Raw genomic sequence first — 142,315 nt, forward strand, 5'->3', positions numbered from 1 at the left:
CACACCCCTTGACCTTTTCCACACTTTGTTGTTGCAGTCTGAATTTAAAATGGATAACATTTAGATGTAGTTTTACTAGCCTACACAATACCTCATAATGTCAAATGTTTTGAGATACAGGCGTCCTTCCTAACTCAGTTGCCCGAGAGGAAGGAAACCGCTCAGAAATTTCACCATGAGGCCAATGGTGACTTTAAAACAGTTACAGAGTTTAATGGCTGTGATAGGAGAAAACTGAGGATCATCAACAACATTGTAGTTACTCCACAATACTAATCTAATTGACACAGTGAAAAGAAGGAAGCCTGTACCGAATTAAAAATATGACATAACATGCATCCTGTTTGCAACAAGGCACTAGAGTAATACTGCAAAATATGTGGCAAAACGAAATTGAATGTTCCTGAGTGGCCTAGTTACAGTTTTGAATTAGATCTTCTTGAAAATCCATGCAAGACTTGAAAATGCCTGTCTAGCAATGATCAACAAACAACTTGACAGAGCTTGAAGAAAGGTTTAAAAAATAATGTGCAAATATTATACAATCCAGGTGTGCAAAGCTCTTCTTAGACAAACAGACTCGCAGCTGTCATCGCTGCAAAAAGGTGATTCTAACATGTATTGACTCAGGGGTGTGAATACATATGCAAATGAGATATTTTTGTATTTTATTTTCAATACATTTTTACACATTTCTAAAAATTTATATTTTTACTTTGTCATTATGGGCTATTGTGTGTAGATTGGTGAAAAACACATCAATTTAATAAAAATTTAATTCAGGCTGTAACACAACAAAATGTGGAATAAGTCAAGGGGTACAGTATGAATACTTTCTGAAGGCACTGTATGCACATTTTAAAGTAAAAAATGTGTGTGTGTGTATAATTGTGAATTGTGATGAGTAAACTAGACATTGATAACAATGACACGTCACTGATTTAAAGAAATATTTGTAACATGACTTTTCACAACTGACTAAAACTGCTACTGTTACAGTAGAGTTGGTTTCCTGCACATTCTGTAGTACAGGAAATTAAAACTTAGCAGAGCCACAAAGGAGCTGTTGAGAGGAAGTAGCCTACTATTAAATATCACATAAACGATTACCATGGTTACCATGCAGTTTTATGTACAGTTTTGGCAGACTATTGTTAATTTATTAACATATGTTGGCCTATTGTAGATGCAAGAAGGTTTGAAGGAATGACAAAAGGAAGACACGGATAGAATGGTAAGGAAAGGATGTTAATTTTGAGGTTATGAGTTCTAGTCCTTTACAGGCTCAAATTCCCTCTAATAAAATGTTCATAACAATATCACAATATAAAACAAAATAAAGGACCTGTACTTTGTAAGTCAACCTTTTAATAGATTGCTCATATTGCTCATCACCATTTTCTGACATCCTTACATATGAGGTCAAAGTTCAGTGGGATTGATGTTGAGTAGAGACCGATGGACTGGGAGAAGAGGTCGCGGTCCATGCGTCCACTGTAGAAGTCCTCATCCTTGTCGAGGATACCGTTCTCCTCCAGTGTTCGACTAATGTCCCGAGTTGACGCAGTTGTGCTTCCAGGTGGAGCTGGCGGCGTGGGAACTGTTGCGAAGTTACCGCTGGGGAATTTCATTCAAGGTCTCCTCAGAACACACTTGGGAAAAGAGAGGAGAGAGAGAGAGTTAGAGAGAGAGAGAGGAGGGATTTGCTGTTTTAGACCTTATTTTACTTTCCCAACCCATGTACAGTGGTTATTGACTGTAGCTGAAATCAGTTGCAGCAGTTTTAGATTAAGAAACTACAGTCAGTATACCAAACATTAGGAACACCTTCTGAAAATTGAGTTGCACCCCCCTTTTCCCTCAGAAGAGACTAAATTTGTTGGGGCATGGACTCTACAAGGTGTTGAAAGAGTTCCACAAGGTGACTCCAATGCTACCCACATTTGTGTCAAGTTGGCTGGATGTCCTTTGGACGGTGGAACTTTCTTGATACACACGGGAAACTGTTGAGCATGAAAAACCCAGCAGTGGTGCAGTTCTTGACACAAACCGGTGCGCCTGGCACCTACTACCATACCCCGTTCAAAGGCACTTAAATATTTTGTCTTGCCCATTCACCCTCTGAATGGAATACATACACAATCCATGTCTCAATTGTCTCAAGGCGTAAAAATCCTTCTTTAGCCTATCTCCTCCCCTTCATCTACACAGATTGAAGTGGATTTAACAAGTGACATCAATAAAGGATCCAGCATTCAGCTGGATTTACCTGGTCAGTCTATTTAATGGAAAGAGCAGGTGTTCTGTTTTAATGTTTTGTATACTCAGTGTATAGCTTATATTTATGACAGTATATAAATAGTCATTGTAATTTTTTATTTTACCTTAATTTAACTAGGCAAGTCAGTTAAGAAAACATTCTTATTTACAATGACGGCCAAGGAACAGTGGGTTAACTGCCTTGTTCAGGGGCAGAACTACATATTTTTACCATGTTAGTTCGGGGATTCGATCTAGCAACCTTTCCCCAACTGGCCCAACGCTCTAACCACTAGGCTACCTGCCGCCCCGGCTACCAGCAATTGTCCTCTAATGATAAGAGGATTTTGGGATTTTTCATTCAAAAAATTGTATTTTCCAGTGGTTTATCTATGAAAATCATTCTGTGGACTATGGGCAAATTTTGCAACAGGCAGTTAAACCACTCTAGCTTGGCTTCCAGGATTTAAAAAAAAGAAGAAAGGAATTTGTTTATGCAGGGTCCAATGGGCACATTTGCCAAGAACCACTAGAGAGAAAGTGAGAGAGGAATGAGGGGGGAGGGAGGAGGCAGGGCAAGAGAGAAAGAAGGAGGATAGACTGTTTGAGGAAGAGAAAGAGAGTGTGAGAATGTGTGTGCAGGGACAGAGTGTGGGAGAGAAAGAGAGAATTTGTGTGTTTTGTGTGTGTATGTGTGTGTGTGTGAGAGAGAGAGAGAGAGAGAGAGAGAGAGAGAGAGAGAAAAGAGAGAGAGAGCATGTGTCTGACTGTGTGAGTGGAGAGTGGAGCACCCACACTAAGCCTCTGGCTCAGTAGAAGACTAGTAGTGCCAGCTGGGGCGGGTTGGCGGGAAAGCCTGCTCTCCCACCGTGCTCTCCCACCATGCCGGAGAGGAGAGGTGTGCTCGGGGTGTGAGTGTGCTGTGTGTGCTGTGTGTGTGTGTGCTGCAGGGGGAATGAGTGAACCCAGCCAGGACTCACTCATATGCCCCCAGGGTTTGACGGTGACACAGTGCACTACTAACTCCACCTCATCGTGTCTGTTTGCAAGCGAGTCATGTACAGGCCAGGGCTACCTAAAGGGCAGTGTGGTAACCCATATATTATGCAGCCAGTGGCACACAGAGGAAGGGAGAAACAGCACCTGTGCTCCACTCAGTGATATTATGCTGTGTGGGTGAAACCATGCCAGATGAATGGACACACTCCCAAAATACTGCTACCGTGATATTGCTGAGGGGTAGAGGTGAAAGAGGGGGTAGGAGGATAAAGCTTGAACAACTACAATAGAATGCATGATGGTTATGTATAAATGACGCACGTATACATGTAGGTGATATGTATGTGTGCAGAATGATGTCTGGATGTTGTCTGCATATCTAATGCACATATATGATGCATGTATAATACTGATGATATATATGTAAGACCCTAGGCCTCGCTTGCCAGGGGATGGTGTCAGGCTAAGTGAGATTAGTATGATAACACATGTAGCCTATACATGTGGCATGTACACATGTAGCTTCTTGTGATCTATGCATGACATTCTCCCTAATCTGAATAAGGATATTTTACTTCCAGCCTATGCTCCTGTGAGGGTGTTGATGATGCGGATCCACCTGGTCTTGGCAAAATAGCCCCACCTCATATTGGGTATCGCTCCACCAGGGTTGCCCAAAGTCATTGGTCCAGTTAGCACTAAGGCAGGGAGACGACACGTGCAGAGAGCACCCCCTAGGGGTGTAGTACATCACATAGTCAGATAGTGGGTTCAGGTGAGTCCGAATGTAAGAATACAAATTGGGAATTACTCATGATGAAAAATAAACTTTAAGAAGACAAACATGCTCAATTCTTGATAAATATTATTTTCAGATTATTTTCTCACTCACAAATGTTGTCTTTAATTCAAACCAGTGACTGATGTCATTTCCTGCACAGCCAATAATAGGTCTCAGAAGTACATCAACTGAAAAATAATTGTGTAATTTAATAAACGTTAGTAACCTAATAATAGCCTATTATAAATGCATGCATCTGACAACTCACCTTTAAAGTAATTCACCAATAGTGTCAGGTCGTACACCTTGCACAGGTATGACGCCCACCGGTCGCCAAGGCATGGTGTTATGAAATGACACCTTGTTCGGAGTGAAATACTTTGGTCTCGGCATTTATATTACTTCTGAAAGTTTACCCAATATATGGAGAATGTATGGAGACCTATAAATGGTCACGTGAAATATGTCATAGATATAAAATGTTGTTAATTTGCAAGCTCAGTCGCTACATTGCATTAACAAACAAGCTCCGTTACTATGGTAACCACGGAAGCACCTAATATAGAGGCAGCACCAGACTCAAATCAGCTTTGCTGCATCTCGTGAGCGGCTGGACAGTCCATAAATCACAAGGTAAGACATTTGACAAATGCAATGCCCAATTTGAAAATGAAATAGGCGAAAAGTGTCAGCAAAGTTTGAACTCGAATTTGTCATACCTACCTTGCATACTACAATACCCATAATGCAATGTATTCCCTGATGCATTTCCGGTTGTACGTCAGAGAAATAATTCCGCTAGAAAAATAGAATCAAGAAAGGGTGGGATGGCAACAATGATTGAAGAAAATGGTCCATCAACTCATGTAGGGGTGATATATGTTTAATATTATCGCACTTTACACACTTTTAACGCATAATATTCACTTTGCCAAACTGAAAGGAGAACGTGCGTAACTGATCCATACATTTGTTGGATCCACTAGCTAGCTATGCTAACGTAGGTAGAGTAGTAGCTAGCTAACATTATTTTTGTCCACAACCTACAGTACCATTAGCCAGCAGATCCGAACTGATTTCTTACAGTTGCACTAGGGTCGGACATACTCCCTGTGTAGATTAAAGGGTTTATGTGTTCTCTAAAATTGTTCCATTATCCAAACTATTACAGCGAGAAGATTGAACAAGATCTGCTAGTTTTGCCGAAAATCTGTCAATTTCGCCCTCATGCTAGAAGCCACAGCAGCAATTTTGGAATGGCAATGTCAGCCAATCAGCTCCTTTGTTCAACAGCACGTTCCATTCCATAATGGCTGCCAGTGCTGTGGCTACCGCTATCTAGCATGTGGACGAAAATCAGCAAATCGTTCAATCTTCTCGGTGTAACAGTTGGGATAGTGGGACAATTTGAAGTACAACACATTTCTCATCCCTGGATTGAGGTATGTTTTCTCCGAGCCATATCTTGTGCCGGCTGTGCAGTGTCTTAATCTACACAAGCGGGGTTCACTTCTTAAAGGGTGCATTTCAATAGTCTAAAGTAGCTTCTTCTCCTTCGCTCTAATCTAACCCAAAGGCTGGCAGATGGCAATATTGAGTCGTTTCGTCTTAAAAGCTCATTTAAGCTTGATCTGGAAATGTGGATCAGAGGCTCCGTACAGAGCGTGTGACGCAATTGCAGCCAAATCAAGCGCAGTACTGCGTCGCGGTGCACCTCCCAAATTTTGTAACAATGCTCGGTATAGCTCCGCTTTGAAATGATTGGTTGACGGTAGTTGGGGGCGGCATGTCCTGTATAAACACACTCACTTCCCTGACAACTTCCTTCACAACAGCTCTGCGATGCACAAGAAGTAAGAATGCCCTGACTTCTGCAGAGGCCACATCTCAGTAAATGCTTTATGGCAGGGATCATCCACTGGATTTAGACACGGGACGATTTTTTTCTTGAGTGGAAGGTCAGGGGCCGGAACATAATTACAGATAACTTTTAGACTGCAAATAAACTGTAAGAAGCCCCAACGGATAATTATTTAACTTAAACATAATTTCAAACCTTGCCTACGTTTGTGTACAATCACATGTCTCTCTTATGTGTGTGAATACTTTCCAAAATTCAAATTACTTTCAGCTGATTTCCGGTGTTTTGGCAGTTTTTTTATGTCCAAAATATCAAATCAAAATCAAATCAAATATATTTATATAGCCCTTCGTACATCAGCTGATATCTCAAAGTGCTGTACAGAAACCCAGCCTAAAACCCCAAACAGCAAGCAATGCAGGTGTAGTAGCACGGTGGCTAGGAAAAACTCCCTAGAAAGGCCAAAACCTAGGAAGAAACCTAGAGAGGAACCAGGCTATGTGGGGTGGCCAGTCCTCTTCTGGCTGTGCCGGGTGGAGATTATAACAGAACATGGCCAAGATGTTCAAATGTTCATAAATGACCAGCATGGTCCAATAATAATAAGGCAGAACAGTTGAAACTGGAGCAGCAGCACGGCCAGGTGGACTGGGGACAGCAAGGAGTCATCATGTCAGGTAGTCCTGAGGCATGGTCCTAGGGCTCAGGTTCTCCGAGAGATAGAAAGAAAGAGAGAATTAGAGAGAGCACACTTAAATTCACACAGGACACCGAATAGGACAGGAGAAGTACTCCAGATATAACAAACTGACCCTAGCCCCCCGACACATAAACTACTGCAGCATAAATACTGGAGGCTGAGACAGGAGGGGTCAGGAGACACTGTGGCCCCATCCGAGGACACCCCCGGACAGGGCCAAACAGGAAGGATATAACCCCACCCACCCTGCCAAAGCACAGCCCCCACACCACTAGAGGGATATCTTCAACCACCAACTTACCATCCTGAGACAAGGCTGAGTATAGCCCGCAAAGATCTCCGCCACGGCACAACCCAAGGGGGGCCGCCAATTGGGAACCCTGTTGTACGGCCAATGCAGACGCCAGAATGACCATAAATTAGCTTTACTTTCCAAAGGGAACGTATGCAGCGGTCTATAAACTCATCTCCCCATGGATCAGTTCGTACGTTAAACATTCTACATTCTGGCACCAAAGGCGTCAAATTCCCCTTTATATCGATTTAATGGCTACAAGGCTGAAAAAAACGGGGAAGATATGCGTACTTTCTTTATGAAGCACAGTTTTCACAAACATGCTAGAGTGGCTAACGCTATTCCCGGATGTTGTGTATTGCATACAGTATATTTTTTTCACCCATGGTCTGATTGGCTGAACACAGTACGCAATATCCGATACTATAAGACAAATTACTTTTGAGCATTTTGTTTACCGTCAAACTAGCTCTGGTCCAATGTGCATGTATGCATGTATGTGCAACCAACACATGTGCATGGACCAGGCTAGGTAAATTGGGCTGCCGGGTGGCACAGCGGTCTAAGGCACTGCATCTCAGTGCTAAAGGCGTCACTGCAGACACCCTGGTTCGAATCAAGGCTGTATTACAACCGGCCGTGATTGGGAGTCCCATAGGGCGGCACACAATTGGCCTAGCGTCGTCCGGGTTTGGCCGGGGTAGGCCATTCAAACGTGGTGTCTCCTTGTCAACCTTGCAAAGGGGACGTTTGACAAGCATTCAAGGAGAGGAAGCCAGATGGTTGAGATGCACCCAGTATCACCATTATGCTTCTTTTACTTGTGGTTAAATACATTTGAATTCGATCACTTTTTGACAGCACCCCTTTTGATTTGAATGAAACATTTCATACATACTTGCCCATTGTAGAAGTGCTCAGAAAGTTACTGAGCCCCTTAGGGGTCATGGCCACCAGGCTAATCCATTCCCTCAGTTTTATTATCCATTCCCTCAGTTTTATTATCCATTCCCTCAGTTTTATTATCCATTCCCTCAGTTTTATTATCCATTCCCTCAGTTTTATTATCCATTCCCTCTTGATTATTTATGTCCCTCTGTTTTTTTTTTTTTTAGTTCCCTCAGATTTTGTATTCGTTCCCTACTTTAAAAAAATCAATTTCCACAGATGTTTTATTTGTTACCTTGTTTTGTTATCCATTCCTTCTGATTTTTTTCATTTGTTCCCTATTCTCCACGAGGGTCCCACTTGGCCAATAACATATTGCAGCCTAATTGTTATTCAATTTAGTTAATTACATTTTTCAAATGGTGATGATCACTGACCATTCATTTGCTATTTTCCAGTTTCAGTGTTTTCATATGTCTCCGAATCATAAGGGCAAATAATAGGTAACGTGTGTGCAAAACCACTCAAGGTGCAAATACGGTGCTCTCATCCCCTAGGCAATAAATCCATCTGGCTCTGCTTCATGACCTTAGCTGTTCTGTCTATTTTCCGAAGGATTTCTTTAGCTACATCAGCTGATTTCCAGGTGAACGTATTGTCATCGCAACCAAGCAAATAGCTATCAGTTTTAGTTATAAACATACCACATAGAGCCAGAGCTGCTTTAAACCATCTTTCTGTGTGCCTGGTTGGCTATGGCAGATGTTCACCTGCCTAGTGCAGGGATGAGAACGCATCATTGCACCAGAATTATGCACAGTAAATTCGCATGCCGTTTCTTTCTGCCACCGGTGAGTCACATGCACAATTGCGTATGTCTGGACCATGTTTTACTGAACATATGTCCCTGACTTTATGCACAAGGGGTAAAACACTGGGTTGCGGGGAGGAGAGGTGCTCAAAATGGATCCAAGTGGCGTGAATGTGAGTGTAGCCTATCTGGTTTGCATCCTAAACATGCATCGTTAACTTATGACTGCGAGTGATGCTCCTGGCTTTTCAGGCATATGAACACACCATTTGAAGCATGTAATAACTAAATAGAAGTACATTTAGGCTGCAATATGTTATCGGCCAAGTGGGACCGTCATGGTAGCCTACATAAGGAGAAGCGGGAACGAATAAACAAATAAAACAGAGGGAAAGTATAAATAATCAGATGGAATGGAGAGAAAAAAACTTCTGGAATGGATTAGCCTGTTGTTTTTAACACACCATGACCCCTAAGGGGCTCCATGACTTTCTGAGCACTTCTACAATGGGCAAATATGTATGGAAGGTTTCGTTCAAATCAAAAGGGGTGCTGTCAAAAAGTGATTGAATTCAAATGTATTTACCCACAAGTAAAATAAGCATAATGGTGATATTGGGTGCATCTCAACCGTCTTGCTTCTTCTCTTTGTATGCTTGTCAAGTTTCCCCTTGGCAATGTTGACAAGACTTAATTTACCTAGCTCTGATCCGTTCACATGCGCCGGATAGGTAAACAAAATGCTCAAAAGTAGTTTGTCTTATAGTCCTGGACAGTCATGGTAGCCTACATAAGGAGAATGACGTTTTTAGGCCTTGAGACAGGCTACTTAAATCCACAAGGACTTCAGGAGTAGCTTATAAAAAAAATCGTAGGTCAACGGATAAAAAAATCGTAGGTCAACGAATAAGAAACATTGTAGGGAACGGATATTTTTTTTGTAGGGCACGGATTTAAAAAAACTGAGGGAGCAGATTAGCCTGGACTTTTTTTTTCACCACCATGGCCCCTAAGAGGCACTGTAGAAAGTGCCTTTTTGGATCTGAATGCCAAAACATTCAAGAGATAAAGGTGCTCAAAGTTGACCCATTTTGCATACCCTACCATACCATGAGACCTCCATATCTTCATCACTGAAAAATATAAACAGTTGAGATTTGCTCACATTTAAAAGCTTACAAACAGGGTTGTCAAACTATTATATAATCCCCCCCCCCCCCCCCACACACATTTTTTTTTACGTCAATTATCAAAAAATGCATGAACTCAGATTATTTTCATATCTCCACCCGGCACAGCCAGAAGAGGACTGGCCACCCCACATAGCCTGGTTCCTCTCTAGGTTTCTTCCTAGGTTTTGGCCTTTCTAGGGAGTTTTTCCTAGCCACCGTGCTTCTACACCTGCATTGCTTGCTGTTTGGGGTTTTAGGCTGGGTTTCTGTACAGCACTTTGAGATATCAGCTGATGTACGAAGGGCTATATAAATAAATTAGATTTGATTTTGATTTGATTTGCATATGTTGTAGCCTAGATCCTATTTTACATCATCTAAGGTTTTTGTGTTTTGTCCACTAACGGTTGAGATACATGCTCTTGAATACAGGATGAGTTTCATGTTTTGGGTGATAAATGTACTAAAATGGGAATAAAAAATAGACTTTTCTACTTTCAAATGGTACCACAGAGATGGTTGGATCTCCACACATCAGAGAATGTTGACTTGAATGAGAATATCTGTCATTTTAAATGAGACTCTTTCCTCAATAGGAAACCTGTTGAAATCATTGAAATATAGATAATAGAATAGGCATGACGTTTTACGTTGACATTCGACCGTGGGTGGACAAGCAGTCATCTTTGTGATAGTAATTAGAACTTACAATTTAAATTTAAATGTCTATGATGTACCAGCTAAATTGCAGTGGACTGAACTGGGATAGGTCCATTCTTTTAAATATATTTCTATGATTGAAATGACACCAACCCTGTATTCAAGAGCATGTTGTCTCAACTGATGGCTTTCGCAACACAAAAACCTCAGATAATGTGAAATGAGGTTTAAGCTACAACCTATGCGACTATGATTTTTTTTTTTGGGGGGGGTTATCTGTATTTTTTTTATAATTTACGTTAAGGTTTAAAAATGACTATTTGTGTTTTAAAACGTTTTTTTTTTTCAATAAATAAAATAGTTTGACAACGTAAGCTTTTAAATGATATCAAACTCAAGTGTTTATATTTTTCAGTGATGAAGATGGATGTCATGGTATGGTGTGTGAAATGTGTCAACTTTGAGCACCTTTATCTTCTGAATGTTTTGGCATTCACGTTCAAAAGGTTCATTTCTGACCGGAAGGGATGCTGGCAAAAAGTGATTGAATTCAAAGGGATTTACCCTTGAATGATTATAGGCCTATCGTCTAATTTCTCCCCAATCCCTATTTCTAGGGGCAGAGTGAACTGTCATCCTCTTCTTCCAGAGTGCGTCAGAAGCTGGAGAGCCTGCTGAACAAGAACATGAGAATCAGAATGACAGACGGACGGACGCTGGTGGGACTGTTCTTGTGCACAGATAGAGACTGCAACGTCATCCTGGGGTCTGCTCAGGAGTTCCTCAAATCCTCAGGTAACTAAAGTACATATTAGGCCTACATACTCTAGCAAGTTCACTGCTTTTCAAACCCGTTCCTGCAGAGCAGTCGGTGCAGGGTTTTGTCCCAACCCAGCACTAAACACACCTGATTCAGCTGATCAGTCAATCATTAGTTGATTTGTTGTAAAAACCTGTAATCAGAAATGCAAACCATATTCCCACATTTTGTTGTGTTACGGCCTGAATTAAAAATGAATTAAATGTATCTGTCACTAGCCTACACCCAATACCACATAATGTAAAAATGGAATTATGTTTTTAGATTTTTTTCAAAATCAATTCAAAATGAAAAGCTGAAATGTCTTGAGTAAATAAGTATTCAACCCCTTTGTTTTGACAAGCTTAAATAAGTTCAGAAGTAAAAATGTGTTTAACCAGTCACATAATGAGGTGCATGGACTCTGTGTGCAATAACAGTGTTGAACATGATTTTTTTTTTATGACTACCTCATCTCTGTACCCCACACATACAATTATCTGTAAGGCCCCTCAGTTGAGCAGTGAATTTCAAACGCAGATATTCAACCAATTTTTCCAATGCCTCGCAAAGAAGGGAACCTATTGGTAGATGGCAAAAAAAGAAAAGCAGACATTGAATATCCCCTTGAGCATGGTGAAGTTATTTATTACACTTTAGATGCTGTATCAGTACACCCAGTCACTACAAACATGCAGGCGTCCTTCCTAACTCAGTTGCCGGAGAGGAGCTAAATTTAATTTCTCATGGATTTCACCATGAGGCCAATGGTGACTTTAAAACAGTTACGGAGTTTAATGGCTGTGATAGGAGAAAACTAAGGATGGATCAACAACATTGTAGTTGCTCCACAATACTAACCTATTTGACAGACTGAACAAAAGGAAGCCTGTACAATATTACCTTAGTCTAACAAAGCATGAATAAAAAGTTATCTGTTGTGGGCAAATCCATTACTGAGTCATGTTATAGGTATGCTTGTTATTGTTAAACACTGGGAGTTTTTCAGGATAAAGAAACTGATTGGAGCTAAGCATCTGTGCTTATAGAGGAAAACCTGGTTCAGTTTGCTTTCCACCAGACACTGGGAGAAGAAGACTGAATGTTCCTGAGTGGCCGAGTTACAGTTTTGACGTAAATCTACTTGAAAATCTATGGCAATACCTGAAAATATTTGTCTAGCAATGAACAACAACCAATTTCACTGAGCTTGAAGAACTTTGAAAATAATAGTGGGCAAATGTTGCACAATCCAGGTGTTTAAAGTTCTTAAGAGACTCACAGCTGTAATCGCTGCCCAATTTCCTTATTCAAAGTATTGACTAAGGGGTGTGAATACTTATATAAATAATATATTTCATTTTCAATAAATTTGCTAAAATGTCACGTTTTCCCTTTGTCATTATGGAGTGTTGTGTGTGTAGAAAAAAACATTGAATCCATTTTGAATTCAGGCGGTAACACAACAAACTGTGGGATAAGTCAAAAGGTATGAATACTGAAGGCGCTGCAGCTCTCTGGGACCCCACATGATATGTTGTTTCTATTTTGTAACCTGACCATCATTACACTGTGTACAGATCCATATTTAAAATGTATATTGTGTGCTTGTCTTGCTTGTTTTTGCATCAGACTCCTTCTCCCAGGGTGAGCCCAGAGTGCTGGGGTTAGCCATGATTCCCGGCCACCACGTGGTCTCCATCGAGGTGGAGTCAGACACCCTGGCCGACACACAGGGGTTCAGGGGCAGCCACTGAAGAACAAGCTGAGCTCACCCAAAGTCGGAGGACACGGTCCTAGAAAAGGCTACAGTACAGACTTGAAATGGGAGAATTCAATCAAGGGAATTCCAGATGTGGCTGATCTCTGGTGCCAGTGTCGTGGGTTTACCAGTCAGAGCCAAGATAGGTGCGAAATGTAACCAAGCATCCCCAGTGACATTAGTGTGTGTGAAGTTAATACGGAGTATGAAAGGTATTTGCGCAATAAGGGGCATGGGACTGAGCCAGACGGTACAGTATATGTCAGTGTGATAAATGTTTTTCAATACATTTCAGTATTTAAACCTGTGTCTGATCTGTCAATGAGGAATGATGCAGACGTTCCTTATATACTGGTAGGGCAGCAGTTACATGTAGTTCAGAGCATATGAATAGCTAAAGTGAATTACCTACTTGACTTAAAACCCTTGGCTCCTATTAGGGGCATAAGTTATTGACAAATGTCCTCCATCTCACTCATCAGAGCAAGTCTTTCCAGGTCACACCATTTGAGGCCATCAGTTATCTGTTCAAGTCAAATTTGATTGGTCACATATACATATTTAGCAGATGTTATTGCGGGTGTAGCGACAATATCTAATAATTCACAACAATACTCACATCTAAAAGTAAAAGAATGGAATTAATATATAAATATTAGGATGAGCAATGTCACCTGTATGGACTAAAATACAGTATATACATATGAAATGAGTAAAGCAGTATGTAAACATTAAAGTGACAAGAGATTCCTTGTCTATGTATATAGGGCAGGGTTGAGTAACCAGGCGGTAGCCAGCTAGTGATGGCTATTTAAATGTCTGATGGCCTTGAGATAGACGTTCTTTGAGATCGGGTGCTGTAGATGTCCTGAAGGGCAGGCAGTGTGCTCCCGGTGATGCGTTGGGCTGACCACCCTCTGGTGAGCCTTGCGGTTGCGGGTGGCAGTTGCCGTACCAAGCGGTGATACAGCCTGACCGGATGCTCTCAATTGTGCATCTGTAAAAGTTTGAGGGTGTCAGGGGCCAAGCCATATTTCTTCAGCTTCCTGAGGTTGAAGAGGTGCCGTTGCTATTTCCTGAAGTCCACGAGCAGCTCCATAGTTTTGTTGACGTTATTTTCCTGGCACCACTCCGCCAAAGCCCTCACCTCCCTGTAGGCTGTTTTGTCATTATTGGTAATCAGGCCTACTACTGTTGTATCGTCTGCAGACTTGATTATATTGGAGGCGTGTGTGGCCATACAGTCATGAGTGAACAGGGAGTACAAGAGGGGGCTGAGCACTCACCCTTTTGGGGCCTCTGTTGAGGAGCAGCAAAGTGGCGTTGTTTCCTACCTTCACCAAGGCGGGGTTCAGACTCAGGGCCCCGAGCTTACATGATCACACAGGATTGCAAAAGTTGGCTATTATTTTTTGGTAATGTGTTTGGTATACTCAGTGTATAAGTGTGTCAAATAGTTCAAGCACACATTAACATTTTCTTGGAACTAGACAGACCTGCTTGCTACTGTAAGATGATTTGCACAGCAAAGACAACTCAAACATGAGCTAAAGATGGTATGCTATCAGTATAGTACTGAAATGATACCTGAACCATGAATTTATAACAGTGAAAGATAACCAGAGAACAGTGTTTGTTTCCATATTTTAATAGTTTGAGCATTTTAGTTAATTCTGGTTGGCAACGAGAAAACCCCCTAGAAACATTAAAATGATCACGTAGTTGAGCAGTCGGTGACATAAAAAGCTTTCAGTTACAGCTATACTGCATCCTTAGAACTCAAATTATGTTAACATTGGACTTGACAAGATATTGACAATCCATAATTTGGTTGTAGTCCATTTGTTTGATACACTAAAATGACGCAAGTCATTTGTTTGTCATTGCAGGGAGTCCCTTCAGTTGCTTTGGACTGGGGAACACAGGAGGATTAGTTATTTTAAAAAGACCGGCAAATAAAAAATATGTTTTCATAGGACAGCGAGAACAGGCTCTTTCAGGAAGTAGACAGACATGCTTCATCCACTCACCCTTTTGACCGGGTACACAACCAGGAAGGAGTAGGTCACCAACTATTTCATAACACCTGTTGTCTCAATTAAGTTAGGTCAAGAGTATATTCTGTGGAGAACATTCAAAGCTTTGCAGATAAAAATAACAAAACCAGACATTGTTTAGTGAAGAAGAAAACGACATCAATCTCTTCTAAAACATTCTGAAAGCTCTGAAAATAAGTCAGCTTGGGTGCCAGTCTGAATCTGCTTTTATCCAACTTGAGCTTATCTAAGTATTATGAAAAAGGTCCAAGTCAGCATTTTTATCTCAATATCAAATCATTTTTGGGTAATAATGAAGTACCTTACTGTAGATTGGTTTCATTTCAAATTGTTTTCTCAAGCAATACTTTTGCTAGGACTGTCTGGGAGTGGTCTAGCTTTTATTGGCAGAGGGGTTTGTAACTCTTTCTTATTGGTCAATTAAACTAATTCACCAGGCAGGCCAAAACTCCATCCCACCAAAACAGGCTGAAATGTCAAAGAGCTCTAATACTAAGAAGGGCATTATACCATTTTCAAAATATTAATCCATCCTGAGAGAATATATATATATATACATATAAAGCAGAGGAAAATTACATTTGACTGCACTGGGCCTTTAAATAAATGGAGAAACAGCCCAGCATCCAGGCTAGTCGAGCAAAAACCAAAAGAGCTACGTTGAATAGACGAAAAATGGAAGAAATACCAAGCAAAAGTAAAAGCAGCAGCAGACATCACAAAGAAAAATAACATGGAGGGATGCAATGACAGGATCAACAGCCTGGGCCAAGTTGGGAGGACTGAACAGCGCACCAATGTAGGACTTTATTTGCGCGTCTTCGACCACTCGAGTCAACAGCCGACAACATTGTCACTTAGTTTCATCCATGTAGAATTTGTGGTAGGAAAGTTTAACTCTGTAAAACTCAACCCCTCGCGGTATAGTAGTAGTCCAATGCCTTTGACAGTGTCATTCACATCCCCATTGTCTCACTACATTACCCACAACACCCCACGTCCAACCTGAATCCCCCAACCCCTGGGTACGTCCACCAGTTACTCCACGGGTTGTCATAAGCCCTAAAATCCTCCAATTGTAAATCCTTCCTGGTTCCGTCAGTCAGCCCCCACCCCCCCATGTTTCTTGTCTCATCCTCACTAGTGGTGGAACTTGAAGTGGTAGTTGCCGCCAGACTCGAAGGGGTTGAAGTGGAAGGGCCATCCCTGGCCACCCTGACCGCCTCCCTGTTGACTCTCTGGGTCCAGGGGGTCCTCACCAGAGTCAAACTTCTGGCGCATTTCTAACGGTTTGGGGTAGGGAGACATGAATAATGCACAACATGTATCCAGCTACGTTTTCAACACATGTAGATTACAGGAAAGTGGTCCGACAGGACGTTATCATACTGCAAATAGTTTACAGCTTCCTAAATACAGTCATAGATTTTCCAGTATGGGAGGGTTTAGTTAGTAGTGATCTTATCTACCAGCTTGAACAACATTATCAGGTACATATACAGGTCATTACCTGGGTCGGTGAGCACCTCTTTAGCAGAGGCGATGTCGATAAACCTCTTCTCTGCCTCCTTCTTTTCCGACTCCTCTCTGAAGTTGTCAGGATGCCACTGTTGGGCCAGTTTCCTGTACGCCTTGATTATTTCCTGTTTGTTGGCACTCCTGGGGGAAAAAAAAACATGTTGGTAATGTAAAATATTGTTTGAATACAAGGAGCAAATGCATCCCCATTACCATGAGGTGATCACAGATGGTGAAAATAGAATGTCATCAAATAGAATCAACTTGTCACTTGTCCAATTGCTTATAGATCATAAATACACTGTAGATTATTCCAAGGAAGGAAGGCATTATGCTTCGAAGAAGTATTTGAACAGAGCTCCCTTCTCTAGGTCAGTCATACCTATTGACACCAAGGATCTTGTAATAGTCCCTCTTCCGGGAGAGCTTGAGCAGTTTCTGGGCTCGCTCCAGACCTTCCCTGATCTCATTGTTCTCCATGTCAAACTCCCTCGCTTCCTGGTAGTCCTCCACCGCTAGAGAGAAGGGAGGGCAAGGTAAGGGGGGAAAAAAGGCAGAGAGAGAAAGATCAAAATGGATACTTGACAAAGCCGGTACAATGATCCCGCTGGGATTTGGATGTGCCGTAATCAGGGCGGCGTTAGACTGGTCCTGGCTACAAAACACTGGGTTTGTTTACATGGCAAGTTTGACAGCCGGTGTTTGAGTACTTGACGGAGGGGACACAAATGCGGCACAAAGTCTTATCACCACGTGTCATCATTCTCTTTGCTACAGTAATAGGATGGTGAAAGTACCTTTCTCGTAGTCCTGGTTGAGGATGAAGGCCTCAGCTCTGTCTCGGAGGATGTTGATGTTGCGTGGGTCTCTCTGGTGGGCCTCTGAGCAAATGTCTATTGCCATAGCAGGCATCTTGTTCTGGTGGAGACAAATGGAGCAACACTTATAAGCATCATTGTTTCCCCATTCTATTTGTAATTACTTAATTAGTAATATCATTTTTAAAGTAATGCGAAATCCGCGGTTGTAAAAGTAATTCTGAGAATTTCCGATACACTAACAATTGACTTCAGTAGAGGGACAGGTCATGCTAATCTAGATATGGCCCACTCCATGGGTTAAACGCGTCTATGTGATGGGACCCACCTTGACCAGGCAGAAGCAGATTCTCTCCTTGGCCTTATTGGTGTAGTAGAGGACATTAGGCTCGGTCCTCATCACAGACTCATACTTGTCTATGGCATCCTGATACCTGAAGACAAACATTTAATATTCATTTTTAGGACAAGAGTTAAATAGAACCGCCATACAATAGTCATATCTAAATATCAACCAAAGTGGATACAAATAGGTTTGGTGATAAAACTGTCAAAGAAACCTCAAATATAAACCTGTCGAGGGAACACAGGAACTGAAATATAAAACTCCCATAGGGACTGAAACATTGCCCACAGGGAGGGACTACCACATAGAGATGTGCTCCCATTTAAGACCACATACTTATTTTCCACCATAATTTGCAAATAAATTCATTAAAAATCCTACAATGTGATTTTCTGGATTTTTTTTCTCATTTTGTCTGTCATAGTTGAAGTGTACCTATGATGAAAAGTACAGGCCTCATCTTTTTAAGTGGGAGAACTTGCACAATTGGTGGCTGACTAAATACTTTTTTGCCCCACTGTAGGTAGGCAGAGGATTGACCTTGAGGGTTGCCCTATTGCTTGTGGTATATGAATTGAGTCGTCGCTCAAGTTGAACCTGCTCTGAGGTTGCCCCATTAGGCAGGTGATAAAAAAAAAGCGAAAACAACCAAACTGCATAGAATTCCAGTAGTCTAAAACATACTGTATCTTTCTGGTTCCTCCCCATTGTTTAAGTGAATGATAAACAATTCAGGGCATTTATGGCAGACGGGCAAGTTGAGTCTTCTCCAATGTGATTTTTTTTTTTTTACTGATAACAAAAATAAAAAGAATTCCAGTACTGATATTTGAGTACTCCCCATTGTGTTGGTGAAAGGCAGGCAACATATGGCACTTCTGCATGTAAATAGCTCATTTACATTTTTGGGCCAGTGTTCATCATTTCTGGGCAACCCCCCCAAAATGCAAAAAATGTAAAATACTTCCAATTTGTCTGATGGGCAACTGCATTTGTCTTTAGTGTCAATGAAAACATAAGAGAAACCACCACAGGGACTAGACTGCCATACTAGCTAGATGCAGTGGTACTGACCTTTCCTCCTGGATGTGCTCCTCGGCAGAGTCCAGCTGCTTGCTGAGCTTCTTTACCTGTTTGTAACGGGATAAACACTCCTTGTCATCCTGATCCAGCTTCAGACACTCCCTTACATGACTGCAGAGGGAGAGGAAAGAGAGAGATTTACACATTGCAAAGCGGTTTGAGATTTTTGCCTGTCAAAAAAAAAAAAAAAAAAGTGTTAGTATGTTTGAAAGAGAGTGAGCATTCTTTACTAACTCTCAAACTTCAAGTGTCACAAAAATCAACCACAGATACAAAAACACAAACCAATGTTGCTCTGAAGCTCACAACCTCTTAATTTACATGTATTTGCTTGGTAAATGTGGTTGTTTGTTTAAATCACTCCGCCCTATTACTAATACAATATTCTAGTGAGCATACCCTAGTGACTCCTGGTGCTCCCCCAGTTCATAGTGCAGGGTGCTGAGCTTGAGGAAGGCACCTCGGTTGTCGTTCCTCAGACGGGTGGTGGGGGTCAGGTCTTGGATGGCCTTCCGAGGGTCTCCCAGACGAATGTAGCATTCAGCCCGGAGCTCCCGAGACTCAGGGTCCCAGGGGGAGAGCTGGAAAGAGAGAAGGGTGGGAGGGAGGTAGGTAGGGAGTTCAGTGGTGTGAATTTATGATTTGATACCAAGTCTGTTGAAGTATAGTGCACCACAGACTGATGAAGGTATTGAGGATCAAGTTAAAAGGCTAGGTGAAATAGAGTTCTCAATGTCTAGGCCCTGTGGCAGAGCTACTCCCTACCTCTACGACGCGGTCTAGCACAGTGATGGTGGTGCTGTAGTCTCCTCTGTGGTGGGCCGCGTGGGCCTCCTCCTGCAGCTCCTCAAGCTCGTTGGCCCTCATCAGCTGGTTCCGCGCCTCGTCCTGGTCAGGGGATCGCTGCAGCTGAGGAAATTAAAAAAGGTAAGGTTTCTGAAGAAACTGTAATTATAAATATATAATAGATGACTCATATCAGGTCTATAAATACATAATAGAACACAACACATATCAAGTGTATCTAACCCTTCAGATTCCCTTAACCTCGCCCACATCACATAATTGCAATGACAAAAGGATAGTAAAAAATTGCAATATGAGACAGAGTATATGATGAGGGTATGGGGGGAAAAAAAGCAGTGAGATTTTGGTTGACAGATGGATAAGGTGTAACTAGACAGAAGTATAATTAATAGTATGGTAGTAGTAGAATAGTAGCTATATTTTTATGCATCTAGACTTACCACAGCCTCAAAGTCCTCCCGGGCCTCCTGGGTGTTACCCTGCTTCAAGAAGATATTCCCTCTCTGCAGTCTGGCCTGGAAACATGGAGGCCGAGAGAGGGAAGAGGGGATATGGAGGAGAGGGACGGAGATAGAGAAAGATACAGATTGTTTTTTATTCTAAGTTAATAACAATTTCACACAATTGTTGTTCATAACCGTGATTTATCATGATGACAGAGATGTTGTCAACAACTGTCTGTATCCACTCACAGCGAGAAAGTCAGGTTTGAGCTGGATGGCTCTGGTCAGATCCGGCAGGGCAGACTTGGACTTTCCCATAGCCAGGAACACAGCTGCCCGCTTGTAGTAGGTCAGGTAGTTCTTAGAGTCACCCTCTGAGGTGAAGGGAAAGGGTCAAATACAGTAGATAAGTAGGAGAACACAATAGATTTCTACTTTCATGTGACTTATTTATTAGGTGTACATGGACACATTTTACTGAGAATGTGTAGTTCACTCAATGTGTTGACCTGAAAGAATAAGGGAATAAGGGAGAGAGAGATCAGAAATAACCCATCACTTGAAGGGACTTTGTTATGTGGAAGCAGCTCACTTATTACAAACAGAGTACAGACAGAGAGAGGGAGACAGACAAACAGGCTACATGGGCAGTGATGTTGGAGCTATAATGATGTGTGTGTCTGGTTGGTAACCTTACCCACTGCAGAGTGGTAGTGGGACAGGGCCTCCGCCAGTTGACCGGCAGCCAACAGTTTACGTCCCATCTCCAAGTGCTGCTCAATCTCCACATGAGTTGCCCCCAAGACACCTGAAACAAAACACTTAGTGTGAGCCTCTTGGAAGCCCCCATAGGCAATTGCTCACATAACCACATAGGAACTGACCTAAATGAAGGAGACAGAGTAGCTATGTTCATGAATGTTGTGTCATTTTAACAGTAGACATCCCTCTAGATGTAAATCATAGGACTTGTTTGTAAAGGGAGTATGTAAAAAAGTAAACCAACAGCCAAAGGGTTTCGATGGCCTAGCTAGTCTACAGTGGTTAACAAGTAAGGGCACACAGAAAACTACCTGATTATCCTGTACAATCGGTCGTAGCATACCTAGCTAAGGAAATAACCGAATACTTAGTTACCGTTATTTTTTAATCAACAGCTCTATGCAGACTGAACTATTCGGGCAAAAACACATTGCTATCTATCTGTCTGGTCTTACCGTCCAACTGGAGGTCCAGAATGACACAGAGCAGTGACAGGGAGGACAGGACCCCGCTGAGACCTTTCCGTCGCCCCGACTCCATACTTATATACTTCACACTTCTCCTGGAGTTGTATATTTCACGTCTCTGATATAATTGAATTGCAAACTACGTACGATATCATTTAAACGGTAATTTTCTTCATAACGTCTTCATCGTTTTGAGGCTATATGTTTTAGTGGTCCGGTTCAGAAATAGTTCCGAGTGACACCTTGGAGAGCTAATGGAAGGTTCCTATAATTTACTCGCGTAGGACAACGTTGTTTAGACAGCCAAATTGCAATATCGCATGGATCTAATAAATTATTTTAGTTTTCTCTACGTGGCATGACATTGAATAACTTCCCCAGCTGTCAACTTAGGTGCTTTCTAAAGTGAAACTTCACCCGGTCCGGTTTTTACCCCCTCCTTCACGGATTCAAATGCCCTACATTTCTGTGCGGTGAGTGGCCGGTTCTAGCAGCACACATCGTTGTTGCCTACCAACGTGGGGCGGTCTCATTGGATGAACTATTTTAGCTCGTAGACTATACTCCCATGTCCATATATGGCACATTACACCGTCACTGTACAGTCACTGGTCATACCATAATATTCACAAAGGAATATCATTGATATGCCTATCCCTCAGTCTTATCTGTGGGCCAAACACTATGTCTATTGTCTGTAATAATAATAAACATATAGTTGATCATGTTCATTCCTCACTAGAAACCTGCTACTTTAGGTTACTAGACACAAACAAAATAGGAATTTGAGTATTTAAATAATGTCTATTGTCTGTAATAATAATAAACATATAGTTGATCATGTTCATTCCTCACTAGAAACCTGCTACTTTAGGTTACTAGACACAAACAAAATAGGAATTTGAGTATTTAAATAATGTCTATTGTCTGTAATAATAATAAACATATGGTTGATCATGTTCATTCCTCACTAGAAGCCTGCTACGTTAGGTTACTAGACACAAACAAAATAGGAATTTGAGTATTTAAAGAATATTTTTATTGGGTGGAATTGTAAACGAAACTAAAGAACTAAAACAAACATTCAGAATGGCATAGGACAGCCACACCCATCTCAGACATTATAAAACTGTACAAACAATACAAAAACATAACATCCGTACTTGAGAATCAACCGTCTTAATCTGCTGGTTTGGACATTCCCCTAGATCTAGACGTTTCATCAAATCATCCCTCTTCATGCCAACATGAGCCTATATCATAATGAAAAAAAAAAAAAGTTATATAATGCAGGCAACAGTCATTAGACACCTCAGCTATTGCGCGTTATCTTACAGACGACATGTTTGCACAGTGCACCACAACCAAACTAACAGCCATGATGTCTTCAACATGAGGTGATTGATCCAAATATGAAATACATAATCCTACATAGCATAGCACTTAACCTCCCTCAGCACTATAGATGTCGTTTACACGTCTTCAACAACTGTGCGGTCAACAGTGAGTCTGGTTTGCAGGCATTGGACATGGTGGATAAAGGTGATCCCCATGGTTCATTGGTGTGCTCTCTATCTCTGTTCAAACGTAGGCGTTCCGGCCATAGGAAGTGGCAGCCTGACTCTGCGATGGTGCATTGCCAGAGTACACTGTGCCCCTGGGCTGGTAGGGGTAAGATCTGAGGAAGAGGATGAGAGGAAGAGTGGGTGAGGAGGGCAAACAGATCAAATAAAACCACCAATCACCAACCCACGTGCATTAAGGATTGTAACACACACAGACAAACACACACAGACACTCACAGACACACACAGTATCCACTGGAACTCACTGTTTCTCAGACGTGCCCAGTTTGCAGGCACATGTCAAACAAGATCCCCCAACGATAGCAAGAACAGCAGAGCACCAGCCAATGTAGAGGCCCTCTCCAATCTCATACCTGCAAAACACAGTAGGTCCTACATTTTGTCATGTTCATAAACAATAGGCTATTACATGTTGGTTTGGTGACTGCTCTTCTGTCTAACAGACAGCAGAGGACAGCAGTGTGCCAGTAGGCTAATTGCAGTAATTGGATTGGGTGGTAATTTCCTTCTCACTTACTTTATCCCGGGATATAATGGATTAAAAAAGTCCTGGGTGATGTTGAAAGCATACCAAGATACTGAGATCATTGTACACAGGCCTGAGAGAGAGATATAGTATGTGTGTATGTGTTTTGTGTGTGTGTGTGTGTGTGTGTGTGTGTGTGCGTGCGTGCGTGCGTGCGTGCGTGCGTGCGTGTGTGCGTGTGTGCGTGTGTGTGTGTGTGTGTGTGTGTGTGTGAGAGAGAGAGAGAGAGAGAGAGAGAGATTATTTAAATTAATTGTGCACAAGATCCTTAAGAGGTGGCAGTTATGACTATAAACAGTTAAAGACAAGAATATCCCTTTACCCTGAAGCAAGAATAGGACACCTCCAACACCAGCTATTCTACCCTTTAGAACCATGTTCTCTCCAGCTGCTTTAGAACACTGCATCCCGATCAGGGTTGCAAGGAGCCCGATAGATCCGAAAATAATCGCAGCAATCATTAGTGCTCGAGACGCTTGGATATATCCTGCGGGACAGAGCATATGAATAAACACAAATTGTCACTTTCACAAACAAAATGAATTGGCCTATAACATGTTTTTATTTATACTGTAATAACAAATAGGAGGATTATTACATTTGTTTCAAATGTGATTTGTAAAGAAACATATTGAGTTCTACACATTTTATAGCCAAATAATAGCCAATAATTATGATGATATTTAAGAATACGATCTATTGAAATGGAACTATCCTTCTGTTTTGTGTTGATTAGAGAAGAAAAAAACTCAAAAAACTCTAAATGTGGCAAAAAAAAGGTCTGATTTGACTGATTTCATATCAACCAATGATTCAACCTAAATGAATTGTTTATTGATGTCGTTCTGGGATGATAATATTTGAACCTTTTGACCTCTCAGTCACAAACAAAACATTCCTAAGAAAAAGTGTAACATATGTGCCTTGACATATTTGTGTAACGACAACCAAAGAATATCACCACAGGCAGTAAATCCATTTATTCCTTAACACAATTTTTTCATATCGAAAATATTATCTTTCTCTAGGATGTCCGTACCATTCAGGGCGAGCAGAGAGGGGAACTCGTGGCAGTTGTGGACACCTGTAGAGTCCGTGGCACAGGACATCCATAGGTTCTCATAGATGGTGGAGGTAGTGATGACGCTCCCATCAACGGTGGAAACCTTCCAGTAGCGGTTGGGTATAGCTATCCCCACCATCACCCATCCCATAAACCCAAGCAGCAAGGCGGCGACCTCCACTATTGGATCCATTCTGTTTTTTTCAAGTATTTGGTGATAAATAAAGAGAGAAGGCGATAGACAAATAGAGAGAAAGAAACCGGGTATATCCCTTCGTTAGATTGTATCCTCTTCGATTTTATTAGATTCACTTATTTTTGTTTAGGATATTCGGGCTTTAAAAAAAAAAACGAACATATAGTTCACCGGTGCAAATGCTTTTGAGTGTCTGTTCCCCTTCTGGGACACAGTTGTGTTAGGTTGCCAATGAGAAAGTTTGTTGAGAGCAACAGATATGCTCAATGATTTATCATTGTCAACCTGTGTTCTCTCCCACCCCCTCTCACACAGGTTCACACACAGGCACACACCCACACACACACACACTCACTCTATCTCTCTATTTCTCTCTCTCTCTCTCTCTCTCTCTCTCTCTCTCTCTCTCGCTCTCTCTCTCTCTCTCTCTCTCTCTCTCCAGGCCTATCTGCCTTTTGCATTTTACAGCCTGAAACTGAACAGGTGTCTATCAGGCAATGGAGACTCACGAAAGTCCAATGGTTGCTCTATGCCCTTGTGTTTACAGTATGTCGGAATACATGAAAGTTGACTTAGCCTACATGGATTTTTAGGAAATAAATAATTGAACAACCTGTGGTTCAATTCTTGGGCCGACTCTTTTCTCTGTATATATCAACGATGTTGCTCTTGCTGAGGGTGATTCCCTGATCCACCTCTACGCAGACGACGCCCTTCTTTGGACATTGTGTTAACAAACCTCCAAACAAGCTTCAAAGCCATACAACACTCCTTCCGTGGCCTCCAACTGCTCTTAAACACTAGTAAAACGAAATGCATGCTTTTCAACCATTCGCTGCCCACACCCGCCCGCCTGCTCGACTAGCATCACTACTCTGGACGGTTCTGACTTAGAATATGTGGACAACTACAAATACCTAGGTATCTGGCTAGACTGTAAACTCTCCTTCCAGACTAAACATCTCCAATCCAAAATTAAATCTAGAATAGGCTTTCTATTTCGCAACAAAGCCTCCTTCACTCACGCTGCCAAACATACCATACATACAAGCAATAGGGCAACCCTCAAGGTCAATCCCTGCCTACCTACAGTGGGACAAAAAAGTATTTAGTCAGCCACCAATTGTGCAAGTTCTCCCACTTAAAAAGATGAGAGGCCTGTAATTTTCATCTTTTTTCCCCCCCTCACTTTGTCTGTCATAGTTGAAGTGTACTTCAACTATGACAGACAAAATGAGGGAAACAAATCCAGAAAATCACATTGTAGGATTTTTAATGAATTTATTTGCAAATTATGGTGGAAAATAAGTATGTGGTCTTATATGGTAGCACATCTCTATGTGGTAGTCCCTCCCTTTGGGCAATGTTTCAGTCCCTATGGGAGTTTTATATTTCAGTTCCTGTGTTCCTTCGACAGGTTTATATTTGAGTTTTCTTTGACAGTTTTATCACCAAACCTATTTGTATCCACTTTGGTTGATATTTAGATATGACTATTGTATGGCGGTTCTATTTAACTCTTGTCCTAAAAATTAATATTATTAAATGTTTGTCTTCAGGTATCAGGATGCCATAGACAAGTATGAGTCAGTGATGAGGACAAAGCCTAATGTCCTCTACTACACCAATAAGGCCAAGGAGAGAATCTAGTAAAACTGACTATCCTACCAATCCTCGACTTCGGCGATGTCATTTACAAAATAGTCTCCAACACTCTACTCAGCTAATTGGATGGAGTCAATCACAGTTCCATCCGTTTTGTCACCAAAGCCCCATATACCACCCACCACTGCGACCTGTATGCTCTAGTCGGCTGGCCCTCGCTACATATTCGTCGCCAGACCCATTGGCTCCAGGTCATCTATAAGTCTTTGCTAGGTAAAGCTCCGCCTTATCTCAGCTCACTGGTCACGATAACAACACCCACCCGTAGCACGTGCTCCAACAGGTATATCTCACTGGTCATCCCCAAAGCCAACACCTCAATTGGCCGCCTTTCCTTCCAGTTCTCTGCTGTCAATGACTGGAACTAATTGCAAAAATCGCTGAAGCTGGAGACTTATATTTCCCTCACTAACTTTAAACATCACCTATCTGAGCAGCTAACCGATCGATGCAGCTGTACATAGCCCATCTGTAAATAGCCCATCCAATCTACCTACCTCATCCTCATATTGTTTTTATTTACCTTTCTGCTCATCTGCACACCAATATTTCTACTTGCACATCATCATCTGCACATCTATCACTCCAGTGTTAATTTGCTAAATTGTAATTACTCCGCTAATATGGCCTATTTATTGCCTTACCTCCTCACGCCATTTGCACACCCTTGTATATAGACTTTATTTTTTTTTAAATTCTATTGTATTATTGACTGTACGATTGTTTATTCCATGTGTAACTCTGTGTTGTTGTTTGTGTCGCACTGCTTTGCTTTATCTTGGCCTGGTCGCAGTTGTAAATGAGAACTTGTTCACAACTAGCCTACCTGGTTAAATAAAGGTGAAATGAAAAAATAAAATACAATATATTATAATTGATGTACTAATATAACTGAAACATTGAGATGTTACATTGTCCAACATTACTTCCCAAATTTTTAATTTGATACATAGCCTATTTATATTCTTCAATATGAAATTCAGTTTCTGCATCATTGCAGGTTGACCTATGCCAGTTCCACTAAAGAATACAGGCAACATGATATTGATGCTGACAACCTCCTAACTGGCATAGAGTCAGGTGTTGTAAATTGGTGTTTTAAAGTGATGACTGAGGAGATCTGGACAAAATGTGTTCCTCCAGTTACATTTGTTTTAGGTGTGAATTTCATTGCTTCAAGGCCAACTGACACAAGGTCAACTGTCACATTTACCATCCCACTAAAACTGCCCAGTTCCAAGTAACACACCCAAATCACATAGGCTACCATCTGTTGCATGGTTGTTGTAGAGTAAGTGTAACATAGTCACACACTCCCTGGAACCCAGACCCCCACTAATATGCCCATTCAGAACAATGTTAATCCTTAACCTGATTCAGTGACAGGGGGTTGAAGTATTTAGGTTCGGAGAATTTAAAACAAGCAAACACATTTGTGCAAACTCCATGTAATGACAATAGGAGGGCTATTAAAATCAATCCAGAAGAAAACACTGTTGGCCAATAAATATGAGTGAGAGAAGGCAAGAGTGCCAAAGGCCGCACCCTCTCTGGAAATATGGGTACATTTTTCATGAAGTATCAGGAACTGTTATTACGAAGAGATAAAAGTCTGGTTAACAAATAGATGTGGTTTTAGTGTTGGAACAGTGAAACTACTAATGCATTTGTGTCATCCAATTGGTGAAACACAACACAACACAATCCAGTGAATATCATATGAAGGGTGCATGCTTTACATCTTTGAACTGGGCCGTTGTCTTACTATTTAAGGCTGCATCTCAATAGTCTGTGGCTTCCTTTCTTCGTCTTATCATCTCCTCTTCTTCATCTGAACTGATCTGAAAACAACGGACAGGTGAAAGTGATACTGTTGTTGTACATAGTTTTTTGCCCTGTCCAGTTATTTCATGTCAGTAAATGAGAGATAAAGCCTCTTTAGGCTATTGAGATGCTGCCTAGTAAATGTAGTCTAGCCTCTATCCTGCTACTTCTCTTGTCCGCCGACACCGGAGTTCACTTGCTCTGAAAACAAGAGATGTTTACCAAAGCCTAATTGTATGGCTTCCTCTGCTCCAGCATGGCTTCTGAACTGTTGTCCAAACCATTAGTTCTTCATGTTGTTATGACTTTTACTGTCAACTTTCTTTTTATGTGATTTTTTTTATGGAAGGGTGTGTAACTTTCCCTAACTCTTTACAGGTGTTAGTCATCATTAAAATGTGATTACTCTGCAAGTGCACTGGCTAAAGCTGTGAGCTAGGGGTTGGTTGGGCGTAGATGTAAGTTTCAAGTTAGTCTAGACAAGGTTCTTTTTATGACTATTTCTGCTTGAGACCCAATTGAGAAATTGTCCGTCCTCCTGTGACGCAAATCATCCTCAATGACTCAAATTAAGAAGAAATAGTGTGTGATTATAGATCTATTCTCATAACCACTTTGGGTTCCAACCCATTGTTTGAGAAACCCTGGTGTAGACCAGTGTTTCTCAGTGTTGGGAACCACATGTCTATGTTGATTTCACTCCAGCTAAGTATCAATTAGGCACTAAGTACTGTATCTGCCAATTAACTGAGTGGTTTTAAATGATTAGTTATATGGCTGTGATATTTCATAACATTTGGACTATTTGATGAATCCTTGTGATGTCCTTGGTGTAATAGGTTTAAGATTTTAAAAAACGATCTATTACCATTCCCATAACAGCACTGTTTAGGAAATTGTGTGTGTACAGGATGTGGGGACGCCAGTAATCGGATAAATTACTCTGGTATAATGGACAATGCAGAAACTATGTTGGGTTTCCTGTCACACTGATATAGAAAGTTAAATGCCCTTCTTTGTAATGCTCTGTAATGCTTATATTAGCAATTGATGGCAGTGGCTATTTTAACAAAACCAAATTGTGGATTATAGTCTCTCCTTGCCTATCAAAGTAATGAAACTAAGGCTGGTATTTTTCCACTAATTGGTATTTTGACCGATAAGACCAATAATTGGTCAAAATATCAAAATTGGGCTGCCTGTGTAAACACAGCCAAATATACACATTAATTTGTAATTTGGCTGAACTATCCCTTTTATGTGATGTGCTTTTCCTTGTGACCCTGGCCTCAGCACACCAACCCAAATGAGAATTATTTTGCCCGATGCTTTGTCATGGTGAGTTTCGGTCGTGTCGAAGAGTTAATGAGTAGCTAGCTAACATCGCTGTCGGCTGATAATGCCTACATAAGTAATAACCTATCATCCATAATCTTTAAACCTTCCTGTTGTAAAATGATGTCCACAGTGAGTGAATCCATTCTGGAGCGTGTGACACCAAACTGAACTAGGCTAGTGAACAGCCAAACCAAATGTTATTTGTCACATGCGTCGAATACTACAGGTGTAGACCTTACTATGAAATGATAATTTACAACCCCTTAACCGACTTTAAAAAAAAAATATATATATAACCTTTATTTAACTAGGCAAGTCAGATAAGAACACATTCTTATTTACAATGACGTCCTACACCTGCCGAACTCGGACAACGCAGGGCCAATTGTGCACGATAAAATAACAATAACAAGGCTATATACAGGTACCAAGTCAATGTGCAGTGTATAGGTTTGTTGAGGTAATTCAGGTAATATGTACATGCAGGAAGGGGTCATGTGTCTATGCATAGATAATAAACAGTAGCAGCAGTGTAAGTGGATAGTGTGAAGGAATGTGAATGTAAACTCAACAAAAAAAGAAAGGTCCTCACTGTCAACTGCGTTTATTTTCAGCAAATTTAACGTGTACATATTTGTATGAAAATAACAAGATTCAACAACTGGGACATAAACTGAACAACTTCCACAGACATGTAACTAACAGAAATGGAATAATGTGTCCCTGAACAAAGGGGGGGGTCAAAATCAAAAGTAACAGTCAGTATCTGGTGTGGCCACCAGCTGCATTAAGTACTGCAGTGCATCTCCTCCTCATGGACTACACCAGATTTACCAGTTCTTGCTGTGAGATGTTACCCCACTCTTCCACCAAGGCACCTGCAAGTTCCCGGACATTTCTCGGGGGAATGGCCCTAGCCCTCACCCTCCGCTCCAACAGGTCCCAGACGTGCTCAATGGGATTGAGATCCAGGCTCTTTGCTGACCATGGCAGAGCACTGACATTCCTGTCTTGCAGGAAATCACGCACAGAACGAGCAGTATGGATGGTGGCATTGTCATGCTTGGAGGGTCACGTCAAGATGAGCCTGCAGGAAGGGTACCACATGAGGGAGAAGGAAGTCTTCCCTGTAACGCACAGCATTGAGATTGCCTGCAATGACAACAAGCTCAGTCCGATGATGCTGTGACACACCTCCCCACTACATTGCCGGACCCTCCACCTCCAAATCGACCCCCCTCCAGAGTACAGGACTCGGTGTAACACTCATTCCTTCGACCATAAACGTGAATCAGACCACCACCCCTGGTGAGACAAAACCGCAACTCGTCAGTGAAGAGCACTTTTTGCCAGTTCTGTCTGGTCCAAGGACGGTGGGTTTGTGCCCATAGGCGACATTGTTGCCGGTGATGTCTGGTGAGCACCTGCCTTACAACGGGCCCACAAGCCCTCAGTCCAGCCTGTCTCAGCCTATTGCGGTCAGTCTGAGCACTGATGGAGGGATTGTGCTTTCCTGGTGTAATTCGGGCAGTTGTTGTTGCCATCCTGTACCTGTCCCGCAGGTGTGATGTTCGGATGTACCGATCCTGTGCAGGTGTTGTTACAGGTGGTCTGCCACTGTGAGGATGATCAGCTACGTCTCACAGTACGGACATTGCAATTTATTGCCCTGGCCACATCTGCAGTCCTCATGCCTCCTTGCAGCATGCCAAAGGCACGTTCACGCAGATGAGCAGGGACCCTGGGCATCTTTCTTTTGGTGTTTTTCAGAGTCAGTAGAAAGGCCTCTTTCAGTTTTCATAACTGTGACCTTAATTGCCTACCGTCTATAAACTGTTAGTGTCTTAAAGTCCGTTCCACAGGTGCATGTTCATTCATTGTTTATGGTTCATTTAACAAGCACGGGAAACAGTGTTTAAACCCTTTACAATGAAGATCTGTGAAGTTATTTGAATTTTACGAATTATCTTTGAAAGACAGGGTCCTGAAAAAGGAAAGTTTATTTGTGTGTTTGTGGCGTCAATATGCATGTGTGCGAGTGTTTGTCCGTGTGTGTGTGTGTTGGAGTGTTAGTTTAGTACATATGTGTGTGGTTAGAGTACAGTGAGCGTACAACGAGCCTGTGCAAAAGAGTCAGTGCAGGGAAAAAAATATGAAATAAGAATACAATAAGGGGGTCTGCAACCAAGGCAATGCACTCGATGGTGCAGCTGTATAACTTTTTAAGGATCCCATGCCAAATCTTTTCAGCCTCCTGTGGGGGAATAGGCTTTGGGGAGTGCTCTACATGACTGTCTTGGTGTGTTTGGACCATGATAGGTCCTTAGTGATGTTTACAATCAAGGAATTTGAAACTCTCAACCCGCTACAAAACAGAAGAAAATGGACTGAAACAGGGAGGATCTACATGAACTAGGGCTACCTGGAGTAGGCTACCTGAACTAATAAGAAATGCTTGTTTTTGTTTTCCGTTGCAAAACCTTTTGCTACGGTTTGCCATAATGAACACAACCCTGGCACATGCACGTCAACAGTAAAGAGAATGCCAGTTAGACGTGTGAAAACAACGAGCAGGTCAGGGAGGATTGAGGAGTGCAAACTGTACTTTGGTCGATCAATAGACGATCCCTTTAGAGAATGACTTTGATAGATTGAACAGACTGGGAGATGGGTCTGCCAACATTGTGCGTGTATACTAGCTCTGCCCTTTATTCATTTCCTTCCAACCTGTTGATCATTTATAACAATTCAAAACACAACAAAGCATGCAGTGACCCAAACGTGTGGTTGGTTAACACTGAACATCTGCAAGGATTATGATGACAATGATGTATCCTATCTCCAACAGTGCATTCCAAATGTGTACATTAAGAAACCATACCAACTTTAAATGAATTCCTTGACAATCAAAAGTTGATAAGTCTTGGAATTTTGATGTATTATATTACACCAGATACAAAACAATCATAATCATGTTAGTATCCTGTTATTACGATCACTTGAGTAAATGGTGCTATATTGTGGATAAATACTGTTATTATTACATGTACACTGCAAATGAAAGACAAACGAGTTGGGTATTCATCTTGACCCTATCCCTAAGGCAGGTTAGTGATTTTTTGTCATTAATCTTATTCTGGAGGCAGCTCTGCAGAGTGGTCACCAGCTGGCACAGCCAAGTAATAAAATCAGATTTTAAACATAACCACACTGCTAACCCTAACCTTAAATTAAGACCAAAAACCTATTCTTTGTTATCGTTAATTTTCACAATGTAGACAATTTTGACTTTGCAGCTGGCCGATCTAGCGGAAATTGCTCAGTTCTGCCTCCAGGACAAGACTCATTGCAGTAAACATCAACTTGCATCCCTAAGACAGGATGCCCCCTGTGGGCATTAGATGAGTGACCCACATCACAGCTGCCTAATTCTGACCAACAATAGAGACACTGCTACCGGCGTGGACACTTCATCACAACACAAGTACACTTACCTCTAAAACTAAGACACTTCCCTAAACTACAATGCTTTCTTTCTAAATGAATGATGCAGAGAACAATAATAATTGAAGTATCATTGCACTTATAAAGTCAATTACAAAATCCACCATAATTATATGCTCAGGAGGCATGCTAACTAACATACTGAGGGCAGTCAAGAAATGCCATTCCATTCCATTCAGCTACATATTTCATCACCCTTATTTACACTGTATAATATGGTAGACAAAATGTGGCACAATATACTTCTGTACATACATATGTCAAATTCACTGGAATCAAAACACCTGTTAAAATACAAAGACAATTTAAGTGAAATTAAGGTTATTTTCAGAAACCAATCCCCAAACATTATTCCATGGACAATGTGAGTAGGATGTTTTTGGAAGATCATCGGGTGATCTTCTGATCTTTGGAAACACCATCCATCTCCAACCTTAGTTGAATTTGTTATGGGGGAGAAGTTAAGAGAATGCATGTCGTCAGTCTTTCTTTGACGTGTGTTAGTAAAGTGAAGGCCCTCCACACTTCATATTAGGACCTCGGACCATGACCCTTAGACACAGCCAATCCGATGAGGCCTGCTAATCCGGCCACGCCCAGGCCGATTCCCCCGACGATCGCCATGCCAACCAAGCCATCTGTGGAAAAAAAGTGAATGTCAAAACATGAACATTGCCCTTATTACTTACACCTATCCATCTTCTACCCATCATGTCCTGCCACATCAGTGATCATGAAGGAGACAAGGAAAGGATTCAAATTAGAACTATTGCGTTCCAGCCTTCATATATGCTCCCTGTTCTTTGCCATTCACCTTTTTTTAGAGCCTTGTCTATGAGCTTTTCCAGCTCCAAGGCTTGCTTGTTCCCAGGTTCATTTTTCAGGAGAGTGCGGATGTACTTCAGAGCTTTCTCATAATCCTGTGATGATAAAGAGATATATGGAGCGATAGAGAGAGAGATACAATTGAGTAAAAGGTGCAATGATATCTTCCGCAATCAACTCAACAGAGATGGGAGACAGAGTAATTTATTTCATTACAATAAATTCTCTCTTAAAACCTGGGGGGTAATATAGTAGTACAGTGAATGTCACCTGAAGTCTGTAGTTGGCCACAGCTAGGTAGAACAGGAAGTCTCTGGCATCGTCCTTTGATCCCTTGTTAACCAGCTCTATAAAACAAATTGAGCAACAGTCCCAGTAACATTATTATAGGCGTGTTAAGTAGGCCAATGCACTTTACGTTGCACTATGTCAGCATTTCATTCCAAAAAGATCCATTCAGTGCCTTCGGAAAGTATTCAGACCTCTGGACTTTTGCTCATTTATATATATATATATATTTTTTTAAACGGAAATATTACATTTACACAAGTATTCAGACCCTTTACTCAGTACTTTATTCAAGCACCTTTGGCGGCGATTACAGCCTTGGATGGGGAGCGTCGATGCACAGCTATTTTCAGGTCGCTCCAGAGGTGTTCAATCGGGTTCAAGTCCGGGCTCTGGCTGGGCTACTCCAAGGACATTCAGAGACTTGTCCCGATGCCACTCCTGCGTTGTTTGGCTGTGTGCTTAGGGTTGTTGTCCTGTTGGAAGCTGAACCTTCGCCCCAGTCTGAGGTCCTGAGCGCTCTGGAGTAGGTTTTCATCATGTACTTTGCTCCATTCATCTTTGCCTCAATCCTGACTAGTCTTCCAGTCCCTGCCACTGAAAAACATCCACACAGCATGATGCTGTCACCACCATGCTTCACAGTAGGGATGGTGCCAGGTTTCCTCCAGAATTTACACTTGGCATTCAGGCCAAAGATTTCATCAGACCAGGGAATCTTGTTTCTCATGGTCTGAGAGTCTTTACGTGCCTTTTTGCAAACTCCATGCGGTCTGCCTTTTACTGAGGAGTGCTTCCGTCTGGCCACTCTACCATAAAGACCTGATTGGTGGAGTGCTGCAGAGATTGGGTTCTTGGTCACCTCCATGACCAAGGCGCCTGTCCCCCGATTGCTCAGTTTGGCCAGCTCAAGGAAGAGTCTTGGTGGTTACAAACTTCTTCCATTTAGGAATGATGGAGGCCACTGTGTTCTCAGGGACCTTCAATGCTGCAGAAATGTTTTGGTACCTTTCAACAGATCTGGGTAGACCATCATTGTAAATAAGAATTTGTTCTTAACTGACTTGCCTAGTTAAATAAAGGCTCAATAAAATAAATACATAAATCTGTGCCTCGACACAATCCTGTCACGGAGCTCTACGGACAATTCCTTCGACCTCATGGCTTTGTTTTTGCTCTATCATGCACTGTCAACTGTGGGAAATTATATAAACATCTCAAGAATAATGGAAACAGGATGCACCTCAACTCAATTTCGGGTCTCATCGCAGAGGGTCCAAATACTTATGTAAATAAGGTTTTTCTGTTTTTTATACATGTCTAAAAAATTGTTTTTGCTTCATCATTATGGGGTATTGTGTGTAGATTGCTGTGGATTTTTATTTATTGAATCCATTTTAGAATAAGGCTGTAATGTAACAAAATGTGGAAAAGGTCAAGGGGTCTGAAGACTTTCAGAAGGCACTGTACATCATTATTTCATGAAAGGCATTTGTAAGGATATCTTATTGTCTTCCGAGTACAGAACTACTGTAGGCTACCCACCTTCCAGCAATACGATTCCTTTCTTGATGTCGCCTGAATACTTGCTCCGGGTCAGACACCATGCATATTCAAACTTGGTCTCCTTCGATACGCCCCCCTTTGCCAATTCAGAGCTGTACTTCTTCTCAAATTTCTGATGGTCAAAAAACAGAACAAATATGGGTACCTTTAGTGGGTTCAGGGTGTTGATAGTCTTCACTGGTGAATTTACTGAAGGCAGTGAGAATAAACAATCTCAGTTGTTGTAGCATATTTCAAGACTGTATTCCTGTCATAATAGTACAATAAAAAGATTAATCTGGGACCTTTAGGAAGTTTGATGTTGACAGTACAGTAGCTACATTAATGCTGTATCATGGTCACGCATGATACCACTGCGACCTGTACACTCTCGTTGGCTGGCCCTCGCTTCATACTCATCGCCAAACCCACTGGCTCCAGGTAACCAACAAGTCTCTGCTAGGTAAAGCCCCGCCTTATCTCAGCTCACTGATCACCATAGCAGCACCCACCCGTAGCACGCGCTCCAGCAGGTATATCTCACTGGTCACCCCCAAAGCCAATTCTTACTTTGGCCGCCTTTCTTTCCAGTTCTCTGCTGCCAATGACTGGAATGAACTGCAAAAATCACTGAAGCTGGAGACTCATATCTCCCTCACTAGCTTTAAGCACCAGCTGTCAGAGCAGCTCACAGATCACTGCACATAGCCCATCTGTAAATATCCCATCCAACTACCTCATCCCCATACTGTATTTATTTATCTTGCTCCTTTGCACCCCAATATCTCTACATGCACATTCATCTTCTGCACATCTACCATTCCAGTGTTTAATTTATATATTATAATTACTTCGGTACCATGGCCTATTTATTGCCTTACCTCCCTTATCCTACCTCATTTGCACATACTGTATGTATAGACTTTTTCTATTGTATTATTGACTGTATGTTTTTGTATTCCATGTGTAACTCTGTGTTGTTGTATGTGTCAAACTGCTTTGCTTTATCTTGGCCAAGTCGCAGTTGTAAATGAGAACTTGTTCTCAACTAGCCTACCTGGTTAAATAAAGGTTGTGCAAGCTAACTAACGTTGGTCGAACATTCAAGATACAATATGAAAAACACAACAATGCGCTCAACACTTGGCTTTTAAACGTTTCGTTGGATTGAAATATCCATCAAAAGGCTTCATACATATCTGTATACTGTGTATTTAGGCAAAACGACTCAACAGAACGCAGCTAGTGTTAGTGATTCTGTGTAAGGAATGACAGCTAACGTTACTGTAGCTAGCTGAGTGTATCTGGAAAGCTGGGTATCTCCGACACGGTTTTGTCTAAACATGATACAGCTTTGTTATAAATCAAGAGAATTATAAAACGTAAATTTACCAAAAGGTCTTCGGGAGCTACCAATTCACTGACAACAGCCTCCATGTTTCCGGAAGTAACTAACTGGAAATGCTCACTTTTACCATGTGACAACAGCTTCACAGTTTCTATGTTGAAGCTACTGTATATTTTCGACCAATTTTCGACCCATGTTTCCGGAAGTGACTGGAAACTCCCACTTTTACCAAGTGGTTAGCTATTTTTATTTTATTTTACTAGACAAGTCAGTGAAGAACAAATTCTTATTTACAATGATGACCTACCCCTGCCAAACCCTAACCCGGATGACACTGGGGCAACTGTGCACCGCCCTATGGGATTCCCAATCATGGTCAGTTGTGATACAGCCTGGAATCAAACCGGGGTCTGTAGTGACACCTCTAGCACTGAGATGTAGTGTCTTAGACCACTGCGCCACTCGGGAGCCCCTAGCTAGCCATACAATTATGGCAAACATTATTTTATTTACATGTTTTGCTAAATCATATGCAAATTCAATAATAATACATGAATACACACAAACGTTAAAATCATATGGTTTTATTTCATGCACAGTCATTTTAATGGTAGTTGAACATAGTTGTATTTCCTCTTCTGAAAAAAAAATGGTATATAATATTTCTAAATATAAATTCTGCCTGGCTGTACCACTACGTCTAAATGGAATGTGGCGAGAAGAAGTATTTTGAATGTGTAATATCATATCTATACTGTGTGAATGACTGTGACTATGTAGGCTAACTATGGCTATGTCCTTGGCTGTGTCAGTTAATGTCCTAGGTGGGCTGGGGAGAAAGCTAGAGGGAGCAGTTCTTTAAGGCTGGTTTCTTTGTATGAGCCATCTGGCTTAGTCAAGTACACAACCCAATCTGTTCCAAACTGGGGAGAGAGAGAAAGAGCGAGAGAGATAGTGATTTATAACACAGTTGACAACTACACACACACACACACACACACACACACACACATATATAAAATGTAACTATAAGTAGTAACATTTTTATAAAGATTTAGAGGCACATTGTGTACAAACATACAAACATAATCCCTGCCTGCTGCCTGTGGATATATTATTATATTTAGTTCTGTGAAATATCAGTGGTGACCTTACCTCAATGAGCACCTGCCGACAAGCTCCACAAGGTCCAACAAAACTATCTTTGATGTCACTACAGAACACACACACAGAGAGAGAGAACTTGCTTTGGCAATGTAAACATATGTTTCACATTCCAATAAAGCCCCTTAAATTGAAAATGGAATTAAATGGAATTTGAAGAGAGAGAGAGAGAGAGAGAGAGAAAACAGCCAGCCAGAGGCATGGTTAGCCTGGTTATTAGAGATCATGGTTATAGACAATTCAATATGTTCAGTCTCACCAGTCGTAGAAGTAATGTAGAAGGTATAAATATGAAGGGCTACTGGGCCAGTATCTCACCATGTAACAGCGATAGCACTGAATTTCCTGTGTCCCTCTGCTACGGCTCTCTGTATTGCTGTTCGCTCAGCACACACTGTGAGCCCAAAAGAGGCATTTTCCACATTGCAACCTATTACACAAACAAACACACACAAAGGACAACATATTACATGTCGAAATCGATTTGACTGTAATTAGCATAAAATGTCAAATGTGCTGCTGAGAGAGGAAAAGTGACATCAGTCAGTAATATCTAAGCTCCTTGACTAAGATATTACCCGTAATTATAGCGCCATCTGCTGTCAATATGGCGGCACCGACCGGGAACCGGCTGTAAGGGCAATATGCCATTTCCCGTGCATGCATGCACTTTAAAACGAGCTCCTTGACTTTTGCGTTGTCCGTGCCTGGGATAGGAGTAGGACACAGAAGATAGAAAATTAACACACACTTACAAACGTAATGCTTTTAACTCTGCACATTTAGGATTGTCCTACTGTGTTTAAAATACTGTTGGCAATAAAAGATAGCTGTCTCTCTATTGTTAGTGCACTTGCCTGCCATATCAGTTGGAATCGAAAAGGGTCTTCCACTAGTAGGCTATGCAACATTGAATCCTTTTGAAACGGAGAAATTGGAGATCAGAGTAGGACAACTTCATTCAAATTACGGCACCGAGGCAGCAGCGCACAAGTTGGTTTTGTCTTGCAAATGTATCATACATCAGAAGGGACTAACTCACGCTTATATAATGTTGACCTTTACGCCATTGGTTGGTTGAACGTGTGCGTCATTTTGGGGAGATTTGCAATGTGCCACCAGCCACAGCGGAACCAGGCATTTCGTTGTTCTGTTGAGACTACAGTAAACACACATTCAAAGAATACATACAATTACATATTTTGCAAGGTGACCAGTTTTCTTGCTAACTTTATTTGTAATTAAAGTGACAGAAAGGCTTGCATACACATACAGTGGTGTAGGGGCTATAAGTATATGCCCAAATACCCACTTTTTGGTTTGGAGAGTTTTTTTTCTACACCGCATTTCGATCATCCAGACCTCAAGTAAGCGATATTGCACCTTCTCACACCATGTGTGAATTAATTGTCACGTGTGAACACTAATACATGATCAAATTAGTCCAAAGTAAATTCCCAACCATGTGGATTGTGTCACGACTCCGACCGAAGGACGCTTCCCTTCCCGGTCGGGTGGCGCTCCGCGGTCGTCGTCCTACTAGCTGCCACTGATTATTTCCTCCCCCTTCTTATGTGTTTATTGAGTGCACCTGTTTTGAGTTAGGTAATATAGTAGTGAGGCTTTATTAGTCAGCCGGCCCGCCTGGTTCCTTGTGCGGGATTAATTATTGTGACCGTCTGTTTGGTGTACTTGTGTGCACGTCTATGGGTTTCGTGGTTTCCCATTTTTGTGGTTTTTCCTGGACAGTTTAAGTCCCCCTGTTTGGGGCGTTTGTTTGTTCATTACGCCCTGTGTTTTCGTGGGGTTGGTTTATGTTCACCGTTTCTTTGTGCATTAAAAAAGCACTCCCCTGAACTCTCTGCTTCCTGCGCCTGACTTCTCACCCACTACACTCAGATCGTTACAGAATCCCGCACCCGGAGGATTGGAGTCAGCAGGAGCAACAGCCACTCCCCTCCCATCGGTCTCCTCTCTCCACCTTCGCCCCCCCCTTCAGGACTCCCCATCTCCCGACTCCAGCACCCTCCGTCTTACGCTCCCGAGGGTCTATGATGGAGCGGCGGCAGGGTGCCAGGGGTTCTTACTCCAGGTAGAACTGTACCTGGCCACTGTCAGACCCACTCCCTCGGGAGCGGAGAGGGTGAGCGTCCTCATCTCCTGCCTCACGGGTCGTGCTCTGGAGTGGGCAAACGCAGTCTGGAATGGCCCAGACTCAGCGAAGGAGCACTACCCCGAGTTTTCTCGCCGCTTCCGCGCCGTATTTGACCACCCTCCAGATGGCCGAGCGGTGGGAGAACGACTATTCCATCTCCGGCAGGAGAAGAGGAGCGCCCAGGATTACGCGTTGGAGTTCCGTACCTTGGCGGCAGGATCCGGGTGGAACGACAGGGCCCTTATCGACCACTACCGGTGTAGTCTCCGGGAGGACGTCCGCAGGGAGCTAGCGTGTCGGGACACCGCTCTTTCCCTGGATGAGCTAATTGACATGTCCATCCGACTGGACAATCTGCTGGCTGCCCGCGGGCGTTCGGAGAGGGTCCTGTGTGTTCCACCACCCAGCACCTCCACTCCCGTTCCGATGGAGTTGGGAGGGGCTTTGCCGAGGGGTACCGGAGGAGGAGGCTCCCTCTGCACCAGCTGTGATCGGAGAGGACACACGGCCGATCGGTGCTGGGGGGGTCCGTCTGGGAGTCGAGATGGCAGGCGGAACATTTCTCGATCACCCCAGGTGAGTCAGCACCAAACTCACCCAGAACCCCCTGTTGGTCACATGTTTGTCTTGATTTTTTTTTCTTAACTTTTTCCCCTCTTCCCAGCATAGGTCGCTAGTCGATTCAGGCGCAGCTGGGGACTTTATGGATCGCGGACTCGCTATTAAATTAGGTGTTCCGCTTGTACCGATAGATTCTCCCTTTCCCGTGCACTCCCTAGATAGCCGGCCATTAGGGTCAGGGGTGGTCAGGGAGACCACGGGTCCACTGGACATGGTAACGCAGGGGAATCATAGGGAGCGTATCAGTCTCTATATTATTGATTCGCCTGCGTTTCCAGTGGTGCTAGGGATTCCCTGGCTGGCCCGGCACAATCCTACAATTTTGTGGAGACAGGGGGTGGTCAGGGGAGTGTTCTGGAAGGTGTCTGGGAGTTTCCGTCGGTGCCACCTCGGTGGAAATTCCTGACCAGGGTCCCACAGTGTGCATTCCCCCCGAGTATGCCGATTTAGCAATCGCTTTTAGTAAAAAGAAGGCGACTAAATTACCACCACATCGACCGGGAAGGGATTGTGCGATAGATCTCCAGGGTAACGCTGCGCTTCCCAAGAGTCACGTGTACCCATTGTCCCAAGAGGAGACGTTGGCTATGGAGACATATATCACGGCGTCTCTGGGACAGGGGTACATTCGGTCCTCCATTTCACCCGTCTCCTCGAGTTTCTTTTTTGTGAAGAAAAAGGAGGGAGGTTTGCGTCCGTGTATTGATTATAGAGGTCTAAATGCCATCACAGTGGGGTTCAGCTACCCACTACCTCTCATTGCTACGGCAGTGGAATCCTTTCAGGGAGCGCAGTTCTTCACAAAATTGGATCTCAGGAGCGCGTATAGCCTGGTGCGTATTCGGAAGGGAGACGAGTGGAAAACCGCATTCAGTACCACATCGGGCCACTATGAGTACTGCGTCATGCCGTATGGGTTAAAAAATGCTCCAGCCGTTTTCCAATCCTTTGTAGACGAGATTCTCAGGGACCTGCACGGTCAGGGAGTGGTTGTTTATATCGATGACATTCTGATCTACTCGGCCACTCACGCCGCGCATGTGTCTCTGGTACGCAAAGGTGCTTGGTAGACTGCTGGAGCATGACCTATACGTCAATGCTGAGAAGTGTGTTCTCCAAACGAGCCGTCTCCTTTCTGGGTTATCGCATGGGTTTTGCCAACTACTACCGGAGGTTTATCCGGGGTTTTGGCCAGGTAGCAGCTCCCATTACCTCAATGCTGAAGGGTGGCCCGTTGCGGTGGTCAGCCGAGGCGGACAGAGCTTTCAACAAGTTGAAGGCGCTGTTCACGGAGGCACCCGTGTTGGCGCATCCGGACCCCTCTCTAGCATTTATAGTGGAGGTGGACGCGACCGAGGCTGGGGTGGGTGCCGTGCTATCACAGCGCTCGGGTACGCCACCAAAACTCCAACTCCGCCCCTGCGCTTTCTTCTCGAGGAAGCTCAGCCCAGTGGAGCGTAACTATGATGTGGAGGACCGGGAGTTGTTAGCGGTGGTCAGGGCTCTGAAGGTGTGGAGACACTGGCTTGAGGGGGCTAAGCACCCCTTTTTCATCTGGACCGACCACCAAAATCTGGAGTATATTCGGGCAGCTAGGAGACTGAACCCGCGTCAGGCAAGGTGGGCCATATTTTTCACCCGATTCCGGTTCACTTTATCGTATAGACCGGGCTCCCAGAACGTGAAGGCGGACGCACTGTCCCGCCTTTACGACACGGAGGATAGGTCCACCGAACCTACTCCCATCCTTCCGGCCTCAAAGCTGATAGCACCAGTGGTATGGGAGGTGGACTCGGACATCGAGCGGGCGTTACGGGCTGAACCCGCGCCTCAGTGTCCGGCGGGGCAGAAGTACGTGCCGCTTGGTGTTCGGGACCAACTGATTCGGTGGGCTCACGTCCTACCCTCCTCGGGTCACCCTGGGGTGAGGAGGACAGTGGGGAGCCTTCGGGGGAGGTATTGGTGGCCTACCTTGGCTAGGGACGTTAAGGTTTATATCTCCTCCTGTTCGGTATGCGCTCAGAGTAAGGCTCCTAGGCACCTTCCTAGAGGGAAGTTTTACAACCCCTCCCCGTTCCACAATGGCCATGGTCACATCTATCCGTAGATTTCCTGACCGACCTTCCCCCGTCTCAGGGCAACACCACGGTTCTGGTGATTGTGGATCGGATCTCTAAGTCCTGCCGTCTCCTCCCGTTGCCCGGTATCCCTACAGCCCTACAGACTGCGGAGGCATTATTCACCCACGTCTTCCGGCACTACGGGGTGCCGGAGGACATAGTTTCTGATCGGGGCCCCCAGTTCACGTCCCGAGTATGGAGGGCGTTCATGGAGCATCTGGGGGTCTCGGTCAGCCTGACCTCCGGTTATCACCCCGAAAGTAATGGGCAGGTGGAGAGAGTAAACCAGGAGGTGGGTAGGTTTCTGCGGTCGTACTGCCAGGACCGGCCAGGGGAGTGGGCGAGATACATCCCCTGGGCCGAAATGGCCCAGACCTCACTACGCCACTCCTCTACTAATGTGTCCCCCTTTCAGTGTGTGTTGGGGTACCAGCCGGTCCTGGCACCGTTGCATCCGAGCCAGACCGAGGCTCCTGCGGTGGAGGAATGGGTGCAGCACTCCAAAGAGACCTGGAGGGCCGTCCAGGAATCCCTTCAACAGGCTAGTGGACGGCAGAAAAGGAGTGCTGACCGCCACCGCAGTGAGGCCCCCGTGTTTGTACCGGGGGACAGGGTCTGGCTCTCGACCCGAAACCTGCCCCTCCGCGTGCCCTGCCGGAAGCTTGGGCCGCAGTGTGTAGGGCCTTTCAAAGTCCTGAGGAGAATAAACGAGGTGTGTTATCGATTACAACTCCCTTCCTATTATCGTATTAACCCCTCGTTTCATGTGTCTCTCCTCAGGCCGGTGGTAGCTGGTCCCCTACAGGACGGTGAGGTGCCGGAGGTCCCTCCTCCCCCTCTGGACATCGAGGGGTCCCCGGCGTATACGATACGGGCCATTCTGGACTCGAGACGCCGGGTGAGGGGCCTGCAGTACCTCGTGGACTGGGAGGGGTACGGTCCGGAGGAGAGGTGCTGGGTACCGGTGGGGGACATTTTGGATCCGTCAATGTTGAGGGATTCCCATCGCCTCCATCCGGATCACCCTGCGCCTCGTCCTCCGGGTGGACCTCGAGGCCGGTGTCGGTGCGCTCTGGGAGCCGGGCGTCAAGGGGGGGTACTGTCACGACTCCAACCGAAGGACGCTTCCCTTCCCGTCCTACTAGCTGCCACTGATTATTTCCTCCCCCTCCTAATGTGTTTATTGAGTGCACCTGTTTTGAGTTAGGTAATATAGTAGTGAGGCTTTATTAGTCAGCTGGCCCGCCTGGTTCCTTGTGCGGGATTAATTATTGTGACCGTCTGTTTGGTGTACTTGTGTGCACGTCTATGGGTTTCGTGTTTTCCCATTTTTGTAGTTTTTCCTGGACAGTTTAAGTCCCCCTGTTTGGGGCGTTTGTTTGTTCATTACGCCCTGTGTTTTCGTGGGGTTGGCTTATGTTCACCGTTTCTTTGTGCATTAAAATAGCACTCCCCTGAACTCTCTGCTTCCTGCGCCTGACTTCTCACCCACTACACTCAGTTACAGATTGACTCAAATTAAATGTTTGCCTGCAATTATTCTCATTACATTTACATTTAACATTACATTTACATTTAAGTCATTTAGCAGACGCTCTTATCCAGAGCGACTTACAAATTGGTGCTTTCACCTTATGACATCCAGTGGAACAGCCACTTTACAATAGTAGGTTTCTCATCAGCAACCTACACTTTAGCCCAATGAACATATCTTAAGGAAATTAGCTATCAACATAAATCATATTTAATTGTCTGTTATCAAGATTATATGAGAATAATGTAATGTAATCTATTTCCGAAAAAAGTAGCCATTTTTATTCACTTAAAAATACATGTAAAAACGTAAATGCTCAGGATATGGCTTCTGCAAGCACCAACATCCCTCTCAGAAAAGTTGACAATCCCAAAATGCACACATTTAACACACATGTAAAGAACGGAGGCGCAGTCTGTTAAAAAAAACTGAAAGCCTCTCCATATTAACGTGCGAATCCACTGACACAAGACCAATATGTTCTTAATGTTTTTTTTAGGAGAGCATGGTGAAGATAAAGTTATTCTAGCTGATAAGGTGTAGGCCTATTTACAGGCAGTAAACTATTCAACAGTGTCAGAATAGCTATCATTCAGAGTACCTGCGCTTTTACGCGTGCTTAGTGGAGGCGGAGAAGCATATCTCACCAAATACTGTGGTCTTAACAGAGTTGGGGAAGTTGTTGGGTTATTTCTATAGCGAATGAAAATAGGCTAGCCATTTATGTTCTGAGAATAGTTAACCTTTCCTCTCTACATTTTCAGACATAAAAATGGCTATCATACATACCCATTAGGGTTGAATATTTCCCGATATTTAAAAAATGTTCCATTCCAGAGGGTACGCGGTATGTCAAAACCGGAAGTGTCAATAAAAAGCATTATGAAGCATATGAATATGTCTGGATTTGATTAGAGCTTTTGTCACGCCCTGACCATAATTTGCTTTGTATGTTTATATGTTTTATTTGGTCAGGGTGTGATCTGAGTGGGCATTCTATGTTGGATGTCTAGTTTGTCTGTTTCTGTGTTTGGCCTGATATGGTTCTCAATCAGAGGCAGGTGTTAGTCGTTGTCTCTGATTGGGAACCATATTTAGGTAGCCTGTTTTGTCATTGTGGGTTGTGGGTTGTGGCTGATTGTCTATGTGTAGTGTTTGTGTTCTTATTATAGCTTCACGGTCGTTATTCGTTTATTGTTTTGTGTTCAGTGCTTTCTTTAATTAAAGTATCATCATGAACACATACCACGCTGCATATTGGTCCTCCAATACTTCTCGCTTCTCTTTGTCAGATGAGGAGGACCAAGACAGCCGTGACAGAATCACCCACCAAAAAAGGACCAAGCGGCATGGTAATGGGCAGCAGCAGCAGCGATGTCAGGATTTCTGGACATGGGAGCGAGATCTGGACTGTGTCACTACTTGGGAGGAGATAGACAGGTGGGTGGTCGACCCAGGGAGAGTGCCGGAGCCCGCCTGGGATTCTCTGGAGCAGTGTGAGGAGGGATACTGGCAAATGGAGTCAGCACGGCGGCGCTGTAGGAAGCCCGAGAGGCAGCCCCAAAACTTTCTTGGGGGGAGGCACAGGGAGTGTGGCAAAGCCAGGTAGGAGACCTGCGCCAATTTCCAGCTCCTCGTATCGGCCGGGCTAGAGCGGGCATCGAGCCAGGTGCCATGAAGCCGGCTCTACGCATTTGGTCTCCAGTGCTTCTCCTTGGGCCGGCGTACATGGCACCAGCCTTACGCATGGTGTCCCCGATTCGCCAGCACAGCCCAGTGCGGCCTATTCCACCTTGCCGCACTGGTTGGGCTACGGGGAGCATTCCACCAGGTAAGGTTGGGCAGGCTCGGTGCTCAAGAGCTCCAGTGCACCTGCACGGTCCGGTTTATCCAGTGCCACCTCCACGCACCAGCCCTCCGGTGGCAGCCCCCCGCACCAGGCTGTCTCTCCGTCTTCTGCCTACAGGGTCTCCCGCCTGTCCAGCGCTGTCAGAGCCTTCCTCCTCTCCAGAGCTGCTAGAGTCTCCCGTATGTCCTGAGCTGCTAGAGTCTCCCGTCTGTCCTGAGCTGCTAGAGTCTCCCGTCTGTCCTGAGCCGCTAGAGTCTCCCATCTGTCCTGAGCCGCTAGAGTCTCCCGTCTGTCCTGAGCCGCTAGAGTCTCCCGTCTGTCCTGAGCCGCTCAGAGCCGGCAGTCTGTCCTGAGCCGTCAGAGCCGGCAGTCTGTCCTGAGCCGTCAGAGCCCCCAGTCTGTCCTGAGCCGCCAGTCTGTCCTGAGCCATCAGTCAGCCAGGAGCTGCCAGAGCCGCCAGTCAGCCAGGAGCTGCCAGAGCCGTCAGTCAGCCAGGACCTGCCAGGGCCGCCAGCCAGCCAGGACCTGCCAGGGCCGCCAGCCAGCCAGGGGCTGCCAGAGCCGCCAGCCAGCCAGGGGCTGCCAGAGCCGTCAGCCAGTCCTGAGCTACCCTTCAGTCCTGAGCTACCCTTCAGTCCTGAGCTGACCCTCAGTCCGGAGCTGCCCCTCAGTCCGGAGCTGCCCCTCAGTCCAGTGGGGCCCTTTAGTAGGGTTGCCAGTCCAAGGTCGGTGGCGAGGGTCTCCATTCCTAGGAGGCCACAGAAGCGGACTAAGACTATGGTGGAGTGGGGTCCACGTCCAGCGCCAGAGCCGCCACCGCGGACAGATGCCCACCCAGACCCTACCCTATAGGTTCAGGTTTTGCGGCCGGAGTCCGCACCTTGGGGGATGTTCCGTTTTTCCATTCAAATGACGAACACTTACCACGCTGCGTTTTGGTCCGCTTCTTACGACGATCGTGACAGCTTTGATGATCAGCATGAAAACTCTAACCTGATGCTACCTGAGCCTGGTGAGCCAAGTATTAAAAACATTTTTTGAGCCCTACAATAAAGAAATGCAATGAGCTCAAGCCCCAAAAATGCCCAAATGATTTTGCCTTTATCCAATATGTATAGGCTATATCAGTGGTTTCCAAACTTTTTATAGTCCCGTACCCCTTCAAACATTCAACCTCCAGCTGCGTACCCCCTCTAGCACCAGGGTCGGAGCACTCTGAAATGTAGTTTTTTTGCCATCATTGTAAGCCTGCCACACACACTATATGATACATTTATTAAACATAAGAATGAGTGTGAGTTTTTGTCACAACCCGGCTCGTGGGAAGTGACGTAGAGCTCTTATAGGACCAGGGCACAAATAATAATATATTAATAATCAATCATTTTGCTCTTTATATAGCAATCTTACATATAAAACCTTAAAACCTTATTTGTCTAAAATTGTGAATTACTCACCACAGGTTAATGAGAAGGGTGTTCTTGAAAGGATGCACATAACTCTGCAATGTTGGGTTGTATTGGAGAGAGTCCCAGTCTTAAATCATTTCCCAGACTCTGTGCCTGTATTTAGTTTTCATGTTAGTGAGGGCCGAGAATCCAATCTCACATAGGTACGTGGTTGCAAAGGGCATCAGTGTCTTAACAGCGCGATTTGTATAACCTCTGATGTTCAGGGATTGAGTCTGTTGTAGAGGATCAGCTTGAGCAAAGTGAGGTGTAGAATCACTGATCTACAAATAGTATTCCCTGCCAAATAATAGGCTTTGTGCAATTAAGATTTGTAGTCACTGGAGGAAAAAGGAATCAAGTATCAACTCTGATTCCCGGCAGTGCTTTGAGTATGGAAGGGAACACAGAGGATGGAATTCACAAGCATCGATGAAGCCCTGAGCAGGCTGTAGTGATGCCCAAGACCAGTTTACGGTGCATTTGGAAAGTATTCAGACCCCTTGACTTTTTCCACATTTTGTTACGTAACAGCCTTAATCTAAAATTGATTAAATTAATTTATTTTCCTCATCAATCAACACAATAGCCCATAACAAAGTGAAAACAGATTTTTAGAATTTTTACAAATGTATTAAAATAAACAACTGAAATACCTTATTTACATAAGTATTCAGACCCTTAGCTATGAGCCTCGAAATTGAGTTGATTCAATTGATTGGGCATGATTAGGAAAGGCACACAAATCAAATCACATTTATTGGTCACATACACATATTTAGTAGATGTTATTGCGGGTGTAGCAAAATCCTAGTGTTCCTAGCTCCAACAGTGCAGTAATATCTAACAATTCACAACAATACACACAAATCTAATAGTAACATAATGAAATTAAGAAATATATAAATATTAGGACAAGCAATGGAGGAGTGACTATAATACAGTAGAATATAATATAGTATATACATATGAAATTAGTAAAGCAGTATGTAAACATTATTGAAGTGAATAGTGTTCCATTATTAACGTGACCAGTGATTCCATGTCTATGTATATAGGGAAGCAGCCTCTACGGTTCAGGGTTGAGTAACCGGGTGGTAGCCGGTTAGTGATGGCAGTCTACACCTGTCTATATAAGGTTCCATAGTTGACTGTGCATGCCAGAGAAAAAACTAAGCTATGAGGTTGAAGGAATTGTCCGTAGAGCTCCGAGAATGTGTGTAAGAATGGGAGGGTGGGGACAAGCGTGGCGTGGGTGGGCAAGGGTGAGTAAAGATGGGAGTTTGGGATACGCTTGGCTTGGGTGGGGTAAAGGGGGGAGAATTGTATTAATTGTATTGTTTTTTTGTGACTTGCAAACCCGCTGTAAAATGAATAAGAGTCCTGAAAAGACTAGGAAAGGATGTCAAATCATTATTATTCCTTGTTTGTCATTATAGCGAAGATTCAATGGTGGTTATTGGTGAAAATCGAGAGGGGCTTAATCCAGGGGACTCTGATGGGGTGACTGGGAGGGCATCAGACACGTCTCTGAGGTGTGCATGGGGCCTCCATTCATCCCATTTCAGTCACTTGGTGGACCCACTCTCCCCAAGTAGACCCCCACCAGCCACTATACTTTAATTGAATTTCTAAGGTAATACAACCTGGCCACAGTACTTAAGTAACAGTCTTTCTCCATTTTATGTACAATGACATAAACAAAACTTTTTTATTGGTACATTAGGAGAGAAGTTGAAGTTTAAAAGCCCTAAAAAGGCAAAGCGCCTCATAGTACAAAGTAGACCAACAAAATCCAATTTATCACATGGAATATGCACAGGCTTCATGATAGCATATGGTTCTTGAACACTTAAAGAGATTGTCAGCAGATGTGGCTTCCTGCAAGAGTTACATTTAAAAAAAAGGTCAAGGCCATCAGACTGTCAAACAGCCATCACTAGCACATTAGAGGCTGCTGCCTATGGGCATAGACTAAGAATCACTGGCCACTTTAAGGAATGGAACACTAGTCACTTTAATAACGTTTACATATCCGGCATTACTCATCTCATATGTATATACTGTATTCTATACTATTCTATGGTATCTTAGTCACTTAATAATATTTACATTTCTTGCATTACTCATCTAATATGTATATACTGTATTCTCTACTATTCTATGGTATCTTAGTCATTTAATGTTTACATATCTGCCATTACTCATCTCATGTGTATATACTGTTTTCTATACTATTTTACGGTATCTCATTCACTTAAAAATGTTCACATATCTTGCATTACTCATCTCACATGTATATACTGTATTCTATACTATTCTACTGTATCTTAGTCCGTTCCGCTCTGGCATCGCTCGTCCATATGTATAAAGTCTTAATTCATTCCTACTTAGATTTGGGTATATGTTGTATAATTAGTTAGATATTACTTGTTAGATATTACCGAACTGTCGGAGCTAGAAGCACAAGCATTTCGCTACACCCGCAGTAACATCTGCTAATCACGTGTATGTGACCAATACATTTGATTTGATTTTTGATTTGAGAGAAAGGCAGGTTGAGGTTGTCAGGATTAGAGTAGTACAGAAGGTGTAATATGCTCAGGCAGTGAAGAGAGTAGTAGAGGAAGATGGGTCCAGGCTGCCGGCCTGGTGTAGGATCAGATAGGGCCAAGTAGTGGAATATTGGTGAGATTTTAATGGCTGTAGGGTTCGTTGGTAGGGAATTATTTTCCCCTTTTCCCAGTTATTTTTCTCTTCCCTTTTTGTGTCACAAAGTGTAATGAATTCACACTCCAGAACAGTAGGCGGAAACACAGGACTAGATAAGATACATTTATGAATAGGGAGGCTGTGACTGGCCTCACACTCCAGTACAGTAAGTAGGTGGCGTATGCACCTCTTGGTTGCGATCAGCCAATACAAAGTTGAAGAAGAAGAGCACACAACTCTCAAGCGTTTGTTGCATGGAGCAGCTCACAGAAGAATGACATCGGGAGCCTGTAGGGTAGGTAGGAAAGACGTTTCAACTTATGATATCTACCAGTGTATGCTAACTAAGGGAACAATGGGTATGCAAACCAGGTATTGAAAACGTTTAGTCCGAAGTCTTGTTTGAATCTTTGCAAAGCGCAATTCAGTCATCAGGCACTGTTTGAGTAAACAAGGCTTTACCAAAAAATCTTCACAATTAAATGACTCCAAAGTAGACAGAATGATATCATTATGATTTTTATAAATCGGGAGGGCATTCTTTTTTTTAGCGAACTCTGCCATCACATTTACACTGTAGGTCTACAGTTGAAGTCAGAAGTTTACATACACCCTAGCCAAATACATTTGAACTCAGTTTTTCACAATTCCTGACATTTAATCCAAGTAAAAAATCCTGTTTTAGGTCAGTTAGGATCACCACTTTATTGTAAGAATGTGAAATGTCAGAATACTAGTAGAGAGAATGATTTATTTCAGCTTTTATTTCTTTCATCACATTCACAGTGGGTCAGAAGTTAACATATACTCAATTAGTATTTGGTAGCATTGCCTTTAAATTGTTTAACTTGGGTCAAACGTTCCGGGTAACCGTCCACAAGCTTCCCACAATAAGTTGGATGAATTTTGGCCCATTCCTCCTGACAGAGCTGGTGTAACTGAGTCAGGTTTGTAGGCCTCCTTGCTTGCACACACCTTTTCAGTTCAGCCCACAGATTTTCTATAGGATTGAGGTCAGAACTTTGTGATGGCCACTCCAATACCTTGATTTTGTTGTCCTCAAGTCATTTTGCCACAACTTTGGAAGTTTGCTTGGGGTCATTGTCCATTTGGAAGACCCATTTGCGACCAAGCTTTAACTTCCTGACTGATATCTTGAGATGTTGCTTCAATATATCCACATAATTTTCCATCATCATGATGCCATCTATTTTGTGAAGTGCACCAGTCCCCCCTGCAGCAAAGCACCCCCACAACATGATGTTGCCACCCCCGTGCTTCACGGTTGGGATGGTGTTCTTCGTCTTGCAAGCATCCCCCTTTTTCCTCCAAACGGTTCTATTTTTGTTTCATCAGACCAGAGGACATTTCTCCAAAAAGTACGGTCTTTGTCCCTATGTGCAGTTGCAAACCGTAGTATGGCTTTTTTATGGCGATTTTGGAGCAGTGGCATCTTCCTTGCTGAGTGGCCTTTCAGGTTATGTCGATATAGGACTAGTTTTACTGTGGATATAGATACAGACGAAGCGGTCTTCTGGTGAGGCTCCGGAGACGGGCATATCGCGCACCGCTCCCGAGCATACTACTCGCCAATGTCCAGTCTCTTGACAACAAGGTAGATTAAATCCGAGCAAGGGTAGCAATCCAGAGAGACATAAGAGACTGTAACGTTCTTTGCTTCACGGAAACATGGCTCACTCGAGACACGCTATCGGAGTCGGTACAGCCAGCTGGTTTCTTCACGCATCACGCCGACAAAAACAAGCATCTTTTTGGGAAGAAGAAGGGCGGGGGGGGGGGGGTATGCCTTATGATTAACGAGACGTGGTGTGATCATAACAACATACAGGAACTCAAGTCCTTCTGTTCACCTGACTTAGAATTCCTCACAATCAAATGTTGACCGCATTATCTACCAAGAGAATTCTCTTCGTTTATAATCACAACCGCATATATTCCCCCCCAAGCAGACACATCGATGGCCCTGAACGAAATTCATTTGACTCTATGTAAACTGGAAACCACATATCCTGAGGCTGCATTCATTGTAGCTGGGGATTTTAACAAGGCTAATCTGAAAACAAGACTCCCTAAATTCTATCAGCATATCGATTGTGCAACCAGGGCTGGTAAAACCCTGGATCATTGTTATTATAACTTCTGCGAAGTATAAAAGGAAGCTTCTAAAGCCATGACATAATTATATGGAATTTTCCAAGCTGTTTAAAAGCACAGTCAACTTAGTGTATGTTAACGTCTGACCCACTAGAATTGTGATACAGTGAATTATAAGTGAAATAATCTGTCTGTAAACAATTGTTGGAAAAATGACTTGTGTCATGCACAAAGTAGATGTCTGAACCGACTTGCCAAAACTATAGTTTGTGAACAAGAAATTTGTGGAGTGGTTGAAAAATGAGGTTTTAATGACTCCAACCTAAGTGTATGTAAACTTCTGATTTCAACTGTACGTTGTACACTAGGCTACAGAAACCCCGCTAGCCAAAAGGTATCTTGCTTGGTGTGAAACTGAATTAAATGGCAACTACACTTCCCCAAATATAGAATTTTAGATTTTTTTCCAGACCCCAAAAATTGTCTCATGATATGGTAAAAAAAGAAGAATTGCAATTGAGAGTGAATACCTGGAAAAACTATGGGAAAACAATTTTTCACACAGTGCGACTTTCCTTCACTGGGCAGAACATTTGGGAACATTATTGTATACCCACTTCTCCAGGCACCACAGACACACAGACACACAGACAGACAGACAGAAAGAAAGAACAGCAAAACCATGTCAGTGAGGTTTCTGTGCCACGGAGTTCTCAAGCGTCCACACCATACGATCTCTTATGTGAATGGAGTAGATGGTGTCCCCTAAATGCCATTTTCACACAGGTAAGGAAGATGAAGAACACTCCACAGAAGAACACCACAGCCATACAGATGCTGCCCAGGCTGTTGAACCAGAAAGCAAACAGGTATATCTTCCTCTGACAGTACTTCTCTCCACCGTTCGTGTCATAGTTCGGGGGATATATGGAGTACACCCACTCACTCCCTTAAGATACAGAGAAAAACGAGGAATAATGTCAGACAATAATAGGTACGGTGCATTCAGAAAGTATTCAGACCCCTTGACTCTTTCCACATTTTGTTACGTTACAGCCTTATTCTAAAATTGTTTAAATAAAGCAATTTCCTCATCAATCTACACACAATACTGTAGCACTATTGATCAAATCAAATAACATTTTATTAGTCACATGCACCGAATACAACAGGTGTAGTAGATCTTACAGTGAAATGCTTACTTATGAGCCCCTAACCGACAGTGCAGTTTCAGAAAATATGGATAAGAATAAGAGATAAAAGTAACAAGTTAAAGAGGAGAAGAAAGAAAGAAATAACAATATATACATAGAGGTGCCGGTACAGAGTCAATGTGCGGGGGCACCAGTTAGTTGAGGTAGTATGTGTATGTAGGTAGAGTTAATTAAAGTGACTATGCATAGATGACAACAGAGAGTGGCAGTGGTATTGAAGTTGCACAGGAAACAGGAAACGGAAGCCAATTGTTACTTACCGTCTTCATGTACTTGATGTGCTGGTAAACAACATGCATGGTAAAGTCTGATTAACTTGATTAACTATATATCTTTGTCTGTCGTGACTACATCACAAAGCATTTTGAAACAAATATTGCATAGTGACAAAGCAAAAACAGGTTTTTAGACATTTCTGGAAATGTATTAAATATAAAAACAGAAATACCTTATTTACATACAGTTGAAGTCAGATGTCTACATACACTTAGGTTGGAGTCATTAAAACTTGTTTTTCAACCACTCTGGTTGAAAGGGAGGTGACCAAGAACCAAATGGTCACTCTGACAGAGCTCCAGAGTTCCTCTGTGGAGCACTCCACCGATCAGGCCTTTATTGTAGAGTGGCCAGACGGAAGCCACTCCTTAGTGAAAGGCACATGACAGCCCACTTGGAGTTGGCCTGAATGCCAAGTGTCACGTCTGGAGGAAACCTGGCACCATCCCTACGGTGAAGCATGGTGGTGGCAGCATCATGCTGTGGGGAAGTTTTTCAGCGGCAGAGACTGGGAGACTAGTTAGGATAGACGGAAAGATGAATGTAGCAAAGTACAGAGAGATCCTTGATGAAAACCCACTCCAGAGCGCTCAGGACCTCAGAGTGGGGTGAAGGTTCACCATCCAACAGGACAACGACCCTAAGCACACAGCCAAGACAACGCAGGAGTGGCTTCGGGACAAATCTCTGAATGTCCTTGAGTGGCCCAGCCAGAACTAACTTGACCCCGATCGAACATCTCTGGAGAGACCTGAAAATAGTTGTGCAATGACGCTCCCCATCCACCCTGACAGGGCTTGAGAGGATCTGCACAGAAGAATGGGAGAAACTCTACAAATACAGGTGTGCCAAGCTTGAAGCATCATATCCAAGCAGACTCAAGGCTGTAACTGCTGTCAAAAGTGCTTCAACCAAGTACTGAGTAAATGGTCTGAATACATGTAAATGTGATATTTACATTTTAAATGTTTCATACATTTGCAAAGATTTCTAAAAACCTGTTTTTGCTTTGTCATTATGGGGTGCTGTGTGTAGATTGATGAGGGAAAATAACGATTTAGTCCATTTTAGAATAAGGCTGTAACGTAACATAATGTGGAAATAGTAAAGTAGTCCCCAATGCACTGTATATACAGATTTTGGGAAATAACGCTACTGTTTACTTTGTGACATACTGTGGAGTCTATGTATTGGTAATGACAATGTGAAGTTGGTGGTGCTAGGCTATTCTGCAACTTCCTGTGCACAAGTGTTCTGGTTGACCGGTTTGTGCACCAAAACTGTATTGTTTCCCCTAGCATCTCTACATGGCGAATCCTTTCAGTTAGTCTCCCATTGACATTAATGCATGAAGTGAAAATTTGACTTAAGTGGAAGATAGGATTTGCCCCTATGTGCCTATTGCCACCTCCTTCTCCCTTCCCTCAATCTCCTTTCCTCATCCCTCTTGTTTACCTGTGATGAACCAGCCGAGGTTGAAGAGTTGGAGGAGGAAGATGCAGGAGGAACACAGTAGGCTCAGGAAGCCAGTCTCCAGTGTGTTATTGAGGTAGGCTAGGAGCAGGGAGGCGATGGACGTCAGCCCGATCACCAGCAGGTAGATGGGGATATAAGGCTGTAAGGGGCAGTCATGTAGGTGCATAGCCCCTAAAGGAAGAAAGTGGAGATTGATTATATACACAGTATGTCAGTTTCTCTCAAAGGGTGGTTTTAGGCATCTTGCAGTATCTTATCCACCATCAGTGTCATTCTCGCAGTAAGGAGTATGGAGAGGAAAGGAAATATAATGTACACACCTAATCCCACTGCTGACATTAGAAACATCCACAGGATGATATTCAGCACAACTGTAGACAGAGAGATCAAGAGATCACAAACTCGACAACATGCTGAAAACACTGAACACTTGTTTGTTATATGAGAGGTAACTACTGTACCTATTGTTGAGATCAGACAGGATGACAGAACGGGAGACCTCTGTGAAGTCTCCATCTTTTGTGAGTCCTTTAAATCTAAAAGGACTAGACACAGGATTGGTCTCTGAACAGTCATTTCAACTTAAGATATTTGATAGATGGTTCCAGGTTCAAAGTTTTATTTACCAAATTGCAGACAGCAAAGACTCCGACATTTAAATATACTAGTTTCAGTTTTTATTCACTACTATACAATGTGCCACCAATAAATGATGGATAAGATAAAAACCAGCGTAGATATCGGTTCTTACTTGATTAACTTTATGTCAAATGCTGAAATCATAAATTAATGGTTGCCAGATGACGTGGAAATAAACACTGAACCCTCAAATTAGTTGTTGATAAAAGTATACTGTATTCAATACATAAAATATGTTTTATTTTGTATCTCTTACCTGTCTCTTTTGTGAAGGAGTGAATCTGTCAAGATTTTTGCTTTTCCGTTACCGTGTAGCCTCACAGCTTGTGCCATAATTAGTCAACTTTGAAACTTCTACCATTGAGGTAGGATGTTTTGAAATGCACCCTTGGGGCTAAGCAGAACCATTGCAACACCCCCTAACCACACTCTACAACACAACTCATACCCTGTCACGCCCTGACCTTTTTATGTCTCTATTTTAGTTTGGTCAGGGCGTGAGTTGGGGTGGGCATTCTATGTTTTGGTTCTGTGTGTTATATTTCTAGGTGTTTGGCCTGGTATGGTTCCCAATCAGAGGCAGCTGTCAATCGTTGTCTCTGATTGAGAACCATACTTAGGCAGCCTGTTTTCCCACTATGGGTTGTGGGTAGTTGTTTTCCGTTTCAGTGTTTGCACCATATGGGACTGTTTCGGTTTTCATTTATTCTCTTGTTCTTTTGTATTTAGTGTTCAGTTAATTAAAGGAAATATGAACACGTACCACGCTGAGCTTTGGTCTACTCCTTCTTCCTCAGACGAACATCGTTACATACCCTGTATAGAGAATTATTCTTAGCAGCCATTTCCTTTGCATTTTCTCTTTTCAAAGACTAACATTGCAAAAGCCAGAGTTACCAGAGTTACATTAATGAACAGAACGCTAGTTTGTAATATCTTTAAGACAGGATGTTTGAAAATAGTCCTCAAGGCACCACTTGATCGTTGCAACACTTCAAATTAGTGTATCCCAATGATAATGCATATAGTATGTACTGTATATTTCTCATTGAACTCAATGGGGAAGATGTTGTTTGATTTTATTAGCATACCAATGTGTTGATTTACAGTATATGACAAATAGACTGGATGGTTCAGCAATAAGGCAAGTCAAAAATCCTTTAGTCAAGATCACTCCTGTCCAGGCAGCCCGTAAACATTGTCAGCTTGTATGACATTTATGTTGCCATACATTCCTCACAGCCTGCCAAGGTACTAACGTCCCCTCACCGCCACAGCATTCCCATAGTTTGGAGTGTTTACAGCACACACCTCCCATAACATCTTCAGCAGCACTCGCAGCAGCAGCACTCACAGAAAGCAACACTGAAACTATCAACCACAGAGATCAAATTGCTGAAAGAACTTGATAATCCATGCGGAGAGTGTCACTGCACTTACAATGTCCAACATGATAGAGGTAGAGAATGTAAACAGTTTTGTCGCAGTATGTTTTGCTCCCGTAGGTCTGATCATAGTTGGGTGGATATACACTCTAGGTCATCCCATTACCTGTAGACAAAGAGGAAAAAAATGATAATACTGAATTATTAATGATGGCTTAAGGAGGACCATGCAAGAATGGAGAAGAATTCTTGCATGGTCCTCCTTAAGTCATTAGAGTATCCTGCCTTGGCACATCGCGCTGTTAAGACACTGATGCCCTTTGCAACCACATACATCTGTGAGAGTGGATTCTTGCCCCTCACTAGCATGAAAACTAAATACAGGCACAGACTGTGTGTGGAAAATGATTGAAGACAGACTCTTTCCAATACAACCCAGCATTTCAGAGTTATGTGCATCCTTTCAAGCACACCCTTCTCATTAACCTGTGGTGAGTTATTCACAATTTTCAATGACCAAATAAGTTTTTTTTAATCTACGATGGTTAAATAAAGAGCTAAATTATTGATTATTATTATATTATTATTTGTGCCCTGGTCCTATAAGAGCTCTATGTCACTTCCCACGAGCCGGGTTGTTACAAAAACTCACACTCATTGTTATGTTTAATAAATGTATCGTATAGTGTGTGTGGCAGGCTTATAATGATGGCAAAAAACACTTGTGAGTGCGCTGACCCTGGTGCTAGAGGGGGTACGCAGCTGGAGGTTGAATGTTTGAAGGGGTACGGGACTATAAAAAGTTTGGGAACCTCTTGTCTATATAACCTGGTTCAAACATTCATGACATTACCCTGAGGAAGGCACAGTGATGCCCGAAACATTGGTGTTTTACCCAATAAATTATTGGGAGTTCATGTGTATAGAGTGTGCAACTCTTTATTTGTTTTTATATCTTAGAGTTGATTCGCCGTTAGTCAGCACCTCGACACTAAATCATGTTCTCTGGGGGTACTCCAGCTCATGCTTTTTATTTGAGTATTGTGATTTGATAACATGTTTTGATGTCAAAGGCCCTGTACAGTGAAAATAAGAACTTTCCTAGAATTACAAATTATGGGATAAAAATGCTTTTTAATTCATTGGAACAGGGCCATGACATTATCGTCACAGACAGTGACAGACAGTGACGATAACGTCATGGCCCTGTTCCAATGAATTAAAAAGCATTTTTGTCCCATAATTTGTCATTCTAAAGTGGCTTCTGATTAAGTAAAATGTTCACAGGATGATACACTCTAGGTCATCCCATTACCTCTAGTCAAAGAGAAAAAAATGATAATACTGAATTATTAATGATGACTTAAGGAGGACCATGCAAGAATGGCTGGCTCCTATGTCTGTAGGAGCCAGCCATTCTTGCATATGAACTCTGTATGTAAAAGCATTACATGATCGCTGCCCATATCATTGCATAGTGCAGAAAATACACGAGAGTTCAAGGGCCTTGCTTTAACAAAGTTAGCAATTTTCCCTGTATTGTCCAAAACGTCTTTCAAGCTGTCAGGCATTCCCTTGGCAGCAAGAGCCTCACAGTGGATGCTGCAGTGCACCCAAGTGGTGTCGGGAGCAACTGCTTGCACACACGTTACCACTCCACTATGTTTCTCATCATGGCTTTTGCACCATCAGTACAGATAACAACATGATCAGCAGCAACGATTGGCTTCATAGAGACTGTTAGTGGAATTCCCGCGAGAGAGTAAAGGTTAATGTGATTGGATGTTACTTACTGCATTTGTCTAGGATACCTGTATTTGACATTGTGTTGTTATTTCGCTGAACACTAGCTTCTTATGGCTGGGGGCAGTATTGAGTAGCTTGGATGAATAAGGTGCCCAGAGTAAACTGCCTGCTACTCAGTCCCAGTTGCTAATATATGCATATTGTTCTTATATTTGGATAGACAACACTCTGAAGTTTCTAAAACTGTTTGAATGATGTCTGTGAGTATAATATAATTTATATGGCAGGCAAAAACCTGAGAAAAATCTGAGGTTGGTCGTTTTTCAACTCATTCCCAATTGAAGATACAGTGGGATATTGGTCATGTTGCACTTCCTAAGGCTTCCACTAGATGTCAACAGTCTTTAGAACCTTGTTTGATGCTTCTACTGTGAAGTGGGGTTGAACAAGTCATAGGTCTGCCAGAGAGCCACGAGCTGGCCACGGTCGTTCCCGTGAGAGCAAGCTCTGTTCCATTGCATTTCTACAGACAAAGGAATTCTCCGGTTGGAACATTATTGAAGATTTATGTTAAAAACATCCGAAAGATTTATTCTATACTTCGTTTGACATGTTACTACGGACTAACAGAACTTTTTAACTTTTTGTCTGCTCCTAGTGAACGCACTTTGTGAGTTTGGATTTGTTTACCAAACGCGCTAACAAAAGGAGCTATTTGGACATAAATGATGGACATTATCAAACAAATCAAGCATTTATTGTGGAACTGGGATTCCTGGGAGTGCATTCTGATGAAGATCATCAAAGGTAAGTGAATATTTATAATGTTATTTCTGACTGCACAATATGGCGGATATATTTTTGGCTTGTTTGGGCTCTGAGCACCGTACTCAGATTATTGCATGGTTTGCTTTTACCGTAAAGCTTTTTTGAAATCTGACACAGCGGTTGCATTAATAAAGACCATACACGAGAACACTACACAATACAAAACAACAAATGTGAAAACCGAAACAGTCCTATCTGGTGCAATGACACAAAGACAGAAGACAACCACCCACAATGTACCCACAGAATATGGCTGCCTAAATATGGTTCCCAATCAGAGACAACGATAGACAGCTGCCTCTAATTGAGAACCAATCTAGGCAACCATAGACCTACAAACTACCTAGAAAGGATACAGTCCCATCAACATACAAAAAACCCTAGACCAAACTAAACACATAAATCCCCCATGTCACACCCTGACCTAACCAAAATAATAAAGAAAACTAAGATAAGATAACTAACTAAGATAACTAAGGCCAGGGCGTGACAATATGGTAGACCATTCTTGAGGGGAAGGGGATGCACACTCTCCGCACGTAGCAGGGCATTGTGGTCTGTGAGCTCCTTTATGATCCATGTTGTTAGCTTCTAATTTTCAGAGTAAATAACTCACGGACAAGTTGAATTCTTCCCAAAGGGTCGATACAGCTGTATTCAGTCAAAGACATGGCTTCCCCTGTGGTGGTATTCATACCCCACTTTGGGTGGAGTCTCCTCCTTATCACTCCTCCTTATGCATTGTTCTTGCTAAGCAGGGAACTAAGTGGTTTGAGCCTTCAACGGTTTCTCCCCTTATCAGTACTGTCACATGCAATTGTTTTCCCTGCGCTCAGCCCCTCCCAAGCTTCATTATGGCACCCCTCATGTCTCTTTTGTAACTAATCAAATCAGATCAAATGTTATTGCTCACATACACATGATTAGCAGATGTTAATGCGAGTGTAGCGAAATGCTTGTGCTTCTAGTTCCTACCATGCAGTTATATCTAACAAGTAATCTAACAATTTCACAACAACAAAGGAATGAATAACAATATGTACATATAAATATATGGATGAGCGATGGCCAAATGGCATAGTCAAGATGCAGTAGATGGTATATATATATGTGTGTGTATATGTGTGTGTATATATACAGTGTATATATATGAGTATATATATATATATATGAGATGAGTAATGTAGGGTATGTAAACATTATATTAAACATTATATTAAGTGGCATTGTTTAAAGTGACTAGTGATATATTTATTACATCCAATATTTTATGATTAAAGTGGCTAGAGATTTGAGTCAGTATGTTGGCAGCAGCCACTCAATGTTAATGATCGCTTTTTAACAGTCTGATGGCCTTGAGATAGAAGCTGTTTTTCAGTCTCTGTACTGACCTCGCCCTCTGGATGATAGCGGGGTGAACAGGCAGTGACTCAGGTGGTTGTTGTCCTTGATGATCTTTTAAGCCTTCCGGTGACATCGGGTGGTGTAGGTGTCCTGGAGGGAAGGTAGTTTGCGTTGATGCGTTGTGCAGACCTCACTACCTCACTACCCTCTGGAGACCTCACTACCCTCTGGAGAGCCTTATGGTTGTGGGTGTAGCAGTTGCCGTACCAGGCGGTGATAAAAGTTTGTGAGTGTTTTTGGTGACAAGCCACATTTCTTCAGCCTCCCGAGGTTGAAGTGGCACTGTCTGTGTGGGTAGACCATTTCAATTTGTCCGTGATGTGTACGCCGAGGAATTTAAAACTTTCCACCTTCCCACTACTGTCCGGTCGATGTGGATAAGGGGGTGCTCACTCTGCTGTTTCCTGAAGTCCACGTCATCTCCTTTGTTTTGTTAACGTTGAGTTTGAAGTTATTTTCCTGACACCACACTCCGAGGGCCCTCACCTCCTCCCTGTAGGCTGTCCCATTGTGGGGCCCCAGTGTTGAGGATCCACGGGGTTTCCTACCCTCACCACCTGGGGGCGTCCCGTCAAAAAGTCCAGGACCCAGTTGCACAGGGTGGGGTCGAGACCCAGGGTCTCGAGCTTAATGATGAATTTGGAGGGTACTATGGTGTAAAATGCTGAGCTGTAGCCAATGAACAGCATTCTTACATAGGTATTCCTCTTGTCCAGATGGGTTAGGGCAGTGTGCAGTGTGATTGCGATTGCGTCGCCTGTGGACCTATTGGGGTGGTAAGCAAATTGGAGTGGGTCTAGTGTGCCAGGTAGGGTGGAGGTGATATGATCCTCAACTAGTCTCTCAAAGCACTTCATGATGACGGAAGTGAGTGCTAAGGGGCGATAGTCATTTAGCTCAGTTACCTTAGCTTTCTTGGGAACAGGAACAATGTTGGAAGCATGTGGGAATAGTAGACTGGGATCATTTTTGATTGAATATGTCCGTCAATATGTCCGTCAACACACCAGCCAGCTGGTCTGCGCATGCTCTGAGGCCGGCAGCCCTGCGAGGGTTAACACGTTTAAATGTTTTACTCACGTTGGCTGCGGTGAAGGAGAGTCCGCAGGTTTTGGTAGCGGGCCGTGTCGGTGGCACTGTATTGTCCTCAAAGCGAGCAAAGAAGTTGTTTAGTTTGTCTCGGAGCAAGACATCGGGGTCCCCGATGGGGCTGGTTTTCTTTTTTTAGTCTGTGATTGACTGTAGGCCCTGCCACATACCTCTCGTGTCTGAGCCGTTGAATTGCGACTCTTCTTTGTGTCTGTACTGACGCTTACCTTGTTTGATTGCCTTGCGGAGGGAATATGTTCCTATACTTCTGTACTTCTATACTTCTGAGTTTAATACAACAATGTTCCAAGTTTAACCCCCGAATCCAACAATGTCCAGGTAGTTTAATTTTCTCTCATCAGTCTGCATGGTGAATTTGAGATCCAGTCACAATACAACACTGGTACTCTGTAACAACAACTGCTTCAACATTGTATTATGTTATTATTACTATTATTACTAAACATAATCAGTCATATTGCTGAAAATGTGATTATAATGATTGTATATTTAAACCCAGTGATTTTGAAAGGCTTTGCACTTTTGGGATTATTCAATTGATTCCCTTGTACAAGGCAACTCAATCAGTGCAGCTGAAGTATTTGAAAGGAGTTTACGTATTTTAAGCCAGGTTGGGGACACCAAAATATTATGTGTCAAATAAGACAGCTCATATAGGCCTTGTGCAGCTCATACTAATTAAAGCACTGTTTTTGTCAAATCATACAGATAAGTAGTATCCTGTGATGTTATCGGTGAATAGGGCATTTTGAAATCATTGAATGAAAGAAAATAGCTGTACAAACAGTTCAAATGGAGTAACATTTAAACTGAACAAGGTTCGTCTGGGATTCTCAAGTAACTGAATCTTTCAGTTTCATTTTGATCTCAGGGGTTGTAAGGCTCCCAGTCCAACACATAACAGTAAGCCTGATATGTTTGTTAGTCAATGATTACGTAGAGCTATCCGTAGAGATATATAATGTATGAACAATATACCTTAGGCATGGAAATGCAACTGTTACCCAGAAGGTAAGAACCGGTAATAATGTGGCTCTGATAGACCTGTATCACTGACTAATTGTGATACAAAAAACAGTTTTGTCCTGCAGATTAAACTGAATCACTGATACAATCATATACCTACACCAGACTAGGATCATAACATGAAACACAGGCACATTATTCACAATTTGAATATTTACTTTAATACATTTAATAACGTATAAATAGTTTAAAATTGAGCTAATGAGAATGAATGCAACAACGTTTCTCATACAGAAACACAGTGATATATAATAACAGTTAAAACCAATAATTCGTTATTCAATTGATAACTGGATTCTATTGGTTTTCTCTAGTTTGTTTAGTCAACATTATACACCCTCTCCTCCCCTCTCCAATGCCATCTTCCTCCGCTCCGCTCCTCTCTTCTCCCCTCTCCTCTACTGCCCTCTACTCTCCCTTCCTCCTCCTCCTGTCTTGTACTGTTGTCTCCTCTCCTCCCCTCCTCTCATCCTCTCCCTCATGATCTGTTGTCATCAGGGTCCCTCTTGCCCAGTATAGAGGCACAGACAAGCATACAGCATCCCCCCAGCAGCAGAAGGCCCAGCACAACGTAGGCTAGAGTGGTGGTCCAGAAGGCAAACAAGTACAGGGTCTTGTTGCAGTAGGGGTCCTCATTCAGTGTCTGGTTGAAATTGGGCTGATAGATGGAGTAGATCCACACGTTACCTAGAGAGAGAGAGAGAGAGAGAGTGAGAGGGAGAGAGTGAGAGGGAGGGAGGGAGGGAGGGAGGGAGGGGGAGGGAGGGAGGGAGGGAGGGAGGGGGAGAGAGCAAGAGAGGGAGAGAGAGCGAGAAAGAGAAAGAGAGTGGCCTTTGGTATGAAGTTGAAAAGACGGTCATTTTGTCAAGTAATTGTTTCCTAACAGAGTGTAAAACTCACAAGTCTGTTATTTTCGCAAGTCTTTCACTGTCACAGCTTGAGATACTGTAACGTTGTATTTTTGGTGGGAATCAGTTAGTTCTTGGAAGAGGTTAAAAGTGTGCTGGAACGCTTCCTCCTCTCTCTCTCTCTCTCTCTCTTCCTATTCTCTCTCTCACACACACACACACACACACACACACACACACACACACACACACAGTGTTCTTTCTCTATCCTACCACACCGTCTTTCTCTCTCCCACGGTCTCTCAGACTCACCGCTGATGAACCAGCAGAAGAGGAAGAGGGAGGCCAGGGTGCTCCAGGTGGTGCAGAGGTGGTTCAGGAGGTTGGGGGCCTTGTCATCTGAGTCCTGGGCACATGGTAGGCAGGAGAGCAGGGCTAGGGCCAGGCCGGTGGCCCCCATTACCACCAGGTAAATGGGGATGTAGTGCTGCCGGGGGCAGTCATACAGGTACACTGCACCTATAAAGTAATACATAGGGGTAGGAGAGTTTGGGATAGTCAGTTGCAGCAAGAGGGGGTTGCAAAGTGTACAACAATGGTAAGGAAGGTGTATTATAAAAGTATTACTTCAGCTACTCACCTATGGTGATCTGAGCGATAGGAATGACACACGCAAGTAGTTTTGAGATACCTGGGGGAGAGAGAAGATAGAGGTTCAGATTTTTGCCCTAAACCCACTCTACATATTTTAGCTACATTTTCCCTTTGACTTAAAGTGGTAATCTGCAGCTACTACATACATTTTTGGACCTATATATTAATGATATGTACCCATTGATTATTAAATAATTTAACTTAGAAATGTCTCATGAGCTTAGTTCAACTGTCATCCTCAGAACCCAAAATATAAGCTTGTTTGAATTTTACTCCAATGTTTGTATATAAAGTAAATGTAAATCGATAGCATGGATGGTCAGTCCTTGCATCCATAGCCATGTCTATGAATTATGCGATAGTGGTTACATTTCTGCAGCCCCATCCTTCAGCTGTTTACCAAGAGCTATGTTATTGTTTCAACTGTGGAAGGTCACTTTAAGTGGAAGTTAGGATTCGACTCTAAAGGCACCATTCAATTGATCTGAGCAACTCTTAAGTGATGCAATCGGACGTATTTCATTCCACCTGATATGATTGGTTTGGAAGGGTGACGCATGTGTTGCAGCAGATTTCCCCTCTCCATCTTGTGCGACACAGTCAGGCCTACAGAGGGCGATAGAGAGCCATGACACAAACATGACATAGGACGCTGTATTAATTCAGTGGTGTGCAACGCTTGGAACATTGGATATATAAATGTAATGTATAGCTCTCACAATTCTCAATTAGCCACAACAGAGATAATAGATAAGAGATGATAGGTAATGATTTCAGTTGTAAACATACACTGCCGTCCAAAAGTTTGGGGTCACAAGAAAAGCACAATTTTGTCCATTAAAATAACATCAACTTGAGCAGAAATACAGTGTAGACATTGTTAACTTGTAAATTACTATTGTAGCTGGAAACAAGCGATTTTTTATGGAATATCTACATGGGCACACAGAGGCCTATTATCATCAACCATCCTTCCTGTGCTCCAATGGCACGTTGTGTTAGCTAATCCAAGTTTATCATTTTAAAAGGCTAATTGATCATTATAAAACCTTTTTGAAATTATGTTAGCACAGCTGACAACTTTTGTGCTGATTTAAGAAGCAATGCAACTGGCCTTTAGACTAGTTGAGTATCTGGAGCGTCAGCATTTGTGGGTTCGATTACCATCTCAAAATGTTCAGAAACAAAGAACTTTCTTCCGAAAGTCGTCGGTCTATTCTTGTTCTGAGAAATGAAAGCTATTCCATGTGAGAAATTGCCAAGAAACTGAAGATCTCGTACAACGCTGTGTACTACTCCCTTCACAGAACAGCGCAAACGGACTCTAACCAGAATAGAAAGAGGAGTGGGAGGCCCCGGTACACAACTGAGCAAGAGGACAAGTACATTAGAGTGTCTAGTTTGAGAAACAGACGCCTCACAAGTCCTCAACTGGCAGCTTCAATAATATAGTGCCCGCAAAACACCAGCGTCAACAGTGAAGAGGCGACTCAGGAATGCTGACCTTCTAGGCAGAGTTGCAAATAAAAAGCCATATCTCAGACCGGCAAATAAAAATAAAAGATTAAGATGGGCAAAAGAAAACAGACACTGGACAGAGGACCACTTGCACCCAAAGTATACATGCAGTACAAGTCAAAAGTTTGGACACACCTACTCATTCAAGGGTTTTCTCTATTTTTACTATTTTCTACATTGTAGAATAATAGTGAAGACATCAAAACTATGAAATGACACATATGGAATCATGTAGTAACCAAAAAAGTGTTAAACAAATCAAAAAAATATTTTTTGTTTGAGATTCCTCAAGTAGCCACCCTTGATGACAGATTTGCACACTCTTGGCATTTTCTTAACCAGCTTCATGAGGTAATCACCTGGAATGCATTTCAATGAACAGGTGTGACTTAATGGAATAGTGGAATTGATTTCCTTCTTAACCTCTTCAACCTATGGGGACGCTATGTCATTATTGGATAAAAAGACGTGCCCGTTTTAAGCGCAATATTTTGTCACAAAAAGATGCTCGACTATGCATGGAATTGACAGCCTTGGAAAGACAAAACTCTGACGTTTCCAAAACTGCAAAGATATTATCTGTGAGTGCCCCAGAACTAATGCTACAGGCGAAACCAAGATGAAACTTCAAACAGGAAATGAGCAGGATTTTTGAGGCTCTGTTTTTCATTGTCTCCTTATATACATTTACATTACATTTAAGTCATTTAGCAGACGCTCTAATCCAGAGCGACTTACAAATTGGTGCATTCACCTTATGACATCCAGTGGAACAGTAGTGCATCTAAATCTTTTAAGGGGGGTGAGAGGGATTACTTTATCCTATCCTAGATATTCCTTAAAGAGGTGGGGTTTCAGGTGTCTCCGGAAGGTGGTGATTGACTCCGCTGTCCTGGCGTCGTGAGGGAGTTTGTTCCACCATTGGGGGGCCAGAGCAGCGAACAGTTTTGACTGGACTGAGCGGGAACTGTACTTCCTCAGTGGTAGGGAGGCGAGCAGGCCAGAGGTGGATGAACGCAGTGCCCTTGTTTGGGTGTAGGGCCTGATCAGAGCCTGGAGGTACTGAGGTGCCGTTCCCCTCACAGCTCCGTAGGCAAGCACCATGGTCTTGTAGCGGATGCGAGCTTCAACTGGAAGCCAGTGGAGAGAGCGGAGGAGCGGGGTGACGTGAGAGAACTTGGGAAGGTTGAACACCAGACGGGCTGCGGCGTTCTGGATGAGTTGTAGGGTTTAATGGCACAGGCAGGAGCCCAGCCAACAGCGAGTTGCAGTAATCCAGACGGGAGATGACGAGTGCCTGGATTAGGACCTGCGCCGCTTCCTGTGTGAGGCAGGGTCGTACTCTGCGGATGTTGTAGAGCATGAACCTACAGGAACGGGCCACCGCCTTGATGTTAGTTGAGAACGACAGGGTGTTGTCCAGGATCACGCCAAGGTTCTTAGCACTCTGGGAGGAGGACACAATGGAGTTGTCAACCGTGATGGCGAGATCATGGAACGGGCAGTCCTTCCCCGGGAGGAAGAGCAGCTCCGTCTTGCCGAGGTTCAGCTTGAGGTGGTGATCCGTCATCCACACTGATATGTCTGCCAGACATGCAGAGATGCGATTCGCCACCTGATCATCAGAAGGGGGAAAGGAGAAGATTAATTGTGTGTCGTCTGCATAGCAATGATAGGAGAGACCATGTGAGGTTATGACAGAGCCAAGTGACTTGGTGTATAGCGAGAATAGGAGAGGGCCTAGAACAGAGCCCTGGGGGACACCAGTGGTGAGAGCACGTATATGGCTGTGAAAGCGCCAGGAATGAGCCTGCCCTTTCTATCGTTTCTCCAAGTTGTCTGCAGCATTGTGACGTATTTGTAGGCATATCATTGGAAGATTGGCCATAAGAGACTACATTTACCAGGGGTCCGCCCGGTGTCCTTTGTTGAAATTGTTGCGTAATCTCCAAGCTGCTCGCATTCATCCATGTGATTGAGACAGAGAGGAGACTTCCAGGAATGATATATCATGAAGAGATATGTGAAAAACACCTTGAGGATTGATTCTAAACAACGTTTACCATGTTTCAGTCGATATTATGGAGTTAATGTGGAAGAAAGTTTGGCGTTTGGATGAATGAATTTTCGTTTTTTTTTGGTAGCCAAACATGACGCAGAAAACGGACCGATTTCTCCTGCACAAATAATCTTTCAGGAAAACTGAACATTTGCTATCTAACTGAGAGTCTCCTCATTGAAAACATCCGAAGTTCTTCAAAGGTAAATGATTTATTGAATGTTTTTGCTGGATTTTGTGAAAATGTTGCCTGCTAATGCTAACGCTAAATGCTAATGCTAAATGCTAACGCTAAATGCTAAATGCTAGTTTGCTATGGTTGAGAAGCATATTTTTGAAAATCTGAGATGACAGTGTTGTTAACAAAAGGCTAAGCATGAGAGCAAGCATATTGATTTCATTTCATTTGCGATTTTCATGAATAGTTAACGTTGCGTTATGGTAATGGGCTTGAGGCTGTAGTCATGATCCCGGATCCAGGTTGGCTCGACGCAAGAAGTTAATGCGTTTGAGCCAATCAGTTGTGTTGTGACAAGGTAGGGGTGGTATACAGAAGATAGCCCTATTTGGTAAAAGACAGCTCAAATAAGCAAAGAGAAACGACAGTCCATCATTACTTTAAGACATGAAGGTCAGTCAATCCGTAAAATTTCAAGAACTTTGAAAGTTTCTTCTAGTGCAGTCACAAAAACCAATTAGCGCTATGATGAAACTGGCTCTTATGATGACCGCCACAGGAAAGGAAGAGCCAGAGTTACCTCTGCTACAGAGGATAAGTTCATTGGAGTTACCAGTTATTAGAGAAACCACTACTAAAGGACACCAATAAGAAGAAGAGACTTGCTTGGGCCAAGAAACACGAACAATGGACATTAGACCGGTGGAAATCTGTCCTTTGGTCTGATGAGTCTAAATTGACATTTTTGGTTCCAACTGCCGTGTCTTTGGAAGACGCAGAGTAGGTGAACAAATTATCTTTGCATGTGTGGTTCCCACCGTGAAGTATGGAGGAGGAGGTGTGATGGTGTTGGGGTGGTTTGCTGGTGACACTGTCTGTGATTTATTTAGAATTCAAGGCACATTTAACCAGCATGGCTACCACAGCATTCTGCAGCGATATGCCATCCCATCTGGTTTGCGCATAGTGGGACTATCATTTGTTTTTCAACAGGACAATGACCCAATACACCTCCAGGCTATGTAAGGGCTATTTGACCAAGAAGGAGAGTGATGGAGTGCTGCATCAGATGACCTGGCCTCCACAATCACCCGACCTCAATCCAATTGAGATGGTTTGGGATGAGTTGGACCGCAGAGGGAAGGAAAAGCAGCCAACAAATGCTCAGAAAATATGGGAACTCATTCAAGACTGTTGGAAAAGCATTCTAGGTAATGCTGGCTGAGAGAATGCCAAGAGTGTGCAAAGCTGTCATAAAGGCAAAGGGTGGCTACTTTGAAGAATTTCAAATATAAAATATGTTATGATTTGTTTAACACTTTTTTGGTTACTACATGATACCATATGTGTTATTTCAAAGTTTTGATGTCTTCACAAGTATTCTACAATGTTGAAAATATTAAAAATAAAGAAAATCCTTGAATGAGTAGGTGTGTCCAAACTTTTGACTTGTACTGTATGTATACACATACATGACGTCACCTATACAACTCATGTTTGTGATGTTGAGATATGATGTTATCTACCATTCATACACAAACTTAAAGTGCATTCGGAAAGTATTCAGACCCCTTCCCTTTTTCCACAATCTGTTTCATTACAGCCTTATTCTAAAATGGATTAAATAAAACCTTTTTCTCATCAATCTCCACACATAATGACAAATCAAAAAGAGGTTTTTAGAAATGTTTGCAAATGTATTAAAAACTAAAAACAGAAATAACATATTCACATACGTATTCAGACCCTTTGCAATGAGACTCGAAATTGAGCTCATGTGCATCCTGTTTCCATTAAATATCCTTGAGATGTTTCTATAACTTAATTGGAGTCCACCTGTGGTAAATACAATTGATTGGACATGATTTGGAAAGGCACACGCCTGTCTATATAAGGTCCCACAGTTGACTGTGTATGTCAGAGCAAAAACCAAGCCATGAGGTCAAAGGAATTGTCCGTAGAGCTCCGAGATAAGATTGGCAAGCATCACGTTGGGAGGAAACCTGGCACCTTCCCTACGGTGAAGCATGGTGGTGGCAGCATTGTGCTGTGGGGATGATTTTCAGCGTCAGGGACTGGGAGACTAGTCAGGATCGAGGGAAAGATGAACTGAGAGAGATCAGAGAGATCCTTGATGAAAACCTCCTCATGAGCGCTCAGGACCTCAGACTGGGGCGAATGTTCACCTTCCATCTGGACAACGACCTTAAGCACACAGCCAAAACAACGCAGGAGTGGCTTTGGGACAGGTCTCTGAATGTCCTTGAGTGGCCCAGCCAGAGCCTGAACTTGAACCCAATCGAACATCTTGAGACCTGAAAATAGGTATGCAGCGACGCTCCCCATCTAACCTGACAGAGCTTGAGAAGATCTGCAGAGAAGAATTGGAAAAACTCCCCAAATACAGGTGTGCCAAGCTTTTAGCGTCATACCCAATAAGACTCGAGGCTGTAATCGCTGCCAAAGGTGCTACGACAAAGTACTGAGTAAAAGATCTGAATACTTATGTAAATGTAATATTTCAGTTTTTGTTTTGTCATTATGTGGTATTGTCTGTGGATTAGAGGGGGGATCATTATTTAATAAATTTTAGAACAAGGCTGTAACTTAACAAAATGTAGAAAAAGTCAAGGGGTCTTAATACTTTCTGAATGCACTGTATATCTACCATGAAAAGTTGACACAAACATCAATCACACAATCACCAATCCCATAACTATACACACACACCTGTCTGTCTTTGCTGGCCCTTACCTATATTTTATTTTCTTAGCTTTGCAATGTCACCTCTCGTTGTGTTTTCATACAAAGTTTTATGTTTGGTTGAAGTTACATTAAATAGTGAAGTAACCTGATCTGTCACACTTGTTCACGTTAGCATTTTGTTAGTCCATCACATACTATATATTTTTTCAATAAAACACAGTAGGACAGTTCTACATTACAATTAATAATATTTAGCTAATACTATGTCATTTAATCATATTAAGTTAATACCAATAACCAATAACCAACAACCTATGCAGACAATTGATAACCAGTAATGATCAGCTTCTTATTCTTTCGGCTACTCTATGTACAATGAACGCATCCATGGATTGTCGGCAATAGAATGTAGGCTATGATAAAAAATATCAATTAAAAACCTTTACAGAATTTGGCAAAACATGTCACATGTATTTGATTGCGATATGGTCAATTTACCTTGGTTGTGCGTGTGTCAGTGAAGTAAACACTACTACTGAGAGATCTGCGCTTGGGGAAAGTCAGAAAAGAATTCCATTTCACCATTTCTCATTAACTGACGGAGCCACCGCTCTCGACAGCGCATGCTCTTGCGGTCCCTCGTCTGGTGCTGCGGGCGACTGAAAGCAGCCAATATCACAAGCTACTGTTGGCTACCTTATCGAAACTGTACGGGCGACTGACAATTTACAATGTTACAGTAAGGCAGCACAACTTCATTTGAATAGATTGGCAATAATTTGAATTATGCCAACTCAAATAGAGTAGGTCAAATGAAACACACCAGTCTCGAAGCCCTGGCCTTTTTATTGTGGAAGAACACAACACACATTTGATCAATTCAATGGACGAGCAATGTCAGAGCGGCATTGACTAAGATACAGTAGAACAGACCATTTTAACACACCAGTCCATTTTCTTTGGGTGTGCGTTTTCATTGATGGGCCGTTCCACTAAACTATTCCAGGGCGGGTGTTTGTGAAGTGGAACAGCAGCTTATTAGCCAAATTATTATCATTCTGCTCAAAAATGGTAACGATAATATTTGTCTACCAAGGTACATTTTAAATCTTGAAAGTCAAAGTGGGAATTAATATTTTTATTTTAATCTTCAGATTTTTGGCAACATAATGGCACAAATTGACCCATTGATTGCTTATTTTTTATGATGACATCTACATTTTTACATTATCTCACCCCCCAAAATAGACACATTCATGTAAATTACTATTGGTATTGTGAATTGTGAATTGCATTAATAATGAGCAGTGTTGGACTCACTCTGCCCAGTTACCACATACTCCTTATACTCCACACTCTCCACATACTCCACACTCTCTTCATGTCTCACACTCTCGTCATGCCCCACACTCAACCTGAGTCTCCACACACACCTCAATCCCCATACACACTTCAGTACCCACACACACTTCAGTCCCCACACACAGGTCAGTCCCCACACACAGGTCAGTCCCCACACACTCCTTAGGTTCAACACAGTCCTCAGTCTCCACAACCCTCAAAGGCTCAACAACCTGCACAGGTTTGACATCGTCAGACTTGCATAAAGAGACACAGCAGACGAGACAACGTATGAAGCATTTACATACATCAAACAACACAAGCAGCCACATACATATAAGAATGTCCAATATGATGGTGGTAGAGGCCACAAAGAGGTATAGAGATTTGTTGCAGTATACTGTGTTGCCGATGATCTCTTTCCGTGCGTAGTTGGGTTGGAATACAGAGAAGGTCCAAAAATGGCCTGTAGACAAAGCAGTAGGAAATGTAATCAATGTACACAGTTTGAGAGATCTTGTGTAGTTTTGTGCAGTTAAGGCTAAGTTAGATAAAAGTTTGGTCCAAATCAGACTATATTTATAGAATATTATATGAATATTATAAATTAAAATGGGCAATTCGGCAATCAATTAGCCTCTCAGAGATCAAATTATTTTTCAACAAAATAATGTTGCAGAAATCCTAATCTTATCTGTTTCTAACTACAGAAATGATTTCAGAACAATCTGAGATGGTGCTTGCTGAAATAACAGTTTTAGTAACATTACAGTCCTTCCTTCCTTCCTTCCTTCCTTCCTTCCTTCCTTCCTTCCTTCCTTCCTTCCTTCCTTCCTTCCTTCCTTCCGTGAAGTAATCACTGAGCTGATAATGTTGGATTGTTGGAAGCAATACAGAAACAGATCAGTGATTACCTCAAAGAAAGGAGGGAGGAAAGGAGGGAGGAAAGGTGTGAGGAAGGAAGCATTTAAAAAATATTCAAACCAGGCAACATGTATCTGTTAGAGGAATTCTAAATTCCTATATGTTTTGTAGCCAAAACCAAATTCACACTCTTATCTATTTCATAATAAGTTGTAAGTTTATCATTTTGCAGGAAATAGCAAGAGACCAGTCTTAAAAACAAGTTCAGCATTTATTCTTGATGAGTACTGCCCCAAAATACAAAGAACATTACATTATAAAGAGAGAACATAAAATGACGTCATCAGTTTCACACACTCTCTCCGATCCCCACAATAGCGCAGTGTCTTCAGGTCTGGAGACCTTCTTCTACTCCCCTCATAAAACAAACATTCCAATCTGTCTAAAAGATATACTTTTCTCCCTCCCTTAAACCCGCAAGGTACAGACAATTAATTCGTTTTACTTACATTTTCAGTAACAGCTTAACCAAGAACCCATACATTTCATACCATAACATAATAGTATTAGAATAAATGTTTCTAATTGAAATGTATACATAATTAATCATTTCAACTATAATTTCCTCCAACAATCCTCCCTTTGATTAAATATTATACATTCAAATCTACATCTAATTTCATCAAACATAAAAAAACAAAAATATGAACAAACTTATAACTAACCTTATTATAAAGGTTTACCAGATTATCATATGAATAGACACATAACCAACATTATTATAAATGTTTATCCGACTCTTCACCCATCATTAATCAAATCTAACCTTAACCTTAATCTAACCTTTAAACCTACATCAGAATTATAACTCTGCTTATCAGGATTTTCGTTACAATCTTTATTAAAAAAACAGTCTAATATTGAGATGGGATACAACCTAGCCTCCCTAAACATCAAAAATGGTCTCATGAAATATAAATTCCCCACAAATAAAAGATCCAGATTCGTCCACTTGTTCTGTAGTCATACATTCAGTCCTCCACGGGTCAGAACCTGGAATCGGCCCATATCTCATCATCTGCTGAGTCATCATTTTCTCCAGAGTTCTGGAAACAAGGCCTCATACACAGGGAATTAGACAACAGCCCCATAAAACTAAAACAGTCACACAGGTGAATGTAGCCCATAACACAGTGATCATAACATTTTTCCATTTTCCAAACGTACTATCAAAACCCAATCAGTCAGAGAAGTATCCACCTTAGAGTTTCTGCCAACCCTTTGAGCCAGGGTGGTCAAACCAGCTGAGGCTTCGGGCACTGATTCGTCCGGAGCTGTGTTATTTGGGATGTATGCACAAACATGGTCCTGATAATCACGCATACTTCTCCCTTTTCAGCCATTAACATATCTAATGCAATTCTATTCTGCCAAGCCATCCAGCTGGTTGCTTCAGTCTATTCTACAAAACCTTTAAAATACCTTGTCACTGGGAACAGGGAAATCCCCTTAACCCAAACTTTTACTACTACAACGACACCCAATAATTCAGATAATCCCTTCACATCGTTTGTTTTAAATCTCTTGATGTTTCATGTAACTCATTCAGTCTATCTTCAAATTGTCGTCCCAAAATATTTTATACACTGCCATACACTCAAACCACTGTGATTGACGTGCACTGTCCCTTTAAGACAAGACATACTTTCTCCCCGTAAAGAAAAGTAGAGAAAAATAGATAGTGTTTTTTTAGGATACGTTAACTTCTAGTTCGAATTCCCAGGCGTTACCTAACCAAAAATCAATACTCGGAAAAACAATCACAACTTTTTACGATTAAACTATTCTTACCTATTTTATAGTCCAAAGCGGTGCACTATATAGCCCATTGAGTGCCTAGCACTGCCGTTGCAAGCTGTAGCATCTTTTCAGACTATCTTTACGATACTTCTCCTTTTTAAAAGAAATGTATTTGGAACTTCTGGCCGCTTTTGAAAAGTAACTCTAAGGTATAATGCACGCATTTTCCCTCTAAATGCCACAACCCCTTTTCCCTGTTTAAATTTGAGGAACGATGTTGTTCAACGTGAAACGTCATCACACATCTGCCTGCCTCTGTAAAATATATATTCCCTATTCAGATTGCGTTCAGTTTTAAATTCTAATCATCAAAGTAAAACCAACCCAACTTCTCAACTTACCATACCCTAACATTTAAACGTACCATGTTTTGTGCTAAATTTATCATATGTCAGTCGATTCATAAATAGCTATAACGTCCGGATAGCATGAAATTGTATCGTATCTCTCCGTTATTCCCTACATTTAACTTTAGGTGACTTTCTCTTCTATGATACATTTATTTAAATACGACTCCCATCTCAATACATTATTCCCCCAGATCATTTTGGGCAAAATAGCGTATTACCTCAATTGTCTCGCCATTATTTTTAATGCCTTCTTTTTTATTTATTTTTATTCAATCTAAAACACATAATAAACGTTCAGTTATATTTAGACAAACACTGGCGACCGTATTTTTCCGGCAAAACATGCAAATAGGTGAATTTCACTCTAATATCAGTTTTAGTTAACCGCCTCGGATGGGAACCGAACCGTGGATTGCCGTTGGTAAAAACTGCTGCGCTCACCACTATACCACCAGCGCTATGAAACTGACTGAGACTCTCTGCAAATATACCCATTTTTACAGTTATCTGTATTTGTTACTCCGACATCTTGACAACAGAAAATAGCCCCAATTTAGACGCCCAACGCTTTCCCTCAGTTTAGGATTCTCATTAATCTCGCTCCCTTTGTATCTGTTTTATAAGGGATTCTAACTTTTCGACATCTAGGTGTCCGTCAAAACCATACCTTTTTTCCCATTTAGGACAGAAATCTACATTCCTTCGATCTTTTTGTTTCATATAACGGTAATCTTCCGTCTCTTCAGAAAGCAGTTTAGAGGGATTACTACCCATTATAATAAATTCCTGCCCCTCCTAATAATTCCAATCTTCAACACTTTATGTTAATTTCTCTTTATTGGAATCCTTATCTACTCACTCCTAGTAATTCCAATATTTAACACCTTATGGTTAATATCTCTTTATTGGAATCCTCATCTACTAAAGTCTGACATTAAGTCTCACCCGTATACAATACATTACTGTTCCTATAGGACTTCTGCTAAAATTGTCGCTCCAAATCAGCCTACTTGTAGGGTTGACCGAGGACAAATAGACAGAGTCTCAAGAGTCTCCGTCCACTCGTCGTTCAATCTGACACTAGTTTTCACCCGTATACAGCGATCACTGTAGGAATATACAGTAATCACTGTTCCTATAGGACTTTGAACTAAAATGTCGCCCCAAATATAGCTTAATCTGTAGAGTTGATTGAAAATGACCAACGGAAAAGCAACTCAATTGTTCCCCATAATCTAAATAAAGACCACCAACCTGCAGTGTCTATTATCAAGAACTATATATCTATGGGGTCACTTGTTCTGTCTTTCCGCTGGATACATTGTTCAATCTGACATTTAACTCCCCCGTATACAGTAATCACTGTTCCTATAGGTCTTTTGACTTAAACTTTGTCGCTCCAAACATAGCCTACTTGTAAAGTTGACCGAAAACAAATGGACCGAGGCCAGTCCCAAAACCAATCCTGCAGTGTCTATTCTTGAAAGCTGATGGTATAAAATCACCTGTTCCATTTCTTCCCCGGAACCTCAACCACACAATCACTTTTCACTATCAAGAACACAGACTACTAAAAACCGGGAAAGACCCCCCCAGTCCATTCATCACTCGATCTGACACTAGTTTTCACCCGTATACAGTGATCACTGTAGGAATATACAGTAAGTCGCTGTTCCTATAGGACTTTGAACTAAAATGTCGCTCCAAGCATAGCCTATTTGTAGAGTTGACTTTCAATCTGAGAACAACTTAAATCCACCCTATGATAATTTAAGTCATTCCCCCTTAATCAAGAATAAAGATTACTGACCTTATCGCCGACTGGGAAAGCAATGTTCGTTGTATCTAGTCACCCTCCCTGATTTCTGTTATAATATGCTGGCCTGAATTTTAACCTCAATTCGGAGGCCAGGACTTTTTTAAACGGGTGTCTCCCGTCCGTGCACGATTTTCAGCGTACTACCTCCAGATAACAGGGAGGGGTATTTAGATCCAGGTCTAGGACCAATTGTTAGAGGAATTCTAAATTCCTATATGTTTTGTAGCCAAAACCAAATTCACACTCTTATCTATTTCATAATAAGTTGTAAGTTTATCATTTTGCAGGAAATAGCAAGAGACCAGTCTTAAAAACAAGTTCAGCATTTATTCTTGATGAGTACTGCCCCAAAATACAAAGAACATTACATTATAAAGAGAGAACATAAAATGACGTCATCAGTTTCACACACTCTCTCCGATCCCCACAATAGCGCAGTGTCTTCAGGTCTGGAGACCTTCTTCTACTCCCCTCATAAAACAAACATTCCAATCTGTCTAAAAGATATACTTTTCTCCCTCCCTTAAACCCGCAAGGTACAGACAATTAATTCGTTTTACTTACATTTTCAGTAACAGCTTAACCAAGAACCCATACATTTCATACCATAACATAATAGTATTAGAATAGATGTTTCTAATTTAAATGTATACATAATTAATCATTTCAACTATAATTTCCTCCAACAGTATCGTAATTTGATGTCTCGTACCAATAATGAGCCAGATGATGATCATGAACCAAAATAGTTTAGACAAATGTTGGCACACAACACGGTCCTTGCAGCAGGAGAAGAATACATAGAGGAGACCGAAAGATCCAGAAATGATCATGTGGATAGGGATGACACGTTTCACTGGGCAGTCATCAGTGTACACAGCACCTATGTGGAGAAGTAGAGGAGTTTTGTCGATGAAAGATGATGCGGTATTATAACGATATGTTTTTCTTACTAGCTACTTACCCAAGACAATGAAGGTCACACAAACTGCAACCCATAAGACCAGCTTGCAAACTGCAGAATTAGACAACACAAAATGTTTTTTTGTTGTTGTTTCATGCCCTATCTATGGTTGCATAGCATGATGATATAACATCTTTACATTTTAGAAGCCTTTATAAATGTATACATTTACAATCCTGTACATTTATAAACAGACATGTGTCATTGTTTCCCTACCCTTCAGTTATCATCAACAGCGCAGCCATACCATGACTAACTGTTCTCTAGAGGGGTGCAATATGTATATTAAGAGTTATGATGTCATGTTACAAGGGTCACATTCCAGATGGACTACATTTCATCAACCAATGGTTGCGTGCCACGTCATCGACTGCACAGTTGGGCATCAGATTTGCCGGTATGTTAAACACCTATTTTTGAGGCTTCTGTAATGCCGTCAGATTGTAACGTGGCTAATACTTTACAATAAAAAAAGTAGCTCAGGTACGCACCTTCGATACATCTGCCCATGGTGCGTGACACAGATTGGTGGGATTGACCTGAATGGCGGATGAGACGAAATGTAAAATGTACTTTTTCATGAAGACGAGAAGTGATAACACTGTAGTCGTTGTGTGTCCCTTCTGCACTTTGGCAGTATCTCATCTTTACTCCCACTTCAGTCAGTTTCTAGGCTCCCCACCGTCACACTCCCCACAGTCACATAGGCTAACTAAATATATCTATTGTTGACACAATGCTACAATTGAACCATCATTACTTAACTGTTCACTGCTGGTTGGCTAACGCATATAGATCAGAGTTATCCTCGTCTAGGAGAGAGAGAATAGAAGTGCAGAAATCCTGTGAGTTAATACATTTCCTACCTGTTGTAGCTGTAGAACTTGCGTTCTCTTAAGTGGTCAGACACTTACGCTGCTGAACACCAAATCAACCATGAATGCAGAAGTGAAAAGGGAATTGGAACGTCGCTAAAAATGGAACTACGGTGACCTTACTGTAACAGTATGAATCTAAAGGTAGTACTTTCAGTTTGATGAATGATAAGAAACTCCACATTCTCCGGACTTTATCACTACTGCATCTTGTGGGTGGCGGCAGATCTGACATCTTAATCCTGCATCTTAATTCAAACACAAACACTATATTGATTTAAAGTTGCAGTTGTATTCAGCAGTGACATTGCCTGTCACATATAAATATATATATATATATTTTTAATTATTCAGTTAATAAAGCTGCATGGTCTCTTTTTTGCTTTCTTGAGTAAGGGATCTCAGCTTAGCTCAGTGCTTTCTGTGGTGGTGGGGAAGCCAGGTTGGTAATGTTCTCTAGTTGCAACGTGATTGGCTCAGTGTTCTGTCACTCATGGGGACAGTACTGTACGTCACGGAAAGCTGGAAAATTCAAGCGCCTTGGATGCTGCCATAGAGTTACATTAGAAATGCCCATCCAAGAAGGCTCAAGGTCATTAGCCACAGATAAAATTGTCAAATCACGTCATATCTACCGTAGCTTTGATTGGACTCATCATGTCAACCTCATACTTTCAAAATCTTAGCTAGCAAGCTAGTCATGCAGTCATCTTCATGAACCACGTTGACAATCGACTGGCAAATCCTTTCAATTCTTGTCATATGAAGCGAAATTATGGATAAAATGTATTGGTGCTCATCGGCCATTGGACATAAACATTACACTACAAGTTGGAAAACGCACATTCAACAAAGAGTTGTTTGGAAGGAATTAGTGGGTTGCAAAGCAATCACTAGCCTGCTACTCAGTGGAGTGGGAGGGTGGTCCAAGTCTGGGTTTAAAGGTCTCTTTTCCAAGCTTAAAAGGATACACATTCAACACCATAGGCCAGAAAAGGTGGAATATATTGGCCATGCTGTCAATCCAGCATGACTTCTGCCACATTCAAAACAACTGGAAACTCGGAACTGGGAAATTTCAGACTTCAGTGAGTTCAAGACAACTGAGAACGGTCATTCAATTCAGAATTCCAAGTCGGGAGCTCTAGCCTCTTTCTAGAGCTTCGACCTGAAGATCACTGACATCATGATTCAACATTGTTTTTTTCTGAGTTCCCAGTTGTCGTGAAAGCACCATAAATCCAGAGATGGCCAGGCTTTGGTGACAAAGTCTGATGACTGCCGCGCCACCCTCCTGTTCAAGTGAACACAGCACAACAATGTGAGTCCAAAAATGTATTGTATGCTGCTGACAAACATTATGTAATATGCCAGGGAGATATGTATACTGTAGCTAAGAAAGTAATACTAAGTCTTTGTTGTGTAGTAAGCTGTTAGTAGCCCATGTGCCTCACCCTAATAATTTGGTCCCTTTCCCTTTATTCATAGCTTAGCCTACTGTTCTGACTTGGTGGTGCACATGTAGCCTATAGCCTGTTTTAGAGAAATGTAATCTTCGAATATTGTAAGAGCTTTCATTGTCTGTTTACAGTGGCTTGAGAAAGTATTCACCCCCCTTGGCATTTTTCCTATTTTGTTGCCTTACAACCTGGAATTAAAATTGATTTTGGGGGGGTTTGTATCATTTGATTTACACAACATGTCTACCACTTTGAAGATGCAACATGTGTTTTATTGTGAAACAAACAAGAAATTAGACAAAAAAAAAAACAGAAAACATGAGCGTGCGTAACTATTCACCCCCTCAAAGTCAATACCTTTTGCAGCAATTACAGCTGCAAGTCTCTTGGGGTGTCTCTATAAAAGCTTGGCACATTTAGCCACTGGGATTTTTGCCCATTCTTCAAGGCAAAACTGCTTCAGTTTCTTCAAGTTGGATGGGTTCCGCTGGTGTACAGCAATCTTTAAGTCATACCACAGATTCTCAATTGGATTGAGGTCTGGGCTTTGACTAGGCCATTCCAAGACATTTAAATGTTTACCCTTAAACCACTTAAGTGTTTCTTTAGCAGTATGCTTAGAGTCGTTGTCCTGCTGGAAGGGAAACCTCTGTCCCAGACATCAAATCTCTGGAAGACTGAAACAGGTTTCCCTCAAGAATTTCCCTGTATTTAGCACCATCCATCATTCCTTCAATTGGGGCAGCAGGTACTATAGTGGTTAGTGTTGGACTAATAACCGAAAGGTTTCAAGATCGAATCCCTGAGCTGACAAGGTAAAAATCTGTCGTTCTGCCCCTGAACAAGGCAGTTAACCCATTGTTCCTAGGCTGTCAATGAAAATAAGAACATGTTCTTAACTGACTTGCCTAGTAAAATACAAAAATCCTGACCAGTTTCCCAGTCCCTGCTGATGAAAAACATCCCCACAGCATGATGCTGCCACCACCAAGCTTCATTTTGGGGATGGTTTCTTGGCGTGATGAGAGGTGCTGGGTTTGCACCAGACATAGTGTTTTCCTTGATGGCCAGAAAGCTCAATTTTAGTCTCATCTGACCAGAGTACCTTCTTCCATATGTTTGGGGAGTCTCCCACATGCCTTTTGGCAAACACCAAACGTATTTGCTTATTTTTTTCTTTAAGCAAATGCTTTTTTTCTGGCCACTCTTCTCTAAAGCCCAGCTCTGTGGAGTGTATGGCTTAAAGTGGTCCTATGAACAGATAATCCAATCTCCAATGTGGAGCATTGCAGCTCCTTCAGGCTGATCTTTGGTCTCTTTATTGCCTCTCTGATTAATTCCCTCCTTGCCTGGTCTGTGAGTTTTGGTGGGCGGCCCTCTCTTGGCAGGTTTGTTGTGGTGCCATATTATTTCAATTTTTGAATAATGGATTTAATGGTGCTTTCACATGATCTCAGTATATATACACCTGTTCTGAAAGGCCCCAGAGCCTGCAACACCACTAAGCAAGGGGCACCACCAAACAAGCGGCACCAAGAAGACCAAGGAGCTCTCCAAACAGGTCAGGGACAAAGTTGTGGAGAAGTACAGATCAGGGTTGGGTTATAAAAAAATATCAGAAACGTTTCTGATATTTTTTTATAACTCAACCCTGATCTGTACTTTTCCACAACTTTGTCCCTGACCTGTTTGGAGAGCTCCTTGGTCTTCTTGGTGCCGCTTGTTTGGTGGTGCCCCTTGCTTAGTGGTGTTGCAGGCTCTGGGGCCTTTCAGAACAGGTGTATATATACTGAGATCATGTGAAAGATTATGTGACACTTAAATGAAGTCCACCTGTGTGCAATCTAACTAATTGTGGGACTTCTGAAGATTATTGGTTGCACCAGATCTTATTTCGGGCTTCATAGCGAAGGGGTTGAATACATATGCACAGACCACTTTTCCGTTTTAACAACAAGTTATTTTTGTCATTTCACTTCATATTTTGTGTATGTCCATTACATGCAATCCAAATAAAAATCCATTTAAATTACAGGTTATAATGCAACAAAATAGGAAAAACACCAAGGGGGATGAATACTTTTGCAAGGCACTGTATACGCCCCCTTTATATATCCTACGGTTCTGACTTGGTGAACAGGGAGAATACTGTAAGAACGGCCCATGTTCTGAATTCTGTAACTATACATGTCAAAAGTGCTGAACACATAATTATATTGACTAAATCCATCCTAGCTCGCTCATTAATGTCTAATCGAAATTACAGATTGCCTCTTATCTGCTCGTCATCTCCTTATGCCATAGTTTGTACATCTCATTTGTCAGTAGAAACCACATTTGTTTAAGCAAGTCAGCCATATCAGATAACTATTTTTTAAAGACAGTAAATAAGACTGAATTAACTGTTTTGCTGCTAGACAAGACTCCGCTGATAGCCAGGTGTAGTGATGGTAAGGATTCACTCCATGGTGCTGAAAAGAAAGCTCTGCTGTTGGGACAGCTTCATGTAGGCCCTAACAGTTTGTGGGCATCGTTTGTCACCGTTATAGTGCAATGAATGCATTGTTTAGTGTAGTGTTGTGTAGTGGCTTTGTTGGCATGCATCAACAACAAAACATTTGGGGAGTTTGCTTCACCAAGATTGACATGCTAAAATCACCACTGGTATTCAGGAGAAAGAGAGCCATGACACAAACATTCCATAGGATGCTGTATTATGGGCCTTGTCATCAACAGATCTGCGTTCAAATACTATTTGAAATCATTCACTGTATCTGTAATTGATTTAGGTTGCCTGTTGAAATGGAACCAATAGAAAAGTCTCAAAAGTGCAAATCCCTCATACCTTGCACTCCAGGCTCAATGTATTGGAAAGATTTCAACCCAGGTTTGGTCATCAACGGCCTATAGAAATGTAATGTATAAAGCTGCCCCAATTCTCTACTCACAACAGAAAAAATATTTTTTAAGTTTTATACAATGTTTCTCTCTTTTGTACTCCTTCTAATCAACACTTGGCCTCAAAGTGCTTTGCATTTGGAGTAATTAAGTTGATCATACCGCAGATAGAACAATGAGACAGATATTTCACCAGATGTATAAATGTGAAGCATCCGATTGGCGTTTCCACTCTACCAAATACCAAATATGGTGATGAGAGGAAGCCCAGTTTGCTCCCATTTGAAAAGACAGTCTCCAGTCTATCTTGGTTAGTTATAAAAGTCTTTGATAATACTGTGTACAATATTCTTTTTTTAGCATTCAATTCAATATTTTTTTTACAATTAATATTTTTGTCCACACCCACTTTAGCAATGTCCCTTCCCAGTTTTGACCGTTCTGCCTGCCCTGACCCCGAGCCTTTCTGCCGTTCTATACCTTGCCCCACCTCACGGAATTATTGACCCCTGCCTGCCCTGACCCTGAGTCCTCCTGCCGTTCTGGACCTTTTGTACCCTCTGGATTATTGACCCCTGCCTGCCCTGACCCTGCCTGCCGTTCTATACCTTGCCCCACCTCACTGAATTATTGACCCCTGCCTGCCCTGACCCTGAGTCCTCCTGCCGTTCTGGGCCTTTTGTACCCTCGCTGGATTACTGACCTCTGCCTGCCATTGACCTGTCGTTTGCCTGCCCCTGGACTAGAAATAAACTTTTGTTTCATCGACACTGTCTGCATCTGGGTCATACCTGAAACCTGAAGAAGAGACAGGTTAGGGTATACTCTTGTTCACATTAATTCAAAAAACAAAATCCCACGTTGAAATATGTATCTTTTTCAAATAAATATTTGAAAATATAGCATACCATATTAAGGTGAAATAAAACATCTATATAATGATCAGTTTGTAGAGAAAAATGACATTTTAATTGATCAAAATGTTTTTCCTAAAATTATGCACCTTTAAAAAAGAGTAGACCTATATATATTATGTATATTCCTTAGATAACCTTGGCAGCTGGTAATCAATGTATTTTTACAGTTTAAATGTTGTTGTTTTTTGGATAATGTTGTACTCTTACATGGTCTGGCCAGCAGAGATGTAACGTTAGGGGATATTTTTATGATTTTATGATCTCCTCTGCCCTAGTAGTGAACAACAAACAGATCACTGTGCTTTTCTGTTCCTTAACGCAGTAGTTCCGAGTTCTCATAACATTTCATTCAAAGAGGTATTTGTCTTTGTAATTCATGGAAGCCGAAGACAAATGTCTATTTTCCTTCAAAGCTATTGAATTGGATCCATCCTCATTCAAATCCGCTGCTTCATCCAGAAAAGCAGTGATTGCCATGGTTGTATAGAGGGTGGGACAAGCCACAGCTGTCTGTCACAAGTCTGTCAGGCATTTGCTGGATGAGGTTTCCACATAGATGCATCCCTGGTATCCTGAATGTGATTGGCCGCCCTGCAGGTCAATCCCCTGGCTCCGCTCTCTCTCGCTGTCTCCGGTCTGGAGTCGAGCCCCTCCTAATAGAGTGTCCCAAAGTAGACCACGGCTCCACAACTAAACACACACACACACACACACACACACATTTGTCCTTAGTGGTATTCACCCTCAATACGGTTTTCTCTCAAAACTATTTGCCCTCAGTACTACTAGCCCTCGGTACTGTATCATCCTTGTGAGCTGTGTGTGTGTGTGTGTGTTTCTAACCTTAATGCTGATGTGTGCATCTGGGTATCTCCTGTAGAAAATGGCCCTCATATTGAACTCTGGATTTCCATCCTCCTTGAACACTTGTGTTCTTATGGTGTCGTCTTCACAGCAGATCACAGCATACACATCTGGTGCTACACAACACAGATACAGACACCATACATAGACAATTACTCTTGTGTTGTCAGACTTCGTCTCATATTCTTTGGAAAGATGGATATAGAGGTTTGTATACAATGAGATATGATGTGGTCAGTTACTGGTATGAGCCACAATTCCGTGGGATGGTAATGTATGTCATACTAATGTTCGTAGCGACAATGTATGCCACAATTTTGTTGTTGTTGAGATAATGTATAGCATAATACATAAATAAAGTTATAATAATTTGTCAACAATGTTTACTGTGATAATGTATGTTATGATAATACATGTCATAATAATCTGTTTCGATAATATATGTCACAATAATTTATGGTATGATAATGTATGTTTATATTAATATGTCACAATAGTGTATTTTATGATCATTTATGTTTAATGTTCTGTATGTTATGATAATGTATAGCATGATAATGTATGTTATGATAATACATTTCATAATAATCTGTTTCGATAATATATGTCACAATAATCTATGTTATGATAATGTATGTTTATAATAATATATGTCACAATAATGTATTTTATGATAATGTATGTTGTGATAACGTTAATAATGCCCCAGTGAGGTAACACTACCTGTCTGTTTGGGCTGGCTGAGTCCGCAAGCTCGGCGCAGGTGGACAGTGGTCACGACACTGGACTGGGGGAGACAACACTGCCACACTGACAGAGCAGGCAACTCCTGTCTCAACTCACTATATATATATATATATAGGGAGAGAGAATAAAAGTAGTAAAGAGGAAGAATGATAGACAGTAATATTATCAATCATTATATAGTGCTGACATGCTAAATGCACAGGGAATCTCACACACACACTTGACATTACACCTTCTTTCCTAACATACGTTCCATTCCTTCATTCTTAACATTCACACCATTCCGCCTGACCTGAGTCTGAGGTGTGAATGTGAGAAGAGGCGTAGCAGAAAGCGTCCGGTGGCCCTAGGTTGAAAGGTGGTGGGGAGGAGGGCGTAGCGGCCGGGGACCAGGGTCACTCGCAGGGCAACGCTACGGGAGTCCATGTACACAGAGCTTGCAGCCTGCTCCACCACACGCTGCACACGGCTTAGACGGTTCACCTCCACCTGTTAACAACGGAGGAGAGTAAATTAATATGCGGGTAAACGCACAGTAAATATGATATACGCACACACATATGTAGTTTATAAACTTTGTATCCATTGAACATGCCATACAAATAAAGGCATTTTAATTACATGACGAGTACCTTGGTCCTTCTTTTTGATGACCAATTTACCCCTTTTACCAAAGAGCCCCTTCTATCTACCAAAATCTACTATTGTGTACCTTAGTAGCGCTTCCCTTCTTTCTTTTGTTTGGAGTTTTGCATATCTTTTACATTAGCTGCTAACGTGGCTATCATAAAGAACTACAAATGCCATGATGATCTGGACGAGACTGCCGAATTGAGGCAAAGGTTATAATCTCTGGATTAACTATCTAATGTTAGCTACATGTACAGTACCAGTCAAACGTTTCGACACACATACTCATTCAAGGGTTTTTCTTTATTTTTCCTATTTTCTACATTGTAGAATAATAGGGAAGACATCAAAACTATGAAATAACACATGGAATCATGTAGTAACCAAAAAAGTGTTCAATTAAAATATGTTTTATATTTGAGATTCTTCAAAGCAGCCACCATTTGCCTTGATGACAGCTTTACACACTCTTGGCATTCTCTCAACCAGCTGTCTGAGGTAGTCACCTGGAATGCAAGAGTGTGCAAATCTGTCATCAAGGCAAAGGGTGGCTACTTTGAAGAATCTTAAATATAAAATATATTTTGATTTGTTTAGCACTTTTTTGGTTACTACATAAATTCCATGTGTTATTTCATAGTTATTTCACTATTATTCTACAATATAGGAAATAGTAAAATAATGAAAAACCCTTGAATGAGTAGGTGTGCTTGACTGATAAATTGGCAAAAAAAATGTAATGGACATTTCTGTGAACTGTCTTGTGCAAGTTTACAATACCTGTTAGCAAAGGTGTCAGCTAGATATGACTTAAGGAGCTTGCAGGGATTTGTAGTTTTTCATGATGTCTACTGTCAAATCTACTCCTGCTCCCGGTCTCGGCGCATCACCTTTCTGATTACTTCCCCTATATCTGTCCCTCCCTTTGGATCTTTCCCCGGGCGTTACTGACTCTGTTTCTGTGTTTCCTGTCTGTACGCTATTCGTGTTTCTTGTTTCGTTCAATGTTCCATTATTTATTAAATTCACTCCCTGTACTTGCTTCCCGAATGGAGGCAGCAAACAATGTACCAGGCCAGCTGTGGTTTACAACCTGATAGCAATATTTTTTGTACTATCAAGAAATGTATTGGTGAATTGTATTAATCATCCATTGAACTGCATCCATCTTTTCTGCCAACAATGCCTTAGTGTACGTCATGGAAGGTTGAGTCAAATATAACCTATTTTTAAAACCTCTTATGAAGTTGGTTTTGTAGCATGAACTGGAAATTTGATATTTGTTACTGATGTTATGATTGTCAGTTTGTTTAATATCTGCAAAGTAGTTAAAACGCTGTCAGTTACACTTTAAACTTTAGGTCACTGGTTACTTTGTGTGCTAAACATGAAATGCATTTTGCAATGGGAAGTAATCGTTGTACATTTCGATTGGGAAATGCTTAATGCTTTTCCAGTATTAGTAGCCATATTGTAAGTTCAACATTTGCAAAACACCCAGTTTTCATAAATAACTCTCTCTCATAACTCTCCATATTTTTGTCCAAAAGGAAAAGGCTTGCTGTCGCACAAGGTCAGCAGCAACATTTAGCGACAGATTGAGTTTATAGCGGCGCCGACTGAGATGGCCGCCTCGCTTCGCGTTCCTAGGAAACTATGCAGTTTTTTGTTTTTTTACGTGTTATTTCTTACATTAGTACCCCAGGTCATCTTAGGTTTCATTACATACAGTCGAGAAGAACTACTGAATATAAGATCAGCGCCAACTCACCATCAGTACGACCAAGAATATGTTTTCCGCGACGCGGATCCGGTGTTCTGCCTTACAAACAGGACAACGGAATGGATCGCATGCAGCGACCCAAGGAAACGACTCCGAAAAAGAGGGAAACGAGGCGGTGTTCTGGTCAGACTCCGAAAAAGGGCACATCGCGCACCACTCCCCAGCATTCTTCTTGCCAATGTCCAGTCTCTTGACAACAAGGTTGACGAAATCCGAGCAAGGGTAGCATTCCAGAGGGACATCAGAGACTGCAACGTTCTCTGCTTCACAGAAACATGGCTTACTGGGAAGACGCTATCCGATGCGGTGCAGCCAACGGGTTTCTCCACGCATCGCGCCGACAGAAACAAACATCTTTCTGGTAAGAAGAGTGGCGGGGCGTATGCCTCATGACTAACGAGACATGGTGTGATGAAGGAAACATACAGGAACTCAAATCCTTCTGTTCACCTGATTTAGAATTCCTCACAATCAAATGTAGACCGCATTATCTTCCAAGAGAATTCTCCTCGATTATAATCACAGCCGTATATATCCCCCAAGCAGACACATCGATGGCTCTGAACGAACTTTATTTAACTCTTTGCAAACTGGAAACCATTTATCCGGAGGCTGCATTCATTGTAGCTGGGGATTTTAACAAAGCTAATCTGAAAACAAGACTCCCTAAATTTTACCAGCATATCGATTGCGCAACCAGGGGTGGTAAAACCTTGGATCATTGTTACTCTAACTTCCGACGCATATAAGGCCCTGCCCCGCCCCCTTTCGGAAAAGCTGACCACGACTCCATTTTGCTGATCCCTGCCTACAGGCAGAAACTAAAACAAGAGGCTCCCACGCTGAGGTCTGTCCAACGCTGGTCAGACCAAGCTGACTCCACACTCCAAGACTGCTTCCATCACGTGGACTGGGACATGTTTCGTATTGCGTCAGATGGAAATATTGACGAATACGCTGATTCGGTGTGCGAGTTCATTAGAACGTGCGTCGAAGATGTCGTTCCCATAGCAACGATAAAAACATTCCCAAACCAGAAACCGTGGATTGATGGCAGCATTCGCGTGAAACTGAAAGCGCGAACCACTGCTTTTAATCAGGGCAAGGTGTCTGGTAATATGTCCGAATATAAACAATGCAGCTATTCCCTCCGCAAGGCTATTAAACAAGCTAAGCGTCAGTACAGAGACAAAGTGGAATCTCAATTCAATGGCTCAGACACAAGAGGCATGTGGCAGGGTCTACAGTCAATCACGGACTACAAGAAGAAACCCAGCCCAGTCACGGACCAGGATGTCTTGCTCCCAGGCAGACTAAATAACTTTTTGCCCGCTTTGAGGACAATACAGTGCCACTGACACGGCCTGCAACGAAAACATGCGGTCTCTCCTTCACTGCAGCCGAGGTGAGTAAGACATTTAAACGAGTTAACCCTCGCAAGGCTGCAGGCCCAGACGGCATCCCCAGCCGCGCCTCAGAGCATGCGCAGACCAGCTGGCGGTGTGTTTACGGACATATTCAATCAATCCCTATACCAGTCTGCTGTTCCCACATGCTTCAAGAGGGCCACCATTGTTCCTGTTCCCAAGAAAGCTAAGGTAACTGAGCTAAACGACTACCGCCCGTAGCACTCACTTCCGTCATCATGAAGTGCTTTGAGAGACTAGTCAAGGACCATATCACCTCCACCCTACCTGACACCCTAGACCCACTCCAATTTGCTTACCGCCCAAATAGGTCCACAGACGATGCAATCTCAACCACACTGCACACTGCCCTAATCCACCTGGACAAGAGGAATACCTATGTGAGAATGCTGTTCATCGACTACAGCTCGGCATTCAACACCATAGTACCCTCCAAGCTCGTCATCAAGCTCGAGACCCTGGGTCTCGACCCCGCCCCTGTGCAACTGGGTACTGGACTTCCTGACGGGCCGCCCCCAGGTGGTGAGGGTAGGCAACAACATCTCCTCCCGCTGATCCTCAACACGGGGCCCCACAAGGGTGCGTTCTGAGCCCTCTCCTGTACTCCCTGTTCACCCACGACTGCGTGGCCATGCACGCCTCCAACTCAATCATCAAGTTTGCGGACGACACAACAGTGGTAGGCTTGATTACCAACAACGACGAGACGGCCTACAGGGAGGAGGTGAGGGCCCTCGGAGTGTGGTGTCAGGAAAATAACCTCACACTCAACGTCAACAAAACTAAGGAGATGATTGTGGACTTCAGGAAACAGCAGAGGGAACACCACCCTATCCACATCGATGGATCAGTAGTGGAGAGGGTAGCAAGTTTTAAGTTCCTCGGCATACACATCACAGACAAACTGAATTGGTCCACTCACACTGACAGCGTCGTGAAGAAGGCGCAGCAGCGCCTCTTCAACCTCAGGAGGCTGAAGAAATTCGGCTTGTCACCAAAAGCACTCACAAACTTCTACAGATGCACAATCGAGAGCATCCTGGCGGGATGTATCACCGCCTGGTACGGCAACTGCTCCGCCCTCAACCGTAAGGCTCTCCAGAGGGTAGTGAGGTCTGCACAACGCATCACCGGGGGCAAACTACCTGCCCTCCAGGACACCTACACCACCCGATGTTACAGGAAGGCCATAAAGATCATCAAGGACATCAACCACCCGAACCACTGCCTGTTCACCCCGCTATCATCCAGAAGGCGAGGTCAGTACAGGTGCATCAAAGCTGGGACCGAGAGACTGAAAAACAGCTTCTATCTCAAGGCCATCAGACTGTTAAACAGCCACCACTAACATTGAGTGGCTGCTGCCAACACACTGTCATTGACACTGACCCAACTCCAGCCACTTTAATAATGGGAATTGATGGGAAATGATGTAAATATATCACTAGCCACTTTAAACAATGCTACCTTATATAATGTTACTTACCCTACATTATTCATCTCATATGCATATGTATATACTGTACTCTAGATCATCGACTGCATTCTTATGTCACTAGCCACTTTAACTATGCCACTTTGTTTACTTTGTCTACATACTCATCTCATATGTATATACTGTACTCGATACCATCTACTGTATGCTGCTCTGTACCATCACTCATTCATATATCCTTATGTACATATTCCTTATCCCCTTACACTGTGTATAAGACAGTAGTTTTGGAATTGTTAGTTAGATTACTTGTTGGTTATCACTGCATTGTCGGAACTAGAAGCACAAGCATTTCGCTACACTCGCATTAACATCTGCTAACCATGTGTATGTGACAAATAAAATTTGATTTGATTTGATTTTATAGAGGTTCTTCAGGTTACCGTTCACCATTATACCCAAATATGTAAAGCCATAGGCGACCATCTAAATGGAAACTTGTGCTTGATGGTATGGTGGTCAAAGACAGACAACGGTAAGATTTCGCTTTTATCAAAATTGACCTTATATCCAGAGAAAGAACTATAACACTGTAGTAGGATCTGCAAGTGAGAGAGGGATTGTTCTGGGTTCGTTAGAAATAAGATAAGGTCGTCCGCAAAGAGTGATAACTTGTGGGTATGGGGGCCCACCTCAAAGCCATGTATGTCAGGGGACGTTCTAATAGCCTCAGTCAACAGTTCGATGGTGTCATGACGTTGGCCTGGGGGTTAGGTTTATGACAGTCATAAATACCTCTTCCCCCTTTTCCCTCTCTCTACCCTACTAAGGTTACTTTTGCAAAACCCTTCGTTAACATAGAGATTTGGGGAACATCAGAAGGTGGGGGGAAATTAACTATATTCTGGTAATGCGACCAATTGAACATATGCGGTGGTACTTAATGAATATGATGTCAGTTCGGTTTTCATCTGAGACATTCTCAATGATAAGATGATATAAACTCTACAGTGGAAAGTCTACACATCAGAGTTATCGGATTCACATAGAATTGTTGTTCAATTTAAATGTTTGAATATGAAATTATTTGTGATGGGATGAAATGTGATTTTAACTACTAAAATGAGAGATTTGGATTTTCATAAGATAGGGCTGCTCAATCAGTGGCCCGCCCTGTGAAGGGACATGGGCTATAAAACTTTTCAAACACACCCTCCTCTCCCTTCCTATATAAGCCCTTGACGACAATATAACTTTCTGTTTCCCGAGGATGTAGGACGACGGTCCGATGTCAGAATGGTTCAGATAAGAACTACAGAATGAAGCCAACATCAGTGGGAGCTTTGGTTGCGAATGGTATGAACTTTGAACTATTATTCACTACAGAAGTGATACCTCCTAGCCGTTGAGTTAGCAACCGCAGCTGCAAATGTAGGTTAGGAAGGAACAGACAGAGTATCCCGTCTACCACACAACGGCGTTACTACAATGTATTCAATTTACCAGCAGAGACATTCTTCAAAGGAGACAGGACTCGGTTGGGCAACACGGCCTTCCATCTACCACCAACCTACCGAAGCGCAGCTCAGAGTAAATGTTTATTGCATTTTCCTTTTCCAAATGGGTGGTAATTTAGAATGCATGAGATACTGTATTTACGATAGCACAGCTTCTCTCTTTGTTCCTCAGTCTTCTCGCTCTTTCACTCAAACCCAGCCCTTTTCCTTTGTGTAACAAGCTGTCATATCTGTTCCGCCCGCTAGGGATGTTTTCCTTTATGACGTAATTTGTAATCAAGTTATGATTTAATTATGTGTATGTGTAATTCTGTGTGATTAGTTAGGTATTTAGTAAATAAATGATTAAACCCAATTTTGTATTGCTGATTCAGATTGTTAGCCAGGGTTCGTGCAGATAACCAAGAATTTACAACTTTCAGATGAGACTGAATTAAGATGACGATTGATATTGACTGCTATTGATGTAAAATATTACTAGGTCTTCAAGAGTTTATTCGGAAGATAACAGCTCTACAAATATTATTTTGTGGTGCCCGACTCTCTAGTTAATTACATTTTCATGATTAGCTCAATCAGGTGATATTAATTACGGAGAAATTATTTTATAGAATAGCATGTCACATCACTTAATCCGGCATAGCCAAAGACACAACAATGGCGAGGGCAAAGAGGTGGGGGATAATTAGGCAACCTTGTCTATTCCCCCTATAGAGAGGGAAAGAGGAGGAAGTAATCCCATTGGTAGCAATCCTAGCTATAGAAGATTTGTAGAGTGATTTTATCAAACTTAAAAACACGGTACCTAAACCAAACTTTTCCAAGACGCGAAAGAGGTATGGCCATTCAACCCTATCAAAGGCCTTTTCAGCGTCGAGGGAGACTGCGACACTAGGTCTTTTGTTTTTGTTAGCAAGGTGAATTATATCAAAGAACCTTCTGAGATTATGGGAGGACAATCTATTAATTATGAAGCCAGTCTGATCCGGGTTGACCAACAGGGGAAGACATGACTCCACTCTCTTAGATAGCATCTTGGTGACCAGTTTACAAGCTGTGTTCAGGAGAGAGATTGGTCTATAGGAGGCGCACTTTAGCGGGTTTTTCCCTTTCTTGTGAATTACAGTAATCACTGCTTGAGAGAAAGACTCTGGAGAGCAGTTGTCTTCCCTGGCTTTTTAAGTACTTCCATAAGGTAGGGGACCAACAGCTCCCTAAATACTTTATAGAACTCTGGATGGAAGCCATCCTCCCCAGGTGATTTATTAGACGGTAAGGATTTAATTGCCTCCAACAATTCAGGAACTGAGAACTGTTCACTCAGGCGCTCTCTGTCTTCCTCTGACAGGCATGGGATGTTGAGAGAGGAGAGAAAGGAGTTGATCTCTGATAGATCATTGCTTGATTGGAAAGTGTAGAGGTCTTCGTGTTATTTCTTAAAAGTATCATTAATTTCAGTAGGGTCGAAAGATATCTCATGAGTAAGAGTTTCTATAGCATTAATTGCCCTCTACTTTCCTCTGCATTCAGTTGCCATGCCAATACTTTGTGTGCTTTCTCTCCAAGCTCGTAGTAACGCTGATTTGATTTAGTGATGGCCCTCTCAGCCTGATATGTGTTCAGAGTATTATATTTCAGTTTTTTATTTATCAAAAGCCTGTATAGATATTTAGTTGGGCCTCTTTGGTAGGTCTTCTCTAGCTCAGAGATTTCAGATTCAAGGGCATTCAGTTCCGCACCGTGTTTTCTCTTCAACCCTTTAGTATAGGAAATGATCTGTCCCCTCAGATAGGCTTTCAATGTGTCCCAAAGAATGAAACTGTCAGGAGCGGAGGGGCTGTTTGTCAAAGTAAAAATATTGATCTGCTCTTTGATGAATGCACAAAATCAGGTTGCTTCAGGAGTGTAGATTTTAGTCTCCATCTATATGCTCCTTGGTAGGAATGGAGATTGATAATACCAGAGGATAATGGTCACTAAACAATCTGGGGAGATACTTGATATCTAACACTATAAAATGGTTGGGTCGATAGTAAAAAGTTATCTATGCGTGTGTGTGTGTTGTGTGGGTGTGAATAAAAAGAGTAGTCCCTATCCTGTGGGTGCAACTGTCTCCAGATGTCTAGCAAATTAAGATCTTTCATGAATGACATGGTGAGCTTGCCGGCTTTGGTAAGAAGTGAGGGTTTATCAGAGGACCTATCAAGAAATGTATCTAAACAAACATTTAAATCTCCTCCAGCCAATAGCCATCCTGGTGGTGCTTGAGCGACCTGAAGGAAGACATTCTGAATAAACATATGATCATCGAAGTTAGGAGCATAAATATTCAATAGGGTCCAAGACTCCGAAAATGTATGCCCCTACACCAAAAAAAAACCTGCACGAGGGATCAGAGATGGTGTTGTTGACGCAGAAGGGGATGTGTCTACTTTTGCAGTAAAATTGCAGTTCCTCTTGCTTTGGAGTTAAAAGAGGACGCAAAAAATTGTCCTACCCATTCCCTCTTCAATTCCTTGTGTTCACTGGCTGTAAGATGTGTTTCCTGTAAAAACACAATGTCAGCCTTTAATTTCGTAAGGTGTGTATAGACTCTTTTCCTCTTAATCGGGCTGTTAAGACCTTTTACGTTGAATGTGACATATTTTAGTGGATTAAGCATAGGTTGGGTTTAAAATATATAACCAAATGGAAATCTCTTATATGTAATCTCATATATATATTCAACTTTAGTTTGAACACTGAAGTGACCTATGTGTCTCTTTAGGAAGGAAAAATAATAAACATAGAAAAAAAAAAAAAACAGAAACCCCACCCGGGGTTGTCAGACTAAAACCACAATCCCAACAATCAAACATGAATACACTTGTAGAGATACGTTGTTGCTCGCTATCCATCTTGCTCTTACTAGCTAAACTTTGGCGTAAACTAAAACCTGCGAGCTCTCTAAGTTGAAAACAAACGTTGTGAATAGACGTTTATGGCTGAATATCTACTGCCCACAGTAAGGGCTGCTTGAGTCTTTTTCAGGAGAGGAGAAACATAAATGGGGGGGAGAAGTGGGCCTAAGCCCACTAATTTGCTTCGCCTAGTGGATATTGACTAAACCAAAATATACTCTCCTGTAAATGTAATAGGACTCACCCTGGGGAAAAAACGGTTAGTTGAAAATGTACAAATCAATTATAGTGACCGGATAGCGGGGTAAATGGATCCAAATTCCAAGAAGAGATCAGCAGTTCAGTCCCAGGACAGCACGGAAAAGAAAAACAAACAAACTGTATCCCCCAGAGAGACCATCCTGATTCAGACCCGGTTCAGTTCTTTGAGAAAAGTGAACACTTCTCCCGGTGTGTTGAAGAGACGGCTTCGGCCTTTGTACTGAACTTTCATCTGCGCAGGGTGGATGAGGTAGCCGGTGAGGTTCTTCTCCTTCAGTGCTTTGGCGGCAGGTCTGAACTGCTTGCGACGTCTGGCGAGATCCGCGCTCATATCCGGGAAATGGCTGACCCTCTTGCCATCGATGGTGATGTACCCTTTGGCTCTTGCGAGTTGTAGTATCTTCTCTCTGTCCTGGAAACGGAGGAACCTGATCAGGCCAGCTCGTGAGGGCTCATCTGGCCCGTGGTTTCGGGGGCGGATGTTCTGTGGGCGCATTCGATTTCCAATGGCTTGGTGAAGTTGATTATGCCTAGGACATCCGGGATCCAATGAGTGAAGAAACAGACCGGGTCATGGCCCTCGCTGTCCTCTTTCAATCCCACCACACAGATATTGCTATGTCTGCTCTGGTTCTCCATCTGGTCTACCTTGTTTTTCAGGTAGGCATTGTCCTTCTACAGTTGTATTAGAACCTGGTCATGTCGAGTAATGGTATCTTCAACTGTGCTAATGCGCAACTCTGCCTCAGTCGTTCTCAAAAGGAGATCATTCATGGAGGATTTCAGGTCGTCAATGGAAGAATGGAGTTCAGCCGATTTCTTGCCAATTTTCAGAGAAAGACCTTTGTTACCATTCTGATTTCCCGGAGGAGAGTAGCCAGCATGTCGGCAGGCTCGCAAGAGGCCGAGAGCAACAGTCTGGAACTGTCGTCTGAGTTATGAGGGCTAATGCTAATTTTACATTTTACATTTAAGTCATTTAGCAGACGCTCTTATCCAGAGCGACTTACAAATTGGTGCATTCACCTTATGACATCCAGTGGAACAGCCACTTTACAATAGTGCATCTAAATCTTTTAAGGGGGGGGGGGGTGAGAAGGATTACTTTATCCTATCCTAGGTATTCCTTAAAGAGGTGGGGTTTCAGGTGTCTCCGGAAGGTGGTGATTGACTCCGCTGTCCTGGCGTTGTGAGGGAGTTTGTTCCACCATTGGGGGGCCAGAGCAGCGAACCTTGCTAGCTGTAGTGTTATCTTGGGAATCAACTACGTTTAGGTCGTCCTTCTTGCCTCTTGGCCGGAGGTCCAAGGCTCTTTGGGAAGGTAAGTACTTGACAATTTATCAGCCGATGTTAGAATATTGTTTCAACGTTGTTATTTTGGTAATAATGGAATAACTTTGAAGAGCTTGGTTTGTCAACGTCTGCTCAGCTCCGCGGCATCACGTGCTCCTCGATTTGGTACTGTTTGACACGTATGAAAGAGAACTCTTGGCCAACGTTTCTAGACGTTGTCAGGAGGTTTCAAAATGAATGTTTCAAAATAAATTTATTTGAAACCTATTCCAACATAGCCAATAGGTTGGGATTTGAAACTGTTTGACACGTACGAGAAGGAACTCCTGGCCAACGTTTATGAACGTTTTCAGTAGGTTTCAAAATAAACATTTATAAATAAATGTATTTGAAACTTATTCCAACGTTTGCCACGTACGCACTTCGTGGGTACAGCCATGTTTGTTTACTTCACCACTATCCCATAATGCTAGGTAACTTTCTTCTTCTATAACGTTACTTGTCAAAATTGACACATCTGTCTCCAGAGAAAAGAGAGTCTGTCACGACTCCCACCGAGGGTGGCTCCCCTGCCTGTTCGGGTGGCGCTCGGCGGTCGTCGTCGCCGGTCTACTAGCTGCCACCGATCCCCTTTTCCTTTTCTGTTTGTTATGTCTTATTGGTTGCACCTGTCTCTTATTTTTGTTTTGATTCAGGACTATTTAAGCCTGTTAGGCCCGCCTGTTATTGTGCGGGCTTGTTTTCTGTTAGTCGAGGTTGTTGCGTGTAGTGTTCCTGTCTGTTTGTGCCCTGTGTTGGGTTGGACCATTTTTGATTATTCGCCTGTTGTTTTGGCCGTTTAATTTGGAGGCCGTAATAAAGTCCAGTGTCCGCATTATTCTCTACTCTCTGCTTGACTCCGCACCCACCACTCCAGGCTTTGTGACAGAGTCGCCGATAAACAGAAAGAGATCGGTGTGCCCAAATGGTGTGAGAGAGCACGAGTTAACTGTGCCCCTAAAATAAATGTTATTGGTCCAGTGAGTAGTTTTAACACTCAGGTTACCTTGTTTCAGACGACAGCACCTGAAATAATGGAGAGAGATGGAAGCCCAAGAGACAGAAGCCCAGGAGAGAGAAGGAGCACAAGCACAGATTTGACCTGAATGCTTTTTGACTAAAGAGGACATTTTGTAACTCCAGCGATTTGATTAAATGTGTCCAGTGGTAAAAAGAAAGGGAAATAGTAATAAAATAGTAAAGTAGTACTTTACTAAAAGTAGTAAAATACACCTATTACCAACGTTTGGCTGTTCATTCAAGTTTAAAAGAGAACTAATAGCCAATGTTGTAAATGACACTAATGCCAATGTTTACCAAACGTTGATGACACCTATGACAAATGTTTCCAAAACATAATCTGTCCCCCTACACTTTAACCAAAACTGATCGTTTATCTGAATGCATTCAGAATGTTTAGACAACCAATCCAACACCGAAAAAACCCTTTATGAAACCATTTTTTTCTACCTGGGATACGACTTATCAATTATGCAGTACAATTAGAGAAATCATGCACAAAGTAGTCTACACAATCGCAAAGCACGTGAAATATATTCACATGCCCGCCGCACACATAGCCTAGATCCAGGGGAATATAATCTGCAGGCAGAAAGAGTGTGCAGTCCTCAACTGGTTTTGGCATGTAGTGGCTCACAAAGAATGACATTGATAGCTGGTAGGGTAGGAAAGACATTTCAATTTATGATATCTACCAATGGGTATACAAACCAGGTATTGAAAAAGTTTCATCCGAAGTCTTGGTTAGTAGACTATTTGTAATGCGCAATTGTCATGATGTGCTGTTAGCATCAGGGGCGTAGACATGGATGGGCTCCAATCAGATGTGGTTTAATCACTGTTGTGGATTTAGACCATCAAATGTTGTCTTTGTTCTATACAAAAAAAATGTAATTTTGAGAGTGAAAATCTGAAAAAGATATAGGACAACTCATTGAAAAACATTTTTTTTTTTCACATGAGGTGCCTTTCTTACGCTGGGCAGGCCTTTGGGAACTTTTGTCAAAATTAGAGTATACCCACTTCTCCAGGCACCACTAACACCACTGCATAGGGCCGATGGAAAGACGGGAGTCACACACAGCATGATGTTAAAAGATAAGCAGTCCATAAACTCGGACATACGAAGCCAGTAAATCCCAATGATAAGAATACAAAAGCACAATCATTAAGCATTTATCAATCGAAATGCACAACTATTACTTCCCATTGCAAAATACATTTCATGTTTAGCACACAAAGTAACCAGTGACCTAAAGTTTAAAGTGTAACTGACAGCGTTTTAACTACTTTGCAGATATTAAACAAACTGTCAATCGTAACATCAGTAACAAATATCAAATTCCCAGTTTATGCTACAAAACCAACTTCATAAGAGGTTTTAAAAATAGGTTATATTTGACTCAACCTTCCATGACGTACACTAAGGCATTGTTGGCAGAAAAGATGGATGCAATTCAATGAATGATTAATACAATTCACCAATACATTTCTTGATAGTCCAAAAAATATTGCTATCAGGTTGTAAACCACAGCTGGCCTGGTACATTGTTTGCTGCCTCTATTCGGGATGCACTGTTTCAGTTGCAATGACAACATTTTCTGGACAAAAAAAGATGAATGTAACCAAGGCTGGGAATGCTAAAAACACGGAGCCTAGCTAGCTAGCCAGGTGCTAGGAGGATGTCATGGAGTAGGTGAGTGACTGATTTTTACCCCTCATTTCTTTTTTCAGTGGCTATACACAGCTAGAGATGCAGGTGTCATTTGGTTAGCCAGCAAGAACTTGAACTGTTATCCAGGTAACATATGTCTTGCGTTCGCAAATGCACTCTGGCTATCTACTCCAATTTCAGAGCACTCTCGTCTGTGTGCCATAGCGCAGAACAACTGAGGAATTTACAAATGAGCAACACAAACTGAAAGTGTCAGTAAACGTAGGCAAAAAAAGTAATACTTAGTCAAGAACGCTCTAGTTGACATGTAAACATCCTAGTTCAGTTCTAAGTGAATGATGGCAGGCCCGTGTGGCAAATGGATGGTCTGTATTAAGGCTTAATGTAGCTATGAATGGCTATAGCACACCGGTCTGTGTATACTCTGGTCCTGGTCAAGACAGATGTTTTTATTCAGTTTTATTAACGCCAATGTCTATTAATTGTTCAAATGCAAGGCCACTTTCCCACTCTGTTACTATATTATTTTCACAAATGTCTTAGTATACTACGTAATTTACAAACATTCTAATTTATGAAAAATTGAAAATGGACATATTTAATTGGTTGCTTGTCAGATTTTTTAAAAACTTCTTGTTGAAACGTAATCTTGAAAAGGGAGAAGCTAACAAATTAGCAACAACATCTTCTTTGATAACACCTGCTGCAGCCGCTGCAAACTAGCAGACAACGAAAGCTAGCTAGCTAGAAGGTGGGAAAACTACTGCTCGCTATTGCGCAGTGACCTGTTGGCCTTCAAGAAGGCAGAAGTTTCCATACGTTTTTGTAAAAACGGTCCCACCCATTAAGTCAAAATGTGATTGGTTGATTCCACTGTCACTCAAAATGTTTGCCAGTTGAATGGCAGGTGAATGGCAGGTGCCTTTATCTAGCTTCTGATTACCTAGCCAAAGCTTGACTTAGCTAGCTAGAGACCTGATTGGAGTTTTTTCAACAAACACTGAAGAGATTAAATCAGAACTTCATTGAAAATAATAATAGCGTTATCATTATTAATATAATCATTATTTTATAAATCCCTAGCCCATTGTTCCCCACTGTGTTTGGGTTCGTAATACTTTGTAGAGTGGCTCTATTTTCCATCAGCATGCATTTTTTCACTGTTCTGAGTGTCTAAAGAATCCATATGGTCCCCATTAGAATAGTTAAACACGTCCACACACTCACACACACACACCTTGTGTGTACTATAGCATTCTACGGTCTGCTGAGCGCAAACTTGGACATTGTGAAAATTCTATGAAACTTCCGCCGCATGTTTACTGTGAACACTGAGGCTGTACCCACTTTAAGGTCATTTTAACAGTGGTCAAGTAGGCTGCTGTGGCTATTTGATCGTAATGTAGGCCTACCAGAGTGGCCTCCCATCCAAAACAAAAATGGAAATAGCTGTTCTATCGTTCAGCCCACAGTAGAAGCCAATGTGTGGTGTTCAATGTAAAACTACATTTCATGAAACTTTTAAAGAAAACATGCAGGGCTTGACATTAATCTGTTTATCCACTTGTCCTTCAGACAAGGAGGTGACTGAAAATATTGTTGTGTTGTTTGATGCAAGAAACCACTTCACAAAATAAAATGAATTATTATTCCCATACCATTATTACAGAGAATCAGACAAATTATGTTACCCTTTGCCTATTGGCTACTTAGCTTATTCAAGCCTACAACAAAATCTCTTCCATAATTATTTTTGTATATTAAATCTTGCGCAGTTTGTTTTGTTTCGGTATGTTGCATTGATTCGATCACAATTCCCACAGTAAAGGGAAATATTGATAGTGTTACCTAACAGGGAAGTTCAATCTCGTGCTTCTCTGCGCGGGCTAATATTTCTTCTGCATGGCACGCTTCCAGCTTAGAGGGAACATTGCCTGTGACTCACCCTCAGCACCTCAAAGCCGATGGGCAGATTCGCTCCTCCTCCATCCTTCCTCTTTATCCTCCTGTCCTCCTGCTGCAGACAGATCAACACCTCATCCTCCTTTCCCTGTACCTCAAACATGAACTGTAGTGGGAGAGGTGGGGTAAGAGATAGAAGGGGGGGCAGAAGGGAGGCAGAGCGTCCCTAGAATAGCAGTAACACTAATATAGCTTAGTGTCAGCCATGTTGTTTTTAGCTTAGCAATGTTGTTTCCCAACTGCACCCCTATGAATAGGCTTTCACAGGTCTATTTCTACACCATTAAGATTGCAGCAGTTGCCAAAATAGTACATGTTGAGTCCTTACAGTTATAGCAACACAAATTATTTACATGCTTGAGGTATAAGCATACTATATAATGAGATACTATACTATCATACTGAGTGTAGTTCTCTGAACATAAATAATATGTTTATCACTACCGTCAGAATATAACTACTGGTCATTACCAAACAGACTCTGAGTGGACTGAACCTTGCCCTGGAACCATTTAACCAGTTGCTATGGGCATAAATTTAGCTATAGTGTAGGCTCACTTGATTGTCGTGTAGAAATATATAGTGTAAACTCACCTGGGGGTTGTGTAGAAAGGTGTCTTTGTGGTTGATGCATCCTCCACACCTACTCCTCTTATCCATGTGTTTATCCCACCGTCCATCCACCTCTCCCTCCTTCTTCACACTCTCCTCCTTCCTCTTTGTCTTCTCCCCCCCCCCCTTCTTCGCTACAGCCACCTTCTCTCTCCCTCCACCGCCTCCTCCTTCTCCTCCTCCACTTCTCCGTCTCTTCCCCAATCTTGCCTCCTTCCGGTCCCCTCGCGGAGTCTGGCTCACCTCCCCAGGCTTGGCTGTGTTCTTCCCGAGGTTGGATGCCTGGCGGCCGGGGAGGAGGGTGGCGGGGGTTGCTCCGGTACTGTTGGGGGCTGGGACCCACTCCCCATGGCAGCGAACCTCTCTCCAGTGGGTGTTGGGCCACAGCAGGGCTCGTTCTACCAGACGACACACCACCACATCTGTGAAGTATCGGCAGAAATCCTCAAACTCCATCCTGAGGGAAGGGGATGTGAAAAAGTATCTTTTTAGTTTTTCAACAGGAATTGTAGTGTATTTGTAGTGACTTGTTTAATGATTTGAGCATTGTTTTCTGTCAAAAGAGTGATGCTTATTTTACTATATGTCTTTACCAGAACTCTCCCACATCTCTGACAATGAGGCCCATCTTCTCCCTCTCACCACGACCAACCTGCTTCCACTGCTGAGACCTGAAGGGGGTGCAAAGTAGCTCTATGTCAATGGACCAAATAGTCAAAACCTTGTTTCTAGTCCGTTCCTGATTTTTGACATTACCCAAAAGGGACAACCCTTGGCCTATAGTTCTTTGATGAATATACCGTATCCTGATAGACTAGAACAGCAGTAACGGTTCCCCCTCACCCCTGACTCCAGGGCCCGGTAAAGTCGGCTGTACCCCAGGGGTTCCTCATGCGCACCATGCCGAGACGGGACGTCCCGCTACAGCGGCCAGTCAGCAGTGACCGCTTCCCCAGACGCACCTTCCTCACCGCGGTGATACCGTAGGCATGGCCCCGCACCAGACCACAGTCTAGCACCGACTCTACTCTCTCTCCCTCCGCTGGCTGTAGAGAGAGTGAGAGAGAGACTCAATACAGATACACTAATACCAATACACACCAAAGGCACTCTATGAAGGCAACCCTGATGTGTATAATTGGAATCTTGCAGTATACTACAACTACACAATGAACAATACAGATCATTAATCAATAGAGGCATGTGTCTGGAGTGAAAGGACAGAAAGAGGCGTGACAGGATAGATAGCATTCAGTGCCATTCTAACGCATTCTGTACTACAGTAAATGTAAGTGTTAGCATTGTTAATGCTGGACTGTGCCCAACACAGCCACTATGTAGCCACCTGTCTCTCTATAACCCGCTGCTGTACAGTAGGTAGAGGTAATCTCTCTGGTAGGACAACATTCATAGAAGCTCTCTGGCCCAATCCCAAACCATTCATGACCACCCTGAATGCACACGTTCATAACCCTTCTAGGGCAGGTTGGCACAAGCCTAGATTTTGAGGCCTCAGTACTAATTCACTGATCTAAGGTCAATTGAAAATCTTCCCAACACATGGTTACTGTTACGCTGTGGAGAGAAGGGTAAGCTGATCCTAGGACTGTGGTTATGCAGGGAAAAGTGTATTGGTCACTGACCCGTATAGAGCAGGTGATGAGGGCTTTGCACCCGTGGGCCTTGGCCAGGGTCTGGAACAGCGCCCTCCTCTGGTCGGGGTGCAGGGTGAGGGCCTCCCTGTCCAGGCATAGGGGCTCCGACACCCCCCCTGTGAAGTCTATGAGGGCCTCCGCCGTGTTACCGCCTTCTAATGCCTCATAGCAGCCATTCAACCTGGGGAAGAGGAAGAGGGGAGGAAAGGGTTGGAAGACTGAAGAAATGTTAAATGGGTGAGGATAAGGAAAGAATGTTGACTAGCTACTGGTTTATTTTGTCAAGTGTGGTCACTGTGGTGTATACTGTGTGGTGTACAGTACACTGTGTGGTGTACACTGTGGTGAATACTGTGTGGTGGATACTGTGTAGTGTACACTGTGTGGTGTACACTGTGTGGTGTATACTGTGTAGTGTATACTGTGTAGTGTATACTGTGTAGTGTATACTGTGTGGTGGATACTGTGTTCATTATATCTAAAATTACTCCGTGCAATTGGGACAATAAATGAATACTGATTGAGTGATTAACAAGCCTCCTCCTAGCCAACCTGAAATCTAATCTCTCAGCTGTGTCTTGGCTTTAGTACAGTGTAAAGTCTCACTTGGCGTAGGCCTTCTCCAACAGGCTGCTCCAGAACTCCCGTGGCGTGGCTGAGCGGCAGAAGAGCAGCGTTCCGTCCTCGCTGACCGGAAGGAGGTCGTCCACCACCACGTCTGTCCAGCGGCCAAGCCGCCAGAAGCGGAAGTGGAAGATTCCGGCGTACAGGTCCGGACGCTTGGGCTTCCACTCTTGTTCCACGTGATCAGGAATCACCTGGTGGTTTAGACCAATCAAATTGAACACAGGTTTTGGGGTACTTGAATGTGTTAGTACAGAGGCGGCCAGCTTCCTGGTCGTTCAGAGCTACGGAGTGTGCAGGCTTTTATTCCAGCCCAGCACTAACATGTCTGATTCAGCTATAAGAAACATATCGTTAAGACTTCTTCGGTAAAATGAATATGAAATCAGTGACCAGGAAGTAAATCACTGAATGTGACCTATAGGGATTTGGCCTCTGCCCTTTGACCCCTCACCTTCTTCCACAGCGATGGCTCCGAGGCCAGACAGGAAGTGGCTGCCACCATCCAGCAGTTACCTAAGCTGCCTTGGTGCTGGTCCCATGTGCTGATCCTGTCCACAAAGAGACGAGGGTCCTTACACAGTTCCTGAGAGAGAGAGAGAGAGAGAGAGAGAGAGAGAGACTCAATACAGATACACAATAACATGTTAACATATGCATACTCCAAGATCAGCAGTAAATTGGGTGCAACATACAGTAGAGTACAGTACAGTAAGCCTATTCAATCTAGTTTATCTTGACATGGTGTCAGTGTTTTTGTCAGGACAAGTGTCAATCCAGTCTATGCTCATAATCCTAAACCTAACCCGTACTCTTACCCTAACCCTAACCTTAAACCAAAAACCTAACCTTAACCCTAAACACAGCTCCTAACCCTAACCCGAAACCTAACCCTAGGTCCTATCCCTAACACTTAACGTAATTCTAACCCTAACACTAATTCTAACCTTAACCCTAAACCCCCTAGAAATAGCATTTGACCTTGTGGTGACTAACAAAATGTCCCCAGTTGGTAAATTTTTTGTTTGTTTCCTAATCTTGTGGGGACTGGAAGTCCCCACAAGAATAGTTCAACACTATCACACACACACACAAACGCACTACTACACACACAGGTCACAACCTGTAAACATGTAACTCTAGAAAAGTTATGAACTCAATTTCCCCTTAGATGACATCATGTTCAAGCTAAGTACTGTATGAAATATGATGCTGAACGGATTTTATAACAGTTATGATAGCTGAGGAAGGAATTTCAGAGTGTCCAAGCGTCTTGTTCATGTGTGTGTGTGGTGTACACGTGCATGAATGCTGGTGAGAGTGTGTGCAAGTGTGTGTGTGCGTTTGTGTGTATACAGGAGTCCAAGTGCGTATGTCTCACTGCAAAGTGAGGTGACAGATGTCATCCTATCATTCGACTCCTGTTGGATGCAGGCTTAAATTACCTGTGCAGAGCATTAGGAACACAATCCCATTAACCCTTTGTGGTTAGCCCCCCCACACTCCAGTGAGAAAAGAGAATACCTGTGCAGTCCGGTATTCTATCGATTAATGCAATGAACAACAAAAATCTGACCTATAGGAACATTTCGTTCCTCATATTGTTTTTGTTTTTTTGTATATCTTCTATGTATACTTAAGAAAGACTACAACCACAACCTGATGTCCAATAAACAGCCACCCTTGAAGCTACACCACCACTACACAGCCCTTCTCCACTCGTCATCACAAACACATGCTATTTAAATCATCAGGTGATGCTTTTATAAACACACACTGAAACCCTGGTCATATTCAGGTCCAAATCTGCGACACGCGCCACACACTCCCGTCGGCGTTGGGTTACACTGTCCTGACGCCTCTGGTCTGTTAGAAAGGCTTTAATGAACTATATCTGGAGTAAAACCTGCTGAGTGGACGACTAGAATTAGACTGGGGACTTAAACGGGTGCCTCCTGGGAAAGGGCACAAAGGGGAGTCCAGACGTTCTAAAGTGTGTGTGTGTGTGTGTGTGTGGTTGTAGAGGAAGAGAGAAAGCAAGTGATTGATTTTGATGAAAAATTCTGTTCTGGTGCCGCTTCTCTCTCTTTTTTTTCTTTTTTTGTGTGTGTTTATTTTGGTATTTTTGTCTGTGTATGATTTTACCTCTGTTTTCCACTTCTATCTCTCACCCTCGTCCACTCTTTCACTGCCTCACTCCATCTCTCTCTACCCCACCTTCCCCCTCCGTCCCATCCCCGATCCGCTCACCCGTGGTCTTTTCCATGTGAGTCCAGGGGGTGGGGCTCGTTTGTAGAAGAGTGACAGTGCGGATGGGGGAAAGAGGGGATCCTTGAAAAGCTTGCCCCGCTGCAGACATGCCCTCTTCAGCTTGTGGTAACTCTGCCCCTGGAACCAACACACTCTCTCTGGCATACTGAGGGTGAGAGAGAAAACGTGGAGACCGGGATTGAGAGAGAAAAAGATGGGGATTGAGAGAGGAGAGGGGGGGGAACAGCGAACAGAATGTCTGCTCATTTCAGTAGTTAGAACATGATGTTACAAAGTCCTCTCATTCTATTGGTGTCTATAGAGAAAGAATGGTTCCGTTATTAATTACACTTTGGCTGGTGTATCAATACTCACCCAGTCACGACAAAGACACAGGCGCTCATCCTAACTCAGTTGCCAGAGAGGAAGGAAACCATTCAGGGATTTCACCATGAGGCCAAAATTGATTTTAAAATAGCTACAGAGTTGAATGGCAGTGATGGGAGATAACTGAATATGGATCAACAACATTGTAGTTACTCCACAATACTGCCATAAATGACAGAGTGAAAAGTAGGAAGCCTGTACACAATAAAAAATATTCCAAAACATGCATCCTGTTCGCAATAAGGCACTAAAGTAATAGTGCAAAAAAAAATCCTGAATGCAAAGTGTTGTGTTTGAGGCAAATCCAACACATCACTGAGTACCACTCTTCATAGTTTCAAGCATGGTGGTGGTTGCATACTGTTATGGGTATCCTTGTCTTTGGCAAGGACTAGGGAGTGTTTCTTTAGGATAAAAATAAACAGAATAGAGCTAAGAACAGGCAAAATCCTAGAGGAAAACTTGGTTTACTTTCCAACAGACGCTGGGAGACAAATGTATCTTTCAGCTGGACAATTACCTAAAACACAAGCCCAAATATACACTGGAGTTGCTTACGAAGATGACATTGAATGTTCCTGATTGGCCTGGTTACAGTTTTGACTTAATCTATGACAAGATTCGAAAATGGCTGTCTAGCAATGATCAACAACCAACTTGACAGAGCTTGAAGAATTGTTTAAAGAATAATGGGCAAAATATTGTGCAATTCAGTTGTGGAAAGCTCTTAGAAACTTACCCAGAAAGACTCATAGCTGTAATCGCTGCCAAAGGTGATTCTAACATGTATTGACTCAGGGGGTTGAATACTTATCTAATCAAGATATATTTGTTTTATTATTTTTAAAATGTGAGAATGTTTTTGCACATGACACTTAATCCATATTAATCCCACTTTGTAAGACAAAAAATATGGAAAAAGTGAAATGGTGTGAATACTTTCTGAAGGCACTGTACATAGTATTCATAAAGTGTGGAGGTAGAAGGGTTAACGTTATGGTCTTGGGGTCAGGGGACATGAGGTGAGGACACAGTTTAGGTCATTACACCTAGCTACTGCCAAGGAGGCCCTGACACCAGCCAGCAGTGTGTGTGTGTGTGTTAGCCAGGTGCGATTCTGTGTCAGTGTTTATGCCAGAAGCCAGTGTGTAGATGGCTGTGGGATCTAGTGGTGCTGTATACCTACGCACGCACGCACGCACATACACGCACACACATACACGCACAGGCCAGCGTTAGTAAATTAAACCTCTTGCTTGCCGTTTCTGGCCACCATGTTAAGATGGGGTCTAGTTTCCTGAATTTCCGCCTGACTGGTGTGTTCAAAGTAAACTGCCTGTTACTCAGGCCCAGATATATGCATATAATTGGTAGCATTGGATAGAAAATACTTTGGAGTTTCTAAAACTGTTAAAGTAACGTCTGAGACTATAACAGAATTGATATGGCAGGCGAAACTCAGAAAAAAAACCAACCTGAATGTTTTTTTTTGAGGTTCCATGCTCTTACAATGGAAAGCTATGGGTCCTATGTAATTCCAGCTCCCAGATTGCAATTCCTATGGCTTCCACTACATGTCAACAGTCTTTATTCAAGGTTTCTAACTTTTTTCTTGAAAAACTAGCAAGAATTTGGAGTTTTAGTGAAGACCGCACCGGAACAATATCAGTCTTTCGGGGGGAAGAGGAAGAGGGCGCGCGCTTACTAGTTTTACTTTCTATTTACATACTATTTTCGGTATGAAATATTATAGTTTATTTACATTTTAACGTACCTGAGGATTAAATAGAAACGTCGTTTGACGTGTTTGGATGATGTTTAGCGGTAGCTTTTTGGACTCCTTTGTCTGCATGTTGAACGAGTGGATTACTGAAATCGATGGCGCCAACTAAACAGACTTTTTGGGATATAAAGAAGAATTTTATCTAACAAAACGACCATTCATGTTGTAGCTGGGACCCTTGGGATTGCAAACAGAGGAAGATCTTCAAAAGTAAGTGATTTATTTAATCGCTATTTGTGATTTTATGAAGCCTGTGCTGGTTCAAAAATATGTTCATGTGGGGCGCCGTCCTCAGACAATCGCATGGTATGCTTTCGCTGTAAAGCCTATTGTGAATTGGACAACGCAGTTAGATTAACAAGAATCTAAGCTTTAAAATATAAGATACCGTATATTCATGAAGGTTTAATATTACGATTATTTGTTTGAATTGCACGCCGTCCAATTTCACGGGATGTTGTCGACTGGTGTCCCGCTAGCGGGATGCCTATCATAAGGGGAACTATACTGACGAGAAGCGCCCCTTCACATTAACAGCTCTAAAATGAACTAACATGGGTTCTGTCTGTGAGAGTATGACTGTGAACTGAAAATATTCTCTGTGCATGACAAAGGTAAGACTGAAATAAGCCTTTTGACAGTATTTCTTTGCAATATTATGTGTACTATGTTTCTATGATACCTGTAACTATTCAGCATCATTTCCAGATAATAAAGTATTCTAACTACAGTGCATTCGGAAATTATTCAGACCCCTTGACTTTTTCCACATTTTGTTACATTATAGCCTTATTGTAAAATTTATTAAATACATGTTTTTCCTCATTAATCTACACATAATACCCCATAATGACAATGCAAAAACAGGTTTATAGACATTTTTGCAAATGTATTAAAAATAGAAACAGAAATACTTTATTTACATAATTATTCGCACCCTTTGCTATGAGACTTGAAATTAAGCTCAGGTGCATCCTGTTTCCATTGATCATCCTTGAGATGTTTCTACAACTTGATTGGAGTTCACCGTTGGTAAATTCAATTGATTGGACATGATTTGGAAAGACACACACCTGTCTACATAAGGTCACACAGTTGACAGTGCATATTAGAGCAAAAACCAAGCCATGAGTTCGAAGGAATTGTCTGTAATGCTCCATGACAGGATTGTGTCGAGGCACAGATCTGGGGAGGGGTACCAAAACATTTCTGTAGCATTGAAGGTCCCCAAGAACACAGCGTCTTCCATCATTCTTAAATGGTAGAAGTTTGGAACTACCAAGAGCAATCAGGGGAGAAGGGCCTTGGTCAGAGAGATGAACAAGTACCCGATGGTGACAGAGCTCCAGAGTTCCTCTGTGGAGAAGGGAGAACCTACACCTATGGTGAAGCATGGTGGTGGTGGCAGCATCATGTTGTGGGGATGTTTTTCATCGGCAGGGACTGGGAGACTATGCAGGACCGAGAGGAAGATGAACGGAGCAGTACAGAGAGATACTTGATGAAAACCTGCTCCAGAGCACTCAGGACCTCAGACTGGGGTGAAGGTTCACCTTCCAACAGGACAACAATCCTAAGCACACAGCCAAGACAACGCAGGAGTGGCTTCGAGACAAGTCTCTGAATACCCTTGAGTGGCCCAGCCAGAGCCTGTACTTGAACCCGATCAAACATCTTTGGAGTGACCTGAAAATAGCTGTGCAGCGACGCTCCCCATCCAACCTGACAGAGCTTGAGAGGATCTGCAGAGAACAATGAGAGAAACTCTCCAAATACAGGTGTGCCAAGCTTGTAGCGTCATACCCAATGAGACTCGAGGCTGTAATCACTGCAAAAGGTGCTTCAACAAAGCAGTGAGTGAAAGTGTCTGACTATGTAAATAAATTAGCAAAAAATTCCCAACACCTGTTTTTGCTTCATCATTATGGGGTATTGTGTATATATTGATGAGGGGAAAAAAGATTTGATCAATTTTAGAATAAGGCTGTAACGTAACAAAATTTGGGAAAAGTCATGGGGTCTGAATACTTTCCAACGGCACTGTAAATATAAGGCATACCTGTTCTAGATGGCTTGTCAGATAATCCAATTTGTTTCTGGAAGGAGAGAATTCCTGGAGCTCAAGTACGTCCTGTTAAAACTTCCCTCTTGGTCATATATATATCTGTTTTGTCTAATACATAATAACTGAGGAAGCGTCTTCGATATCAGCTTGTCAGAAAATCCTCTTTTTAGGGACATCCATATCTTCCATAGAATATGTTAGAGAGAGCGGGTGTATGAAGTGACCGGTTCAGCGTCTGTTGTTCCTGCCTGTCTTTTCTAAGGCAGCCGGTACAGGCTCGCTGATCAGCTGTAGGTCTTGTCAGAGTTTTACAGTGTTTTATAGTGGCATGTTGGTCATGTCTCCTTTGGAAAATACGTTATTTATGTGCAGTGAGATTTTCCTGAATCAAATAAGTTCAATGGAGAAAAAAAATCTGTGAATTAAAACATTTTTTCAGTTAGTCAGCATATTGTTATTACAGCATGGATTGACTACTCTTAATATCTGGCTGTTCTCGTTTGATTTAGTTTAATTCTCTATGTGTGTGTGTGTCGGCCTCTGTCTGACCACTTTGTGTATGTAGTCTTGACACAAGCGGCGTCGCTTGCTACTTTTTATAGCGTATAAGTGTGTTTGTGCGTACGTGACAGCGTGTAGTTGAGTGACACTCTGTATGTATAATGTCCATGTTCTACCTGTGACAACCTATCCTGGGGTGTGTCAAAATGTGTGCCTTCCCTATGACTTAATCTGATGTGGGTGTGTGTGTCACACCTGGGTTAAAATACTATTTAAAATCTCTTAAATACTTTCAGTGTTTGCTTAAGCCTGGCTGGAGTGCCAGACGGGCGGGGATTTCTCTTTTGTGTCTATTCAATTAAGTCCATCGCACCAGCGAAAGTGGGCTTGATTGACAGGGCACCGGTAACATCCGTAGACCTGTGTAGCTGTGTGCTGCTGTAAACGTATCCCTTGACAGACAATGGATACTCCTTCCATCCCTCTTTGTGATAACACACAATTAGCAACAGTGCCTCACACACTGGGGATAACCCATAGAGGTATGGGAAAACCACATGGTTACTTCAGACATGCTTTTTCAGTGCATTACATCAAGAACACTTCGTCCTCTGGACCAAGTGTGTTAACAAGCTGTCCAAGGACCATAGGACACGGGGAGCCCACACAAACAAACCAATCGAAAGTACTTGAGATCTCAGGCCATCCAAGGTTATTACTGTTATTGTGAAGGCCATTCCATGCAAAGACACACAGCGCACACACGTTAAGGTGCTGTTTGGTTATCTCTTCATTGAGCAACTTACTGACTTCTCTCGCTCTGTTTCTCGTGTGTGTGTGTGTGTGTCAGAGGACGTCTCTCTTACTTCTGGTTCTGCTCCTCTCTTTGGCTCCTCTGCATAGTGTTCTGTCCTCTCCCTGAACTCCATACTCCCCCAGCAACTTTATCTATGCAAGACCCCTCTCGTTCCTCTCACTCTCCCTCCTCTTCTTTGCCCGCTCTCTCTTTCTCCTCCCCCTCGCTTTTTCTCTGTCCGTCTCTCTCCCTCTCTCACACTTTATAGTTGTCATTTGCACATTCACATAAATCTTTATTCACACTTTACCTCTCGTTCTCTCTATTTTTGGTCTTTCCTTCCGTCATCTCTCTCTTTCCTCCCCCCCTCTCTCAGGTTGTCATTAAGCATGTGTCCCGTGTCTCCTGAGTCCGCAGGGGGCACCCCCCTTCTTCCCCATCCCCCTCACTTAACCCCTCCATCACCAGACTCAAAACTGATGATCTAATTTGAATTAAAAATAGCTATGTATCGATGTATAAACATGTTGTATACATTTGTAGCTTAAAGCTGGATTGCAGTGTACACAGACAAGAGTGGGACAGGACAACATTATCAAATTAAATGTTATTTGCCACATGCGCCGAATACAACAGGTGTATATCTTACAGTGAAATGCTTACGTACAAGCCCTTAACCAACAATGCAGTTTTAAGAAAATACCCACAAAAAAGTAAGAGATAAGAATAACAAATAATCAAGGAGCAGCAGTAAATAACAATAGTGGGGCTATATTCAGAGTACCGGTTCAGAGTCAATGTGCGGGGGCACCGGTGTCGAGGTAATTGAGGTAATTGTAATTATTTACATGCAGGTAGGGTTATTAAAGTATGGGGGGGGGTGCAAATAGTCTGGGTAGCCATTTGATTAGCTGTTCATGAGTCTTATGGCTTGGGGGTAGAAGGTGTTTAGAAGCCTCTTGGACCTAGACTTGGTGCTCCGGTACCGCTTGCCGTGCGGTAGCAGAGGGAACAGTCTTTGACTAGGGTGGCTGGAGTCTTTGACAATTTTTCAGGCCTTCCTCTGACACCGCCTGGTATAGAGGTCCTGGATGGCAGGAAGCTTGGCCCGGTGATGTACTGGGCCGTTCGCACTACCCTCTGTAGTGCCTTGCGGTCGGAGGCCGAGCAGTTGCCATACCAGGCAATGATGCAACCCATCAGGATGCTCTCGATTGTGCAGCTGTAAAACCTTTTGAGGATCTGAGGACCCATGACAAATCTTTTCAGTCTCCTGAGGGGGAATAGGTTTTGTGGAGTGCAATAGAGATTGCATCATCTGTGGATCTGTTGGTGCGGTATGCAAATTGGAGTGGGTCTAGGGTTTCTGGGATAATGGTGTTGATGTGAGCCATGACATCCTAGTAATCCGTTTGGCCCAGCGGCCTTGTGAATGTTGACCTGTTTAAAGGTCTTACTCACATCGGCTGAGGAGAGCATGATCACACCGTCATCCGGAACAGCTGATGCACTCATGCATGTTTCAGTGTTACTTGCCTCGAAGTGAGCATAGAAGATATTTAGCTCGTCTGGTAGGCTCGTGTTACTGGGCAGCTCTCGGTTGTGATTCCCTTTGAAGTCTGAAATAGTTTGCAAGTCCTGCCACATCCAACAAGCGTCGGAGCCCGTGTAGTATGATTTGATCTTAGTCCTGTATTGACACTTTGTCTGTTTGATGGTTCGTCAGAGGGCATAGTGGGATTTCTTATGAGCTTCTGGGTTAGAGTCCCGCTCCTTGAAAGTGGCAGCTCTGCCCTTTAGCTCGGTGCGAATGTTGCCTCTAATCCATGGCTTCTGGTTGGGGTATGTACGTACAGTCACTGTGGGGACGACGTCCTCGATGCACTTATTGATAAAGCCAGTGACTGATGTGGTGTACCTCTCAAAGCTATCGGAAGAATCTCGGAACATATTCCAGTCTGTGCTAGAAAAACAGTCCTGTAGTTTAGCATCTGCTTCATCTGACCACTTTTTTTATAGCCTGAGTCACTGGTGCTTCCTGCTTTAATTGTTGCTCGTAAACAGGAATCAGGAGGATAGAGTTATGGTCAGATTTGCCAAATGGAGGGCGAGGGAGAGCTTTGTACGCATCTCTGTGTGTGGAGTAAAGGTGGTCTAGAGTGTTTTTCCCTCTGGTTGCACATTTAACATGCTGATAGAAATTCTGTAAAACGGATTTAAGTTTCCCTGCATTAAAGTCACCGGCCACCAGGAGCGCAGCCTCTGGGTGAGCGTTTTTCTGTTTGCTTATGGCGGAATACAGCTCATTGAGTGCAGTTTTAGTGCCAACTTCGCTCTGTGGTGGTATGTAGACCACTACGAAAAATACAGATGAAATCTCTCTAGGTAGGTAGTGTGGTTTACAGCTTATCATGAGATACTCTACCTCAGTCGAGCAAAACTTTGAGACTTCCTTAGATAGCGTGCACCAGCTGTTGTTACATAAATGCATAGGCCCCCGCCCTGTGTCTTAACAGAGGCTGCTGTTCTGTCTTGCTGATAGAGTGTATAACATGCCAGCTGAATTTTCTTAATGTCGTCGTTCAGCCATGACTCTGTGAAACATAAGATATTACAGTTTTTAATGTCCCGTTGTTAGGATATATGTGCTTTCAGTTCGTCACATTTATTTTCCATTGATTGAACGTTAGCTAGCAGAACGGAAGGCAAGGGAAGACTAGCCACTCTTCGCCTGATCCTCGCAAGGAACCCAGAATTTTTTGCCTCAATCTCTGTTTCCTTCTCCAGCAAATCACAGGGATCGGGGCCTTGTCGAGTGTCTGCAGTATATCCCCTGCGGCCGACTCATTGAAGAGGAACTCCTTGTCCAATTTGAGGTGAGTAATCCCAGTTTTGATGTCCAGAAGCTATTTTCTATCATAAGAGACGGTAGCCGCAACATTAAGTACAAAACAAGTTACGAACAACGCGACAAAACAAACAAAATAGCATGATTGAGAGCCGATAAGACGGCAGCCCTACCCTCTGGCGCCATCACTTTTGTCTAGATACTACTGCAGACTGGAAAGGTATGCTCATAAAAGCATGTTGTAGTTATGACTATGGATGTGATGCCAATGAACAGAACTTATGTTGCTGCTACCACTTGTCTATCAAATATTTGAGATACTGTATAAGTCTGTTTCCTGAACATCCAGGTCATTTTGTGACGATTCAGATGGCATTGAAGCATTGGATGAAATATTACTGTATCTGCTCGTCGGAAATCACATTACATCAGTCATCTATTTATAAACCCCAACTTTGATTATTAATCTATTCACGTCTTCATACATGAACTTCTTCACACTCTCTACCTAGCCAAAGTATATTCCTCTCTCATACCCAACACTGTCAACAAGAATACCACCACGATGATATGAACCCTACAAACCCTGCTGTGTCAAAATGTTTCATACAGTGGGGCAAAAAAGTATTTAGTCAGCCACCAATTGTGCAAGTTCTCCCACTTAAAAAGATGAGAGAGGCTGTAATTTTCATCATAGGTACACTTCAACTATGACAGACAAAATGAGAAAAAAATCCAGAAAATCACATTGTAGAATTTTTTTATGAATTTATTTGCAAATTATGGATAAAAATAAGTATTTGGTCAATAATAAGTTTCTCAATACTTTGTTATATACCCTTTGTTGACAATGACAGAGGTCAAACGTTTTCTGTAAGTTTTCACACACTGTTGCTGGTATTTTGGCCCATTCCTCCATGCAGATCTCCTCTAGAGCAGTGATGTTTTGGGGCTGTTGCTGGGCAACACGGACTTTCAACTCCCTCCAAAGATTTTCTATGGGTTTGAGATCTGGAGACTGGCTAGGCCACTCCAGGACCTTGAAATGCTTCTTACGAAGCCACTCTTTCGTTGCCCGGGCGGTGTGTTTGGGATCATTGTCATGCTGAAAGACCCAGCCACGTTTCATCTTCAATGCCCTTGCTGATGGAAGGAGGTTTTCACTCAAAATCTCACAATACATGGCCCCATTCATTCTTTCCTTTACACGGATCAGTCGTCCTGGTCCCTTTGCAGAAAAACAGCCCCAAAGCATGATGTTTCCACCCCCATGCTTCACAGTAGGTATGGTGTTCTTTGGATGCAACTCAGCATTCTTTGTCCTCCAAACACGACGAGTTGAGTTTTTACCAAAAAGTTATATTTTGGTTTCATCTGACCATATGACATTCTTCCAATCTTCTTCTGGATCATCCAAATGCTCTCTAGCAAACTTCAGATGGGCCTGGACATGTACTGGCTTAAGGAGGGGGACACATCTGGCACTGCAGGATTTGAGTCCCTGGCGGCGTAGTGTGTTACTGATCGTAGGCTTTGTTACTTTGGTCCCAGCTCTCTGCAGGTCATTCAATAGGTCCCCCCGTGTGGTTCTGGGATTTTTGCTCACCGTTCTTGTGATCATTTTGACCCCACGGGGTGAGATCTTGCGTGGAGCCCCAGATCGAGGGAGATTATCAGTGGTCTTGTATGTCTTACATTTCCTAATAATTGCTCCCACAGTTGATTTCTTCAAACCAAGCTGCTTACCTATTGCAGATTCAGTCTTCCCAGCCTGGTGCAGGTCTACAAGTTTGTTTCTGGTGTCCTTTGACAGCTCTTTGGTCTTGACCATAGTAGAGTTTGGAGTGTGACTGTTTGAGGTTGTGGACAGGTGTCTTTTATACTGATAACAAGTTCAAACAGGTGCCATTAATACAGGTAATGAGTGGAGGACAGAGGAGCCTCTTAAAGAAGAAGTTACAGGTCTGTGAGAGCCAGAAATCTTGCTTGTTTGTAGGTGACCAAATACTTATTTTCCATCATAATTTGCAAATAAATTCATAAAAAATCCTACAATGTGATTATCTGGATTTTTTTCCCTCATTTTGTCTGTCATAGTTGAAGTGTACCTATGATGAACATTACAGGCCTCTCATCTTTTTAAGTGGGAGAACTTGCACAATTGGTGGCTGACTAAATACTTTTTTGCACCACTGTATATACACTGCCTATTTATAATTAAATATAAATATTTATATACAAGGCAACAGTAAACATGTTGTCCCCCACAAATGATGCAGCACCCCCCTTGGGTCAGTCAGTGTAATTTTGTAAATGACGGATATCTATGGCAAGATGTATCATTCACCCAAGTTTCATCAAAATGGGGCCAGTGGTGTCCGAGATATCGCATGGATTAGCTAGACTCATGTTCCTGAGCATGTGTGCCAAATTTCATCGCTGTGAGTCAAACCGATCAAGAGATATAAACATGTGCCTGTTATAGTGCCACTGTGAGGTCAAAATGTTCTTGCATCTGTTGAGTCTTGACAGTGTTTTCAAAATATGTACCAAATTTCGTTACAATACAAATATGTGCCAGGCCACACCCACATGAATGTTTATTGGTCTATGTTGTTTTAGGTACAAGTCTGGAAAATATTGCGTTGAGAGACCGTTGTCCATCGATGCCACATATCAAGTTTTGTGCAGATCAGTCATTCGGTAACAGAGTAGTGTTTTCACAAAATTCTAAATGGCATAAGATCCACCATGACAGTCCTAATGGGTCCCTAGGCAAATGTATTCCTTGTGAGGAGAGGAACCTATGTACCGAATTTCATGATTTTAGGTCAAACGGGATGTGGGGTGTGACCTTTCAAAGTTTGCATTTTCAATCTCTTGTTACAGCGCCACCATCTGGCCAATCAGTGTATTTTTTAAATGCCGGATCTTAATGGCAAAATGCATAATTTACCCACATTTCGTCAAAATCAGGCCATTGCTGTCTGAGATATCCTGTATGACTAATGTGCGAACGAACGGATGAAGACAGATCCACAGGCCCCTCCAGATTTCATCATAGGGGTCAATAAATAGTAGGCCCTAGCTCTGAATTATAGCACTGACGAGCAAAGGCTGTGCGAGGAAAACGGCACGTGAACTTCAGGAGCATTGCAGCCGCGTGATAAATCGGCTAAAAAGGCACAGCACTCTTTCCTCTGGCCAGAGTGCTCATTGCTAACTGGGGAGTGGGGGCTTGCGACTCCAAAGCTCTAAACTCACTTAATACAATCCCTATGAGAAAAAATAAATGCACGTTCATCTTTTTTTGTAATGTTTACATTTTACAAATGTCCATTCTAAATATCTTTCCCCACCTTGAGTTTGAATGTTTCAATGCTCGACTAGATTTCCTAAATCGGATTCGCACGATCCGCCTTTCCCCTTGTGTTTTCCACTAGATAACACAGCCACAAAGTCACAATTGGCTGCAACGTAAAGATGTATGAAAATAATAAATAATCGCTTTTTGGCCTTAATTTAAGGTTAGTCATACGGTTATAAGTGTGGTTAAGGTTAGGGCTGAAATAATATTGTATGAAAATAAATTGTGGAAATAGCGGGGTTTAGCCATATTTATGACTTTCTGGCTGTGTTAAGTGAATACCTTTTTGGGAAGCTTCAACTACTACACTGCGCATGCGCCTTGCCATTTACGTGCTGTGAGTCTCTCAGAAAAATGCCGATGTGGCTTCTGTAAACGGATTTAGGGAATCAAGTTGGCGAAAAGTTGCAATGGAACTTTTCCTCTTGTGCCTTTTTTGGGTGTGCAGCTTCGCTATATCAGCCGAGGACGAAAGACTGCCCAATCGATGCGAAGGTAACGTTAGCTACAGTAGTTACACATTGAATGTGACGATGTCTTGCTCAGCGTTAGCTTTTTTGTAGACTTAGCTAACGTTAGCTAGATAACTAACTAGGAGATTCAGTGTCTGAATGCATTTTCTTACTTACATGGGACGTGTTTATAAATGTAAATTAACATGCATTTGAACAACATCCGCCTGTCGGAACCCTATAGTGTGTAAGTTCCTGACGGTGGAGCTCCAAGCAGCCTTGGAGAAGACGGGTCGGTCCAAGGAGGTTCTGGAGCTAGGAGCAGTGCTGGACACGGGTAAACGCAGACGCAAGATCAAATACAATACCTCGTAAGTAACCCCAGGACGAGTACTTTAAAGTGTCCCTCCTCTCCTTCAACCGTGTTGATGTGATAAAACAGGATGGGTCAACTGGCCTTTAAGATCGATGAATGGAAGGATACATGGAGAGGAAGCCACTTTTATGTTATGGAGAAGGAGAGGCAAGCCTCTCATTGAGCTCTGCTCTCTTGTCATAGACTGAAGTGATTTGACCACTCATTTTGTAGTTGTGATTTTTGAAATAACTGTTTTCAGTGAGACCCGTCTGACGGAGGCAGTGGATAACATCTGTGAAGGGATCCTACAGTACAGTGTCCATGCTGAGAGACCTGGCAGCCTCCGATACGCCAAGGTCCTCATACCTCTCCATCTTCGCAGTTTAACCAATGTTCATGCTTTAGAACAGTGTTCTTCAATCCTGGTCCTGTGGACCCACATGGCACATGCAGGATTTTGTTCCAGCCCAGTATTAACACACCTGAGTCAACTAACCATCTGTGTGTGTTTTAGGGTACCAGTCAGACCATGGCCACTCTGAAGAACCTGGTCCATAAGGGGGTGAAGGTGGAGTTGGGTCTGCCCTATGAACTCTGGGACGAACCCTCAGTGGAGGTGTCCGACATGAAGAAACAGGTACATACCCGTGTGTGTTTACACATCAACACACAGCTTTACAGGCAGAGGGTTGTGCGTGTTCATGACAATAAGTGGGTGTTGGGTTGTTTCAGTGTGAGACGATGCTAGAGCAGTATGAGGAGGTTGTGGAGGACTGGTACTTCCACCATCAGGAGGAGAGGCTGGAGCGCTTCCTGTGTGAGACACACATTCTCAAGACCTCCGAGCAAGGTTTGGACACACACACTATAGCATACACACTTGCAAACGTATACCTAAAGCACACACTCACCCAAGACACTTGAATAGTGGCAAACACAACATACACGTGTTCACATAGTTAAACACTTACCTGGGTTTTCCCTCTCTCCCTCAGAATGTCTACAGGAGGTTTGGAAGGGTGACATGGGAAAGAAGGGATCCAAAGTGGAGGTAGCAAGTGAAGAAGAGGGAGGAGGGAAGACTCACGATGCAGGAGAACTGTGAAATCATCCAAAATGGCGGAGTGAAAGTCTCCCTAACAGAACTACCCCTCTTTCCTTCCCAAATGGTCATACGATATTTGGAGTGGAACATAGTTAGAATGCATGGAGCAAAGTTACATTCAACATCAATAATACTGTATGTAGCAGACCAACCAACTGAACATTACAATTCCTATCTCTGCATCGACAATCCGCCTCCTGTCTTGCTCCTCAGAAAGCTAAAAGTGAGCTAAGTCAAGTCTCCCAAACCTTCACCACTCTATTATCATACACTATATCTACAAAAGTATGTGGACACCCCTTCAAATTAGTGGATTCGGCAATTTCAGCCACGCCCGTTGTTGACAGGTGTTTAAAATCGGGCACACATTCATGCAATCCCCATCGACAAACATTGGCAGTAGAGGTGGTGGAAAGCTCGCCGTTATTAAATTCTGGAGCAATGGAAACGCGTTCTCTGGAGTGATGAATCCCGCTTTACCATCTGGCAGTCCCACAGTCTAATCTTCGTTTGGCGGATGCCAGAATAAAGCTACCTGCCCTAATGCGTAGTGTCAACTGTAAAGTTTGGTGGAGGAGGAATAATGGTCTGGGACTGTTTTTCCTGGTTTGGGCTAGGCCCCTTAGTTCCAGTGAAGGGAAATCTTAACGCTACAGCATACAATGACATGGTAGAAGATTCTTTGCTTCTAACTTTGTGGCTGCAGTTTGGGGGTGGCCCTTTCCTGTTTCAGCACGACAATGTCACTGTGCACAAAGCAAGGTCCAGAAGTGGTTTGTTTGTGATCAGTGTGGAAGAACTTGACTGGCCTCCACAGAGCCCTGACAACCCTATTGATCATCTTTGGGATGACTTGGAATGCCGAGAGCGAGCCAGGCGTATCGCCTAACATCAGTGCCAGTCCTCACTAATGCTCTTGTGGCTAAATGGAAGCAAGTCCCTGCAGCAATGTTCCAACATCTAGTGGAAAGCCTTCCCAGAAGAGTAGAGGCTGTTGTAGCAGAAAAGGGGGGGATCAACTCGATATTAATGAACATGATTTTGGAATGAGATGTTCAACGAGCAGGTGTCCACATACTTTTGGTCATGTAGTGTATCTATGGAGCAAGGGGCAATCCAGTTGTGTCCAACATTGGAATAGTCATAGATGTGTCATTGTTTACAGTTTACATCAAATCAATATCATCAATTTACACACACCTGTCCCTTTTCAGTAGGTAAGTTGAAACTGAGAATGCTACAGAACACTACAACATGAAAGTAAATTGAAAACCAACTGCATTATCTAAGATGGGGAAGTATAGGAAATTGGAAAGCCTTTTTACCCTGTCGAAGTGTGCCCATGTTTTGTATTCGTGTACCACTATATGGTACATTTTTGTTTCCTAAATCCAATATGTACCGTTTTTAAATTTGAATAAACTCTTATCACATTGTGTACATGTGAGTGTTGAAATTTGTCTGAATTTAATTTAGCTTTTCACATGCCTTCTACGGTATAGGGAGCAAGAACATTGGGATACTGGATTTGTTTTTAAATGGTACAATTGCATATCCAATGAAAGTCAGCGTAGCTACCTGGCTGGAGATGTGAGAACTTGTAATGTGCTGCCATCTTGTGGTATATTTTTGAAATTGTCTTGAACTGCATTGATCTGTCAGGGTCCCTGGCCTAGACCAGAGCAACAAGTGTTGTTTTTTTGTGTGGAAGGTGCGCTATTAGTCTTGCTTCCATAATATTATGTGGCACAAATATCCAACATTCAGCTCTGTTTAGGTGTCTACGATGATGGGAACATGTACGATTTTACACGTGTTTTTCTTTTTGAAGGAAATAAACTAAATTGAAATAGTGTATTCTCCTGTTTTTTCTGTCCCAGTGTTTATACAGGCTTTTGGCCCTGAGGATGGTACTGCAAATCAACCAAAAGTATGTGAACCCAGCAGATACAGCCAAGCACATTAAGAAACAACACTAAGGCGGAGTTGCCAGAATTCAAATAAAGGATCTATAAAGAGTCATCTTCATAAGGTTGGAGCCTGGCTCTCTTCTCAACCCAGAATCAACCATTCCAATCTCAACTACTTAGTCACAGTGTTCAAATGAAATTTTATATATATATATATTTTTTACAACAAACATTCGAGTAGTTCAACTAGGGCAAATTGTGACCACAGAACTTTACCTGCACAATTGTTTATTGGCCTTTGACTAGGTTGACTACTTTTGTGCTACATCATTGATCATTCCTATTTCACAAATGTAGGAAAATATTTTCCATGTGGTAAAAAATATATTTTTGCCTTATGGAAAGTGACATCATCCCTATTCTAATCGGTCCCACCTGCCAGAAGACTATACCTGATTGGTCAACTCATTATCTCCAAAAATTCTGATTAATTGATTAATAATTAGAACTAATTGCTATCTCTATGGAATGTTTTATTGCTGAAGCACTGACTTGTTTGCCATAAAACCTAAAGAAGAATCTCTAACTTTGGTTTGAGAGTAATGGAGGAAGCAGAAGCGATGCTTGATTCTGTTGGCGCGAGTATAGATTGAGGAAATGAGTGGAATACTGTAACATCTTAGAATGGAGCTTAAAGGACTAGTTGTAAATCAAGATAAGCTTCGGTATGATAATGCCTCATTCCTTGTGCGGTTCATGAGCAAGGATGTTTTTGGTGGGAAACCCGTTTGCCGTCACAAAGATTGTGAAGGATGCATTGGGAGAAGTAGAGTCAAAGTGACCAGGAGTGGTATGGTGTTGTTTTCATGTGTGTCAAAAGGAGAAAGCACTGTGGATGCACAAATGGTCGACGCATGAAGTGGAATGCTATGATTATCGAGTAGGGCACCGATTAAAGGTGTCATATCTGGCGTCTCGATAGATATTGAGGCTTCATGGTTTAAGATGAACATGCCAGGAATAGTTTATTCACATCGCTTAACCTGCACTGTGAATGGAAAGGAGGAAAGCCTTTCTGTTTTTACGTTTTGATGATGAATTTCTCCCGACCCTTGTAAAGCAGGACTGTATTAGATCTGCAGCGCAAACGTACGTACAAAAGCCACTTCAATGTCATAAATGTAAAACATTTGCCCCGAGTGTCCTGTTTAGGGTGAAGAAGGTCCAAGTAGGAAGGATCAGGGCTGTTGAGAAGCTCTCCTATGCAGAGGCAGTGAAAAAGGTTGAAGCAGCGAGCAGAGATGATGCAGCTATGGCAGTGGGTGATGCCCAACAGTTATGTGGATGTCAGTCAGTTGAGAGATCCTGAAAATACTTAATTGTGAAGGTTGATTTTGTTGCATTTATTTGCAAAGGTGATTAATTGTACGGGACAAACTAACAACAAAAAATGGAAGAAACTGGAAATCATTGTGAAAGCAGGTGAAATGTTCTTGGATATCAATGATCTCACTGCTGAGACACTGCAGGGAATAATGTCTGACAATGCTTTCTCCTCTCATCCCCAGAACCTGTGTAAGGATCTGAGTGCATTTGACTGAAGGAGTATATTGACTTTACTTATTTTTTTTCTGCAAATAATGATTTATTTTTAGTAGGTGGCAGCGAACCACCTTTTTTGGATGTATTCCGCCAATTAAACTTTGAAGAAGAAGAACTTTTCACCAAGTTATTTGGTGACGCGAAATGCACCCTGTTGGCTCAGTGTTTGGCTCTTGGTGCTGATGGTCCTTTATGTTTTGGCAAAATTACGTCAGTTGTTCGGTTAACCACAATGTGTATTTATTATGGATCCCCATTAGCTGCTGAGGTTTATGGTTTAGTGAACGATTTGTCCCAAATAAAATGCTTTTAGATTTGAAATTGAAAATATGGCAAATAGGAGAAGCAATATCATCCACTATTTTCCTCTGTAATTTTCCATCCAAGTTGTCATACCCTGGTGGCTTGTCATTGTTGATATACAATACTTGTTTCACCTCTTCCATACTCACTTTACGGAATTCAAAATAACAATGCTTGTCTTTCAAAATTTGGTCAGATATACTTGGATGTATATGTAACGGATGTGAAACGCTAGCTTAGTTAGCGGTGGTTCGCGCTAAATAGCGTTTCAATCGGTGACGTCACTTGCTCTGAGACCTTGAAGTAGTAGTTCCCCTTGCTCTGCAATGGCCGTGGCTTTTGTGGAGCGATGGGTAACGATGCTTCGTGGGTGTCAGTTGTTGATGTGTGCAGAGGGTCCCTGGTTTGCGCCCGGGTATGGGCGAGGGGACAGTCTAAAGTTATACTGTTACATTGGTACCGTGACCCGAATCACTGGTTGCTGCGGAAAAGGAGGTCAAAAGGGGGGTGAGTGTAACGGATGTGAAACACTAGCTTAGTTAGCGGTGGTTCGCGCTAAATAGCGTTTCAATCCGTGATGTCACTTGCTCTGAGACCTTGAAGTAGTAGTTCCCCTTGCTCTGCAAGGGCCGCGGCTTTTGTGGAGCGATGGGTAACGATGCTTCGTGGGTGTCAGTTGTTGATGTGTGAAGAGGGTCCCTGGTTCGCGCCCGGGTATGGGCGAGGGGACGGTCTAAAGTTATACTGTTACATATAGTGTCACCGTTTGTTGCTGGCATGTCATGCCTAAATTTGCTAATCTTGCCAATTAAAAAAACATTAAAATAGTTGGCAATATCAGTCGGTTTTGTGATGAATGAGCTGATTCAATGAATGATGGAGCTGAGTTTGCCTTTTTATATCACTTAACTTTGTTTCATAGTGTAGTTTCTTCTTTTTATTCAGATTAGTGACATGAATTTCTCAATTTGCAATAGGTTTGCCAATTGGTTGTGCAGCCATTCCTGCCATTCCTTTAGCCTCATCCCTCTCAACCATACAATTGTTAAATTCCTCATCGAGCCACAGGGATTTCAGTGTTTACAGTCATTTTCATAATGGGCGCATGCTTATTAGTAACTGGAATAAGCAATTTCATAAATGTGTCAAGTGCAAGCGTCTGTATGCTCCTCATTACGCACCACAGACCAACAAATATTATTTACATCAACATAGGAATCACTACAAAAATTATTGTATGACTTATACACTATCTTAGGCCCATCCTTTGGAACTTTGATTTTCCTAGATATGGCTACTATATTGTGATCACTACATCCGATGGATGAAATTAGCTTTCAAGCTAATTTCCCTAGCATTAGTAAAGATGTGATCAGTACATTTAAAAAAAAAAAAGTTTTATTTTTTATTTCACCTTTATTTAACCAGGTAGGCTAGTTGAGAACAAGTTCTCATTTACAACTGCGACCTGGCCAAGATAAAGCATAGCAGTGTGAACAGACAACACAGTTACACATGGAGTAAACAATAAACAAGTCAATAACACAGTAGAAAAAAAGGAAAAATAGTCTATATACATTGTGTGCAAAAGGCATGAGGAGGTAGGCGAATAATTGCAATTTTGCAGATTAACACTGGAGTGATAAATGATCAGATGGTCATGTGCAGGTAGAGATACTGGTGTGCAAAAGAGCAGAAAAGTAAATAAATGAAAACAGTATGGGGATGAGGTAGGTAAATTGGGTGGGCTATTTACCAATGGACTATGTACAGCGATCAGTTAGCTGCTCAGATAGCAGATGTTTGAAGTTGGTGAGGGAGATAAAAGTGTCAAACTTCAGCGATTTTTGCTATTCGTTCCAGTCACAGGCAGCAGAGAACTGGAAGGAAAGGCGGCCAAATGAGGTGTTGGCTTTAGGGATGATCAGTGAGATACACTTTCTGGAGCGCGTGCTACGGGTGGGTGTTGCCATCGTGACCAGTGAACTGAGATAAGGTGGAGCTTTACCTAGCATGGACTTGTAGATGACCTGGAGCCAGTGGGTCTGGCGACGAATATGTAGCGAGGGCCAGACGACTAGAGCATGCAGGTCGCAGTGGTGGGTGGTATATGGTGCTTTAGTAACAAAACGGATGGCACTGTGATAAACTACATCCAGTTTGCTGAGTAGAGTATTGGAAGCTATTTTGTAGATGACATCGCCGAAGTCGAGGATCGGTAGGATAGTCGTGAGTGGCGTGAGTGAAGGAGGCTTTGTTGCGGAATAGAAAGCAGACTAGATTTGATGATTTCATTCCTGTGCTGTTTGTAACTAACCTGTCAGATTGACTGATAACCTGAACCAGGTTGCAGGCACTGGTGAAAAGTTTGAAGCTTTTTCTTGAGGGGCCAGCTTGTTGAAAACCTGTCAATATTTAAATCACCCAGAAAATATCTCTCTCTGTTGATATCGCATTACATTATCAAGCATTTCACACACTATCCAGAAACGGATTGTTAGCACTTGGTAGTCTATAGCAGCTTCCCACAAGATTGGGCTTTAGATGAGGCAGATGAACCTGAAGACATATTACTTCAACAGTATTTAACATGAGCTCCTCTCTAAGCTTTACAGGAATGTGGTTCTGAATATAAACAGCAACACCTCCACCATTGGCATTTCTGTATTTTCTATCAATGTAATAACTTTGTATTGCTACTACTGTATCATCAAATGTATTATCTAAGTGAATTTGAGAGATAGATATAATATGAATGTCATCTGTTAATAGCAAATTATTGATTTCATGAACCTTGTTTCTTAGCCCACGTCAGCATATGTAGTTAATTTTGAGCACTTTTCTGGGATGCTTGCTTGTTTTCATTGCTTTACTGGGAAGCTTAGCAGAAGTAAATATACTCATGTTATTTAGTTTAGTGCAGGGTGAGCTGCACACGGTGGATTTCCTACTAGGGCACACCGCCTAGGTGTTAATAGTATACATCTGGATCATAGGCACATGATTACTGTATACAATAGCTGTAGGATCAGCAGAGGCCTCCAGGGCAGTTAGAGGAACATAAATTAAATTACTTACATTGTGTCTACCAACGCCCCTGGGATAATTTACATTTGCTGAAGCATAATGACAACTCAGCATCACAATGGTAGGGATTAACTGAGCTGGGCTTGGGTCATTGATAATTCATTGTCTCAACGTAGCTTTATAATGCTGTGAAAATATCTAGGAACCCACCTTAATTGGGTGGATCCCATCCTCCTCATAAAATGTGTTTTGTTTCCTAAATGTATCGAAATAGTGAACAAAAGTTACACCCATTGCGCTGCAATAGTCACGCAGCCAATTGCGAAAGCAGCCATTGACCCATTGAGGTGTGGAATAAGGCTGTAATTTAACAAAATGTGGAGAAAGTCAGGGGATCTGAATTCTTTCAGAAGGCACTGTACATTTGACTGAGTGTGAGTCTGAGCTGTTGTTTTGGCAGGGAGCTGTGCTATTATGGGAATGCTGGTAGTCCTAATACGCTGTTTAAGTTCAATTGTGATCTGATGGTAGAACTTGAATCTTGTTTTAGTGAATGTTTAGGGCTATATGGATTTGTGTTGGCTGTTTGGATGTCCAATTGAATTTGTCAGAGATCTGAACTAGGCCTACCTATCACATAAAGTTGCTAGTGTCTCTCACGCTCAGACTCTCCACTGCACCAGGGATGGTCAGTTTGTGGTTGTGGTGGGCATCACTGAACCTCATCTGGAATTGTCCACTGTCAGTCTACTTGGAGGAGAGGGAGGAGACGATGATAACATCTGCAGCCCTGTTGACACCACAGCAGCCTTTGCCATCTACCAGTTCCCTGTCAAAGAAAGCCTGTGGCACTTGGATACAGGTGAGTTTCACATTAAATGTATGAAACAGAATATAAAAAATGAGGGGGGGGGGGGATCTCACAGGCACTGACAGCCACAGTAAGATTGTTACCCCTGATGTTCTAATCAATTCACTGATGTAATTCCCTTTCCTCTCAGGTTGAAGATGACTCTGTTGTATGGTAATGTTATGTAATCTTCATACGAGGTGATGGAAGGACGTTTTGGCAGAGTGTGATGGAAAATGTTATGTTTGTGCTTTTGTAATAACCCATTTCTGTGTTCATGCAAATCACTGAATGAACATGCCTGGGAGGAATCCTCACTATCAGTATCTGCAATTTGGCAGTATGCCCAGAACCTTGTTTTGAGAACAGAAAGGGATATCTCAGTTTCAAGGTCTCAGCTTGGAGAGATCAGTCTGTCACATGCATGAACCAGTATTGGTCGATCACATGCATGAACCAAACATTAATGATGAATTAATTATGAATAATGAATAGGCTAAATCATGCAAATATAACTAGTCTGTGTAAGCAGTATATAAGAGAATGAACGGGACTGCCCCAGGGGACTTCACTTCAGACCGGTACTTTATGCATCTAAGTTTGACGGTTACCTCTCCAGCATGCTGTTAATAAACAATGATTAATTTAAGATTGACTTCAAGTGTCCATGTGTAGAATTTCCTCAACAATTTGGCATCACAAAAAGGGTTGATTGAATCTGCCTGCGGAGCTTTCCAGTGAGGGTCTGCGAGGAAAACCGGTGGCGCATTGTATGACTCATTAGGGAAATTCCCGTCTGACCAAAAGACGACGAGGACTCGACCAGACCAGACCCTTACTGTGAGCTGCTCAGGAGACACATCATCCTCGAGCAATTGAGGGACATGACAACTGATTTCAGTAAGTAAAAAAATAAAATAAAAATCATAAAACTAAATATAAAGACGAAGGGTACCAGTCTTAGAAAAAGGCTAGAGTGAGGAGGCCCCACTGAAAATTGTCTGTAGGAATTTATGTGAGAAGTGTCTACGTGGTCTGAGAACCACTGAAAATAGCACAAGATGTTATTGTAGGCATTTATGAGAACTATCTACGTGGTCGGAAAACCACGACAATTATATGTATGGGAAGCGGCAAGACTGTAGAGTCTATAGAGACCATAGCATTTATGACTATATAAACTATTGATACTATGGATGCTGAGAGACTACGATTTTATTTGTATTTTATTTCACCTTTATTTAACCAGGTAGGCAAGTTGAGAACAATTCTCATTTACAATTGCGACCTGGCCAAGATAAAGCAAAGCAGTTCGACAGATACAACGACACAGAGTTACACATGGAGTAAAACAAACATACAGTCAATAATACAGTATAAACAAGTCTATATACGATGTGAGCAAATGAGGTGTGAAGGGAGGTAAAGGCAAAAAAGGCCATGGTGGCAAAGTAAATACAATATAGCAAGTAAAACACTAGAATGGTAGTTTTGCGATGCTATAGGGACCATATATACTATGGATGCTAATGGGACTGTGATGCTATATGAAATATGGATGTTCAGGGACTATAGATACTGTAGAGGTTATGGCGACTGTAAATACTTTAGAGGAACCGCAGAAGACACACATGTATTCATAGGAGGTAATGACAAGAGAATCGTGGAAGATGCACAAAGAGTAATAAGGGAGTATTACTGTGTGTGTTTGATGGTGGTGTGGATGTGAATACATAAGTTGATTTATAATGTTATATAGGGAAATTGTATGAGTGAATGGAACGTGTGTGTCTGTGTGGGGGGGGGGAAGAATATGAAACAATTGATAATTGTATGTGTATAATTGGTTACTAGAGATTTGATGAAGTAACAATGGAAAAAAGTATAATAATATACAACTTGCACACCCACACGCAGACGTATGTACAGTGGAGCAAAAAAGTATTTAGTCAGCCACCAATTGTGCAAGTTCTCCCACTTAAAAAGATGAGAGAGGCCTGTAATTTTCATCATAGGTACACTTCAACTATGACAGACAAAATGAGAAACAAAATCCAGAAAATCACATTGTAGGATTTTTAATGAATTGATTTGTAAATTATGGTGGAAAATAAGTATTTGGTCAATAACAAAAGTTTATCTCAATACTTTGTTATATACCCTTTGTTGGCAATGACAGAGGTGAAGACTTACAGAAAACGTTTGACAAGGTTTTCACACACTGTTGCTGGTATTTTGGCCCATTCCTCCATGCAGATCTCCTCTAGAGCAGTGATGTTTTGGGGCTGTTGCTGGGCAACACGGACTTTCAACTCCCTCCAAAGATTTTCTATGGGTTTGAGATCTGGAGACTGGCTAGGCCACTCCAGGACCTTGAAATGCTTCTTACGAAGCCACTCCTTCGTTGCCCAGGCGGTGTATTTGGGATCATTGTCATGCTGAAAGACCCAGCCACGTTTCATATTCAATGCCCTTGCTGATGGTAGGCTTTGTTACTTTGGTCCCAGCTCTCTGCAGGTCATTCACTAGGTCCCCCCGTGTGGTTCTGGGATTTTTGCTCGCCGTTCTTGTGATCATTTTGACCCCACGGGGTGAGATCTTGCGTGGAGCCCCAGATCGAGGGAGATTATCAGTGGTCTTGTATGTCTTCCATTTCCTAATAATTGCTCCCACAGTTGATTTCTTCAAACCAAGCTGCTTACCTATTGCAGATTCAGTCTTCTCAGCCTGGTGCAGGTCTACAAGTTTGTTTCTGGTGTCCTTTGACAGGTCTTTGGTCTTGACCATAGTGGAGTTTGGAGTGTGACTGTTTGAGGTTGTGGACAGGTGTCTTTTATACTGATAACAAGTTCAAACAGGTGCCATTAATACAGGTAATGAGTGGAGGACAGAGGCGCCTCTTAAAGAAGAAGTTACAGGTCTGTGAGAGCCAGAAATCTTGCTTGTTTGTAGGTGACCAAATACTTATTTTCCACCATCATTTGCAAATAAATTCATTAAAATCCTACAATGTGATTTTCTGGATTTTTTTCCCTCATGTTGTCTGTCATAGTTGAGGTGTACCTATGATGAAAATTACAGGCCCCTCTCATATTTTTAAGTGGGACAACTTGCACAATTGGTGGCTGACTAAATACTTTTTTGCACCACTGTATATTGGTTCCTAACTTCCCTGAAAAGTTTCATATCGCGGGGGCTATTCGATGCGAATGCAGTACGCCACAGGACGTTTTTGTGCTGGTCAAGAGGAATCAGGTCTGGAGTGAACCAAGGGCTATATCTGTTCCTGGTTCTCATTTTTTTTAATGAGGCATGTTTATTTAAGATGGTGAGGAAAGCACTTTTAAAGAATAACCAGGCATCCTCTACTGATGGAATGAGGTCAGTATCCTTCCAGGATACCCGGGCGAGGTCCATTTAGAAAGGCCTGCTCGCTGAAGTGTTTTAGGGAGTGTTTGACAGTGATGAGGGGTGGTCGTTTGACCGCGGACCCATTACGGACGCAGGCAATGAGGCAGTGATCGCTGAGATCCTGGTTGAAAACAGCAGAGGTGTATTTGGAGGGCAGGTTGGTTAGGATGATATCTATGAGGGTGCCCTTGTTTACAGATTTGAGGTTGTACCTGGTAGGTTCATTGATCATTTACCATTGGTGTCAAATCCAACTGAAAAGTAAAATGTGCACGAGCAAGATGAAACATAGTTGTGAGAGCAAACGTTGAGTTAAGAGAGAAAAAATGTGGTCGAGTGAGCAGAGGACGGTTCCAGCGTGTGCACAGGTCAGTTGAGCGCAATTTAACCTTGAGGGCTTCTGCTCACTGGATCACAGGTGCGTGTCATCTTGCGCCGGTTAGACTTTTGAAACTGGAACTGACACCATATTTAACATGCGGTTTCCTTACTAAAGTGTTGTGTGCGCCCCTTAGCATGTACGTTTGGGGATTTTCTCTGTGGGATATTTGGTGTGATTGTTTTTTTTGTTATATACCTGCGCTATGTTTTTGTAGATAAGTCGTGTTTTGCTAGCTTCCAGCTAATGCTTGCATTGTTTGTGTGTATGCAGTGCATGCTACCTCGGGTTTAGTGTGGTTATCATTAGCATATTTGTAATAAGAAATAAGGTCATTATCGTTGCTATATACTCAGTATGTCTATCAGCAAGGTATATATATTGTTTTTATATTACCGCTGCAATGTATAGCCTTAAATTGTACTGTTGAATTACAGGGCACAATTGACAAGTTTCTCTTTTTCTCTTTGATTTACAGCTTTGTAACGGTGCCTTTTGTCATGACCTGACCATAGAGAGCCCTTGTTTCTCTATGGTGTAGTAGGTCAGGGTGTGACTAGGGGTTATTCTTGTTTAGAATTTCTGTGTCTTCTAGTTTATATTTTATATGTTGGTGTTTTGTATGATTCCCAATTAGAGGCAGCTGGTAATCGTTGTCTCTAATTGGGGATCATATTTAAGTAGCAATTTTCCTACCTGTGTTTGTGGGATATTGTTTTGTGTATTGTGCATGTAGCACCACATAGTCACGTTTCGTTGTTTGTTTATTGATTTCTTGTTTTTGCTTAAAGTTTCACCTTGAAATAAATATGTGGAACTCAACATCCGCTGCACCTTGGTCCCGTTCTTACGACAACCGTGACACCTTCTGAGAGAGGGCCGTACATTTTAAGTGCCTAACCCTTCTATTTCTCTTTCTGGCTATGTATATATTCCTGCTGTGTGAATATCCAACTGTTTGCATATATGGAAATCAGTCAATTGAAATAAATAAATTAGGCACTAATCTATGGATTTCACATGACTGGGAATACAGATATGCATCAGTTGGTCACAGATACCTTAGATGGATCAGAAAACCAGTCAGTATCTGGTGTGACCAGGCTGTTAATTGTGGCCTGTGCCAAGTTGCTGGATATTGGTGGGAACTGGAATGCTGTCGTACACGTTGATCTAGAGCATCCAAACAATGCTCAGTGGGAGAAATGTCTGGTGAGTATGCAGGCCATGGAAGAACTGGGACGTTTTCATCATCCAGGAATTGTGTATGGATCCTTGTGACATGGGGCCGTGCATTATCTGGCTGAAACATGAGATGATGGCAGCGGATGAATGGCACGACAATGGGCCTCAGGATCTCATCAATTTATCTCTGTATTCAAATTGCCATAAAAAAAATGCAATTGTGTTCGTTGTCGATAGTTTATGCCTGCCCATACCATAACCCCACCACCTCCATAGGGCACTCTGATCACAACGCAAACCACTCGCCCTCACGACGCCATACACGCTGTCTGCCATCTGCCCTGTACCGTTGAAACCGGAATTAATCCGTGAAGAGAACACTTCTCCAGGGACCCAGTGTCCATTGAAGGTGAGCATTTGCTCACTGAAGTCAGTTTTCGACGCCGAACTGCAGTCAGGTTAATACCCTGGTGAGGATGACAAGCACGCAGATGAGCTTCCCTGAGGCTGTTTCTGACAGTTTGTGCAGAAATTCTTCGGTTGTGCAAACCCAGTTTCATCAACTGTCCGGGTGGCTGGTCTCAGATGATCCTGCAGGTGAAGAAGCCGGACGTGGAGGTCCTGGGCTGGCGTGGTTAGACGTGGTTACACGTGGTCTGGCGTGGTTACACGTGGTCTGGCGTGGTTACACGTGGTCTGGCGTGGTTACACGTGGTCTGTGGTTATGAGCCCAGTTGGACGTACTGCCAAATTCTGTAAAATGAGGTTGGAGGCGGCGTATGGTAGAGAAATTACAATTTAATTATCTGGCAACAGCTCTGGTGGAAATTCCTGGATTGGAAATGATGCAGATAATTACATTGATAGAACCCAAAATCTATTTGCAACATTAAAGCTGATCCACCCCCCCATCCCCTATTACAACATAGTTATTTTTTTTCAAAGTTGCCAAAATGCCATGTGCATCCACTTATATCAGTGAATTTGTCACAACCTAACCATTACGAAACTTCTGTTCGATCAAATAAGCCTCACATTGCAAATTAGCAATTCCATTTTTATTGACCAAGTTTGACTCTCATTGACCTCCATACAAAAATGAGTAAGTGAAACTTCTCGCTTCACCTCTTTCCCTCTGACGCTATTTACTCTGAACTTTAACCTTTGACCTCACACCTTGAACTTTGAGCCTGAGTCAATTCAACATGTCAATTCAACATATTTAGAATGCTGAAGATGTAAATATAACGTATGTCCTTCATTTCTGTCTGATCTGATTTCATGTTACGTCAATAAAGATTACTAGAGGGGCTATGTCATGAACCCTCAAAGTTCCATAATGGGGTGAAAATGGGAAACCAGTCTAATTAATGTCAGTAGAAACATAGCTGATGCATTTCCTGCTTTTACTTATGCAGGAAAACAAAAGTTAAGGTGTGATGTATCAGAAATTGTGTAATGGCATTATACTACCATATAAATATAAATACAATTTAAGGGCTCCCGAGTGGCGTAGCTGTCTAAGGCACTGCATCTCTGTGCAAAGGTGTCACTGTAGTCTCTGGTTTGAATCCAGGCTGCATCACATCTGGCTGTGATTGGGAGTCCCATAGGGCGTCATTGTAAACAAGAAGTTGTTCTTAACTGACTTGCCTAGTTAAATAAAGGTAAAAATAATACTTGGGTTTAACTTGGGTTTAACACAAATGTTCTGGATAAATAGCCTCTAAAATATATGTAAACAAACCATACATTTCTGATTTTGTTTTCTTAAAAAGCTCTGAGTGCTATTATATGATACAATATCAGTACTTGTTGAATTTACAACTTGTCTAAGTCCTATCATCAACTGATTGTTTGAATAGAATGTTGCCATATTGGCAGTTAATTAGAAAAATGTATTGAATCAATCCTCTAAAACTGGCGAGCTAGTTAACACGCATACAGTGCAGATAAATTCTTCACTTTCATTGTTTTACAAAATATGTTATCACAGCACTGGCTAACCATGGATGATCAACTCCCTGACCAACATCAACATGACTGACCTTTGCACCATCATAAGAAGGTTCATGTCCACTGCAATGTTCTAATTCCTAATTCTATGGTTACGCCTTTGTGAATATGAATTTGGTATGGTTGTGTTTATATTTTTCCAAGTTTTACATTGCAGCATGTTCAGTCTGCTACCCAACTGCTTCCAACAATTGAATGAATCTGTCACTGACAGAGTGGGTGGCTGAGTGTTGGTATTGCAGTACTCTAGCACTACTTCAATAGAAAATAACATATGGGGCTTTGAGATTTGTCTTCAGAGCATTGCTTGCCAACCCTGCAGGCTTTTCAAGACCTGCAGGCTTTTGATCTTGATCTAAAATACATGTTGAAAATCACGAGACTTGATGATTCAATACAATTGTTTTAATACTGCTGGACTGGAACAAAAGCCTGCATACAGTGGACAGTAGCCAGCCCTCCAATGCTAGGTTTGGTGAATACTGCCTTGTACTGTGGTGAAGCTGCTTGCAAGAAATTGTAACCAAATTCCCTAGGTTTATTACAGTACCTTGTGTGTTTTAGTCTATTCCAGGATGTGATGTCAATGCGGTACCAGAGTCCTACTTTGGGGAGACGACGGTGATCTCCAGTAGAGAGGTGATCATAACCACCCCCAGACACAAGGTGGCCTGTCCTATGGGGTCATGGGTCCTTTGTCCATATGGGAGCAGCCTGGGGAAGTAGGTGACATGAGGTAGCCAGGGTCGTACTCTTCCTCCCAGTCCCTGGTTCTTTCAGCTGTGACATGGGACTGGCAGCGTCTGCAGGTGTACCGGTGTCACCGATTGGCAAGCTGGCAACAACATGAAGGTCCGGGAAACACGAGGAGAATCATCTGTAGACAACACTTGAATAAAAAACAATGTTGTCCACAGCTGGGTTTGTGTATGCTTATTATAACACTTTGGGTGTCAAGATTTCAACCGCTCATAACGGAAGTCAATAACTTGTGAAGTCTGTTCTGATTCTGTGAAGAACAAACCTCGTGTTTACTGTTATGACGGAGGGGGAAGTCTGACAAATACCAATGCCTTGTTTAGGCCCACTTTATTAGTTACATCTTGCTGCAGGGTACAGATTTTTGGCAGGACACGTGCACCTGCTACTACCCTCTCACAGTATATCGGACACACACACACTATTGGATTTTACGTCCCTAGTACTTGTCGCCTTTAACTGTCTTAACAGCTTCTGTCTCATAGACTTGCTTTGCTAAATCGACTAAGCTTTCAAAGAAAAACAATGTTCCTCCAGCTAACCGAGAGTTTGGCAGTGTATAGTGTCTTTATTAGGCTACATAAACTCTGCCAAAATGTAATAGTGATTTCTCCCCCCAATTTATTTTATTGACCTTGTCAACCTTCCAAGGACAGCATTTCTAAACTACTCAGAGTAACTACTTGAACACACACACACACACACACACACACACACACACACACACACACACACACACACACACACACACACACACACCTGGGGAAACATTCCTTGAGGGAAGTCATCAATCTGTTTAATGGGCTTCTCTGGGAAAGTTCCTCTCCTCCCTCAGGGCACTCGCTTCTCCGCCCTCCCTCCATCCCGCCACCATCCATCCATTCTCTTTTATTTCATGCTTCCCATCTGTATCTGCTTTAGTTCATCTGCTAAGTTACTACTAACTACCGCATGTAAGAGCTACTAGCCTATGTGGTTACAATATTTTTCCATTGCACGTTTGGAAAACGAGAACAAATATTGTTACAGCGGATTGAAGTCTTCGACAGCAAGATGAACTTCTCGGTAATTGAAGCCACTTTGTCTCAATTGTCTGTGTCTTCAAATTGCCTGCCAGTAATGCACTTGAAACGCCAAACGGACTGTGCAGATGTGAGTTGAAGCTGAGAGGCGGCAGCGTCTTGACGTCAGGACTGGACGGGACGCCCCCTACGGTGGCGGACTGCAGCGAGTTGGATCTCCACACCATGGGCACAGCACAGCACCGCCGGATAACTGTCAACGTGTTGCGCGCCTATATTAATAAAGACCGCATCGCCTATATTAATAAATACCACATGAGCCGCGGCGAGAGAAGGGAGATCAAGAATTGAGACGCAAATAGTGAGTGTTCTCATATTTATATTTTTATGTGTATATTTCTTTCTTGCTGTTGGTTCTTTCTCACGAAGTTGATGGACCTGTTTTAAATTTAGAATGGAAGGACTACAGGCATTGACAAGTTGATTAGTTGGACCCGGTGAGCGTGCCAAAGTTCGCGCTTCAAGTGCTCAATATTGTCTCTCCATGGGTAGGTAAGCTTTACAGTCAGCGTTTTGTATCAAACGGATTATTTACACATTTGTTATTGAAGATTGATTTGATATACACCTGTTCTCTTCGTGGGAATATAGCCTAGGTTTATATCTGAATATGATAGTGGCATTGCTCAAAAGTGTGAATTCAATTTGCCTGTGACCATTTTTATTAGAATAGTATTGTATGATTGAAGACTATTTTGTTTATTTAACATCTGCATATCCTAACCTAAGGTAATACATATTTTGCGTTTAGTAAATGTTACAATTATTTAAAAACACTGTTCATTTAGTAGAGAGAGTTTATTTATGAAAACAAATATTTTGGAAGTATTAGATTGAGAATCATTTAAAGAGATTTGACAGTAATATCTTTAGGACTATCTGATATCTAAGTAATCAAGTGGATGATTAGAATTGTGTTAAGCAGTCCAGCGCCACTTTTTTAAGAGAAACACAAGCCATCATTGGCACTTGCAATTGGGCTCTCATTTATTTATGTTACAATTACACTGAACATAATTAAATCCAATTATGTTTTGTTATTGTTATTATTATTAATATGTCTGTAGGTATCGGGAATATCGCATATCTCTCTTGAAAACAGGGATAGGCCTATGGGCCTGTGTATTTCTTACAGCCAATTTCAGGACGAGCGACAACAGCAATGATAAATATACTTATTTCGAGAAAAGGAAACGAAAATGACCAGAAACATGATAACACTTAAATGCGTATATGATCATCCAATTGAGTAAATTACTGGAGTGGGCAATTATAGACAATTTGGCCCCGCACATAAAGGACTCTTGCCAAAACAATTTGTGCTAAATGAAGCAATCCAACCAATATTCTTTGAAGGGCGTTTCATTTATACACCCTTTTGTCTAAATCAGATTCAAATTATTTAATTAAGATAGGGGGACATTTAAGGATATAGCCAATATAATATTTTCCTAAACTTATCTCAATTGGCTAGGTTGGCAATTAAATGAGCATGCAATGTATTAATATGAAAATCAGAATATTCATAACAATACGTTTATTCATAGTAATTATAAATAATAATAATACATTTTTGCAACAAGAAAATACTCTATTAGGTTTCTATGTTATTCTTTCTAATGAGACAAATGGTAATTCCAAACGCATATGGTCTCTCGAATTGTCTCCAATATTTTTCGTTTAGCGAGTTCAAGGTCAACACAGGCTGCTCATATCTGAAGAGATTTTTATCTCCGTTCCTGACTCCATGAACAATGCTTCGAGGGGGATTTAATTAACATGTTCATGTTATCTTGTCATAATCTTCGGTCAGTTGAATTTAAATCAAACTAAATAGCGTACGTCTAATTCTTCTTCTTGCGTGCTTTGACTTGACTGATTTAGGCATGTTCCGATTCTAAATCAATGGCTGGTCAAAATCTACTTTTATAGGATTCTGTTTCTCGTTTCTCTGTGACTTGCAATTAATTACCATGAATTCCAAAATTATGTCTTCCACTTAGTAAAATGGTCTTCACTTTCATTTCATGGCGTTACTTGAATATGAAAAATCACGGACAAGGATTTCATGTCCATCTGTTTTTCAATATCGACATTGAATCGAAACCTCCATGGGTTAGCGCATTGCCGACCTGTGTGATAATTTATGAAACAGCGTGGGAAAAGAAAACAGTGAAATTGGGAGAAATAGCCTTGCTTCCTTTAGGGCATGTGTTTTCTTATTCAACCCCTACATATGTCCAAGCTGAGGTGTCTGGCCTGTATGAAAAGGCTTTTCAATGTAAGTAATCTCTGTTGTGTCGCTCCATTTCTCTTCCTGACCTTAGACAGAGGGGCTCACATAGCAGGCGTTGGAGGTGCGAACCAGAGGTACAGGACATGGGCCTTTCGCTAATGATACGAGTGGCAGCGGGGATAATCCATTCTGTGCAGTCTGTCAATTGCACCTCCCTCACAGTCCCACTAAAATTAGATTATTACACCTAAAACAGAGCTCTTGGAATCCGCTCCGTGTGGAATATCACGCTGGGTTGCAGCGGGAGCAGGCAGGAATGCCGTTGGGGAATACAGGGCGGTGTACATAGCGTTTCTCTTCTCCTCTTCCCGGGTCTCTATGCCCAGTGTTGTGTTTCGAACGGGCTAAGGACAATTGGAAATTAACAAATGCGTTACTTGTCAGCTGTGATAAACATGCCCAAACAGGTGTCAGGTTTAGTTTCACAGTGGGAGAGTGGTAGGACGTGTAATTAATCAGATAGACTGTATTTAGAGGTCATTAGTGCTTGGCGGAGGCTTAAAACACGGGATGCATATTGTTATGGGCTCTTGAAAGAAGTAATCCACTGTGGACCAGTGTTGTTTGAGCTGAACATAGCAGACCTATACTTCTTAGCCTAGGCCTACTCTGTTCTTTGCACGTCCTCGTGCTATTTTACTAAGTCACTTTCTTTCCTCCTTTTGCTATAGCTACTTAGCCAGTCAAATGTACGTGTATCAGACAACAATATCAAATACAGCACCACAACTACATTATTTCATAACACACTGTTTACAAAGCACGCTATCTCCTCTGCCTTCATATTGCATGTTGAATTCCGTGGTATTGTTGAGATCGGTGCTGTTCGGCTGTGGCTGAACAGTGCTCTACACTGCTACCCATGACGAGGAATTTTAAAACGTGTGAGAAAGGCCAAATCCAGCTCATCTGCTCCCGATACACAGCCCCAAAAGACACAGATTTAGACCGCAGAGTGGAACGGTGGCAAAGGGAGCTGACAGGTAACAGAAGGCATCACCCTCTTTTCACACTTCAACCCATGACCCCTCTTAATAACGTCATATTCTCCCGTTATTAGCCATTCTCCCTTCACCCTTTCTAGTACTACTTTAACCCCCTCCAAAGCGCCATCCTATCCAACTCCTGCCTCTTATTCTCATTTATATATCCAGGCTGTATCACAACCGGCCGTGATTGGGAGTACCATAGGACAGCGCACAGTTGGCCCAGCGTCGTCCGGGCTTGGCCGGTGTAGTCCGTAATTGTGAATAAGAATTTGTTCTAATTGACTTGCCTAGTTAAATACAGGTTAAATAAAATAAACAAATAAAATACATGTCACAGTCTTACTCTTGTATCGTCCTATTTTTCCCTATTTTCTTCACCTTCCTACCCGTTTCTTACTCCCCTCTTACCACCCTATAAAATGAATGATATCTCCGTCTGAGCGCCCGCATACACGCGGTGTCTTACCGCCACTTCTTTAACCCCGTTGCCACCCTCATAGGCCCCTCTTACAACACCCGGGTATCCAGTCTTATCTCTCTCTTAACGCCCCTAGTATCTTCTTATATTCAGAACCCCAAAACACCCCCTTCCTACATGTTGAGAGAATACACAGTAGGATAGCATTTTAACTACTGGCGGCAGCATTGGGACTTTACCGAGCAGACTGTTCGACCCCCAAAGCGCTACTTTTTAAACTCCTCACACCTAAATCCGAAGGAATGAAAGATTATACAAAGCGTCTTAGAGTAGATTGCTACAGGAGGCGTATTGTGAGAACATGAGCAGAAGGCTCTCCTGTTAGCTAGCTCCCACCATGTTAGACTATGCTGTAAACATGGTCCAGGTTGTCATCAAGTATTTTTCCAGACCTTCTCAAGCCAAACATAGCTGGTCCCACCGACTGCTGCGCTTAAAGACCATGCACAGCCTACTGCCTCCCTCCAGAGATATCATTGACCTCACTTAAACACTATTTGCTTGTGTAAGCCTTTTGAAAAGTTAGATCATAGGTATCAAAA

General features: G+C 42.4%; 11 protein-coding genes and 2 long non-coding RNA genes across 17 annotated transcripts in view; 4 read left to right on the top strand and 9 right to left on the bottom strand.

Annotated features, from left to right (window-relative positions):
* Positions 1-4,799: 4,799 nt before the first annotated feature.
* LOC115133524 (N-alpha-acetyltransferase 38, NatC auxiliary subunit-like) lies at positions 4,800-13,290 on the top strand. Of its 4 annotated transcripts, none has more exons than XM_029666807.1 (3): positions 4,800-4,905; positions 11,044-11,221; positions 12,858-13,290. In XM_029666807.1, exons 1-3 carry the CDS (start codon positions 4,867-4,869, stop codon positions 12,980-12,982), a joined length of 342 nt encoding a protein of 113 aa, XP_029522667.1. In that variant the 5' UTR covers positions 4,800-4,866; the 3' UTR covers positions 12,983-13,290. The 4 variants fall into 4 exon arrangements, with proteins under 4 accessions (XP_029522667.1, XP_029522668.1, XP_029522666.1 ...); XM_029666808.2 differs by having other exon boundaries at positions 4,803-4,905; positions 11,076-11,221; XM_029666806.2 differs by having other exon boundaries at positions 4,823-4,911.
* Positions 13,291-14,619: 1,329 nt separating this feature from the next.
* Positions 14,620-21,771, bottom strand: dnajc3b (DnaJ (Hsp40) homolog, subfamily C, member 3b). Its single transcript, XM_029666809.2, has 12 exons — positions 21,277-21,771; positions 20,757-20,867; positions 20,309-20,433; positions 20,057-20,131; positions 19,575-19,718; positions 19,209-19,390; positions 18,801-18,920; positions 17,709-17,814; positions 17,360-17,480; positions 16,945-17,077; positions 16,555-16,703; positions 14,620-16,327 (listed from the first exon to the last, which is right to left on the bottom strand). The coding sequence occupies exons 1-12, from the start codon at positions 21,359-21,361 to the stop codon at positions 16,185-16,187; spliced, it is 1,494 nt and encodes a 497-aa protein (XP_029522669.1). The 5' UTR covers positions 21,362-21,771; the 3' UTR covers positions 14,620-16,184.
* Positions 21,772-22,304: 533 nt separating this feature from the next.
* On the bottom strand, positions 22,305-24,949 carry cldn15a (claudin 15a). Its single transcript, XM_029666810.2, has 5 exons — positions 24,440-24,949; positions 23,723-23,887; positions 23,392-23,473; positions 23,120-23,227; positions 22,305-22,966 (listed from the first exon to the last, which is right to left on the bottom strand). The coding sequence occupies exons 1-5, from the start codon at positions 24,654-24,656 to the stop codon at positions 22,870-22,872; spliced, it is 669 nt and encodes a 222-aa protein (XP_029522670.1). The 5' UTR covers positions 24,657-24,949; the 3' UTR covers positions 22,305-22,869.
* Positions 24,950-32,168: 7,219 nt separating this feature from the next.
* LOC115133528 (mitochondrial fission 1 protein-like) lies at positions 32,169-37,147 on the bottom strand. Its single transcript, XM_029666813.2, has 5 exons — positions 37,041-37,147; positions 35,649-35,781; positions 34,086-34,162; positions 33,805-33,910; positions 32,169-33,628 (listed from the first exon to the last, which is right to left on the bottom strand). Exons 1-5 carry the CDS (start codon positions 37,083-37,085, stop codon positions 33,522-33,524), a joined length of 468 nt encoding a protein of 155 aa, XP_029522673.1. The 5' UTR covers positions 37,086-37,147; the 3' UTR covers positions 32,169-33,521.
* A 413-nt stretch (positions 37,148-37,560) lies between these two features.
* On the bottom strand, positions 37,561-39,191 carry zgc:103586. The gene is made up of 5 exons (XM_029667251.2): positions 39,018-39,191; positions 38,739-38,867; positions 38,479-38,590; positions 38,152-38,209; positions 37,561-37,919 (listed from the first exon to the last, which is right to left on the bottom strand). The coding sequence occupies exons 1-5, from the start codon at positions 39,022-39,024 to the stop codon at positions 37,809-37,811; spliced, it is 417 nt and encodes a 138-aa protein (XP_029523111.1). The 5' UTR covers positions 39,025-39,191; the 3' UTR covers positions 37,561-37,808.
* A 1,905-nt stretch (positions 39,192-41,096) lies between these two features.
* Positions 41,097-46,199, top strand: LOC135572713 (uncharacterized). Its single transcript, XM_065021141.1, has 4 exons — positions 41,097-42,556; positions 43,837-44,152; positions 44,394-44,433; positions 45,883-46,199. Exons 1-4 carry the CDS (start codon positions 42,018-42,020, stop codon positions 46,197-46,199), a joined length of 1,212 nt encoding a protein of 403 aa, XP_064877213.1. The 5' UTR covers positions 41,097-42,017.
* Positions 46,200-51,102: 4,903 nt separating this feature from the next.
* Positions 51,103-56,707, bottom strand: LOC135572948 (transmembrane protein 272-like). Its single transcript, XM_065021886.1, has 5 exons — positions 56,576-56,707; positions 56,142-56,225; positions 56,001-56,051; positions 55,660-55,851; positions 51,103-53,663 (listed from the first exon to the last, which is right to left on the bottom strand). The coding sequence occupies exons 2-5, from the start codon at positions 56,194-56,196 to the stop codon at positions 53,428-53,430; spliced, it is 534 nt and encodes a 177-aa protein (XP_064877958.1). The 5' UTR covers positions 56,197-56,225; positions 56,576-56,707; the 3' UTR covers positions 51,103-53,427.
* Positions 56,708-57,379: 672 nt separating this feature from the next.
* Positions 57,380-61,049, bottom strand: LOC115133767 (uncharacterized). Its single transcript, XR_003864252.1, has 2 exons — positions 60,895-61,049; positions 57,380-57,870 (listed from the first exon to the last, which is right to left on the bottom strand). It is a non-coding gene; the product is annotated as an uncharacterized LOC115133767 (long non-coding RNA).
* A 2,922-nt stretch (positions 61,050-63,971) lies between these two features.
* On the bottom strand, positions 63,972-65,386 carry LOC115133768 (transmembrane protein 272-like). Its single transcript, XM_029667252.2, has 3 exons — positions 65,307-65,386; positions 64,979-65,185; positions 63,972-64,505 (listed from the first exon to the last, which is right to left on the bottom strand). The coding sequence occupies exons 2-3, from the start codon at positions 65,124-65,126 to the stop codon at positions 64,297-64,299; spliced, it is 357 nt and encodes a 118-aa protein (XP_029523112.1). The 5' UTR covers positions 65,127-65,185; positions 65,307-65,386; the 3' UTR covers positions 63,972-64,296.
* An 8,869-nt stretch (positions 65,387-74,255) lies between these two features.
* Positions 74,256-80,071, bottom strand: LOC115133769 (uncharacterized). Its single transcript, XR_003864253.2, has 3 exons — positions 79,471-80,071; positions 78,980-79,030; positions 74,256-78,898 (listed from the first exon to the last, which is right to left on the bottom strand). It is a non-coding gene; the product is annotated as an uncharacterized LOC115133769 (long non-coding RNA).
* Positions 80,072-85,045: 4,974 nt separating this feature from the next.
* Positions 85,046-103,751, bottom strand: LOC115133770 (calpain-5-like). Its single transcript, XM_029667253.2, has 6 exons — positions 103,278-103,751; positions 102,667-102,789; positions 87,033-87,229; positions 86,717-86,835; positions 85,973-86,109; positions 85,046-85,819 (listed from the first exon to the last, which is right to left on the bottom strand). The coding sequence occupies exons 1-6, from the start codon at positions 103,749-103,751 to the stop codon at positions 85,643-85,645; spliced, it is 1,227 nt and encodes a 408-aa protein (XP_029523113.2). The 3' UTR covers positions 85,046-85,642.
* A 16,137-nt stretch (positions 103,752-119,888) lies between these two features.
* cnpy4 (canopy FGF signaling regulator 4) lies at positions 119,889-122,924 on the top strand. Its single transcript, XM_029667254.2, has 6 exons — positions 119,889-120,066; positions 120,268-120,394; positions 120,641-120,737; positions 120,896-121,018; positions 121,114-121,231; positions 121,377-122,924. The coding sequence occupies exons 1-6, from the start codon at positions 119,982-119,984 to the stop codon at positions 121,484-121,486; spliced, it is 660 nt and encodes a 219-aa protein (XP_029523114.1). The 5' UTR covers positions 119,889-119,981; the 3' UTR covers positions 121,487-122,924.
* Positions 122,925-138,152: 15,228 nt separating this feature from the next.
* Positions 138,153-142,315, top strand: part of ntn5 (netrin 5) — an 18,637-nt gene continuing 14,474 nt past the window's right edge. Inside the window, exons 1-2 of one of the 2 annotated variants that reach the window (XM_029666815.2) lie at positions 138,153-138,311; positions 138,404-138,498. The gene's annotated coding sequence lies outside the window, so the exon portion shown is untranslated. The remainder of the gene's footprint in view (positions 138,312-138,403; positions 138,499-142,315) is intronic. The other variant, XM_029666814.2, reaches the window with a different exon arrangement.

This window comes from Oncorhynchus nerka, linkage group LG8 (genome assembly GCF_034236695.1).
Source record: "Oncorhynchus nerka isolate Pitt River linkage group LG8, Oner_Uvic_2.0, whole genome shotgun sequence".
Lineage (NCBI taxonomy): Eukaryota > Metazoa > Chordata > Actinopteri > Salmoniformes > Salmonidae > Oncorhynchus > Oncorhynchus nerka.

Excerpts from the sequence above, each read along its gene's own strand:
- LOC135572948 (XM_065021886.1), bottom strand. The coding sequence starts at position 56,196 with ATGGAGACTTCACAGAGGTCTCCCGTTCTGTCATCCTGTCTGATCTCA. Across the intron at positions 55,852-56,000 it reads AATGTCAGCAGTGGGATTAG|GGGCTATGCACCTACATGAC; the intron begins GTGTGTACATTA and ends TTCTTCCTTTAG. Across the intron at positions 53,664-55,659 it reads CCTCGGCTGGTTCATCACAG|GGAGTGAGTGGGTGTACTCC; the intron begins GTAAACAAGAGG and ends CTGTATCTTAAG.
- LOC115133768 (XM_029667252.2), bottom strand. The coding sequence starts at position 65,126 with ATGGGGGCCACCGGCCTGGCCCTAGCCCTGCTCTCCTGCCTACCATGT. Across the intron at positions 64,506-64,978 it reads CTTCTGCTGGTTCATCAGCG|GTAACGTGTGGATCTACTCC; the intron begins GTGAGTCTGAGA and ends CTCTCTCTCTAG.
- LOC115133770 (XM_029667253.2), bottom strand. The coding sequence starts at position 103,751 with ATGGAGTTTGAGGATTTCTGCCGATACTTCACAGATGTGGTGGTGTGT. Across the intron at positions 86,836-87,032 it reads CATTCACACCTCAGACTCAG|TGAGTTGAGACAGGAGTTGC; the intron begins GTCAGGCGGAAT and ends ATATATATATAG. Across the intron at positions 86,110-86,716 it reads CAGCCAGCCCAAACAGACAG|CACCAGATGTGTATGCTGTG; the intron begins GTAGTGTTACCT and ends TGTGTTGTGTAG.
- dnajc3b (XM_029666809.2), bottom strand. The coding sequence starts at position 21,361 with ATGGAGTCGGGGCGACGGAAAGGTCTCAGCGGGGTCCTGTCCTCCCTG. Across the intron at positions 17,078-17,359 it reads CAACCAGGACTACGAGAAAG|CGGTGGAGGACTACCAGGAA; the intron begins GTACTTTCACCA and ends CCTTCTCTCTAG. Across the intron at positions 16,704-16,944 it reads AAGATCCTTGGTGTCAATAG|GAGTGCCAACAAACAGGAAA; the intron begins GTATGACTGACC and ends TTTTTCCCCCAG.
- LOC135572713 (XM_065021141.1), top strand. The coding sequence starts at position 42,018 with ATGACCTATACGTCAATGCTGAGAAGTGTGTTCTCCAAACGAGCCGTC. Across the intron at positions 42,557-43,836 it reads CTGAACCCGCGTCAGGCAAG|GCCGGTGGTAGCTGGTCCCC; the intron begins GTGGGCCATATT and ends GTCTCTCCTCAG. Across the intron at positions 44,153-44,393 it reads GAGCCGGGCGTCAAGGGGGG|TTTTTCCTGGACAGTTTAAG; the intron begins GTACTGTCACGA and ends CCATTTTTGTAG.
- LOC115133524 (XM_029666805.2), top strand. The coding sequence starts at position 5,383 with ATGTGGACGAAAATCAGCAAATCGTTCAATCTTCTCGGTGTAACAGTT. Across the intron at positions 5,482-11,043 it reads TTTCTCATCCCTGGATTGAG|GGGCAGAGTGAACTGTCATC; the intron begins GTATGTTTTCTC and ends CCCTATTTCTAG. Across the intron at positions 11,222-12,857 it reads GGAGTTCCTCAAATCCTCAG|ACTCCTTCTCCCAGGGTGAG; the intron begins GTAACTAAAGTA and ends TTTTTGCATCAG.
- cldn15a (XM_029666810.2), bottom strand. The coding sequence starts at position 24,656 with ATGGATCCAATAGTGGAGGTCGCCGCCTTGCTGCTTGGGTTTATGGGA. Across the intron at positions 23,888-24,439 it reads CTCTCTGCTCGCCCTGAATG|GATATATCCAAGCGTCTCGA; the intron begins GTACGGACATCC and ends TCTGTCCCGCAG. Across the intron at positions 22,967-23,119 it reads CTGGGCACGTCTGAGAAACA|ATCTTACCCCTACCAGCCCA; the intron begins GTGAGTTCCAGT and ends CCTCTTCCTCAG.
- LOC115133528 (XM_029666813.2), bottom strand. The coding sequence starts at position 37,085 with ATGGAGGCTGTTGTCAGTGAATTGGTAGCTCCCGAAGACCTTTTG. Across the intron at positions 33,911-34,085 it reads TGGCCAACTACAGACTTCAG|GATTATGAGAAAGCTCTGAA; the intron begins GTGACATTCACT and ends TTATCATCACAG. Across the intron at positions 33,629-33,804 it reads AGACAAGGCTCTAAAAAAAG|ATGGCTTGGTTGGCATGGCG; the intron begins GTGAATGGCAAA and ends TTTTTTCCACAG.
- zgc:103586 (XM_029667251.2), bottom strand. Across the intron at positions 38,591-38,738 it reads AGATGGCGCTATAATTACGG|GTTGCAATGTGGAAAATGCC; the intron begins GTAATATCTTAG and ends TTTGTGTAATAG. Across the intron at positions 38,210-38,478 it reads AGTGCTATCGCTGTTACATG|TGACATCAAAGATAGTTTTG; the intron begins GTGAGATACTGG and ends TGTGTTCTGTAG.
- cnpy4 (XM_029667254.2), top strand. The coding sequence starts at position 119,982 with ATGGAACTTTTCCTCTTGTGCCTTTTTTGGGTGTGCAGCTTCGCTATA. Across the intron at positions 120,067-120,267 it reads ACTGCCCAATCGATGCGAAG|TGTGTAAGTTCCTGACGGTG; the intron begins GTAACGTTAGCT and ends GGAACCCTATAG. Across the intron at positions 121,232-121,376 it reads TCTCAAGACCTCCGAGCAAG|AATGTCTACAGGAGGTTTGG; the intron begins GTTTGGACACAC and ends TCTCTCCCTCAG.